Raw genomic sequence first — 124758 nt, forward strand, 5'->3', positions numbered from 1 at the left:
AACCCTCCAGGGAGACCCATCATCAGTGGAATTGACTCTGTTATGTCACGAGTCGGGAAGTACATTGATAAGTACTTACAACCACTGGTGATGGGAACCCCCTCCTTTTTAAAAGACACTAAGCATGTTATCAACTTGCTTGGTGAAATAGAGTGGAAATCAACTTACTTACTGGTAACTGCGGACGTAGCTTCGCTTTATATGGCCATTTCTCACCAGCTAGGCCATGAAGCGGTGCAATTCTTCTTACATCGTGACTCCAGTATTTCAATCACGCAGAAGAAATACGTGGTCGAACTACTGGATTTTTCGATGAAACATAATTATTTTTGGCACAATGGAGCATACTATCTGCAAATGAAAGGAGTGGCCATGGGAGCAAAGTTTGCTCCCAGTATGGCCAACTTGTTCATGGCCAAGTGGGAAGAAGATGTGGTACTGCACAATAGACGTAATGAACTTATTTTCTGGAAAAGGTTCATCGACGATGTCCTTTTTATATGGGACGGGGACACTGAATCTGTCATGACTTTTCTGTCCTTTTTAAACAACAATGATAGAGGTATTGTGTTATCTCACGAGGTCAATACCACTCAAATTCATTTTCTGGATCTAAAAATTAATATAGACAATGGAAGGATTATCACGTCAACATATTTTAAAAAGACAGACAGGAACGGATATATTCCGCTTGATTCTTGCCATCACCGTTCCTGGCTGTCAGCAGTCCCAAAGGGTCAATTTTTGCGACTCAGGAGGAATTGTTCCTATTTGGAGGATTACAAAAAAGAAGCCCAGGTTCTCAAATCCAGATTTCTAAATAAGGGCTATGATGGTCAATTGCTGGATTTATTAATAACAGAAGTAGGCACGAGGGATCGCCAGACTCTCTTAGTTGACAAACCACCACAAGTGGAGAAAAGGGATGATTTTGGTCTGGCTTTCCTAACTACCTACTCCAGTCAACATTGGGCCATAAAACTTATAATTAAAAGACACTGGCCTGTCATCAAGAATGACAGAATTCTGGGACCGCTATTGGGAGACAATCCTTGTGTACTCTATGGGGGCGCCTCAAATCTTAGGCACTTTATAGCACCTAACATTCCAGACCCACCAACAAGACCTTCTTTCTTTGGGGACTTAAGGGGATTTTACCCATGTAGGAAGTGTCAAGTTTGTGGCATCAACGCCTTTAGGGGGAGGAGATTAACTGAGTTTACATCAACTCGAACTGGTGCCACATACTCAATCAAATCTTTTATTACATGCACTACGAAGTGCGTAGTGTATTTGTTAAGGTGTCCCTGTGGTTTGGAATACGTTGGGCGCACCACTAGAAAGTTGCAGGTTAGACTGGGGGAGCATCTTACCAATATCCGGAAGGGTTTTGACAAACATAATGTGTCAAAGCATTATGATCTTATACACAATAGGGATCCCACTGGTACTACGTTTGTCGCCCTAGAGAAATATATACCACACTGGCGGGGTAGTAATGGCAAACGTAGCATATCTAGAAGTGAGACCAACTGGATATACAAGTTAGACTGTCATGTCCCTGGAGGTTTGAATGTGGAGTGGGACATCAATTGCTTCATCAACAATGGTTGATGAACACTTCCTCTATTCTGATGTCCCCTCACACATTCCTGTTAAATTAGGTGCCTATCTTGGTCCTGTTTTTCATTAGGAAGTTTTTGGGCCTTGTAAAATTTTAGGAAATCTGGGTATAAATCCTTCAAATCGAATGTGTTTTGAGTTTTAAAAAAGGGGATGATCAAAATTAACATTTTATTTTCATTTTAGTACAATATTTTTTATTTTTTTTATTTTTATTACAAAAGCTAATTATCCCCCTTTTTTTTCTAAATTATTTTCTTCTATGTGTCATTGAAAAATATTAAAATATTTTTATGTTATACTATATGATTTCAGAACCTTTGCGGGAAGTAATTCTCCTGATTGGAGGATTATTGCATTATGAATGTTTTTATCCTGAAGGGTGTTGCGAACTGTCCTTCAGCCATTTGTACATTTTTATTTATACATTTTTAAAGTTTTTCTATGTTCAGATTGATTAATAATTGTTTTCTTGTGGTAATATGCTAGTTGTCCACAAGATGGCACTATAAAAGTTTAGGCAGCCCTAGGTGTTAAAACCAGGCTAATTATTATATTGAACCAATCAGTGTTTCCCTCTGCTGGTCATCTCAGCTGTTTTCGTAAGCTCCGGTGACCAATGGCTGAACCTTTTCGTTCCGCCGTTCGGGTACTTAATGCGCATGCGCGGACGTGTGGGCGTGCCCCTGATGATGTCATTTCTGACGAAACAGGCGTAGGGTAGACACGCACGCACGGACTGCGCATGTGCGGACTTTCTGTTTACATCAGAGCTGTTTTTAAAACTCCTTGCAAGGAACTTTTATGGATGCCTGTATGGCGATTTAAAATAAAAAGAAGCTGAAACTTTTTTACACTATTGGAGTGTTTTTCTCTTCCTTTTTTTTGGATATTTATCATCGTTGAGAGGGGATTTCCCCTCCCCCCTCCTTCTGCTACTGAGAAGCAGTCTGCAAACCACCTTTCCAGCGCTCTCAATTAGGAGCCATCCACGGGGAGGACAACATCCATAGTGGAGGATATCTTATGCTGTCTTTCAATGGCTGTCTGGTAAGCCTTTAATCTTTCTGTGGTGACGGTTTTTACCAGCGGTGGAAGTCACGGATTTACCCAGCAGAATTTTCACTCAAGCATTTGTAGGACACTATAATATAATTAAGCACGTTATTATAGAATTGGTGTTTGCCATTTTTCACCTATGGACAATATCCATTGATTCTTATTAGGTTAATTGGTTTTTATACCATGTACACGATTTGTTTGTTTTTCATGGTCTTATTTGTCGTTTAGTACAGTTTATTGTCTCGGACAGGGGTAGTCAGTTTGTGTCCTGGTTCTGGCGAGCCTTTTGTGCACAGTTTCTGCTTGCTTTCTCCTCTGCGTATCACCCGCAGTCTAATGGGGCCACAGAATGAGCCAATTAGTCCTTGGAGCAATTCCTACGTTGCTATATTTCTGACCATCATAACAACTGGTCAGACCTCTTACTGTGGGCGGAGTTTGCTCACAATAGTGCCTTGAATTCCTTTTCCTGATTTTCCCCGTTTATGGCAAACTATGGTTTCCAACCTTCCATGTTGCCTGACTCATTTGTTCCGCAGAGTATTCCTGCATTAGAGGAGCATCTCCGTGGTCTTCGTTCCACTTGGGCACAAGTCCAGGAGGCTTTGCGACATGCTAATATTAGGTACAGACTCCATGCTGACCGCAGACGCCTGCCTGCACCTTCCTACCAGGTTGGGGACAGGGTCTGGCTGTCATCTCGCAACCTCCGACTTTGTGTTCCCTCTCTGAAGTTCGCACCTCGGTTTATTGGGCCTTTCTGTATTCTTTGCAGGATTAACCCAGTGGCTAACGCATTAGACCTTCCTTCTAATATGCGTATCTCAAATGTATTTCATGTCTCCTTATTAAAACCTTTGGTCTGCAACCGCTTTACCACCTTGGTGCCTTGTCCTCACCCTGTATAGGTTGAGAACAATGAGGAGTATGAAGTACAGTCCATTGTTGACTCCCGTAGGTTCCGTGGGCACATACAATACTTGGTGCATTGGAAAGGGTATGATCCAGAGGAATGCTCTTGGGTCTCATCCTCGAACGTACATACCCCTGTCCTCCTCTGTGATTTCCATAGACGTTTTCCCCTCAAGCCTGGTGGTCCTCCGAGGGGGAGGGGTCATTGAGAAGGGGGTACTGTCAGGGCGGGGCTCAGCCCTTCCTTCTCTGAGCTGGCCACTCAGCTGTCGGCTAATTGCTAGCTCCAATCTCTCCACAGTGACTCACCAGTTGATGATATCCTGCTCGTCAGTCCTGCCTACTTAAGCCGTCGAGCCCAGATGATCTCGGCCTTTGCCTTGGTCAACATGACAGAGACTATCTCCTGCATTCCTGTTAAAGACTTGCTTGGCAGACATTCCTTCTGGCTCAAGATCCTGCTTGCTGTTCCCCTACGCTGTTCTCTGGCTTCCTTACTTTCTGGCTTGTTTGACTATCCGTTCCGGTTACCGAACTTTGGCTATGTTTTGACTACAATTGTTCTATTTACTTTTATTATTAAACAAGTGTTATTTAACTGTACTTCTGTCTTGGTCTGATTCATGGTTTCTGACATGTCCGCTGTATGAGGTAATTTCTGCTAGGCAAAGAACCTTTTGTTTTTTTGTTTCTTTCTGTATAATGGCGGGACTTTTAACTGTAGGTTATATTTTTGTTATTGTAAGTAGGTCTGTTAATTGGGGGAGCACCTATAATTAAATCCTCTATAGGTCCTGTGACGGACCTGGCCGGGACAGAGGCTGTTGGAGAGGACTGGGTGCGGGCCTGTTGCCTTTTGATTATGGGCCCTAGCATTTGGGGGAATGGTGCTCTCTATGAGCTGTATGCCTGGGGACCCTGGGGTTGGTGTTACTTTGGATTCAGCTCCATGTCCCCCCAAAAACACACAGACTCTGGGAACCCTTTATATGCCATATTAGAATGGTGACTGATTTATACCGTTGGGACTCGTACTGTTAAATGCTAATGTCATCAATTCTGCTATAATGGGTTTATTGTAAATAAGTCTAGTGTGGCTCTAAGAGTCTTTTCACCCATTGTTGTTTGTGTTAATTAACTGTGTGAAGCTCGGTGACCACAAGTCTGGGCGAAAGGTTACAGTTGTATTGTTAGAGGAGGTTCCAACGGCATATAAAGTCTTGTAACTTTGATTCATAATACACAGTCCATGTTAGCAGTGAAGCAAGTGTCGCCTTGTTTTCTGCTCAGAGAGGTTGGAATATCTGATATCTGTATACAGACTGGGAGGAAGTGGTATATGACGGAAGCACTCAAGTGGAGTGTGGGACGTTCCGTGACAGGTCCCATTTAATACAAAACTAAACTTTATGCTGTGTATAATTGAACAGGCTGATAAGTAACTGTATGCTATGTGTATGACTGAGCAGGCTGATAAGTAACTATGTTGTATAATGAGTTTGTGATGTATATGAGAAATAGAAATGTATGAATTGTGATTATTACCTATGTATGGGATCAACAAGCCAGTTGTGTATATTGTTTAACTGATGCAAGACACGTGTCCCCATACATGTAATAATATTTTTCACCTACAAATGGTTTAGTGAACTTTGATGTCATTTAGAAAAGGTTTGGTTTGAAGTTGTTTTGAAATCACTTTGTAGGAAGTTGTTTTTTAAAAAATGGCTGCTGCATATTCAAGTGGCCATGTGGCTGAGGGGGGAAGGGCGGCCATGCATTGCTGGGACATCATTTACAATAGGAGTTGTTTGTTGAAACGGCTACGCCCTGTGGATGGTCTCAGGTTTCTGGACAATAGCATGGGGGAGCTCTATTGTTTTTAGATGAAAAGATCATGCATCCAACTATCACTGTCTGTATTTCTCAATGTCTTGTTCTTGTGGAAGCTGATGCCACTGTTAAGTATGTAATTTTAGCTTTTTTGAATGTGTTGTTTGGTTGGATAACCTGTGTTTTAGGCCTCCTATGGGCCCTTGTTGATGTAGCCTAAAGTGTTTGTCTATGGTTAAGTGTTCATTTGGTGTCTCAATTGTGCAGTCAGTTTTTGTGGGAAGAAATTTTGGTTTTCTAGTGAAGAAATCTCGGTTTGTGTTGGTTTTGGCAGGATCAGCGACTGCATTTCAATGGTAATGCCACCATTTGTCATGGTCCAGCTTTCTTCTGCCAATTTGCTGTAGTCCAGATTTCATCTACCATGTGGTCATGGTCCAGCTTTCGTCTGCCATTTTGCTGTAGTCCGGATTTCAGCCACCATTTTGTCGTGTCCTCATTTTCATTTGTTGCAACTGCCATTTCGTGTCTGCTATGTTTTGGTTTTGGGTGGCATTTCTCTGCTTTTGGGCCAGGTTTCAGCATTTAGTGAGGGTGAGCCATCTTTTTGCAGGAGTTTCAGTTTTTGGCTTTAGTTGCATTGTTATTGTGTGGTATTTCGGTCTCAAAACTTGTGATCTGACTTCCCAGGGGATATGGGAGTCGAGGGGGATTCCCTCCCATTTGCAATATGGGGGGTTTATCCAACCCTTTCCTGGACAAAAGTTTTTTTTAAAGATGTTGAAGTTTCCTATATGATGTTATAAAGTCCTGAGCGGGTAGCCATAGATTTTTTTAGTGTCTTGATAGACATAATATGAAGTTCAGGGAAGCCAGGCTTCCCCTCCCCCTTCCTGTCCATTGGCATGTAAATAAACCAGTTAGATGGATTTTTAGAGACAGACAATAGGAAGTTCTTTGCAGGATGTGATGTATGCAATAGGAAGTTCTTTGTAGGATGTGATGTATGCAGCAGGAAGTTCTTTGCAGGATGTGATATATGCAACTGGAAGTTCTTTGCAGAATGTGATGTATCGACAGGAAGTTTGAAACAAGCATGTGGACAAAGGGACTTGTGTTTGGAAGGACGATGGAAATCATTTTGGTTTTTAAATTTAATTCCAGCTGTTTTGCGATGTTTTATACTGTATACAGTTTTGGGTAGAGAGTAAACGGGAGGCATCCCCGTTATTGTTGTAACATTTAGGTACCCGTTAGAAGCCACATTGTTCTGTAGAGAAAGCGGGCGTAAGTGTTCTGTGCAGTTTAGTCTGGCGACGCAGTATACGGTCATACAGCGGATATGCTTGTGTATGCATTCACTATGAGGGGTAGAGACATAATTTGGGGGGTGATCTCTGGTTGTTGACTAATCGTTTGGCATAGTTAATAGTTGGTTGTTATTATGGGTATTGCAGTGTAAAAGAGTGGTACTCTAGTTCTGTGCCAAAAGTGTTGGGGCAACAAGCCATAGAGTTGAATGACGCCTCGGTTAGGGTTTCTAGTTGGGGGTCTGAACTAGATATAACATAGGGGTTGTACAGCTTGTAGTGGCATGAAAATTATGGTAACTGAGTGCAAGTCTTAGAAATGTTAACTTTAAATTGCATGCAATTAATATTGGGGAGACTTTGATTGAGAGATCTAAACAAAATTTTCTCATATCGAATCTGAAAATTCCTTACCAGCTGCTCCTTTTGTAACTATAGTGGTTGTAGTCCGTCAATCTACCGTAGAAGAAGGCACTGGGTGGTTCTCTCCTAAATAGGTGCAAGGGTTTCCTTGGACACAGGGGTAAGACGATAAGTCGATTTGAATCGCCATGGGCAATTGGCAGTCTGTGCAAGGGAAGGAATGCGAGGCTTACCACAGTCAGACAGCTGCACAGTACATGAAGTCTAGTTTTGGGGCAAATGCCATTAAACCCCTTAAGGAATCATAGGTGGTCCAAGGATACTACTTGTGGTATCCCTCTGGAAGGGAAATTTGACTCCTAGGGGTGGGAGAAATTCATAACTGAGTTTAAACCCAGGCTCTGGGCAGCAAAGAGCTTAGATGTAGCTCAGCTGTGGGTTCAGAAATCTGTAATGATGAGTGGGTTGATGGACGTGTAGTACACGTTTGTGTGGTTAAAATTCTCATGCCTGTTTTTCAACTTTGTGTGGCTGGCCCATGCAAGGTTTTCAAGCTGCTCTCATGTTTTTCCCATTGTATTTTTTTGTTTTGTTAAAAGAGTGAAGGCAGCATTCCGTCTAGTTGTTTTTTTATTTTTGTTTTGGAAACTTTGAAATATCTCTCTCACATTTGTATCTAAATGTTTGTTTCATGTTTTAGTCTACTAATTGTTTGTATGTAGCAATATGTTTGAACCCACCACAGCGGGCCCTCCTACGCGCCGCGGCTGTTGTATTTTTTTAGGAACGTGAAACGAAGAGTTATAGGGGAATGTCAGTGACAATTTATCAATGTACAGGAATATTGTATTGGTTACCTATCTTTGCAGGTTAAAGATGAAGGATAGAGTAATAACTTTTGTTTATAAGTATCTTTTTCAGGTCCAGTGAGTTTCTGAAGCTGTACACATGCATAAATACACACCCCTAAGTGCCGGTTCACACTTGTGCAATGCGATTTTGATGCAAATTTTTTCATTGCGTGTTTGATTATTACCAGCGCAATTGTATGAGCTTTCAATGTAAATTAGGCACAGATGCAAGGAAAAAATGGGTGTTAACTTCCTGTGCTCTTCCTTGTTTTCCTTTGTGGGAGAGTATTGTCGTTGAGGAGTGTGGTTTGTCTGTGAGTAGTCAGTGAGGATTTTGATTTTTGATCATTATGTTTCATCAAATGCCATTGATCATAGCAGCAGTTGTTACTGCTACTGCTGCAGTCCTGATGGACAAAGCCAGGAGGAAGAGGAGGAAGAGACTGATGAGTTCAAGAAGATATTGGGTCCATCCAATTATTCAAAATAGGGAAGAGAGAGGCCAGTTCAGGATCCTCTACAATGATCTCAGGCAGCATGAGGAGAAGTTCTTCAACTATTCCCGGATGTCAGTAAATAGGTTAGTACCTGTACCCTTCTTCCTTCTCCTCCTCCCTCCTTCTTACTATCTATCACTGACATGCATCCTACTGACCACCAATCCCACTGACCAGCAACGTAAGGGCATGCATCCCACTGACCACCAACGCCACTGACCACCAATGCCACTGACCACCAATCCCACTGACTACTAATGCCACTGATCACCAATCCCACTGACCACCAACCCCACTGTCCACCAACGCCACTGTCCACCAATGCCACTGTCCACCAATGCCACTGACCACCAATCCCACTGACCACCAACGCCACTGACCACCAATGCCACTGACCACCAATCCCACTGACCACCAACGCCACTGACCACCAATCCCACTGATCACCAATCCAACTTTTGATCGCTTTTCTCCTTTTACTAGAACTCTTTCCTATTACCATTTTATTTGATTTTGTGTATGGGCTTTAGCCTGTCACTTACATTGAATTTGTGGTTTTATTCCTTAGTTTCGATGAATTGTTTCAGCTGCTTGGTACACGTTTGGAGTATCAGAACACCACCTTTCGGAATAGTGTAGAGCCAGGGGAAAGGTTGCTTGTTACATTAAGGTAAATTTTATAGATATACTTTGTGTGTGAAATTTTATGCTATGCACCATAGTAAGCTGTAGTAAGGAATGCTAAGAATGCAGACAGATATGACAACAAAATTGTTTTCCAAAAAAAGTATTTTTTTTTTTTTTTTTTTAAAACGTAATACGTAATTTTTTTGGATTACATACTTGGCATGAAATATTTTGGAAACAATCCAGCTCCCTCTGACTCTCTGACCTCCTCTGACTCTTTAGCTCTCTAACTTCCCCTGACTCTCTAACTCAATCTGACTCCCTTACTTCCCCTAACTCTCTAACTCCCTCTGACTCTCTGACCTTCTCTGACTCTATAACAGTGGTTCTCAACTCCAGTCCTCAGGACCCACTAACAGGCCAGGTTTGCAAGATAACTGAAATACATCACAGGTGATATCATTTTGCTGCCCAGTGATTGCAGGATTCTAGTCTGAATCTTCCCAAGGTAATACTTAAAATCTGGCCTGTTAGTGAGTCCTGAGGACAGGAGTTGAGAACCACTGCTCTATAACTTCCCCTGACTCTCTAACGCCCTCTGACTCTCTTACTTACTCTGACTCTCTTACTTCCTCTGACTCTCTTACTTCCTCTGACTCTCTTACTTCCTCTGACTCTCTAACTTCCCCTGACTCTGTAACCTCCTCTGACTCTCTAACCTCCTCTGACTCTCTAACTCCCTCTGACTCTCTTACTTCCTCTGACTCTCTAACTTCCCCTGATTCTCTTAATTCCTCTGACTGTCTTGCTTCCTCTGACTGTCTAGCTTGAACGTAACTGAACTTTAATATTAAGTTACAAAACTTTAGTAACTCAAACTCTATCTCTCCAACTCATCCTCCCTGTCATCTCCAACTCTCTCATCCTCCCTCCCTCCCTCCCTCCCTCGCATCTTCATCTCCACTTTCCCCCTAATCTTTTTTCTCTACATCTCTATTTCCCTGAGACATTCAAAATATGATAGCATTTTGGAATACACTATTCAAAATTATAAAAAATAATTTAACAAAAACATAACGCTAACAAAGAAAGTATCAATTTTCAACATGAAATTGGTAGTGGCATTAGTAGGTAGTCATCTACAAATTCAAAAAACTTGGTGAACTATGTTCATCAGGCTTGGTGTGCCGTTGTAGTGTTGCTGTTGAAGAGCTTGGTGGTGTTAGCTGCAAGGCTTCACCTTGTGTTGAGGGATATTTCCTCAATAACACAGGTGGGGATATCTCGTTATCTGGTGGTACACTTGGGGACCCATATTGTCGATAGGGTGTAGGCATGTTTGAGTCTACTTCAAGCGATCGATTGTGATATGGATAATGACTTGGAATTGTCGGTTTCTGCTGTTCCATTGGTCTTGTTACAGGTGGAAATTGATTTGCCACGGACGGTATTTGCTCGTAGAGCTGTACTGGTCGGTTTTGTGTCGGGACATGGTAAGATGTTGAGTCAAGTGGTCTCATATCCATTTGTCTGCCGATATCCGTGGTTCTACTTGGGGGTGAAATTACTGAGGCAACAGGTGAAGGAATAGGATATGGGATTCGTGATCTGGAGGTCTTATAAATGCTGGAGGGTTCTGCAAAACTAGAGGGATAAGGGTTTGGTGCAGTGTTTGAGGCAGAAGAAACGGGATTAAATATTTGAGGACTAGGAATGTCGTGCATTGGCACAGAAACATGGCGTGGCACAGTGAATGAATAGATGCAATGTTGCACTGTCATCCTCATATTAAAGTAATGGTCTGGCAAGACCTCTTTGAGAAGCGGCACCAGACTAATGGCAAACATAGTGTGAGGGCATCGCTGGGCATCGATTTGTTCAGTGATACCTGACACTATGTTTAGTAACTTATTGGTCTGGTCCTGGTCTTCAACCTGTTCTGCTGCCCTGCTGCTTTTCTTCCTGCGGGAAGCAGATGCTCGCCTTTGCCTTCTGCTGGACGGTGTCGAAACATCCGTATCCTCATTATCCCGCTCCTGAGCAGAGGACTCGTGTACCTCGATCAGCTCACCCTGGAGCTTCATAGATGAATCCTCCTGATTTGTACAAGCAAATGATACTCCTTCATCATCGTCAACACTAGGAGCATGCGCCTCCTCCTACCCCTCCTCCTCCTCCTCCCAACTTGTTTAGGTGCTGCAATACAAAAAATTTAAATTGGAACTCTGTTATGAAATAAAAAGTATAGCTGATAGGGGGAGAAGTAAAGGTTAGGGTTAGGACTGGTTAATTAGATATAGATGGTAGAGTGACTGTGAGGGTAGTGGTCAACTGGTCAACTGGTCAAGTGCGCCCCCAAACCTTTTCCTTGCTCGAGCTAAACTTGGACATCAAGAAGGCCTCTTCAATCGATTGGAAAAATGAGTGATATGAACGACACCACACAGTACAGTTGGATATCGAAAAATATGTCTTTATGTTTTTCTTTCCCTGGTATATATGATAACAATTCAATATACATCATAAGGGGCAAACCAAGGGGCGGTCCCTTAGCTTATCCAATCACAAAAGTACAAGTATCACAAGTTACATGGTATATGGCATATAGGAAAAAGACAATGACCTTTCTGCTAGATGACGTGCTTAAAAAGTACCTAATAAAAAAAGTTACCCCAAAGTTTCCTTATCAAATATATATATATATATATATATATATATTTTTCTTAGCTTAATTCCTACAAAAGAGAGTAATATAGAAATAACCTTTAAAGGTACTTTCGATAAGGTGCCTCCTGGCATTAGGCCCAGACTTGTGGTGAGATGTCCTGTCTTATTCTGGTACATATTCTAAGGAACCTGTCACCACAAGTTTCTATTTTACAGACAGCTCGCTCACTAAAATTTCCACTTAAACTTTGTCAAAGCCTTGCATAAAAAAAGCGCCTCACCTATCTTGTAAAATATAAGAAATATGTTCAGGCCTCTTAAGAAAAATATATATATATATTGAACCAAAGTGCAGCCATTTTCCTTACAACCCCGCCTTTGATCAGGAAGGATTTTATTCTCCCTGATCATTAATTGCCTAAACAACTAAAACAGATAAACCCTAATGTTTGGAGTACCAGGTATGTTCTGTGTAGAACATAGCTGTGGCTTCCTCTGGCTCAATGTAGAGGGGGTCAATGTAGAACATGGCCATGGTTTCCTTGAGCTCAGTGTCCGGTTTAATCTTTGCTGTAATATCAGGGACTTTACTGGTTATATAGAATGGGAATTTAATAGTGGCATAAATGGCGATACCCAGGAGTACTATCATGATCAATATCATGCCTGCCTTTTTTAAAGAAACCCATTACACTATCCCAAAATGATCCGAACCAACCCCCAATTCCTGAGAGTGGGTTCCAAGAGTCTCCCAATCTCCTCATTTGTGTCTGCAACTTTGCCCTTTCCTCCTGGTGTCCTTTGATTATATCATAATAATCTGGTACCTCTAAATCTTCACTGGGTTTGGTTAAGTTGTTCATATATGTGCAACATAGGCTTTTATCCCCTGTCACATCACATAGCCCTGTCAGTACCATCATCATCCTTTCTTGACGCTGCTTGATTATTTCTTGTTCAAACAGGATTTTCCTCAATTCCTCATTGATGAAGCCCACATCAGCTGATGTTTTATTCATCCAGGAATCTACTAGTTCCCCAAACTCATCTACCTTTGTTAGTGCATTGTACATGCCTGCCCCTCCCATGGAAGCGAATACCTTGTCCCACCAGGTTGTGACCTCTCTTTTGTGCCTCCCAAACTCTAAATGACCATGTGCTGGTATCATCTCAACAGGGGAGTCCCCTGGAGTAGCACCCATGAAAGGAATCATTTCTACCAGGGTGCACCACCCTGAGGTCTTTCTATCAAGGGGATATGGGATGGTGGTGTGGCACCAAACGCCGCAGCACACCATGTATCCGTGGGGCATATGAGGGGCTGGTACATCCCCAGTTGAATGTAGGTTGAACCTTAGTCCCACTAGGCACATCCAGTCCCCTATGGAGGGTGCCTCATCCTCCCGCTCCTCCATCCATGAACTATTCATATGTGTGCTGATAAGCCAAGATTCTGTGATCGAGCTATTCCTTTTCATACAATTTGAAATACTGTAGGAGGACATGTTCCCAATGCGTTCATCAGGGTCTGTTATGTTGTGTGTGAGAAGTCCCTCTATATCTAGTGTCCCATTGGCTATGAGCCCCAAATCTACCAGTGTAAAATTTACTACTGTGTCTCTGCAAAATCTACCGTTATACAAGTCTTTACCTGCTCCATTAAGAAAACAAAATTGTGGACTCCTGGTGTATCCTGTAAAGAGAAGGGGTTTACTATTGGTTGTGAGGTCCCGGGTACTGAATAAGTTTCAGGATCTATCTGTGCCCCATTATTAATACTTCTAAAGTCTGGTCTTAGGAGTTCCCTTCTGGATTCTAAAAATTGGAATTCTGATTTGGGGGCCTTTTTCATACTAGTATCGTTTAATGATGCAAAGGGAGCATAATTTGATCTTTTATTTTGAATAACTTGGCTGATTCCTATATCTCTGAGTTTGGCCTTTTTAAACTTGGACACCAGGCTCTGACTTGGTTTATGATTGGGATCCATACACCAAGTCCTTTCTACTCCCTTATATTTGGCTGTAAAGACAATGGCTGCTATGTGACAATTCCCATCCCTCCTTTGAATATGATACCCCGTAACGGATTGAGTTTGGGCTTTGGACATCTGTCCGGCTATTTGAGTGCAGCAGGGATAAATAGAATTTCCCATAAAACCTCGCCGAGTACGGTTAGTATAATTAGAAGGGAGCTGAAAATTACAACTGTTAGTCATCCAACATACAAAGGTAGTTATCAGAATAATCTTAAAAGTAACCAGGATGGCAAAGACTAAAATTATTTGAGTGGTACATTTCCAGGGCTGTTCAGGTGGGTCCTGGGAACCTGGGGGAAATTACCTGAACATCTATTACTCGAATGTCATTAGGTCTAAGGTCTCTGGGGCTCCGGAGTCCTTTAGGGAGGGTGCTGCAGGGGGTTTGCTTAATGTTTCTGGGGCTCCCAAGTCCTCTAGGGAGGGTGCTGCAGAGGGATTGCCTAAGATCTCTAGGGATTGGGGGGGGGTTGGGGGGCTTTCGGGTGGAGATAGTAGAGGGCTTGGGCAGGGGTTTGAGTTCAATGTCTCTTTCTTTTGTGGTCCTTGGCTTGCTTCTAGGCTTGGTTTCTTTTTCTTTCGTGGTCCTTGGCTTGCTTCCATGCTTGGTGCTTTCTTTATCCTTGATGCGTGGATCCATTGTGGTCCTTGGTCTGTGAGGATGGCAGTTCGGGTTGCTTTAAGTACTTCAAATGGTCCTTGGTAGATGGGCCCTGGTACCTTCCTTGCTGCAAGCTGCTTTATCAAGAGTCTGTCACCGGGTATGAAGGGGTGTGTAGGTTCTGTGGAAAGAGGAGGAAAAGTGACAGCTACCTTGTCATAGTTTTCAGTAAGGCTACTTACCAGATGTTTCACATGCTCTTCCTGTAAGGAATAAAGATTAACCTCCTCTCCCTCAATTGCTTTCTTTTGGGCCGGCCTTCCCATTAGTATTTCATATGGGGATAAGCCTGTCCTACTGTGGGGGTGGTTCTTATCTGGAAGAGGACCCCTGGCAGGTATTTTAGCCAGTCCTTCATGGTACCGTTAGTAGCCTTCTTTAGTTTGTCTTTGATTGTTCTATTCATTCTTTCCACTACCCCTGAACTCTGTGGGTGGTATGGGATGTGTAGCTTCCACTGTATCCCTAATACCCTTGTCAATTCTTTCACCAATTTTGAAGTAAATGCTGGACCTTGGTCAGAGTATATGGTGGCAGGAAGTCCGTAACGACTGATCCAATGATTAATCAGACACCGGGCTGCAATGCCTGCGGTTTCCCCTGTAACGGGTATTATCTCAGGCCAACCTGAAAATTTGTCCACCAGCACGCACAAATATTTGAGATTACCTCTCTGCCTGGGCATATGTGTGAAGTCTATCTGTAAGTCTTGTAGTGGGCCTAATGGTGGTGGCAAATGTCCATGTTTCCCATGTCGGGGGCCCTGCACATTGTTCTGAGCACAAGTCAGACAGGAAGAGACAAGCTGTTGTACTAATTCATATGCCTTGTGTGTGCTAAAACAGTCTTCATACTTTTTTAAGAGTGGTCTGGGTCCTATATGTCCTGGGCCGTGGAGATAAGACAGCAATAGGGGCGCTGCTGCTCTCCGAATGCGTACCTACTGTCTGTGTAAATGTTCACCTTTTTTCGTTTGTGTATTAAACATGCCCTGGTGAGTGCATACAGCTCAGCTTGTTGTGCGGAGGTTGCGCCAGTAAGGTAACCATCTTCTAGAATGAGATCCGGTAGCATTACCACCGAATAGCCTGTCTTGTATTGATTGTCTGCTGGACGTGTGCAGCTACCATCTATAAAGACATTAGGGTAGTCTGGATTAGGCAGATCAGTGAGATCTCTTCGAGGTGCTGTGACAGTGAGAAGTTCTTGCGTACAGTCATGACAGTCTTGGGGAATGACTGGGAGTTTTAGCAAAGCGTGTAAGAGTTTGATTGCCGGTGTTACTTCAGCACAGCTTTTGACAGTTAAGTTGTGCGTGTTTGTAAGAATGATTTCATACCCTGATGAACGTTGCGTAGTCATGTGTTGGGTGTTCATGTTTTGTAACAAATGGAGGACACTGTGTGATGTGTATAGGGTGGTTGGAGTCCCTAAAGTGATCTTTTGTGCTTCTTTTACAGTCATTGCACAGGCTGCATCCCTTGGACTGTCACTGGTAATTTTTTTGAGATGTAGGCTACGGGGCGGTAGTGGGTGCCATGCATTTGGGCTAGAACTGCAGCAAAGGCATGACCCCTGACCACACAGTATAGGGCATAGGGCTTTTCATAATTTGCCAAGCCGAGGGCCGGGGCCGAGGCTAGTGATTTCAAAAGAATTTGAAAGGCTTCAGTCATTTCTGGGGTGTATGTGATCAGCTTTGGTGCCTGTGCTGTTGTAGCCTGCCTTAGCAGAGAGTCATAGTAGGAACAATCAGGAATCCACTGTCTGCAGTAAACTATTGAACCTAGAAAGGACAATAGTGACGCTTTGTCCTTTGGTGGGCCGAGACAAGTGAGGGCTTCGACCCGTTTTGGAGACACCATCCGTGTTCCCTCTGCAATGACGCACCCCAGGTACTCTACCTGCTCTTGGGCCCATTGAATCTTCTTTCTAGACGCGAGATGACCCTTGAGTGCTAGGTGCGACATCAGAATCTCAGAATCGACCTCAGATTGTGCCCTACTTTCACTACATATCAGTAGATCATCAACATACTGCAAGAGTGTGGATTTCATTGGGGGGACCCAGTCATCCAAGGTGGCTTTAAGCACCATTGAGAAGGCTGCCGGACTGTCCACATAACCTTGCGGAAGCCTGGTCCAGGTTAGTTGCTGGCCAATGGCCTGCTCGGTGGACCATGTGAAAGAAAAGATGTCTTGGAAGTCCTTATGCACTTCTATACTGAAAAATGCGTTTGACAGGTCTAGTACCGTGTATATGGAGGACCGTGCAGGAATATTGATGAATATCCCTGAAATGTCTGCCACTAGTGGGGGTAAGGGTTGTATACTTTTGTTGACTACCCTAAGATCCTGCACCATCCTCCATTCCCCGTTAGCCTTCCTTACTGGATTAATTGGTGTGTTCCAGGGACTAATTATAGGCCTTAGAATACCTAATCTTAGGTATTCTTCTATCAGAGGCTGAAGTCCCATGATCTTTTCTTTTGGCAAAGGGTATTGTTTCTGGAATGTGGGTACTGTGTCTGGTTTAAAGGTGGGTACATATGGTGTACAAGGTATGTGTCCTACATCAGTTTTGGACTTTGCCCAGATGGGATGTGTTTCTAAGTATGTAGGAACTGACATGAAGTAACACAGAAAATCTTGTCTTTTTGGCATCTGTAAATCACAGTGAGGGGATTTGGCAATAATCCCTCCTTCTGCTGTAAAAGTTATATTCAGTTTTAATTTAGACATTAGGTCCCTGCCCATTAGGCATAGGGGACATTGTGGTAATATTGCAAACCTAGATTTTGTTAACACTCTGTTCTCCAAGTCACAGACCTCTAGGAGAGGTGTAATTTTGTGTACCACATCAGTTCCATTGATCCCTATAGAGCAACCCTCCGTACAATCTTCACATAAAAAAAACATTTTCATCGTTTTTTTTTTTTTTTTTTTTTTGAAGACAGACTTTAATAAGTCTGTATAAAAAGACTGTGTATTTTATCTTAAGTGTTAAATCTGGCGTGTAATGAAAGGAAACCTAGAGCACTAACTAACTGCGTAGTTACTTCCTTTTTTTTTTTTTTTTCCCTCTGTGCTTTCTACTTGCTTTAAAACTACGTGTTTTGTATTCTGACTTTCTACAGCGTGTGCAGCCTCTGCAGCTTTCAATTTCTGCGTTGTGGTATGTAAGATTTAAACCTTAATTTACCATTCCATGACTCTGCTAAACCCATCATGAACAATGTATGGGCTAGGATACTATAGGGAGCCTCGGTCCAGCCGATCTCCACAACATATATATTTATTTTTTCTTTCTAAACATTGTAATTAGATACTGAGTCTCTTTTTTCCTTTTTGCAGTATGCCAACAGGTTCAAACAGTGCCTTCAATTGCGGTAGTACTAATGCCGCAAACAATTCCCCACCATCTATTACAGTCAGTGAGATATTAGTACTTGAACCCTGTTGGCAAAAAGCCAAATGTTCAAATTTTGCACCTGACTTCCTCTTTGCAAGAGATGTCAGTAGCAAAAAGAATTATTCAAATAACATGTTTTAATCAAAAGTTAGCCTTACCAATTTATGTATTACCTTAAAAAAGTGTTAACGCTCTACCCATATTTTAACCACTTCAGCCCCAGAAGGTTTTACCCCCTTCCTGACCAGAGCACTTTTTACAATTCGGCACTGTGTCGCTTTAACTGCTAATTGCGCGGTCATGCAATGCTGTACCCAAACGATATTTGCGTCCTTTTCTTCCCACAAATAGAGCTTTCTTTTGATGGTATTTGATCACCTCTGCCATTTTTATTTTTTGCGCTATAAACGGAAAAAGACCGAAAATTTTGAAAAAAAATGATATTTTCTACTTTTTGTTATAAAAAAAATCCAATAAACTCAATTTTAGTCATACATTTAGGCCAAAATGTATTCGGCCACATGTCTTTGGTAAAAAAAAATGTCAATAAGCGTATATTTATTGGTTTGCGCAAAAGTTATAGCGTCTACAAACTAGGGTACATTTTCTGGAATTTACACAGCTTTTATTTTATGACTGCCTATGTCATTTCATGAGGTGCTAAAATGGCAGGGCAGTACAAAACCCCCCCAAATGACCCCATTTTGGAAAGTAGACACCCCAAGGAAATTGCTGAGAGGCATGTTGAACCCATTGAATATTTATTTTTTTTGTCCCAAGTGATTGAATAATGACAAAAAAAAAATTACAAAAAGTTGTCACTAAATGATATATTGCTCACACAGGCCATGCGCATATGTGGAATTGCACCCCAAAATACATTTAGCTGCTTCTCCTGAGTACGGGGATACCACATGTGTGGGACTTTTTGGCAGCCTAGCCGCGTACGGGGCCCCGAAAACCAAGCACCGCCTTTAGGATTTCAAAGGGCATAAATTTTTGATTTCACTCCTCACTACCTATCACAGTTTTGAAGGCCATAAAATGCCAAGATGGCACAAAACCCCCCCAAATGACCCCATTTTGGAAAGTAGACACCCCAAGCTATTTGCTGAGAGGCATGTTGAGTCCATGGAATATTTTATTTTTTGACACAAGTTGCGGGAATGTGACAATTTTTTTTTTTTTTGCACAAAGTTGTCACTAAATGATATATGGCTCACACAGGCCATGGGCATATGTGGAATTGCACCCCAAAATACATTCTGCTGATTCTCCTGAGTACGGGGATACCACATGTGTGGGACTTTTTGGGAGCCTAGCCGCGTACGGGGCCCCGAAAACCCAGCACCGCCTTCAGGATTTCTAAGGGCGTAAAGTTGTGATTTCACTCCTCACTACCTATCACATTTTTGAAGGCCATAAAATGCCCAGATGGCACAAAACCCCCCCAAATGACCCCATTTTGGAAAGTAGACACCCCAAGCTATTTGCTGAGAGGCATGTTGAGTCCATGGAATATTTTATATTTTGACACAAGTTGCGGGAAAGTGACAATTTTTTTTTTTTTTTGCACAAAGTTGTCACAAAATGATATATTGCTCAAACATGCCATGGGCATATGTGGAATTACACCCCAAAATACATTCTGCTGCTTCTCCTGAGTACGGGGATACCACATGTGTGGGACTTTTTGGGAGCCTAGCCGCGTACGGGGCCCCGAAAACCAAGCACCGCCTTCAGGATTTCTAAGGGCATAAATTTTTGATTTCACTCCTCACTACCTATCACAGTTTTGAAGGCCATAAAATGCCAAGATGGCACAAAACCCCCCCAAATGACCCCATTTTGGAAAGTAGACACCCCAAGCTATTTGCTGAGAGGCATGTTGAGTCCATGGAATATTTTATTTTTTGACACAAGTTGCAGGAAAGTGACAATTTTTTTTTTTTTTGCACAAAGTTGTCACTAAATGATATATTGCTCACACAGGCCATGGGCATATGTGGAATTGCACCCCAAAATACATTCTGCTGATTCTCCTGAGTACGGGGATACCACATGTGTGGGACTTTTTGGTAGCCTAGCCGCGTACGGGGCCCCGAAAACCCAGCACCGCCTTCAGGATTTCTAAGGGCGTAAAGTTGTGATTTCACTCCTCACTACCTATCACATTTTTGAAGGCCATAAAATGCCCAGATGGCACAAAACCCCCCCAAATGACCCCATTTTGGAAAGTAGGCACCCCAAGCTATTTGCTGAGAGGCATGTTGAGTCCATGGAATATTGTATTTTTTGACACAAGTTGCGGGAAAGTGACAATTTTTTTTTTTTTTTTTTTTGCACAAAGTTGTCACTAAATGATATATTGCTCAAACATGCCATGTGCATATGTGGAATTACACCCCAAAATACATTCTGCTGCTTCTCCTGAGTACGGGGATACCACATGAGTGACACTTTTTGGGTGCCTAGCTTCATACGGGGCCCCAAAATCCAATCACCGCCTTCAGGATTTCTAAGAGCGTTAATTTTTGATTTCACTCCTCACTACCCATCACAGTTTTGAAGGCCATAAAATGCCAAGATAGCACAAAACCCCATTTTGGAAAGTAGACACCCCAAGCTATTTGCTGAGAGGCATGGTGAGTATTTTGCAGCTCTCATTTGTTTTTGAAAATGAAGAAAGACAAGAAAAACATTTTTTTTTTTCTTTTTTCAAATTTCAAAAGTTTGTGACAAAAAGTGAGGTCTGGAAAATACTCACTATACCTCTCAGCAAATAGCTTTGGGTGTCTATTTTCCAAAATGGGGTCATTTGAGGGGGGGGTTTGTGCCATCTGGGCATTCCATGGCCTCCGAAACTGTGATAGGCAGTGAAGAGTGAAATCAAAAATTTACGCCCTTAGAAAGCCTGAAGGCGGTGCTTGGTTTTCGGGGTCCCGTACGCGGCTAGGCTCCCAAAAAGTCTCACACATGTGGTATCCCCGTACTCAGGAGAAGCAACAGAATGCATTTTGGGGTGTAATTTCACATATTCCCATGGCATGTTTGAGCAATATATCATTTAGTGACAACTTTGTGCAAAAAAAAAAATTGTCTTTTTCCCGCAACTTGTGTCACAATATAAAATATTCCATGGACTCGACATGCCTCTCAGCAAATAGCTTGGGGTGTCTACTTTCCAAAATGGGGTCATTTGGGGGGGTTTTGAACTGTCCTGGCATTTTATGCACAACATTTAGAAGCTTATGTCACACATCACCCACTCTTCTAACCACTTGAAGACAAAGCCCTTTCTGACACTTTTTGTTTACATGAAAAAAAATTTTTTTTTTGCAAGAAAATTACTTTGAACCCCCAAACATTATATATTTTTTTAAAGCAAATGCCCTACAGATTAAAATAGTGGGTGTTTCATTTTTTTTTTTTCACACAGTATTTGCGCAGCGATTTTTCAAACGCATTTTTTGGGGAAAAAACACACTTTTTAAAATTTTAATGCACTAAAAAAAAATATATTGCCCAAATGTTTGATGAAATAAAAAAGATGATCGTAGGCCGAGTACATGGATACCAAACATGACATGCTTTAAAATTGCGCACAAACGTGCAGTGGCGACAAACTGAATACATTTTTAAAAGCCTTTAAAAGCCTTTACAGGTTACCACTTTAGATTTACAGAGGAGGTCTACTGCAAAAATTACTGCCCTCGATCTGACCTTCGCGGTGATACCTCACATGCATGGGGCAATTGCTGTTTACATTTGACGCCAGACCGACGCTTGCGTTCGCCTTTGCGCGAGAGCAGGGGGGGACAGGGGTGCTTTTTTTTTTTTTTTTTTTTTCTTTATTAATTTTTTAATTTTTTTTCTTATTTTTAAACTGTTCCTTTCATTTTTATTTTTTTTTATCATTTTTATTGTTACCTCAGGGAATGTAAATATCCCCTATGATAGCAATAGGTAGTGACAGGTACTCTTTTTTGAAAAAATTGGGGTCTATTAGACCCTAGATCTCTCCTCTGCCCTCAAAGCATCTGACCACACCAAGATCGGTGTGATAAAATGCTTTCCCAATTTCCCAATGGCGCTGTTTACATCCGGCGAAATCTAAGTCATGAAATGCTCGTAGCTTCCGGTTTCTTAGGCCATAGAGATGATTGGAGCCATTCTGGTCTCTGATCAGCTCTATGGTCAGCTGGCCGAATCACCGACTGCATTCTCAGGTTCCCTGTTGGGCCAGGAGAGCCAGAGAAAAACATGGAAGACGGTGGGGGGGGGGGAATCCCTCCCACTGTTTGTAAAAGCAGTCTAGAGGCTAATTAGCCGCTAGGATTGCTTTTACATGAAAGCCGACCGCTGGCTGAAAAGAATGATACCAAGATGATACCTAAACCTGCAGGCATCATTCTGGTATAACCACTCAAAGTCCAGCAACATACCAGTACGTTGCTGGTCCTTGTATTGTAAACTTTTTTTTCATGCAGCCTGTGGGCTGAACGAAAAAAAGATATTGATCGGTGGGTATGCCCACCATTAGAATACCTCCCTTCATCCGCCCACTTCTAATGATGGGCATACATGCACCATTTATATATGCCGAAGCATGGGGGCATCCTCCCGCAAAAGGCAGGAGCAAATTGCTCCTCCACCCACTGCTGCCCCCACGCTTCGGCATATATGCTGAAGTATGTAACTGTGGTGGTGAAATCACCTCCGACAGCGCTGGAGTCACGGCTTTATATATCGTGGGAGCAAACGCTGTTGCTGTCAAGATAAATAAATCCGCGCTGCAACTGAATGGCGTACCTGCTAAGCAAATGATGGTTAACAAAAAAACAAAGTAACATTACAGTATAACAGTAATACTTACCATACCTGCAAAGCAAATACAAAAAAAAACATAGTAAAAAATAAAACATTTAACGCAACCTGTGCCTACCTAAAATATATATATGCCGAAGCATGGGGGCATCCTCCCGCAAAAGGCAGGAGCAAATTGCTCCTCCACCCACTGCTGCCCCCACGCTTCGGCATATATGCTGAAGTATGTAACTGTGGTGGTGAAATCACCTCCGACAGCGCTGGAGTCACGGCTTTATATATCGTGGGAGCAAACGCTGTTGCTGTCAAGATAAATAAATCCGCGCTGCAACTGAATGGCGTACCTGCTAAGCAAATGATGGTTAACAAAAAAACAAAGTAACATTACAGTATAACAGTAATACTTACCATACCTGCAAAGCAAATACAAAAAAAAACATAGTAAAAAATAAAACATTTAACGCAACCTGTGCCTACCTAAAATATATATATGCCGAAGCATGGGGGCATCCTCCCGCAAAAGGCAGGAGCAAATTGCTCCTCCACCCACTGCTGCCCCCATGCTTCGGCATATATGCTGAAGTATGTAACTGTGGTGGTGAAATCACCTCCGACAGCGCTGGAGTCACGGCTTTATATATCGTGGGAGCAAACGCTGTTGCTGTTAAGATAAATAAATCCGCTCTGCAGCTGAATGGCGTACCTGAAAACAAAGTGGTTAACAATAAAAAAACAAAGTATAAAACAATTGCATACCTATAAAGCAAACATGATAAAAACATAACAATAAAACATTGCAGTATAGAATGCAGAACAATAGAGAGAGAATAGAGAGAGAGAACAATAAAACGACAACTATTTTTGGTTTTTTTATTTTATATTTTTTTTGTATTTTTTTTTTTTATTTTTTTTTTTTTAACACTTTTTTTAGTAACTTTAACTTTTAACTGTAACAGGTTTGGGTCTCTCAAAATGCGATGGCATCTTGGGAGACCCTGTGTTAGTGTGCCTAGTCTGTGCCGTGCTGAACCCTATGCTAATACTCCACTAGTGTATGGTAGCGTTCAAAACATTCACCAATGCATAGACCAGGATTGTCAGGACAGGAGGGACAACAATACCGGGTGTCACGCCTAAATCCGCGCTTGCTGCAGACACAACATCTTTTTTGGGGGGCTCGTTGGGTAGGGGTACTCTGGAAGACATAAGGAAAATGCCTCCCATGCAGCCGGCTTACTGCATTTGGATTGGGAAGGTGAGGTGGAGCACCATCTGGAAACAGAAGGGCTCTGACGATCTCTTCCTGGAATTTAAGGAAGGATCCAGTCCGTCCTGAAGCTCTGTATAGCACATGAGCATTCAGCAAAGCCAATTGAAATAAATAAACAGACACTTTTTTGTACCAGCGTCTGGCCTTACGGGCAACTAAGTACGGCGCCAACAACTGGTCGTTGAGGTCCACCCCTCCCATATTAAGGTTGTATTCGTGGACACAGAGGGGTTTCTCCACAACACCAGTCGCCGTAGTAATTTGGGTCGTCGTGTCTGCATGAAGGGAGGTAAGAACGAAAACATTCTTATTGTCCCTCCACTTCATAGCGAGCAAATTATTATACTGCAAGCAGGCTCTCTCCCCCAGCCTAAGACGGGACTCTACAAGCCGCTGGGGAAAGCCCCGGCGATTAGGTCGCACGGTGCCACATGCTCCAATCTGATGATCAAACAAGTGACTAAAAAGTGGCACGCTCGTATAATAATTGTCCACGTACAAGTGGTACCCCTTTCCGAATAAGGGTGACACCAAGTCCCACACTATCTTGCCAGCGCTTCCTATGTAGTCAGGGCAGTTGATCGGCTCTACGTGACTATCTTTGCCCTCGTAAACCATAAATCTACATGTATAGCCTGTGGCCCTGTCACAGAGCTTATACATCTTGACCCCGTATCTGGCACGCTTGCTGGGAAGGTACTGTTTGAAGGACAAGCGGCCAGAAAACTTAATCAGGGACTCATCAACGCAGACAACTTGATGGGGGGTAAACAAGTCTGCAAAACGTTGGTTGAAGTGGTTTACGAGGGGCCGAATTTTGTAGAGCCGATCGTATGCAGGGTCTCCACGAGGACGACAGAGTTCATTGTCGTTGAAGTGCATGAACCGCAAAATCTGCTCGTATCGTGCCCTGGTCATGGAGGCAGAGAACACGGGCATATGGTGAATTGGGTCAGTGGACCAATATGACCGCAACTCACTCTTTTTGGTTATGCCCATGAGGAGGGAAAGGCCCAGAAAGATCTTAAATTCGGAGAACGTAATTGGTCTCCAATCTCTGGCAAGGGTGGACTGGGGAATAGTGGCGATGTGTTGACCAGCGTACAAATTGCTTTGGTCCACAATAGATCTATAGAGATCTTCGGTGAAAAACAGCGAATAAAAATCCAGTGGCGTAAAGTCAACTGTTTCCACCTGAATTCTGGGTTGGCCAGTGAAAGGGGGAAGTACGGGTGCTGCAGAAGTGGCGGGTTCCCAATTCGGATTGGCGAATGCAGCAGGAAGGGCACTATGGGCACGACGGGCCTGTGTTCGTCTTCTTCTTGGTGGCAGCGGGACACTACTTGTGCTTGCCACCTCGCCAGCTTGAACTGCACTTATGGGACTCGCCACGTCACCACGTGATACTGCAGTGCTGGATGTATGACCAGGGTGTACTAGGCCGCTGGTGCTTGCCAGTTCACCAGAAGGAGTAGCGGCGCTAGTACTTCTCTGCTCCATACGAGAGCCCTGCGGTTCTTGCACTTCAAGGACAGAAGAAGTTCGGGGTCTGGTACGCCTGACCCTAGCAGGGACCACAACTCCGTCGTCAGAGCTATCTGTCATGGAGCCGCTGTCCTCTACAGGTTCGTATTCTGAGCCTGAACTTGACAGATGAGTGACTTCCTCTTCAATATCTGTCATACTCAGAAACGTGTAGGCCTCTTCACTAGTGTACCTTCGATTTGCCATTTTGGCCTCTAAATTTAGGGGTACGCTAGTGAGACTCACAGGCAAAAAAGCTCCTGACTGTTAGCGATTGATTCAAAACGCTACCAAAAAACTGTTAGCGATCGCAGGGATCAGGCCTGACTCTGCGAACGCTGCAGTTATGTGTGCTTAGTGTTTTGTAAGTGTCAGTTATCGATCGATACTGCACTTGGGTGGGCTGGGCTGGGCTGGGCCGAGGGGCAAAATGCAGGTGCTAGCAGGTATCTGGGCTGATCCCGCTAACACTGTGTTTCAGGGAACCCTAAACTGCTGGGGAGTATAGATCTGATCGGATCAGATATCGATCCGTTCAGATACTATAGCACTAAAAAAGTAACTTATATCACCGCCGGGCAATTAGGGGGTTAAACCTTTATAAGGTAATAAACGGCGGGTGCCCTAAAACTATAATAAACTATAATAAACTGTAATAAACTACAAAAAACAAACTAGCTAACCAGCGTCACCCGTAACACTTATACGGTGATCGCTGGTGAAAGGGTTAACTAGGGGGCAATCAAGGGGTTAAAACCTTTAGCAGGTAGTATATGGGGGTCCCTGTCGCTATAAAACACTGACAGCGAACCTATATACTTACCTCCCTAACTAGCGTCACCTGTGTCACTAATACAGCGATCAGAAAAACGATCGCTTAGCGACACTGGTGACGGGGGGTAATCAAGGGGTTAACTTTTATTAGGGGGGGGTTAGGAGGGTACCCTGGACCTAAGGGGGGGTACCCTAGACCTAAAGGGGGCTAACCTAACTGCCCTAACACTTGTAACTGACACAAACTGACACCAATGCAAAAAAAAAAAAACTGCTATTGGTGTCAGAGTGACAGGGGGTACAGGGGGGTGATCGGGGGGTGATCGGGGGGTGACAGGGGGGTGACAAGTGTGCCTGCGTGTTCTACTGTAAGTGTAGTGTTGGTGCACTTACTTGGATGTCTTCTCTCCTCTGCGCCGGGACGAAAAGACCGACTCGAGGAGAGATGACATCACTTCCTTTCCCTCTGTTTACATTACAGAGGGAAAGGAAGCGTTTTCATTCGCCGGGAGCGATCGGGAGGGGGTGGCCATCAATGGATGGCCTCCCCCTGACCTTTCATCGCCCGCGAACGAGAGCCGACCGCCTATGGCACCGGGGGGGGGGTCCGATCTGACCCCCCACCCGCGGGAGGCAGATCACGTATGGGTACGTGATTTTGCCTGCCCGTGCCATTCTGCCGCCGTATATATGCGTTAGGCGGTCGGCAAGTGGTTAAATGGTAAAAACGTCCCTAATGTCACAATGCTTCAAAGACCGGGGACAAACTTGATAAGTCTCCCCTGCTCTTCCAATAAGTGACATTACTCCCTGCACTGTCAATCCTTCTTGAAACACAAATTTGTGTAAACCAGTAATACAATCAGGACACTTTTTTTTTTTTTTTTTCTAACTTTCCCTAAGATGACACTGAACGTCTGATTACAGCAAGGCAAAGAAAATATTTTTACTCACTGCATCAATGCCAGAATCATCCTGCCAACTATATATATCTTATACTTTAGAGTCAAAGCATTTATATATAAATCATTAAAAGTCAGCATCAATACATCACCAAATATTATAACATCACTCTACGTTTCATTATAATACAATGATAATACAATGCAGTGGAAAGGTGTCATCTTACCTTATGACACCTGACAAATTCCACACAGACAAACAGATTACCTTATTTTATGTACTTATTTTATCTCCTAAGCGAAAGAAAGGCAAGCAAAGAGGTTTGGGTTTTTCTGGCACACTCCATCAGATATCTTTATAAAATTTCTTACAGCACCTACTGTACCTGATTATGACACAAATAACAATCCAAGACTAAAATTATCGCAGCGTCCTGCGTGATATTTTTCACCCTTGGTGGCCACCTTAATTTCAATTAATACATCAATACATTAATACATGCATCAATACATTATAGACGTTTTTGATGTCCTGTCCTATTTTTTTTTTTAGTAAAATATTTACAATATTCTACCAGTCCTGGCCAACCTAGCGGGGACACTTATACAATAACTTTCCTATTATATTTTGACGAGCTACTTGACCTTACCAGATCCGACCTTACATATTCTGAAGTCCGGTCAAGCACAAGAAAACCACCTTGCAAAAGAAATTTAAAGAGACCTTACCTTTTTGGCTTTGGCCAAAATTCTTTTGGCTTTGGCTTGACCACCGGACTTCAGAATATGTACCCCACTTCTGGTACCATTTGTGAGGGTAGTGGTCAACTGGTCAACTGGTCAAGTGCGCCCCCAAACCTTTTCCTTGCTCGAGCTGAACTTGGACATCAAGAAGGCCTCTTCAATCGATATGGTGATATGAACGACACCACACAGTACAGTTGGATATCGAAAAATATGTCTTTATGTTTTTCTTTCCCTGGTATATATGATAACAATTCAATATACATCATAAGGGGCAAACCAAGGGGTGGTCCCTTAGCTTATCCAATCACAAGAGTACAAGTATCACAAGTTACATGGTATATGGCATATAGGAAAAAGACAATGACCTTTCTGCTAGATGACGTGCTTAAAAAGTACCTAATAAAAAAAGTTACCCCAAAGTTTCCTTATCAAATATATATATATATATATATTTTTTTCTTAGCTTAATTCCTACAAAAGAGAGTAATATAGAAATAACCTTTAAAGGTACTTTCGATAAGGTGCCTCCTGGCATTAGGCCCAGACTTGTGGTGAGATGTCCTGTCTTATTCTGGTACATATTCTAAGGAACCTGTCACCACAAGTTTCTATTTTACAGACAGCTCGCTCACTAAAATTTCCACTTAAACTTTGTCAAAGCCTTGCATAAAAAAAAGCGCCTCACCTATCTTGTAAAATATAAGAAATATGTTCAGGCCTCTTAAGAAAAATATATATATATATTGAACCAAAGTGCAGCCATTTTCCTTACAGTGACCGATTCATGTATCATAACTTACTTCCTCAATTCTAGTACTGGCTTCAAAAAATCCATGTACTGTATCTGGCGAAGGCATAGGGGCGCTTTGGGGGGGCACCAGACCCACTCCTTGCTTCACGCTGCAGTCTCTGGTGTCTCTGAAGTGTGTCCTTGAGGCTCCTCCACCTAGTGCGTATAGAGTCCTTCTGTAATAAAAAAAAAAACACAACTAATTTATTTTATATTTTTTTCAGGTACCTAGCAACTGGAAATTCATTTGCCAGCTTACACTACGAGTTCAAATTGGGAAAATCTATGGTGAGCACAATTGTGCGTGACACCTGTAGGGAGGTCCTAAGAGATGTGGTCATGAGAAAACCAAAGAGGAATGGAACACCAAAGTTGAGTTGTTTTGGGAGCGCTGCAACTTCCCTAACTGTGTTGGTGCCATAGACGGCAAGCACATCAGAATTGTGAGGCCAGTCGGTAGCGGGACAACATTTTTTAATTATAAAAAATATTTTTCTTTCGTTCTTCTGGCAGTGGCTGATGCAAACTACTCGTTCACCTACATCAACATTGGTTCTTATGGGAGCAGTTCTGACTCCAACATTTTTTCCCACTCTAGTTTTGGAAGAATGATTCAGGAGAATGCACTAGACCTCCCAAACGAACGACCACTCCCTGGAACATCAGAACCCTCTCTCCCTTTAATATTTGTTGGTGATGAGGCTTTCGCTCTTTCAGAAAAAATGCTCAGGCCATATGCTAACCGGTCACTGTCTGTGGAGAAAAGGGTCTTTAATTATCGGCTAACAAGAGCACGCAGAGTTGTGGAGTGTACTTTCGGAATCCTGGCAAACAAATGGCGTTTTCTTCACACGCCAATAAGTTTAAACATGGAAAACGCCATAATTGCCGTAAAAGCTGCCTGTGCACTCCACAATTTTGTCCACGAAAGAGATGGATACCTTTTCGAGGACTCTTTAATGGATGAGATGGAAGGCGCAGATTGGACACATACAAGGGGCAATTACAGGGGGGCCAGCATACGTGAGAAATTTACTGACTTCTTTATGAGTCCTGCCGGTCAGGTATCATGGCAGCTTGATGCCATTCAATAAAGACCAATAACTTTTTCCTTGTCAATGCTGCATCGTCTACTATCTGTACTTTTTTCTATAAATGTAATAAAGTTTTATTGTTCGACAGTGTGTCCATCTATTTTTTGCACTTTCTGTGTCAACATACAGAGCATGCAATATCATTCCACAACATTGGTGGTCAGTGGGATTGGTGGTCAGTGGGGTTGGTGGTCAGTGGCATTGGTGGTCAGTGGCGTTGGTGGTCAGTGGCTTTGGTGGTCAGTGGCGTTGGTGGACAGTGGGGTTGGTGGACAGTGGGGTTGGGGGTCAGTGGCACTGGTGGTCAGTGGCGTTGGTGGTCAGTGGCGTTGGTGGTCAGTGGCATTGGTGGACAGTGGGGTTGGTGGACAGTGGGACTGGTGGACAGTGGGATTGGTGGTCAGTGGGATTGGTGGTCAGTGGGATGCATGCCCTTACATTGGTGGTCAGTGGGATGAATAAATAGAAATATACTTACGTTTATGTTTGCGAACCTGAGGTGTGAAGTCATCCCAGTCTGCATACAGACTTTTACAAATTTCATCCCAGCCTCTGCTCTACCGGGCACTGTTTTTGTATTCTTCAATCCGGCTGTCCCATATATAAGGCCTGTCACGGACAAGTCTGATGAGCTCCTCATTACCAATGGTGTTCCGACGCCTGGGGGCCATCTTGACTGCTTGCAGATGGACATGAGACAGGAAACAGGAAGTGAGGGGGCAGAACTGAGTTGAACTGAACTGTTGAAAGGAGGAGCTGGAGGTGAAGAATTTGCACATATCTGAACCAACAATGCGCTTCCAAAATGATTTACATTGATGTCTATGGAGACTAAATTCGCAACGCAACACTGTAAACTTGCACAAGACCCTTTTTTTTATCGCATCGCATTTGGAGAGGAATCGCAACGCATATATGTGAATGACTGTAATTGAAAACAATTACTTTTTGGATGACATGCAAATCTAGTTTTTGTTTAACGCAATGCATTCGTTATAAACTCGCACAAGTGTGAAAAGTACTAAAAGAGGGTACTAAAGTACTAAAGTACTAAAAGAGGGTAAAAGTATATTTGTTTCATTGTTTTTTTTTCTGCATCATTCTAAACCCTGCGTCTCTTCCTCTGGTTTGTAATGAGGAAGAAAATGGGGGAATAAAGGTAAGAATGACCGGGGGCGTGGCCTGAGGAGCTATGGAGTAGGACGTTTGGAAAGAGAGCTCCCTTTGCCCAAATCCTGTAATCGACATCCTGCTCCAATCCTAGCAATCCTGACAGGACAAGACACTTCAATAGGCTTGTCCCATCATCTGTGTGGCCCTGAGCGCTGCCTGGCCGTCTGGAGCATTGCTCGAGGCCGCAGAGACCGGATCGTCCCGCCCCGGACCCGGCCTGTAGGAAAGTCCCCGGCTTCGGCCTAGTGCTTGGAGCGGCGGCCATATTGCTCCACCCGGCGGCGGCTCCTACTCATCCCCTGGCTATACAAGGCTCCCCAGAGACGGATCTTTGCCTGCCTCGGCCCCCGGACTACCTGTGGCCCCCAGCGCTGACCTTCTGCACCCTGAAACAGCTCCTGGGACGGCCCGAGGATCCGGCCTGGTCCTCGGAGCGGCGGCCATCTTGCTACACCCGGCGGCATCTCCTGCTTATCCCCCGGACATACTAGGCTCCCCAGAGACAGATCTTTGCTTGCCTCAGCCCCCGGACTGCCTGTGGCCCCCAGCGCTGAACCTCTGCACCCTGAGACGGCTCCTGGGACGGCCCGGGGCTCCGGCCTGGTCCTCGGAACGGCGGCCATCTTGCTGCACCCAGCAACAGCCCTGCAGATTCTCCTGACTTGCCGAGCCCCCCAAAGGACTACTTTCTGCGTGCAAGGGCCTCCAGATCTCCTCTGGGGACACAGTACCTGAGGAGAGGCCTGAAAGGTGAGGGAGTGAGATACTGACAGAGCAAACTTCCAGCACACAAACTCCTGATAGAGGTCCTGAGGAACGATACACCAAAGTAATTCATCACAAGGGTTCCCCTTCTGTCCCGGGACCACTGAGGACTATGTCACCACCAAAGCGGAACACTGGGACGACAGACAAGCTCGCGCAATTTCGCCGCCTGGAGAAAGACATGCAGCAGGAGGGCAGCGCAGACACGTGTAAGGGTCCCGCTCCTCAGGCGTCAGACACCGACAAAGTGCTGGACGCTATAGCCGCCTTGCAAGGTACGCTGACTGCGAAGATAGACGAGGTAAAAATCAATATATCCCTGATCAGACAGGACTTCTCAAAACTGAAAGACAGGGTTACGGAGGCAGAAACCAGAATCAGCAACGCGGAAGATGCCCTGCACCCCATGAGACATACTACAGAAGAGATGCAGAGACAAATACAACAACTTAATGCCCATCAGGATGACATGGAGAACCGCCTTAGACGCTGTAACCTCCGCTTCATAGGACTGCCGGAGAAAGAGGAAGGAGCGGACCCGGCAACCTATCTAGAAACGCTCCTGCTCAAAACGTATGGCCGGGAAGCCTTTTCAGTAATGTTTGCGGTGGAGAGGGCGCACCGCATACCTGCGCGGCCACCACCACCTGGAGCGCCTCCCCGCACATTCATCGCCAAATTTCTAAATTTTCGGGACCGAGACAAAATCCTTAAACTCACCCGGGAGAGAGGAAACATACAGATCGGGAACAGCCAGATAGCAGTATTTCCGGATTTTTCCAGCGAGGTGCAAAGGAAGAGAGCACAATATCAAGAGGTGAAGCGCCGATTGAGGACCCTCCATCTCAAGTATGCGATGTTATTCCCTGCCCGGCTGCGGGTGGAGGAAGACGGAAAAGTACAGTTCTTTGACGACCCGGCGGCAGCGACAGCATGGCTGGATCGTAGAGACAGGCTGGCTTAATCTGTCTAAGTTCATACAACCACAGATGTTGGCGCCACAGCTTGACCCATGATACTCTGACCTGAATCATATAATGTGCCACCGGACGTGGGTCAGAGAGAGGTAGCCTAGTTACTTTCCTTGGTTCTGTTGCATAGTTGGAATACTGGCTCCCCTTGTCCTTCACAGCTAGAACGCAGGTAAAACTACGTGACTTTTGTCATGAGTACCACTAAGGGTTAAGCACAATACTTTTTAAGGTGTCCCTAAGCTGTATCCTGACTGGTAACTATAACAGTTCTATAATCACTGACATGGAACGGCTCACACAGGAAAACACAGATTGGAGACTTGAACATATCCTGTCATAAACTCAAGTATGACCTTTAAGGGAGCTCCCACTTGGGGAGATCTGTGATGGTATCGTTCCTATTTTCCACGTTTTGCTCCACGGTTGACAGTGAATTTTTCGCCCCCAAAGAAATAGTTACTCAACATGATATACAGCTACCATTCATATTAAGTTTAGTGCCTCCAGCTAGCCAGACAAGCTGGATGTTTATTCTCATGTTGATTGTTCGGGTTTGCATGCTCACACCAGGTTGGGGAGGTGTGCAGCTGGGAGGGAAGGGATGGGTTAACCACTGGTTGCAAAGTTTTGGGGAAATTGGCTTTGTCGTAGCACATGAATGTACAGATATGCATATTGTATTTGAAAGTAAATGGGTCACACTGCACAGAAACAGGATCAGGAATTGTGTCAGTAATTATGATAGCTTGGTCTTGTTCTGCTGGTCCGCAAAGGCGAAATACTCACTAGACAAAGATGACAAACATTAAATTCCTAACATGGAACGTGAGGGGTCTGAGGGACAAAGTTAAGCGAACCGCAGCACTCGCGTTCCTAAAATCACAGAAAGCTGACATTATAGCTCTACAGGAGACGCATGTAACCGGCCACCTGCAGGCGGCTTTGAAAAAGCCGTGGGTGGGATGGATTTATCATAGTACACACACAAACCAATCTAGGGGAGTTTCCCTTATTATAGCTAAAAACGTCCCATTTGAGTTAATAGAGCTGGAGTCGGACCAGCAGGGAAGATTTCTGTTTCTGAACGCCATGATAGGGGGTAATCCGGTTTTGGTCATGGCAAGCTATGTTCCTCCCCCATTCACGACAGAGGTGATCATGAAGGGATTGGCGTACTTAGCCAAGCACCCAACGGTACCGGCTGTCTGGATGGGGGACTTCAACATGACCATGAACCCGGCACTTGATAAACCAGATCAGGGTGAAGTCCCCGGTGCCTCAATACAACATACCAGACTGAGTCGCTTGTTGAAGGAGTTTGCTCTAACGGATGTATGGAGGCGGCAAAATCCGTCCACGAGAGCATACACATGTCACTCTGTCAGCCACCGTACAATGTCGAGGATAGACTATGTATTGGTGACAAACACCCTACTCCCTAGAGTTACTGGATCAGGCATAGCACCCAGAGCCCTATCGGATCACTCGCCATGCTGGATAACAGTTTCCATGTTAAAGGCAGCTCCCACTCCTACATGGCGTCTTAATCCATTCTGGCTCACGGTTATGCCGGACCTTGAGGCCATAAAGAGAGAAATGCAGTACATACTGCACAACACGTGCAAAGTAGATATACCGGGTATGGAATGGGACGCATTTAAAGTTCAGGCACGCAGGGTACTAACATCCAATATAAACAGATTTAAACTATCGTCCAAAACCTTACTACAGATGACGACTGACACACTTACAGAACTAGAGAATGTATATGCCTCAGACCCCAATCCTGATAATCTTCAAAAAGTAAACCTACAAGCCAGGGTGGTAAACCAGATACACGTAGAGAAAGCCAGACAGCACGTATTCTTCTGCAAACAGCGAGTGTTTGAGCACGGTGAACAGGCAGGGAAAATGCTAGCGTACTTAGCGCATTTGAATGACAAACCACCGGTGGTGGTCTCCCTGACTACACCTCAGGGAGACATAGTCACTGACCCCCCACAGGTAGCGGCCAGATTTCAGGAATTCTACAGTGAGCTGTACAAATCACAGAGCACATATTCCCAACAAGAAATAAAAAACTTTCTACATACAATACAGTTCCCCAAGCTTAATTTGGAACAAATCGAGATGCTCGAAGCCCCTATAACACAAGATGACATCGCAGAAGCTATATCCCAAATGTCTAAATCAAAGGCACCAGGACTGGATGGTCTGCCCCTAGAATTCTATGACACATTCTCGGAGATAATTATCCCAAAACTTAAACAGCTATACCAGAATATCTTTGATAAAGGTACACTCCCCTCCTCTATGCAGGAAGCACAAATAATAGTACTACCCAAAGCAGGAAAAGACCCCCGGTACCCAGAATCGTACCGACCCATATCCCTACTGCAAGTGGATATCAAAATATTAGCAAAAATACTTGCATCGCGCCTTAACAAGGCCATTTTATCGCTAATACACCCTGACCAAACTGGCTTTATGCCAGGGAAAAATACGGCCATGAATATTAGGAGGCTATTCATGAACATCCAAGCAAAACATGATAATCACGGAACTAGAGTGGTAGTTGCCTTGGATACAGCCAAGGCCTTCGACTCAGTAGAGTGGCGCTTTTTATGGGAATGCTTGAGGGAATTCGGTTTCGGACAAAACTTTATAAAATGGGTGCAGATTCTGTACCAAACACCTAAAGCGAGAGTATTCGTAAACGGCTGTCTATCGAAACAATTCCCCCTAGAGAGGGGTACTCGGCAGGGGTGCCCCCTCTCCCCTCTTCTGTATGCCCTGGCGGCTGAGCCACTGGCAATTGCTATTCGAGCGGAAACTGAAATAGTGGGCCTGCGCGTCGACAATTATACGGAAAAAATAGGATTATACGCGGATGACACCATTTTATATTTGGCAGATCAAGGTCCATCGCTGCAGGCAGCGTTAAAGATCATAGAACAAATGGGCAGTTTCTCGGGACTGCGCATAAATTGGGATAAATCCCAAATTCTCCCCATAGACCATTTCCCTCCGTCGGTCACATACCCAGAATTACCCTTAGCCAGAGTAAACACTATCAAATATTTGGGGGTAGTGGTTACTCGGGAATTGGGAGACTACATCACCAATAACGTAGAGCCACTGTTTCAACTGATAAAAACCAAAACGCAGGCCTGGTCCAGACTGCCCCTAGGGGTAACAGGCCGAATAAACATCATCAAAATGATTCTACTCCCTAAAATTCTATACATGGTCTGGCACGCACCACTATACATTCCCCCCAAATTCTTTAAAAAGATGGAGGCTATTCTTAACTCGTTTGTATGGGGACACGGAAGGCATAAATTAGCCTGGCACATCCTTAAAAACCCCACCTCCATGGGGGGGATGGCACTACCAGATTTACAGGAATATTACATAGCCGCCCAATTATCACACATGTATTACTTTAACAAGGAAGAATTACAGCGATATCAAATGTTGATTTGCAATGACCCAAGAAGTCCACTGTCATCACCACTACAAACTATTTTCCGAGGGGGACTAACGAGCAAACGATCCACCCGATATAACGAGGGCATGCTAACACACCACCGGAAAATATGGGAAATAACCTTAAAGAGGCTTAAAATAGGGCATATCCATTCCCATACCCCCCTTTGGCTCAACAAACACATGCCAGAACTTGAAAATCTCCCAGACCCGCATATATGGGCTAGGTATGGTATAATATATCTCCACCAGGTCATGACTGACACAAGGCTCAAGACTTTCCAAGCCCTTAAAGACAACTACTCAATACCGCAACACTTGTTATTCAAATACTTGCAACTCCGCCATGCTCTGCGCATTCAACTTAGGGACACTGCTAATATTACTGCTCACCCGCAGGTCCTAGAGATAATCTTGGGTGCTGAACCTCAAAAGCTGATTTCAAACCTATATTACACTATCCGACTCCCCAGAATAGCAGCAGTAATCCAAAAGGCCAAATCAGGTTGGGAAAAGAACGTAGGGGACATCAGTGACTCGGACTGGGACAAAATTTTAGAGAACGTTAAACAGTCATCGCCAAAACTCTCAGACAGATTGACACAGCTCTACATTGTCCACCAAACATACTTGACACCCAAAAGAATAGCCAAATTCCAACCATCACAGAGCTCGGTGTGCCTTATGTGTACACATGGACCGGGAACCTTTTACCATTTGATATGGGAATGCCCATGTTTACAGGATTATTGGGCACAAGTGATAAAATTTCTACATGATAAAATGGGTTCCCCAGTAGTAACGGACCCAAAATTGTGTATACTGGGGCTGCTACCTGATACAGATATAGAGAAGTTTCATGCTACCTTTATACATGAAACCCTATTTACAGCTAGGAAAGCTATAGCTAAAACCTGGATGCAGTCTCTGCCCCCTACAACATCGTCCTGGAAAAGAGATGTAAACAATGTACTACCATATAAAAAGCTGATATACATACATAGAGGATGCAAACAGAAATATTCAAAGGTATGGGATAGATGGCTGGAAGACGGAGAGACATGTACTTAAAGGCTCAACGCTGCACAGTTACATAAAACAGTGTATATGACATGATGGGGGGGGAGGGAGAGGTAAGGGCCGCGAAATAAAATAAAATAAAAGAAATATAAATAAGTGCATCTTAAGAGTGTGGTACCAAGCTTATCAATGGTTCTGTCTCAAACTGTATAACTATTAAGAAAATTGAATGTAATAATTTCAAGGTGCAAGGTAAATACCTACTTTCTAATATATGTACACAGTTAATGCTTGTTATGTATCTGTCAATTGAAGCTTAATAAAGTCGGATTTCCCAATTAAAAGGTAAGAATGACCATTTTCAAACCAACAATACTAACCTTTCTAATTCTAACCAAGTTTGTGACCTAGTAGGACGATAAGTTCTACGACTGTCTTTCTTTGATGGAATTTGAATCAGCAACCAGCAGTCTGGTGACGGAGGCTCCCATCCCAGACACTAACCTTTTTGTCAATGGTTTCAGGTATTACACCACAAATGGTAAGCCACACACAGATTCAGTGACCACAGTTGGTGAAAAGTGAAAAAAAGGTTAATTGAGTTCCCACATATCTGGGTTATCTCCATAAAAGGTTTGTTTGGAGGTCAACCAAAAACAGGGTTGTACTTTCCTCAGCAGCTGTCGACATTCTCAGCTGATGGGGTAGGTGCAGGCACTGTAACGTGAACTTCAAAAGGTCCAACACAGGGTTCATGAGTCCCTCCTGGACCCTGACACAATAACCGGTTTACACTCTTTCCAACCAGGTGACTGGGTAGTTAGCTTGAGGGATGAGACAACTAGATCCACACCAGCCACGGCAAGAAGCTGCTCAACCACACAAAAGAATGAGGAGTATCTTTGTTTATTTATATTTTTTCGTTTAGTATATTTTAGCAAGGGTAACGATGAGAAGCATCACAACTTATTGTTTAAAGTGTATTCTCCAACTAGCGAACAGGACTAATTGCTGGGTCTACTCTAAATCTCCACCGAGCTTTAGTACCCCAGCGATGACAGTGGTACATGCTATATATGATGTTCAGATTGGTATGAGGAATTTTGAAAAAAACTAGTAAAAAACTCCAAACAGACACTTGTCAATAGAACTTAACGATACATTTCTAGAGGGTAAAATTAGTTACAGTTTGCTTCAATTTTAGTTTGGTACTTATGCTGGTCTACAGCTTATAAGGTAATTCCCCTTAATGCAAGAGGTTCATGCGTCCGGGTGAAACGCGTCCCAGCATCTTATGTTGTGGCTCTGATGGCACGAGAGAAGGTAAGAATGTCAGGAACAGCTAGAAGGGAATTGTTCACCAACCCCAACCAGGTCTGGGCATGGTTTCCTGCTTGTACAGGGTGGGGGCTTGAGCTTATAAAACGATTGAACAATTTCTCAACCAGTGTGGATGGGATGTTTAATATAACTGTTGAAGCTGCAAGGAAGATCCCACAGGAACAACGGCAGATCAAGACCCTTCTATATAAAGATGGCCCATGATTATCTGTTGGCATTCAAGGGGGGTTTCTGTGAATTCATAGGTAAAGATTGTTGTACCTGGATCAGGGATACTAGTGACAAAGTTCAGGCCCATATGGATAAGGTTCGATCCCTGCAAGGCAAAGCCAGAGCTATAGCTAGTGAAGGTTGGAATCCTTTTAAGGATCTGGGAATCTTTGGGGATTTTTTTATTTTTCAGCGGATCATGGTTGAAGGAAGTAGGGATAAATATACTCATGTTGTTTTTGTTTCTATTCCTTCTATATGCCGTGATAAGGTGCTACTGTTGCCTGATTGGACGAGTGAACAGAGCCCGAGCAGATGACCACATCTTCCTCGCTGAGATGAGACGTCCCGAAGCCCAACCCACATACAAGACACAGAGGATCCCAGACCGACCGGCTTTCATGTCCTCCTCTAAGTTTTCCCTCCTGAAGAACAGAGTCTACAAGTCAAGCCGTATTATGAACTCATATGGACTGTAAGGAATGATTCATTTCAAGGTGTAAGAAGATCAAGATTCATCGAGGGACACATGGGAGCATATGACAAAGAGGAGGGACTGTTGTGGAAATTTTTATTAATGTATGTTGTCAGATGTCCCCCAGTGTCAGTTTTGCTGTAATACGCTCATGCGAGTGCATTCCCACCTACTGTTGTTGGTGGAAGACCATTGGCTGCGGAAACCTTCCCGTGGACACAGCAGATCTGTTTGCTCTTTTAGGGATGATCGTTTATGCCTCATCAAGAGACTGGCCACCTCATGGCGATTGCTTTAATGCTCCTAGCAAATGGATCTGCATACATGGGAACAATAGCATAACCATACAAAAATCATGGCCCACTGAGCCATGATAGAGTCTGGCTCACGTCACTGGCAGCGTTGGGAATGTGCACATGATCGTGTTCAGAGCCCTATAAGTAGTGTTCAAATTGTGAGACACTTTGTGTCTCACAAGAAGCTGACCGCATGGCTCTGCACACGACCATCTGCACACATCACTACTGGAATTATATTTGAATATATACATCTGTGTGATTGGTTCTTTTGAAAGAATATAAGTGTCTGATTGGCTGATTCTGAAGCCACCACCTTCCTTTGTTATTCATGTTTACAGTATAAAAAAAAGCAGCAGATCATTGTAGTCAGGATTTTGCTAAGCTCAACGTGATACCAGCGTCTGTCTGTGTTACCTGGAGATAAACAAGTGCGCTTTCCAGGCATTATACCAGAGAGCTATGATTGTGCTTATTAGCGCATAGAATTATTTGCTTATAGGCGAAGCTTATCATTTCCACCACAAAGCCGCAGCCGCATATGTGTGAACCCAGCCTAATAGTGTGATAACATTACTATAAAACTATTTATTCCAATGCTCATAAAAAATGCCACTTACAAAGATAAAGTAAAAAACAACCCACCTAAGATTCTATGAAGTGTTCCAATAGTAGGATACAACAGCATCAGCATGTCAAGTAAACAATGTCTCACCCAATCCGCACGGAAGTGACGTGGCGGCAGTCACACACATACTCGGCACGCTGACACTGCTGTATCTCACTATTGGAACACTTCATGGAATCTTAGAATCATATATCATCATAATGTGTTCTTGTTTCCAAACTTGAAAAAACACGCATAATGACGATGTGGGAACTACAAATATAAGAGTAAATATGGTCATTTTTAGTCTAAATGTGCTGATGATCGTTACATTGGCACAACAAATGTTTTATAGATAGAAACTTTAGCGTTTGAAGTCTAATTCCAGATTCTGTGTAACTTTAAATAGTTTGTTTGGGCTAAGCTGGCCCAAACAAAATATTTCCTTTACTAATTGCTGCAGCTGCTGTCTATGCTGTGTAAACTGCAAGAAGCATCACCTACATACAGTATACAGTGCTGTGTTTTGGCTGCAGCATGGGGACTTCCTGTCTATTACTGAAACAAAATCGAGTCTTAACCATTCGCCGCCTGCCCACAGCACATTTACTGTGAGTGGGCAGCATCTACAGGCTAAGCAATGTACTGGTACGTCGCTCAGCATATGTGTACTGCCACACCCCCTTGGGCACACACTGTGTCTACAGTGCTTAGCACCCGGCCACTGGGAGTGGTTGGAGCATCATGTGTTTACTATGACCAATCATAGCGATCAAGTGATTACGTGTAAGCAAAACAGTCATAAATGGCTTCCATTAATGACAGCTTGCTTACTATTGTGATGCCGCGATTGGCTAAAATTATTCACCTGGTATAGGGTACCACCCTGTACCATGTGATTACCTGTAGCCAAAAGCCATTCATGACAATTAAACTATTGCTTATAACAGTGATCATCACTGTTATAAGCAATTACAGTAGAAAAAAAATCCATGATTTTTTTCTGTTCATTTTCTACAATCTCTCCCCCTCCAAATAGCTTCTATCGCAGATTGACCACACTAGAAGAGTACTGCTCGGACAGCGGTGCTTCACCTCAGGCTCTGTCTAAGCTGTACTCACTTTTTGTTCTCCCTCCAGAGGACTTAACACTGCCTTATTTTGCCAAATGGGAAGCTGATCTAGGGACGACATTTTCGGAGTCTCAAAAAGCTACCATGGTTCGCTGTGCGTTGAAATCTACTCTTTGCACTAAGATCCAGGAGAACAATTTCAAAATGTTGACACAATGGTATAGAACCCCTTCAATTCCATATAAGTTTTTTTTGGCTACTTCAGATAGGTGCTGGTGCTGCCAAGAGGAGCGGAGGATGTTGCTGCATGTCTTTTGGTCCTGCTCTAAGCTCAATTATTACTGGAAGGAGGTCCTCTGAATTGTTCAAAAGGTTATAGATCACCCTGTCACGGATGATCCAGAATTTTTTCTTCTTCATGTTACCAATATACCACACCCAAAATCTACAAAAGATCACTTCTGTGTCATCTTCTGAATGCTGCCAAATCAAGTACCTCCCTTAGGTGGAGTGATCCGCAACCTCCGTCCATTGGGTTCTGGCTACGCAAAGTGGAGGAATTGAATTAAACGGAGAATCTCGTACTGACGAACCAACATAAACATGAGGTGTGTACTCAGGGCCATCTTTAATATTGATTGGACCCAGGGTAAACATTTTCTTGCCCCCCCCCCATGCAACTTCCTCCTCCATACTACCCAAATCACTACATAGGACCCCCATTCCCCATACTACCCCCATAATTACAGGACCACCCTCCCACATCATTACACAGGACCCCCTTCCCCATACTAAGCCCATCACAACACAGGCCTAATCCCTCCTACTACCCCTATTACTACACAGGATCCCTCCCCCATAATTCCCCCATCATTACACAGCCCCCCTCCATACTACATTGCCACACACTAACCATCAGCGCGCTGCTGTTTCTGCAGAAAGGAGGGTTATTGTTGAGGGTGGAGAGGTCGGGAGGGGGGTCATAGCTGGGGGTGGAGAGGCAGGGAGGTGGGTTATTGTTGAGGGTGGAGAGGAGGGGAGTGGGGTTATAGCTGAGGGTGGAGAGGCGGGAAGGTGGGTTATTGTTGAGGGTGGAGAAGCGGGGAGGGGGGTTTATGTTGAGGGTGGAAATGCAGGGAGGGGGTTATTGTTGAGGGTGGAGAATCAAGGGGAGTTATTATTGAGAAATTACGTGGGGTTCTTGCGAGCCACAAGTGGATTAATGCCTCTATGGTATGTGATAACTATGGATAAGCAGCAAACACTAACCACGTTTCATTCCGTGTATATAAACTACAATAAAAATAATGTGTCTGCGCTAAAATAAATTAAAATGTGCAATAATAACACTCCTATGATGAACCAAACCAAACTATGTCGGTAAAAAAAATATATATAATAAGTGCAATCCTAATGCAGAAAAAACAACAAAAGTGCTTCATATATAAGAAATTGAACATGTATACATATATCTCTGTGGACGTAAAAATCAAAGTGCTCCACCTGTGACAATCAAGTGTCTATAATGATATAATCAACTGATATATATCAAAACATAAAGTGCAAGTATATAGTGTCCATAAAATGAGTGTCCATAATGCTTCTCTTTAACGGTGTCCACAATAAAACATGCTATTGGTGCTCTCCCGTGATCACCCAATCGTGCTTGCACTCACCTCTAGGCGTGTGACACGGTAATTAAACAGTGTCTAAACACGCATTGGAGCCACTCCTAGGCTCATACAAGGTACGCTGGTGTGAACTCCAATCCTCTCCGGTAACAACAATGATGTTCATATAAAAGAAAGGAAAAGCTCCATGGTGTGATATAGTAAAAAGATTTATTATATATAAAAACTCCTGCAGGAGGGTACTCACAATATACTAGTGCGTAAGTGCACCAAACTATCCAGAGAAAAAAGTATAATCCAAAGCTTGTATGGCGTGCGGTGTGGTGTGCATCACCTGTGTATGAGCAGAGGAGGAGGTGATGCACACCACACCGCACGCCATACAAGCTTTGGATTATACTTTTTACTCTGGATAGTTTGGTGCACTTACGCACTAGTATATTGTGAGTACCCTCCTGCAGGAGTTTTTATATATAATAAATCTTTTTACTATATCACACCATGGAGCTTTTCCTTTCTTTTATATGAACATCATTGTTGTTACCGGAGAGGATTGGAGTTCACACCAGCCTACCTTGTATGAGTCTAGGAGTGGCTCCAATGTGTGTTTAGACACTGTTTAATTACCGTGTCACACGCCTAGAGGTGAGCGCAAGCACGATTGGGTGATCACGGGAGAGCACCAATAGCATGTTTTATTGTGGACACCGTTAAAGAGAAGCATTATGGACACTTATTTTATGGACACTATATACTTGCACTTTATGTTTTGATATATATCAGTTGATTATATCATTATAGACACTTGATTGTCACAGGTGGAGCACTTTGATTTTTACGTCCACAGAGATATATGTATGCATGTTCAATTTCTTATATATGAAGCACTTTTGTTGTTTTTTCTGCATTAGGATTGCACTTTTTATATATATTTTTTTTACCAACATAGTTTGGTTTGGTTCATCATAGGAGTGTTATTATTGCACATTTTAATTTATTTTAGCGCAGACACATTATTTTTATTGTGAGTTATTATTGAGGGTGGAGAAGCAGGAAGGGGGGATATTATTAAGGGTAGGGAAGCGGGAGGGGGGTTATTGTTGAGGGTGGATAAGCAGGGAGGGAGGTTATTGTTGAGGGTGGAGAAGCAGGGAGGGGGTTATTGTTGAGGGTGGAGAAGCAGGGAGGGGGGTTATTGTTGAGGGTGGAGAAGCGGGGAGGGGGGTTATTGTTGAGGGTGGAGAAGCAGGGAGGGGGGTTATTGTCGAGGGTGGAGAAGCGTGGAGGGGGTTATTGCGGAGGGTGGAGAAGCAGGGAGGGGGGTTATTGTTGAGGGTGGAGAAGCAAGGAGGGGGGTTAATGTTGAGGGTGGAGAAGCAGGGAGGGGGGGTTATTGTTGAGGGTGGAGAATCAGGGAGGGGGGTTATTATTGAGGGTGGAGAAGCAGGGAGGGGGGTTATTTTTTAGGGTGGAGAAGCAGGGGGGGGTATTGTTGAGGGTGGAGAAGCAGGGAGGGGGGTTATTGTTGAGGGTGGAAATGCAGGGAGGGGGCTAATGTTGAGGGTGGGGAAGCAGGGAGAGTGTTATTGCGGAGGGTGGAGCAGCAGGGAGGGGGTTATTGTTGAGGGTGGAGAAGCAGGGAGGGGGTTATTGTTGAGGGTGGAGAAGCAGGGAGGGGCTTTATTGTTGAGGGTGGAAATGCAAGGAGGGGGTTATTGTTGAGGGTGGGGAAGCAGGGAGGGGTTTATTGCGGAGGGTGGAGAAGCAGGGAGGGGGGTTATTGTTGAGGGTGGAAATGCAGGGAGGGGGTTATTAGAATTAGCCTGCCTATGTAACGCCCCTTGTTACCATAAATGTACAATTGTAATATTAATGTGATACCTATGTAATCATGTGTATAAAAATCTTCAATTGCGTCATAATAAAGCAGAACAGTTATTTGGAAAGATCCTGAGTGTATCTTTTGTGTCTGTTCCCTACTGCAGTAGTTATTATTAATTTGGAACCACTAATCAATATGAGGATAGGAGTTGCCTATCATCAAAATGTCCAACTCACGTGGCAAGCTTTGCTTAGGAGGGTCTTTACAGGTGACCCTGAGAATCTGAAACGAGGAGCTTAAGACGATGCAGGAATTTCTGATAATCAGCAGGCTTTGGTACATACATTTGAGTTATCAGACTTCCTCGATCGGTAAGGCATTTTCGGGACAAAGGGTACCTATTTTACTCCCCTTAATCGAACTGTATTGATTGGTGGTGGACAGTGACATTGATTAAAGTGGACAGTGATCCACAATGGGTAACTGGGTTACCAAGGTCCACAGGGACTAAGAATCATGCAGAGTAAACAGCTAGAGAAACAGCTATCTATGTGTTCCATGTGATATAAAGAATATCTGAACAAAATAAGGAAAGCAGAATTTAATCAGGGAAATATTAAAGAGTTAAAAGAAGTGAGAGAATGATATGCATGTGTTGTGTACAAAGGGGAAAAAAGTACAAGATTTAAGAGAGATATATACGTGTATGTGTGTGAATGCTGGAACCTCTATGCAGCATACACATGGACTGACTTTTCAATCTGATCGTGTGTGGGCTTCATCGGACCTTCAGCGGACTTTTCCAGTCAAAAATCTGACGGACTTTAGATTTGGAACATGCTTCAAATCTTTATGTCGTAACTCCGCCGGACCCAGAAATCCGCTCGTCTGTATGCTAGTCCGACGGACATAAATCGACGCTAGGGCAGCTATTGGCTACTGGCTATCAACTTCCTTATTTTAGTCCGGTGTACGTCATCACGTAGGAATCCGTCGGACTTTGGTGTGATCATGTGTAGGCAAGTCTGTTCGTTAAAAAGTCCATCGGAAGTCCGTCAAAAGTCCGTCGAAAGTCCGCTGGAAAGTCTGTTGGACCAGTCCGGTCAAAAAGTCCTCCCGTGTATACACGGCATCAGTTCTATCAACTGTGTGTGTCATGTACGCAGATGTGATCCCCTCCTTTGTGCTCTCATGAAAGAATGTGGCTGGGATGAGAGGTAAGTGATAAGCTGGAAGGACACCATGCCAATTCCAGTTTTTTAGACAAAACATTTATAACAAAATGTGCCGGGTTAACAAATCTAATGATAAACAATGTGATCACAATTATTTTTTTAATCTGTTTTCCAAACATGGTAATATGAAGGTTACATTTAACTATGTATTACACAAATTGAATATCTTTTGATAGTGGAAACAGTGCATTTAAAAAAGGGAAATTAAGTAAAATTAAGTAATAATGAGTATTAATTTCTAATATGAGTTTAACAATTTTATTAATAATATAGATATATTGAAACTGGTTTAGACAACCTTTGGTTGGAAATGAAATCCAGGTTAATGGGGAAATTTGTAATGAATGGGATTAGTTTAGATTAAGATAACGATTTTGTAAATTTACATTTATACAATAAGCCCTTATTGAGAGAAAAGATTAGGATGAAGTTGTTATTTGGAATAAAGCTGCCATAATATTTAACAAAGCCAAGATGGATGGGATACATAAGAAGTTTTTCTACAAAAATTAAATTTTAAGGTTTTTGATAATAACTTGATGTGCGGTCCATGATGTGAGAGTTATAATAAATAAAATTTAAATATAACAGTCCCATCACATCAAGTCCACACACCCTGTTAGGATAGATGCCACCTGCAGCCAGTAGTTTTTTAGTTTTTGATGCTTTCTGGTCCATCATCTGGTCCTTTTGTTTTTATTTATTTTTATTTTTGAAATCCAAAGCAAAATGTGTGGATTGTGAAATGATGTGCCCCTTTTCCTTGTAAGTGCAGTGGTATAAGCCAGTGTTTCTCAACTCCAGTCCTCAAAGCACCCCAACAGGTCATGTTTTCAGGCTTACCATTATTTTACACAGGTGATTTGATCAGTTTCACTGCCTTAGTAATTACCACAGCTGTTCCATCTGAGGGAAATCCTGAAAACATGACCTGTTGGTGCGCCTTGAGGACTGGAGTTGAGAAACACTGGTATAAGCAGAAGAATATTTTGGATTTATGGACATCTCTGCATGACCGCATGGTATTGTTATCGTTTATTAATATTGCCAGGAAAAAGTTGTCTTTTTGAAACATGAAACTGGAGTTCTTACACAAACAGCATGATAGAAAACAAGCCATTGTAATATATTTGTGCAAGCTGGACCCAGTAATGAAGGGTTCATCCCGATACGTCAGAGCAGTAGCTTTATGCAAAGGTGCTATTACACAAAGTTACAGACATTATTTTGGTCAAATATTTATTTTTTAATGGTCCCACATTCTGCGCAGCAAATATACAGCTAACTAAATGTTGAAAGGTTTAAAATATGAGTTTGTTTATGTACAAATCTAACAATGAAAATTGCGTACATTTGAATCCAGCCACCTTATTGACTCTATTGGAGGAGGCTGGAGACAAAGGAAGACACATGTGTTAAATTGATGAAGTAGGAATCAGCTGCTGTGAGCCCAGTGCAGGACACACTCCCTAAAGACCCAGATATTTCATTTTTTGTACAGTTATTCCCGGTTTTATACTGAGTGTGCAGTTTATCACCCAGAAGGATACTCTGTATTCAGAGTCATTGGATCCTTTTCCCCAGCTCAAGAAGCAGAGCTCCATGTTTTAGCAAAGCCTATGAGCTATAAAAAGAGTATATATATTTATATAGATAGTCGAGATATAGAGAGCTTTTGGTTCCATTTGAAGGGCCAGAAGTTTGTTTTTACTTTGGCAGGTAAACCAACCAAGTATGCTAAGATAATTTGATCGGCTGTTTTCAGCCTTCCAGGTTCTTGCTGAGGTAGCCATATTAACTTTAAAACTCACACATGGAAGCAGACCAGGTGACTAAGGATGCTGCATTACAGCCCCGGACACTTGATGGGTCTGTGCAACTCCAATTCCAATTGTTATTATACAGCGTCCTTAAAGCAACACAGCACCCGCCAGGCACTGTCAATGTCATCCTGTGAATGAGTTCCACAGAAGAGTCCGTTCAACACACCAAAGTGTGTGATTACAGTCTGTGGTACAAAGTCTTTAAGTTCTGGTTCCAGGGCCCTCAACAGGTCCTGTGTCCTGTCCTGTCCTCAACAGGCAGTGTCTGTATCTGCACAGGTTTCTGGCATGCATGAATGTCCTGAGTGGCAATCCCCCTTGGATTGCCATCCATGCCAGATCTTTGTGCCTGTTGGTGAGTCTCTTTGAAGAAACATTCCTCCAGACCACTTTGCAAGTGGCTGGAAGGGAGGCCTGGAACCGTCTCAACAATGTCAGATGCTCTAATCAACTTGTGGATAGTTTTTGGCTTTCACAAGTCGGGCTTCACTCCATGCAGCCCCAGCCCCAGCTCCTTAATAAACTTGAAAGTGTCCAAGTAGTACCAAGGAGTGTCCCAGTTGTAGCGGATGGAGCTGTCCCATTGTCCCATCCAAGGGATCTCCAAAGAGGCAGGAGGAAAAAACGGGACATGGAGTTACCACCAGAGTCTACAGTTCTGTCAACCAAAGTCCTGCGGATGCAGTTACAAGCAAAGAACACCCTCAGTAATGTGGCGATGTCAGGCATGCCCTTACCGCTCTTGAAAGGTTGCTTGAACATAACCGCCCGCTTCACTCTGTCCATTTTGGAGCGCCAGGTGAAGTGAAACACCGCCCTGGTGATGGCCTTGCAGGTGTTAACCCGGGGGGGCCAGGCCTGGGCGAGGTACTGCAATACAGGGAGAATCTGGCTGCGGAGTACCAGTGTTTTACCTTTGACGGTGAGTTCTCTGAGGCTCCAAAGTCCAAACTTTTGTTCCATCTTTGCCAGTCTTTCCTCGCAGGACTTCAGGGCTGCACCCTCAGCTCCAAACCAGACCCCAAGAATGTTGATGAAGTCCGCTTTGATGCTAAAAGGAATGAGTGCAGAAGAAGGCAGGAAACACTTTCCGAAGAGCATGACCTCTGACTTCCCGCAGTTGACCTTTGCCCCTGAAGCTTGGCCGAAGTCCTCACAGGTCTGGGCGAGTGTGTCGATGAAGCGCTGATCAACACAGAACACCTTCACATCGTCCATGTAGAGTGAGCACTTGACCTCCCGTCTGGCCGGTCTTGGTGCGGTGATCCCTCTGATCTCTGGGTTCCGTCTGGAAGGGAGGGGAGGGGGAGCCTGATTCAGGACAGGACAGGAGATAGCATACTTACTGTGCAGAGCAATGTAACCCATCAGCCGCCCGCAGAGGAGGAATGGGAGGGTCAGAATGCAGCACGTTGATAGGGAAGAGACTCAGACTGAGCTAAGGGGAAGGGGCACGGCCAGTAGAAGAGACACTGCGGGACATGACTTAACCCATCCCGGGCTGGATAGAAAGGAGGAGAAAACAAATCCACTTGACTTATCAGCGTTTGGGGCCCTACAACAATGAAAGGGCCCTGAGCAGATGCCCCATTTGCCCTGCGTTAAAGATGGCCCTGTGTATACTTAAACATGGACTCTATGGAAGATGTTTATATATTCTGAAAAAAAGAAAATCTCTTCTAACTGAGTCCCGCTGGCTGTTAGACAGTGTCCTTTCTCACATCAGAGGAGATTGAGAGTTTGCAGTCTATCCATTTTATTTATCCCTGTCTAATCTTTTTTCTTTCTTCTTTAAAAAAAGTGCTACAGCGGTGGCCTTCACTGCCCATAATCATTATGAGGATTTTTGTATAGTGTTATTCCCCAGAGTCCTCGGTTTTCGGGGATACCTATCATCTTCAGAGATTGCAGACTGGAAGCCTATAATTGGATACACCCATCAGGGTGGTTTATTGCTTTTCACTGAAATACTATTTACTGTTTTACTGCAATGTTGTACGTTGAAACTGCTGTCTTATAAATTAAAAATAGAAAAAAAATATTGTTTGCAAAGTTTTATAACAAAAACTAGGAAAAACTTATTTTTTTCAAAATTTTGGGTATTTTTTCGTTGATATAATAAAAAATGAAAAATCCAGTGGTGATTAAATACCACTATTTGTATGAAAAAAATATATAAATTTAATTTGAGTACAGTGTTGCATGACCGAGCAATTGCCAATTAAAGTAGCACAGTGCTGAATAGCAAAAAAATGTCCTGGTCATGAAGGGGGTAAAACATTCCAGAGATTAAGTGGCTAAACTAGATCATTTGGTAGCAATCCATACAATTGTTTTATATATATATATATATATATATATATATATATATATATATATATATATTCAAGATAGTTGCAGGGAGCAGCACAACGGTTCCAGATAAAGTGCAAAAATCAGACCATCCCACTGGTCATATATAGAAAATTCAAACAAGGATTGCTGCATTTAAAATTTATTCTGAGTCCAAAAATAGACAAAGATTACATGTTATGTTCCAAGGAGCTAGCTTTCGGGCAAAGTACAGAACGCTCTTCCTCAGGCTAGAACATCTTTGATGATCCCTAGGAGCACCATCAAATCTATCATAACCAAATGGAAAGAACATGGAACAGCAAACCTGCCAAGAGATGGCCGCACACCAAAACTCACGGACCGGGCAAGGAGGGCATTAATCAGAGAGGCAGCACAGAGACCTAAGGTAACCCTGAAGGAGCTGCAGAGTTCCACAGCAGAGACTGGAGTATCTGTACATAGGACAACAATAAGCTGTATGCTCCATAGAGTTGGGCTTTATGGCAGAGTGGCCAGAAGAAAGCCATTACTTTCAGCAAAAAACAAAATGGCACGTTTTGAGTTTGCGAAAAGGCATGTGTAAAATGTATGGAGGAAGGTGCTCTGGTCTGATGAGACTAAAATTGAACTTTTTGGCCATCAAAGAAAACGCTATGTCTGGCGCAAATCCAACACATCACATCACCCAAAGAACACCATCCCCACAGTGAAACATGGTGGTGGCAGCATCATGCTGTGGGGATGTTTTTCAGCAGTCGGGACTGGGCAACTGGTCAAAAGTTGAGGGAAAGATGATTTGAGGCTAGGACGGAGGTTCACCTTCCAGCAGGACAATGATCCCAAACACACTGCTAAAGCAACACTTGAGTGGTTTAAGGGGAAACATGTAAATGTGTTGGAATGGCCTAGTCAAAGCCCAGACCTCAATCCAATAGAAAATCTGTGATGAGACTTAAAGATTGCTGTTCACAAGGGCAAACCATCCAACTTGAAGGAGCTGGAGCAGTTTTGCAAGGAGGAATGGGCAAAAATCCCAGTGGTAAGATGTGGCAAGCTCATAGAGACTTATCTAAAGCGACTTGGAGCTGTGATAGCCGCAGAAGGTGGCTCTACAAAGTATTGACTTTAGGGGGGTGAATAGTTATGCACATTGACTTTTTTGTCCTATTTGTTGTTTGCTTCACAATAAAAAAAATAAACATCTCCAAAGTTGTGGGCATGTTCTCTAAATTAAATGATGCAAATCCTCAAACAATACATGTTAATTCCAGGTTGTGAGGCAATAAAACACGAAAAATGGGGTGAATACTTTTGCAAGGCACTGTATATATAAATGGTTTAGTGGAATACAGCACTTTTGACAATTAAATATATTTTCTGAATGTAAAGAAATTCATGTTCAGTCTTGTACAAACTCCTATGTTCTCACCGACCTGTTGCATTACACAAATAAGAGTTCTGTAATCAAATATTTATTAATGCCAGTGTACACATGCACTGATAAAAAGTCAAGTGCGATCCAAACACATTTGGCATAGGATATATGTTTTCAACCTTCCCTTTTTCACACAGTTATATGCAGCAGTGGGTACCACCAAGGTTAACCTGTTAACCCAAGAAAACAGTATAAACAGGTATGTGGCTACTACACTATAGGGCATGTATAGAATTGTGTTCCAACTTATTTTTGACATTATACAGTAAAAGGTGTAATGTTGGTAATTTTATTTCACATGGTTTGAGACACTTGCACTTTCATAGAAGAAAGTAGACAGTTTTTCTATGTGCATTCACAGTTATTTACAGGAACGTGACTACTTTTATTGTACCAGAAAAAACATTATATAATTTAATACACCTATGCTCAATTTTAGTAATTTTAAAATATTTGCATAGATGATAAGAACAGTGTATTAAAAGAAGTAACAACATTTAATAAACTTAGTATACTATGTATGCAGAACAAAAGTTGATATACCAATTTACCATGTTGTTAAGAGTATAACATTGAAGTTCTATGCACATAGCATATTTTTTGCTGGACATGTGTCCACATTATCAAAACACATGGACACATTATCATAATTTAAGATAAGGTATTTTTTTTAATGATATTGTTGTTAAATAATTGGCATGGAAAATAATTCACTTGTAACCCGATTCACAGGGTTTCACTTTTTAAAGTTTAAGGCACATGGGTCTCTAAACCATTGCAATGTAAACCCCAGCATTCCCTGCCTCCTCACCCTGGTTCTGCATATAGCCACCCATAGACATGAATGGCTGTACTCCAGGTACATGTGTAAACACGAGTAAAGCAATTTTTTTTAAACCCTCATACGCTATACACTATATTGCCAAAAGTATTGGTATGCTCCAAAGCATTGGATTTAGGTGTTCCAATCACCTCCATGGCCACAGATGTATAAAATCAAGCTCCTAGGAATGCAGACTGCTTCTACAAACATTTGTGAAAGAATGGGTCGCTCTCAAGAGCTCAGTGAATTCAAGCGTGATACCATGATAGGTTGCCATCTGTGCAATAAGTCCATCCGTGAAATTTCCTTCCTACTAAATATTCCACGGTCAACTGTTAGTGGTATTATAACAAAGTGGAAGCAACTGGGGATAACAGCAACTCAGCCACGAAGTGGTAGGCTACGTACAATGATAGAGCATACCAAGACATTCTGGACAATTTCATGCTCTCAACTTTGTGGGAACAGTTTGGGGATGGCCCCTTCCGGTTCCAACATGACTGCGCATCAGTGCATAAAGCAAGGTTTAAAAAGACATGGATGAGCGAGTTTGGGGTGGAGGAACTTGATTGGCCTGCACAGAGTCCTGACCTCAACTTGACAGAACGCTTTTCGGATGAATTAGAGACTATGAGCTAGGCCTTCTTGTCCAACATCAGTACCAAATGCGCTTCTGTAAGAATGTTTAAACATTCCCTTAGACACACTCCTAAACCTTGTGGACAGCCTTTCCAGAAGAGTAGCTTCAAAGGGTGGGCCAACTCAATATTGAACCCTACGGGCTAAGACTGGAATGCCATTAAAGTTCATGTGCATGTAAAGGCAGGCATCCCAATACTCTTGGCAATATAGTGTATGTCCCAAACACATTCAGTTTCCGCTTACCAAATTTGCTGTCAGTGACTGAAAGTATAAACCACTGCTATAACTCTTTGGATCGTATACAATTGACAATGCAAAAATATATATCTCCCTTCACTAGCCACCAGTACATCTATTTTCCAAAATACCAGTGAGCGATATATCACTACACTCACCCCTCTAGAAAAGCAGGAGTTAGTGGAGTGAAAGGACCAACCCACTTAGGCATATTGTATACAGGACACAGCTTCTCTAGTAAGATGATTCTCTAGAAAACCATAAATACCCAGGTGATATTTACGAATAATTGCTGTAATCATAGATCTTTCCAATGGGTCCCATAAGCCCAACACATTCCATGATGTAGCAAGGTCATGGGGTCCCAGAGGCCTAATGGTGACCTCAAGGGTTGGGGAGAGCTGACATCCTTCCTTGTAGAATGGGTTACCAGGCATGGTGGGTGTGATGCAAGAAGAAATGGTGGGTGCCAGTCACTTTTGGATGCGAACAAGAGATTTATTGTCTCTTAACAGAACTGGTGGAGAGAGGGTTAGAGCCAGGACACCCTTGAGTAGATGCAATGGTAATTGTCAGACTCCGAGACTTCTATAGGTAGACAGCTAAACAGTGTAAGGCCTCCAGCCGGATGACACTTCTGTATAGGTAGGACCGCTGTCTCCTATGGCAATTAATCTTGTAATAGTCAATTAACGGTAATTGTACTTAACTCTTGGCAACACAGAGCAGTCATTTACTTATCTCACAGTATCCCACTGTAGATCTTCACTTACTAAGCACTAAAGAAACCCCTGCCAATTGGCTGAGATACCCATCCATTTGTGATCTGACCTTGCAAAGCCCCTATCATTCTAATGTCACCAGCCACAGTGCCACCTAGTAACAGAAGAGAAAAGGTGCAGAAATTTCAGTTAGAGAGGAATCAATCGATCTTCTAACAATTAACTAGAAAAAATTACCTCCTGGCAAACTAAATTAATTAGCAACCCTGCCTAACCACCAGGGTGCTACATTGATATAATAGGTATTTTTGTCATGTAAGAACCATCAGAAAAGTAATCGACCAGGATTGGCAATGACGACTTGTCAAAGGCAACAGTGAAAGTGCATAGAAATCCGGAGCAGGCAGAATCAGGGGATGATCGCCTTAGCTCAAGTTAGGCCAGGTCGAGGCTGGTCATGTTCCTTGTGATAGGCCATCTCGGAATATCAGGAAGCTGTAATGGTGTAGGCATGCTTGGCGCAACTGCTGTCGAAGGCTCTGTCTTCTCCTCCCAGAACCCTGGTAGCAACCAGAAAATAAGGCAGCGTAGATTGCAACAGGCATATCTACTGCCAAACAAGTTCCATGGGAAAAAGTTCACTGCGGCACAGCGTATTAAGTTCCTGGAAGAGCAAAAAGCAACAAATAACATTACCATGCATGGATCCCTTGCGTGGTCATAGGGACAAGAAAAAGCTGCATCTCCCCAGTTCCCTCCCCCGGGGCAAACGTGTCCCCAAAGATGAATAATATGTGTTGCCCAGAGGTATGGGCTAACGTAAAATGATGGCTTGAACATAGAGATATCTTCACTCAGTCCGCTGCATTGGGGTGACGGCGGAGATCTGCCTTGTGTGCATCGATCCAGTCGAAGGTTGCAGCTGCTGACTTGAAGAAGTGCACCTGGCCACCTGATGTTATGCAAAACCTGGCTGGGTAAAGCATGGTTTATGTAGCTTGGATGCTCTGCAGACGTTTCCGGACTTCAGTGAATTTTGCCCTGCTTCTCTGAACTTCAGCTGAGAAGAAGCCCGGATAGAATGAGACTCTGGTCCCATTATAATGGATGTTGCGGCGTTCAAAAATATAGCCTTTCTGTCATGATGGTTAAGCATGCGGGCTAGCATAGGCCTGTGAGGGTTACCTGGTGGTGAAGGTTTAGTGGGGCTACGATGGGCCCGTTTCACTGAAAAGTGAGGTGTGAAGACGTCTTTACCATAAAGCTTGAGAAGCCATTGTTCGATGAATTCTGTGGGGTCACATCCCCCCTTTTTTTACGGGAAACCCACGATATGGACATTATTCCTTCTCATGTGATTTTCCAGGACTTCTGCCCAAATACTGTTTGCGTCGGCCAGTTGCTTAGTCGTCTGGGAGTCACGCAGGAGGGAGTGCATTTTAGGCTAATGTGACCTTCTGTAGCTGTCGTGCGCGCTCTTATTTTTGATAAAATTTTCTGTTATTGTTAATTACCCTATTTTAAAGCTAGAAATGTCATCACTAGGTCATTGTGCTTCTCTATGCCAGCATTTTTTAAGCAGGATGCCTTCCGGTTTCTTCAGAGGTACCTTGGCAAAATGCTTAAAAATTGCCCAAAAATTGTACACGACAGTGGGTGAATCAAGCCTGCATTTTAGTTACACAAAGCAACAGGTGACACCATTGGTTGATAAGAAGGATGTCAGCCATCTGTTCATCATCCTTGTATGCTCCTCCCCTGTCCCTCTCTGTCAGCACTGGGGTGACATTAGCTGACTGAGGGAGAGAAACTGAGGGAGAATAGAAATGCTGGAATACTAGTCAGTACCAGTGTGCAAAGGTGTATTTGCTTTGGAGGAATAAATCACCTCTAACAGTGTCTTACATGTGTAGATCTTGCTGCATTATGTTAAACTATTAATTTAGGTTTTTTTTACATTTTAAAATCGGGTGCCTCAAGATTATGCATAATTTTACAGGGTGCCTTGACTGAAAAAAGTTGAGAAACACTGCTCTATGCAATGCAGACGAGATTTGGTTAGTGGGAGGCACCAGCAGGGTGCTGTACATAGCTTCCTGAAAGCCTCACAGCATCCTGCCTCAGTAAGATTCACAAACGTCCTGAGCCTCGATGCAAGCATTTGGCTGGCATTTGGTCAAATATGGAAATATCAAAGTGCTTCAATAGGTAGTCTGGATGAGTGGGCATCCCTTGGAAGAATGCCCTAGATAATGTCCATATGTGAGTCTCCATGATTGAAAGAACTTTAAGTGGAGCTTTGCCTCTCTGTCTCCTACCCCCCCTCCGCTGCCACATTTGGCACCTTTTGGGGGGGCGGGTACCTGGTTTTGACAGGTACCCGCTCCCACTTCTGGCTCAGTTAGTTAGCCGTGGTGAACTGACCCAAAGTTCACCCCCCTCCCCCACAGGTGGTCCATTCACAAAGTGCTGAGCACTTTGCGCATGCGCAGCAGGAAACCAGCTGTGAAGTCGCAAGGTTTCACTTCCGGTTTCCCTTAGTCAAGATGGCGGCACCAGCACCCGATAGCCTATCCTATCGGGTGAGGACACAGCTGGATTCCAGGACAGGTAAGTGCCCTAATATTAAAAGTCAGCAGCTACAGTATTTGTAGCTGCTAAATTTTATTTTTTGGGGGGGGGGGGGACCCTGGAGCTCCTCTTTAAAGAGCAACGCCACTTTTGAGGGGGAAAATTGCAAATAAAAAAAAATAATATAACATATACAATTGCTACACAAGCCATATTGTAATTGAATGTTATTCAAAATGACCTTTCTTTTTCAATGTGCAGTGCTGTAATCTTTTTCTGTAAAATACAATATGGCAATCTGTCATATACCAGATGTGACCAGAACTGTGTGACTGCGACAGAGTGAACCAGACATAAATAGGTGAAAGTAAGTTTATTAAGGTAAATGCATATACATGTGAACACACCACCAATACAGAGTGAAACAACCAAACAACCAAACAGTGATAATAAACCAACCAGCATATGTAGCAAAAGGGAGTACCGGAATCGAAGTCAAGCCAGGCCAGGGTCATAAACAGGAGATCAGTAGCTGGGAAGGGAAACAAACAGGACAAGAAAGGATGGATGGATCACAGGAGGGACAGGTCAGGTACAAGGCTCAGGGTCCAGGGTTCAGGTAACAGACAGGGAACAGGATCAACAGGTTCCAGGAATCAGGAATCAGGGTATTTATACTGCAGCTGCTAATTAAGGTCAGGTGACACCTGTCCGCAGAGGGGAATACCTGCTCCATACTGCCAGGATTCCTCCGCTGGTGGACGCCAGTACTGCGGCCCAAAGGTGACAGAATACCAGCAGGAAAAAGCTCTTCTGACAGCTCCAAACTGCCAGGAGACACCTGCTGGTGGATCCTCAGTAATGCACGCCAAATGATCGATATTACCAGAGGAGGGGACCTTTCCTGACAGTACCCCCCCTCGAAGGAGCGACCTCCGGACGCTCCAACTAGCCGTTGCTGGGGAAACTCCATGGTGTCCAGCCGGGCAGCGAGCACCTCAAGCTGGGCAGCGGGCAGTGGCACATCAGGCTGGGTAGCAGACAGGAATACATCAGGTTGGGCAACGGACAGGAACACATCAGGCTGGACAGCGGACAAGAACACACCGGGTTGGGCAGCGGACAGGAACACACCAGGCTGGGCAGCGGACAGGAACACACCAGGCTGGGCAGCAGACAGGAACACTTCAATCTGGGCAGCAGGCACGGGCACTTCAAGCTGGGCAGCAGGCACGGGCACTTCAAGCTGGGCAGCAGGCACGGGTACTTCAAGCTGGGCAGCAGGCACATCAGGCTGGGCAGCAGGCACGGGCACTTCAAGCTGGGCAGCAGGCACATCAAGCGGGGCAGCAGGCACATCAAGCTGGGCATCAGGTACGGGCACATTAATGCTGGGCAGCAGGCACGGGCACATCAAGGTGGGCAGCAGGCACGGGCACTTCAAGCTGGGCAGCAGGCACATCAGGCTGGGCAGCAGACACGGGCACTTCAAGCTGGGCAGCAGGCACGGGCACTTCAAGCTGGGCAGCAGGCATGGGCACTTCAAGCTGGGCAGCAGGCAGGGGCACTTCAAGCTGGGCAGCAGGCACATCAAGCAGGGCAGCAGGCACATCAAGCTGGGCAGCAGGCATGGGCACTTCAAGCTGGGCAGCAGGCACGGGCGCTTCAAGCTGGGCAGCAGGCACATCAGGCTGGGCAGCAGGCACATCAGGCTGGGCAGCAGACAGGGGCACTTCAAGCTGGGCAGCAGGCACGGGCACTTCAAGCTGGGCATCAGGCACGGGCACTTTAAGCTGGGCAACAGGCATGGGCACTTCAAGCTGGGCAGCAGGCACGGGCACTTCAAGCTGGGCAGCAGGCACATCAGGCTGGGCAGCGGGCACTTCAAGCTGGGCAGCAGGCACGGGCACTTCAAGCTGGGCAGCAGGCACATCAGGCTAGGCAGCAGGCACATCAGGCTGGGCAGCAGGCATGGGCACTTCAAGCTGGGCAGCAGGCATGGGCACTTCAAGCTGGGCAGCAGGCACATCAAGCGGGGCAGCAGGCACATCAAGCGGGGCATCAGGCATGGGCATGTCAAGCTGGGCAGCAGTCACGGGCACTTCTAGCTGGGCAGCAGGCATGGGCACTTCAAGATGGGCAGCAGGCACATCAAGCGGGGCAGCAGGCATGGGCACTTTAAGCTTGGCAGCAGGCACATCAAGCAGGGCAGCAGGCACAGGCACTTCAAGCTGGGCAGCAGGCACGGGCACTTCAAGCTGGGCAGCAGGCGCATCAGGCTGGGCAGCAGGCACATCAGGCTAGGCAGCAGGCATGGGCACTTCAAGCTGGGCAGCAGGCATGGACACTTCAAGATGGGCAGCAGGCATGGGCACTTCAAGCTGGGCAGCAAGCACGGGCACTTCAAGCTGGGCAGCAGGCACATCAAGCGGGGCAGCAGGCACATCAAGCTGGGCAGCAGGCACGGGCACTTCAAGCTGGGCAGCAGGCACGGGCACTTCAAGCTGGGCAGCAGGCACATCAAGCAGGGCAGCAGGCACAGGCACTTCAAGCTGGGCAGCAGGCACGGGCACTTCAAGCTGGGCAGCAGGCACATCAGGCTGGGCAGCAGGCACATCAGGCTGGGCAGCAGGCACAGGCACTTCAAGCTGGGCAGCAGGCACGGACACTTCAAGCTGGACAGCAGGCACGGGCACTTCAAGCTGGGCAGCAGGCACGGGCACTTCAAGCTGGGCAGCAGGCACATCAAGCAGGGGCAGCAGGCACATCAAGCTGGGCAGCAGGCACAGGCACTTCAAGCTGGGCAGCAGGCACGGGCACTTCAAGCTGGGCAGCAGGCACGGGCACTTCAAGCTGGGCAGCAGGCACATCAAGCGGGGCAGCAGGCACATCAGGCTGGGCAGCAGGCACATCAGGCTGGGTAGCAGGCACGGGCACTTCAAGCTGAGCAGCAGGCACTGGCACTTCAAGCTGGGCAGCAGGCACATCAAGCGGGGCAGCAGGCATGGGCACTTCAAGCTGGGCAGCAGGTACATCAAGCAGGACAGCAGCCACAGGCACTTCAAGCTGGGCAGCAGGCACATCAAGCGGGGCAGCAGGCACATCAGGCTGGGCAGCAGGCAGGGGCACTTAAAGTTGGTACAACAGACTGGAAAGGAGGACTGGGATATGGCAGAGAAGAGGCAACAGTAGCTGGGGGAAGTTCCTGTGGGTTTCTAGGCAGCTGAGAAGAGGCAGGTGGGTTGAATGCAGGATAGGTACAGGGAGCAGAGACCGGATATGAGTAGCTGGTTGGGAGCAGCGTATACTGAGCTGCAACTGAGGTTGACATGGGTGATGGGAAACATAGATTTGGGTAGGCTGGTGTTTGGTGGCAGAGGTGGTTTGTTTGGCTGGAGCTGATTGCACCATGTCAGACCATGCTGAAAGTATAGGTTGTACAAACTATGCTTTTAAATCTCCCTGTCTAACAAAAGACTGAGCAGACACAATGCACTCAGCGATCACCTGTGGGGAACAGGCTGAGTAGTTTTCACAAAAATCTGTGGGATCATCTTCAAAAAGCCACACTAGGGATACAACCTCATTCATATCAAAAGGAGGAGTGAAATCATCACGGCCCTCTGGAATACTGGGCAGGGCCAGCTCAGTACAAATCTTGATCAAAGGCTGCACCTCCCCAAACAATATATAACCCTGATCGACCAGGGAGTGAGCCAATCGTATAGTGGTAAACAACTGGTCACTAGACCATCTTTTCAGAGCCTGGCAGCAATAATTACCACTTTCAGATGCCAGCAGAGAAAAATAAATAACCTCATCGGCATTTATGTTTGCAAACAAACTGAATCAAAATGGTTCCCCTGTGCAGCCACTTCCGGTCAAGGATGGCCCTGGTTGGGCAACGGACAGGAACACATCAGGCTGGGCAGCGGACAGGAACACACCAGGCTGGGCAGCAGACAGGAACACACCAGGCTGGGCAGCAGACAGGAACACACCAGGTTGGGCAGCGGACAGGAACACACCAGGCTGGGCAGCAGGCACTGGCACTTCAAGCTGGGCAGCAGGCACGGGCACTTCAAGCTGGGCAGCAGGCACGGGCACTTCAAGTTAGGCAGCAGGCACATCAGGCTGGGCAGCAGGCACATCAGGCTGGGCAGCAGGCACGGGCACTTCAAGCTGGGCAGCAGGCACGGGCACTTCAAGCTGGGCAGCAGGCACATCAGGCTGGGCAGCAGGCACGGGCACTTCAAGCTGGGCGGCAGGCATGGACACTTCAAGCTGGGCAGCAGGCACGGGCACTTCAAGCTGGGCAGCAGGCACGGGCACTTCAAGCTGGTCAGCAGGCACATCAAGTGGGGCAGCAGGCACGGGCACTTCAAGCTGGGCAGCAGGCACATCAAGCAGGGCAGCAGGCACAGGCACTTCAAGCTGGGCAGCAGGCAGGGGCACTTCAAGCTGGGCAGCAGGCACGGACACTTCAAGCTGGGCAGCAGGCACGGGCACTTCAAGCTGGGCAGCAGGCACGGGCACTTCAAGCTGGGCAGCAGGCACATCAAGCGGGGCAGCAGGCACGGGCACTTCAAGCTGGGCAGCAGGTACATCAAGCAGGGCAGCAGGCACAGGCACTTCAAGCTGGGCAGCAGGCACGGGCACTTCAAGCTGGGCAGCAGGTACATCAAGCGGGGCAGCAGGCACAGGCACTTCAAGCTGGGCAGCAGGCACATCAGGCTGGGCAGCAGGCAGGGGCAATTCAAGCTGGGCAGCAGGCACGGGCACTTCAAGCTGGACAGCAGGCACATCAAGTGGGGCAGCAGGCACATCAAGCGGGACAGCAGGCACATCAAGCAGGACAGCAGGCACATGCACATCAAGCTGGGCAGTGGGCACAGGCTCTTCAGACTGGAAATCGGGCTCATCAGGCTGGAAAGTGGGCACAACAGGCTGGAGAGCGGGCACAACAGGCTGGAAGGCGGGCACATCAGGCTGGAAGGCAGGCACATCAGGCTGGAAGGTGGGCTCATCAGAATGGAAAGCGGCCTCATCAGACTGGAGAGCGGGCACTGGCACCTCCGGCTGGAACACTGCACCTCCAGCAGGAAAGCGGGCACCTCCGGATTGAAAGCGAGCACATCAGGCTGGAAAGCGGGCACATCAGGCTGGAAGGCGGGCACATCAGGCTGAAAGGCGGGCACATCAGACTGGAAAGCGGGCTCATCAGACTGGAAAGCGGATTCATCAGGCTGGAGAGCGGGCAGTGGCACCTCAGGCTGGAACACTAGCACCTCAGGCTGGAACACTGGCACCTCAGGCTGGAACGCGGGCACATCAGGCTGGAAAGCAGGCACATCAGGCTGGAAGGTGGGCACATCAGGATGGAAAGCAGGCACATCAGGATGGAAAGCAGGCACATCAGGCTGGAAGGTGGGCTCATCAGGCTGGAAAGTGGGCACATCAGGCTGGAGAGCGGGCTCATCAGGCTGGAGAGCAGGCACTGGCACCTCTGGCTGGAACACTGGCACCTCCGACTGGAACACTGGCCCCTCCGGCTGGAACATTGGCCCCTCCGAGTGGAACACTGGCCCCTCAGGCTGGAACACTGGCATCTCCGGCTGGAACACTGGCGCCTCAGGCTGGAACACTGGTGCCTCAGGCTGGATAGCAAGCACTGGGACGTCAGACTGGATTGGATTAGCTGGTGCGGAGGCAGGTTGGGTTACTGGCAGGATCGTCTTGGTTGGAAAAAACTTTTGTTTTTTCATTGGCTTAGCCACTGAAGCTCAGTAGGTGAGGGGTACAGCAAACTGGAAAGGAGGATTGGGATATGGCAGAGAAGAAGCAACAGTAGCTGGGGGAAGTTCCCGTGGGTTTGTAGGCAGCTGAGAAGAGGCAGGTGGGTTGAATGCAAGATAGGTACAGGGAGCAGAGACCGGATATGAGTATTTGGTTGGGAGCAGCGTATACTGAGCTGCAACTGAGGTTGACATGGGTGATGGGGAAACATAGATTTGGGTAGGCTGGTGTTTGGTGGCAGAGGTGGTTTGTTTGGCTGGAGCTGATTGCATCATGTCAGACCATGCTGAAAGTATAGGTTGTACAAACTGTGCTTTTAAATCTCCCTGTCTAACAAAAGACTGAGCAGACACAATGCACTCAGCAATCACCTGTGGGGAACTGGCTGAGTAGTGCTCACAAAAATTGGCGGGATCATCTTCAAAAAGCCACACTAGGGATACAACCTCATTCATATCAAAAGGAGGAGTGAAATCATCACGGCCCTCTGGAATACAGGGCAGGGCCAGCTCAGTACAGATCTTGATCAAAGGCTGCACCTCCCCAAACAATATATAACCCTGATCGACCAGGGAGTGAGCCAAACGTATAGTTGCAAACAACTGGTCACTAGACCATCCTTTCAGAGCCTGGTGGCAAAAATTACCACTTTCAGATGCCAGCAGAGAAAAATAAATAAATAAAAATAAACATGAATCGGCATTCATGTTTGCAAACAAACTGAATCAAAATGGTTCCCTTGTGCAGCCACTTCCGGTCAGGGATGGCCCTGGTATTCTGTCATATACCAGATGTGACCAGAACTGTGTGACTGCGACAGAGTGAACCAGACATAAACAGGTGAAAGTAAGTTTATTAAGGTAAATGCATATACATGTGAACACACCACCAATACAGAGTGAACAAACCAAACAATCAAACGGTGATAATAAACCAACCAGCATATGTAGCAAAAGGGGGTACCGGAATCGTGGTCAAGCCAGGCCAGGGTCATAAACAGGAGATCAGTAGTTGGGAAGGGAAACAAACAGGACAAGAAAGTATGGATGGATCACAGGAGGGACAGGTCAGGTACAAGGCTCAGGGTCCAGGGTTCAGGTAACAGACAGGGAACAGGATCAACAGGTTCCAGGAATCAGGTTTCAGGATCAGAGTAACAGGATACAGGCTGCAGGTCAGGGCTCAAGGAAAATACCAGGGCAAGATTATGTGCACTTGCCAGGTATTTAGGCTCGATTCACACAGGGGCAACCCGACTTACAGCACGACTTTGCTAGGCAATTTGGAGGAGACTTCAGCGCGACTTTAAGCAACTTACAATGCAATTTAAAGTTGCCTCCAGGACAGGCGACTTTGGCTGTGGCCAATCACAGAATAACCAGCTCTCTGGGAGAGAGGGGTTTGCCTGGGTAAACTAATTTCTTTTCCTGTAAAGTCGCTTCAATATAGATGGAGATCCGACTTGGAGGCAACTTCCATTAAAATCTATAGGTACAAGTTGCCTAGAAGTCGCCTTGAAGTAGTACAGGAACCTTTTCTGAAGTCGGAGCAACTTCAGTAGTGCACATTAAGACAGCTCTCATTCACTTCAATGGAATTTCTTATGTCCCGCGACTTGGGGCAACTTGAGGTCTTACAAGTCGGTTCCCAAGTTGCTGTAGTGTGAACCGACACTTATACTGCAGCTGCTAATTAAGGTCAGGTGACACCAGTCTGCAGAGGGGAATACCTGCTCCATACTGCCAGGATTCCTCCGCTGGTGGACGCCAGTACTGCGGCCAAAAGGTGACAGAATACCAGCAGGTAAAAGCTCTTCTGACAGCTCCAAACTGCCAGGAGACACCTGCTGGTGGATCTCAGTACTGCACGCCAAATGATCGATATTACCAGCGGAGGGGACCTTTCCTGACACAACCTAGTGGCGTTCTGTACACCATTGGTATACAGAACACCCCCAGAAACGTAATTTCCTGCTTGTGTGATTGGCACCTCCTGCAACAAAAATGTCATTTTTGGTGAGGTACTCCCAAAGGGCTAATCAGTTCTAGAGGGATTCAGACACTGCAATTTTCCTCATTAGAACCCTCCAAGTGCATTAGCTGATTAATAATGAAAAAGTCGCTCCCATTTTGATTCACTCTGCACATCAACAAAGGCAAGCAGCTTTTTCTCCAGAGCAGCAAAAGGCAGGAATCTGCAACAAAGTTTGTTATAAACTTCATTCATTGATCACCCAGAGGGGACTGTTTTTTTTCTCAACAAGTTACTCTTTAACCACTTCAAGACCAAGCCTATTTCTGACACTGGTTGTTTACAAGTTAAAATTAGTATTTTTTGCTAGAAAATTACTTAGAACCCCCAAACATTATATATATTTTTTTTAGAAAAGACCCTAGAGAATAACACAAAGTTTTTTTGCAAAAAAAACACTTCACTGAATTAAAAAAAAACTAAACAGTAATGTTAGCCCAATTTTTTTGCATATTGTGAAAGACAGTGGCGACCGTGCATTAGGAGTGCAGGGGTGCCCTGCCCCTAATCTACATGCAGGGTGCCGGACGCATGGATTCCAATGGGATTTTTTTTTTTTAAAAAGCACGTGATTAGAGCCAGAGGCTCTAAATGGCTTCAAAAAAGGGTGGGCTCGGGACACAGAGCACTGCGCCCTGAGCCCACCCAGTTGTGTGACAATAGTGAATTAGTATTCACTATTGTCTTCCTGATTCTCCTCCCAGCCAATCAGAAGTGGGTGAGACCCGATTAGTCAAGAGGAGAAGCGATTGTATTGGCTGCCGTGTCCAGGGAAGGCGGACGGAAGGCACTGAGGAGTAAGCCGCCGTGAAGCCTGAGACGCAGAGGAGGAGACACAGGAAGGAGCTGAAGCTGCCTGCGACCTAGATAATGGGGTAAGTGTGGGGCTGACCGACTGGGGGATGGCGTTGTAAGTGCGGAGCCAACTGACCAGGGGGTGGTTTAGCGGCGGGATGTCTTGTTTGCCCCCCCCCAAATATACAGCACCAGCCGCTAAAGGTGAAAGATAATGTTACGCCAACTAAATAGATACCTAACATGTTACGCGTTAAAATTGCACGCACTCGTAGAATGGCGACAAACTACTGTACTTAAAAATCTCCATAAGTGAGGTTTAAAAATGTTTAACAGTTACCAGTTGGAGTTATTGCTCTCACTCTAATGATAGAGGCAATACCTCACATGTGTGATTTTACACTGTTTACATTTGCAGGCACGACTTACCGGTACGTATGCGTTTTATTTGGTGTGTGAACACGCGGGGATGGGGGCGCTTTAAAATCTGATCACTTTTATTGCTGTCACAAGGAATGTAAACATCCTTGTGACAGTAATAGGCAGCGACAGGTACTCTCAAAGACCCCAAACCCCTCCACTGCACTTAAAAGTATTGAAAATATCAAAATCGTCATTTTTGAATACCGTTGGCCGCGAGTAAAGCGGAAGTGATGTTGTGACGTCGCTTCTGGGTTACTACATCGGAGAACCGATCGAAGCCAATTCCTGCCTTGTTCGTGTCTCCTTGGCCAGACGGCGGACGTGCTGGCTGGTCGCTCGGGTCACCCGGTGGGAGTGGCGGAAGGCTGTGGGGGGGACGTCATCAGTTGTTATCACTTGAAAGCCGACCACCAGCTCTAAGCTACGGTACTGGGGTGATGCCTCTGGGTTCAGGCATCACCCAGATACAACCACTTAAAATAAAAATGACGTACAGGTACGTGATTTTGCATAAAGTGGTCAAATCCAGTGAATAGAAGGGACAAACTAGGGACACTTAGGCTGGGGGGGAGCTGGTTGATGCTGGATGTTTTCCAGCCAGGAAATGAGACAGGCTGTATTTGACAGCTGCAGCTTATATTGCACACTGTGAAAAACTCAGTGTGCAGTGAAATCAGAGTAAAGCAGTTCTGGTACAGGAGAGGTGCCTCTACTATTGTAGAGACTGAAAGTAAGGCTGGAATTCAGATTTAAGTAATGTAAAAAACTGATGTGGTCATGTGGTTGCATGTAAAACACTGAAAGAAGGTATTTGCACAGCAATTTGTGATAAAGGGCATGCAGAGCCATGGGGAGATAAGGGGAGGAAATATTATAAATGTCATTTTGATAGTTAGCTTTTCCTTCTACTTTAAATAGTTGTAAAGCATTGCAAGTTTCATATTACCAACTTAATCATTAACACCACCACCTTTAAAATGCTGCAAAAAGAAGTCCAGCCCTATACATTACTATGTGTGTGTACAGCTCTTTATGAATTCATGGACTTTGGCACATTCTGCCTGATTGCCAACAGTTGCCTCTCCAAGCCCTTTCAGGCTGATATTCATTGCTCTGGTAGATAGGGAAGGGAGGCGGTCTCCTCCAATATTACCACTCTATGACAGGACAGCATTAAAGTGGAGTTCCACCCACTTTTACAACTCTTCAGCATCCCTCACTAAACTGTGCACTGTAAACAAATTGGATATTTAAAAAAAAAAATTCTCAGCACCTACTGTATATCTGCTGTATTCATTTTTCACTTCCTCCTCCCTGGCCGTGGCCCATCACATCATTTCCTGTTTGCAATGCCTTCTGGGAAGGGGCGGCAACTTCCTCTGACATTGCCGTTGCTATGGAAACCTGACCTGAAACCTATTACACTGCTTGTGCTGCACTGAGCATGTGCGAGATCTGAAAGGATGAGATCCAGAAAGAAATACAGTCTGGCTTCAGATGCCCACACTTAAGATGGCCACGGCCTGCTGTAAGTTTATAAAATAACAAACTATTGCTATAAACTAACAAAACAGACCTTAGTTTACAGACTAACTTTACTAGAATACATTAGGCATGTGTATTATAGGGGTATTTTTATTTAAAAAGTATAATTTCGGCCGGAACAACACTTTAAGTCTTGGATCTCTGTCTCTATTAGTCCCATATGTAAGAGCACCCACTAGATATTCCCTTGTGGAGATGAGTGTAGCCTCCAACTGATTAATCATATGGGGCCATAAACCAACTGTGACCACTAAATTGAGATCCATGGAATTGCACAGATGTCTTGTCTCTCTTTCACTGCTGGTCCTGATGAAGCGCAACTATCTATGAAACCCAATGACCACAAACTGCTGTCTTTAACCACTTAACAACCGGCCCATAGCCAAATGACGGCTACAGGGCGGTTGTTTAACTCTGCTCTCGCGCGCCCCTAGGGCGCGCACTTGAGAGCATCCGTGACCACCGGGTCCTGAGGACCCGGCGCATCACAGATCCCGGTAAATGGCTGCTGATCGCGGCTGTTTACCATGTGATCGCTCCGTCAAATGACGGAGCGATCACATGTAAACAAACCGGCGTCATCTGATGACGCCGGTTCCTCTCCTCCCCTCTGTGTACCGATCGGTACACTGTGAGCGGAGAGGGGGATGGATGGATGGCTGCAGCATTGTGGGCTGCATGTGTAGTGCCCACAGCGCTGCACAGAGACATCCAGCCATCCATCCATCCATGCTCAGCCATCCCCACTACTCTGCATGCCCTGCAATGCTCTGCAATGCCCTCTGCAATGGCCCACAGTACTCTGGTATGCCCCACAATACCCCTGCAATACTCTGCCATACCCTGCAATATCCCTGCAATACTCTGCCATACCCTGCAATACCCCTGCAATACTCTGCCATACCCTGCAATACCCCGCCATACTCCGCAATACCCCGCCATACTCCGCAATACTCTGCCATACCCTGGAATACCCCGCAATACTCTGCCATACCCTGGAATACCCCGCAATACTCTGCCATACCCTGGAATAACCCCCAATACTCTGCCATACCCTGGAATACCCCGCAATACTCTGCCATACCCTGGAATACCCCGCAATACTCTGCCATACCCTGGAATACCCCGCAATACTCTGCCATACCCTGGAATACCCCGCAATACTCTGCCATACCCCGCAATACCCTGAAATACCCCGCAATACTCTGCCATACCCTGCAATACCCCGCAATATCCCGCAATACTCTGCCATACCCCGCAATACCCAGCCATACTCCGCAATACCCCGCCATACTCCGCAATACTCTGCCATACCCTGGAATACCCCGCAATACTCTGCCATACCCTGGAATACCCCGCAATACTCTGCCATACCCTGGAATACCCCGCAATACTCTGCCATACCCTGGAATAACCCCCAATACTCTGCCATACCCTGGAATACCCCGCAATACTCTGCCATACCCTGGAATACCCCGCAATACTCTGCCATACCCTGGAATACCCCGCAATACTCTGCCATACCCCGCAATACCCTGAAATACCCCGCAATACTCTGCCATACCCTGCAATACCCCGCAATATCCCGCAATACTCTGCCATACCCCGCAATACCCAGCCATACTCCGCAATACCCCGCCATACTCCGCAATACTCTGCCATACCCTGGAATACCCCGCAATACTCTGCCATACCCTGGAATACCCCGCAATACTCTGCCATACCCTGGAATAACCCCCAATACTCTGCCATACCCTGGAATACCCCGCAATACTCTGCCATACCCTGGAATACCCCGCAATACTCTGCCATACCCTGGAATACCCCGCAATACTCTGCCATACCCTGGAATACCCCGCAATACTCTGCCATACCCTGGAATACCCCGCAATACTCTGCCATACCCCGCAATACCCTGAAATACCCCGCAATACTCTGCCATACCCTGCAATACCCCGCAATATCCCGCAATACTCTGCCATACCCCGCAATACCCAACCATACTCAGTGATACCCAGCCATACTCTGCGATACTCAGTGATACCCAGCCATACTCTGCAATACTCAGTGATACCCAGCCATACTCTGCAATACTCAGTGATACCCAGCCATACTCTGCAATACTCAGTGATACACAGCCATACTCTGCAATACTCAGTGATACCCAGCCATACTCTGCAATACTCAGTGATACCCAGCCATACTCTGCAATACTCAGTGATACCCAGCCATACTCTGCCATACCCAGCCATGCTCTGCAATACCCCGCAAAAATCTGCAATACTCTGCCATAACCCGCAATACTCTGCAATACCCCGCAATACCCAGCCATACTCTGCAATACTCGGTGATACCCAGTCATACTCGGCGATACCCAGTCATACTCGGCGATACCCAGTCATACTCGGCGATACTCTGCAATACCCAGCCATGCTTAGCCATACTCGGTCATGCTCAGCCATACCCGGCCATGCTCAGCCATACCCAGCCTCTGTATGTGGCCAGGCTGTGGAAGTCTCACACATGTGGTATCGCTGTACTCAGGAGGAGTAGGAGAATCTATTTTGAGGTGTCATTTTTGATATGTACATGCTATGTGTTAGAAATATTGTATAAATGGACAACTTTGTGTTAAAAAAAAAAAGCGTTTTAACCACTTCCGGCCTTCCGTCATACGACGTCCTTGACTTTGTGCGGGGATATCTGAATGATGGGTGCAGCTACAGGCATCATTCAGATATCATCTTTTTCAGCCGGCGATTCCCCACACCATAAGAATGATCATAGCGGCTGTTACACTGCTTGATCGTTCTTACGGGAGGCGAGAGGGGACGTCCCCCCCTCCCGCCGCCCTCCGGTGCTTCTACCGACTCACGGCTACGATCGAAGCCAGGATCTTTTTTTTTTTTTTTTTTTTTATTTCAGGCACAGCCTAGAGGTGAGATTTGGGGTCTTATTGACCCCATATCTCACTGTAAAGAGGACCTGTCATGCCATATTCCTATTACAAGGGATGTTTACATTCCTTGTAATAGGAATAAAAGTGATCAAAAAATTTTTTTTTTGGAAAAAAGTGTCAAACTAAAATAAATAAAGTAAAATGAACAATAAAAAAAAATAATTTTTTTTTTAAAGCGCCCCTGTCCGTGTGCTCGCATGCAGAAACGAATGCATACGTAAGTCCCGCCCACATATGAAAACGGTGTTCAAACCACACATGTGAGATATCGCTGCGATCGGTAGAGTGAGAGCAATAATTTTGGCCCTAGACCTCCTCTGTAACTCAAAATTTGTAACCAGTAAAAAATTTTAAAGCGTCGCCTATGGGGATTTTTAAGTGGCAAAGTTTGGCGCCATTCCACAAGCGTGTGCAATTTTGAAAGGTGGCATGTTAGGTATCTATTTACTCGGCGTAACTTCATCTTTCATATTATGCAAAAACATTGGGCTAACCTTACTGTTTTGTTTTTTTTTTAAAGCAAAAAACATTTTTTTTCCAAAAAAAAACGCGTTCGAAAAATTGCTGCGCAAATATCGTGCAAGATAAAAAGTTGCAATGACCGCTATTGTATTCTCTAGGGTCTTTGCTAAAAAAACATATATAATGTTTTGGGGTTCTATGTAATTTTCTAGCAAATAAATGATGATTTTTACATGTAGGAGAGAAATGTCAGAATTGGCATGTGTGCTCCAGAATGCCTGAAGGTGCTCCCCTGCATGTTGGGCCTCTGTATGTGGCCACGCTGTGTAAAAGTCTCACACATGTGGTATCGCCATACTCAGGAGTAATAGCAGAATGTGTTTTGGGGTGTAATTTGTGGTATGCATATGCTGTGTGTGAGAAATAACCTGCTAATATGACAATTTTGTGAAAAAAAAAAAAAGAAAAAAAAAAACTTGATTTTGCAAAGAATTGTGGGAAAAAATGACAACTTCAAAAAACTCACCATGCATCTTTCTAAATACATTGGAATGTCTTCTTTCCAAAGAGGGGTCATTTGGGGGGTATTTGTACGTTTCTGGCATGTTAGGGTCTCAAGAAATGAGATAGGCCGTCAGTACTTCAGGTGTGATCAATTTTCAGATATTGGCACCATAGCTTGTGGACGCTATAACTTTCACAAAGATCAAATAATATACACTAATTTGGGTTATTTTTACCAAAGATATGTAGCGGTATAAATTTTGGCCAAAATATATGAAGAAAAATTACTAATTTTCAAAATTTTATAACAGAAACGAAGAAAAATTAATTTTTTTACAGATTTTTCGGTCTTTTTTCTTTTATAGCGCAAAAAATAAAGAACCCAGCGGTGATTAAATACCACCAAAAGAAAGCTCTATTTGTGTGAAAAAAAGGACAAAAAATTCATATAGATACAGTGTTGCATGACTGAGTAATTGTCATTCAAAATGTGAGAGCACCAAAAGCTGAAAATTGGTCTGGTTATTAAGGGGGTTTAAGTGCCCAGTGGTCAAGTGGTTAAATTTGGGACACTCAGTACAGTGCGAATATATAAGTGATCTTCGTAGCTGGTCAAAAACAAGATACACTATATTGATCATCATGTGTGACTCTTTTAACCACTTCAGCCCCGGAAGGATTTACCCCCTTCCTGACCAGAGCACTTTTTACAATTCGGCACTGCATCGCTTTAACTGCTAATTGCGCGGTCATGCAATGCTCTACCCAAACGAAATTTGCGTCCTTTTCTTCCAACAAATAGAGCTTTCTTTTGATGGTATTTGATCACCTCTGCCGTTTTTATTTTTTGCGCTATAAACGCAAAAAGACTGAAAATTTTGAAAAAAAAATGATATTTTCTACTTTTTGTTATAAAAAAAATCCAATAAACTAAATTTTAGTCATACATTTAGGCCAAAATGTATTCGGCCACATGTCTTTATTGACATTTTTTTTACCAAACGTATATTTATTGGTTTGCGCAAAAGTTATAGCGTCTACAAACTAGGGTACATTTTCTGGAATTTACACAGCTTTTAGTTTATGACTGCCTATGTCATTTCTTGAGGTGCTAAAATGGCAGGGCAGTACAAACCCCCCCCAAATGACCCCATTTTGGAAAGTAGACACCCCAAGGAAATTGCTGAGAGGCATGTTGAGCCCATTGAATATTTATTTTTTTTGTCCCAAGTGATTGAATAATGACAAAAAAAAAAAAATAAATAAAAAATTTACAAAAAGTTGTCACTAAATGATATATTGCTCACATAGGCCATGGGCTATGTGGAATTGCACCCCAAAATACATTCAGCTGCTTCTCCTGAGTACGGGGATACCACATGTGTGGCACTTTTTGGGAGCCTAGCCGCGTACGGGGCCCCGAAAACCCAGCACCACCTTCAGGATTTCTAAGGGCACACATTTTTGATTTCACTCCTCACTACCTATCACAGTTTTGAAGGCCATAAAATGCCAAGATGGCACAACCCCCCCCCAAATGACCCCATTTTGGAAAGTAGACACCCCAAGCTATTTGCTGAGAGGCATGGTGAGTATTTTGCAGCTCTCATTTGTTTTTGAAAATGAAGAAAGACCAGAAAAATTTTTTTTTTTTTTCTTTTTTCAATTTTCAAAACCTTGTGACAAAAAGTGAGGTCTGCAAAATACTCACTATACCTCTCAGCAAATAGCTTGGGGTGTCTACTTTCCAAAATTGGGTCATTTGGGGGGGGTTTGTGCCACCTGGGCATTCCATGGCCTCCGAAACTGTGATAGGCAGTGAAGAGTGAAATCAAAAATTTACGGCCTTAGAAAGCCTGAAGGCGGTGCTTGGTTTTCGGGGTCCCGTGCGCGGCTAGGCTCCCAAAAAGTCCCACACATGTGGTATCCCCGTACTCAGGAGAAGCAACAGAATTTATTTTGGGGTGTAATTTCACAAATCCCCATGCCAGGTTTGAGCAATATAACATTTAGTGACAACTTTGTGCAAAAAAAAAAAAAAAAAAATTTGTCTCTTTCCCGCAACTTGTGTCACAATATAAAATATTCCATGGACTCGACATGACTCTCAGCAAATAGCTTGGGGTGTCTACTTTCCAAAATGGGGTCATTTCGGGGGGGTTTGAACTGTCCTGGCATTTTATGCACAACATTTAGAAGCTTATGTCACACATCACCCACTCTTCTAACCACTTGAAGACAAAGCCCTTTCTGACACTTTTTGATTACATGAAAAAATTATTTTTTTTTGCAAGAAAATTACTTTGAACCCCCAAACATTATATATTATTTTAAAGCAAATGCCCTACAGATTAAAATGGTGGGTGTTTCATTTTTTTTTTCACACAGTAATTGCGCAGCGATTTTTCAAACGCATTTTTTGTGGAAAAAACACACTTTTTTAAATTTTAATGCACTAAAACACACTATATTGCCCAAATGTTTGATGAAATAAAAAAGATGATCTTAGGCCGAGTACATGGATACCAAACATGACATGCTTTAAAATTGCGCACAAACGTGCAGTGGCAACAAAATTAATACATTTTTAAAAGCCTTTAAAAGCCTTTACAGGTTACCACTTTAGATTTACAGAGGAGGTCTACTGCTAAAATTACTGCCCTCGATCTGACCTTCGTGGTGATACCTCACATGCAAATACATAGTGCAATTGCTGTTTACATTTGACGCCAGACCGACCCTTGCGTTCGCCTTAGCGCGAGAGCAGGGGGGACAGGGGTGCTTTTTTTTTTTTTTTTTTTTTTTTTTTTCTTTATTATTTTTTTGCTTTTTTATCTTATTTTTAAACTGTTCCTTTAATTTTTTTTTTAAATCATTTTTATTGTTATCTCAGGGAATGTAAATACTATGATAGCAATAGGTAGTGACAGGTACTCTTTTTTGAAAAAATTGGGGTCTATTAGACCCTAGATCTCTCCTCTGCCCTCAAAGCATCTGACCACACCAAGATCGGTGTGATAAAATGCTCCCCCAATTTCCCAATGGTGCTGTTTACATCCGGCGAAATCTAAGTCATAAAATGCTTGTAGCTTCCGGTTTCTTAGGCCATAGAGATGTTTGGAGCCACTCTGGTCTCTGATCAGCTCTATGGTCAGCTGGCTGAATCACCGGCTGCATTCTCAGGTTCCCTGTTGAGACAGGAGAGCCAGAGAAAAACACGGAAGACGGTGGGGGGGGGGCATTCCCTCCCACTGCTTGTAAAAGCAGTCTAGAGGCTAATTAGCCGCTAGGATTGCTTTTACATGAAAGCCGACCGCTGGCTAAAAAGAATGATACCAAGATGATACCTAAACCTGCAGGCATCATTCTGGTATAACCACTCAAAGTCGTGAATGGCGTACCTGAAGACAAAAAAATGGTTAACAATAAAGCACAGTAAACGGTAAAGTATAAAAAATTGCATACCTGAAAAGCAAACATGATAAAACATAATAACAATAAAACATTGCAGAATAGAATACAGTAAAAAAGAGCAGAACAATAGAGAGAGAATAGAGAGAGAGAGAACAATAAAACGACAACTATTTTTTTTTATTTTTGTATGTGTTTTTTTTTTTTTTTACACTTTTTTTTTGTAACTGTAACTTTTATAACTGTAACCGGTTCCAGGTTCAGGTCTCTCAAAATGCGATGGCATCTTGGGAGACCCTGTGAAAGTGTGCCTAGTCTGTGCAATGCTGTACCCTACGCTAATACTCAACTAGTGAATGGTAGCGTTCAAAACATTCACCAATGCAAAGACCAGGATTATCAGGACAGGAGGGACAATAATAGCGGGTGTCACGTCTATATCCACGCTTGCTGCAGACACATCTTTTTTGGGGGGGTTCGTTGGGTAGGGGTACTCGGGAGGACATATAAATGCCTCTCATGCAGCCGACTGCATTTGGTTGGGGATGTGAATGGGGGAAGTACGGGCGCTGCAGAAGCGGTGGGTTCACAAATTAGGATTGGCGAATGCAGCAGGAAGGGCACTATGGGCACGACGGGCCTGTGTTTGTCTTTTTGGTGGCAGCAGGACACTACTTGTGCTTGCCACCTCACCAGCTTGAACTGCACTTATGGGACTCGCCACGTCACCAATTGTTACTGCAGTGCTGGTTTGACTACGACCGGGGTGTACTAGGCCGCTGGCGCTTGCCAGTTCACCAAAACGCTACCAAAAAAACTGTTAGCGATCGCAGGGATCAGGCCTGACTCTGCGAACGCTGCAGTTATGCGTTTAGTATTTTGTAAGTGACAGTGATCGATCGATACTGCACTTGGGTGGGCTGGGCTGGGCCGGGCGGAGGGGCAAAACGCAGGTGCTAGCAGGTATCTGGGCTGATCCCACTAACACTGCGTTTTTGGGAACCCTAAACTGCTGGGGACGCTAGTATAGATCTGATCGGATCAGATATTGATCCGATCAGATACTATACCACTAAGGGAGGCGTATGCTGCGTGTGTGGGTGTTAGCGGTACTGGCGCTAATCTGACGCTGCCTGGGGCTGGTGCTTGCCAGTTCACCAAAATGCTACCAAAAAAACTGTTAGCGATCGCAGGGATCAGGCCTGACTCTGCGAACGCTGCAGTTATGCGTTTAGTGTTTTGTAAGTGACAGTGATCGATCGATACTGCACTTGGGTGGGCTGGGCTGGGCCGGGCGGAGGGGCAAAACGCAGGTGCTAGCAGGTATCTGGGCTGATCCCGCTAACACTGCGTTTTTGGGAACCCTAAACTGCTGGGGACGCTAGTATAGACCTGATCGGATCAGATATTGATGCGTTCAGATACTATACCACTAAGGGAGGTGTACGGTGCGTGTACGGTGCGTGCGAGGGTGTTCACGGTACTGGCGCTAATCTGACGCTGCCTGGGGCAACGCATATCACCGCCGGGCGATCAGGGGGCTAAACCTTTATTCGGTAATAAACGGCGGGTGCCCTGACACTATATAAAATAAACAAACTAACCAGCGTCACCCGTAACAGTTATACGGTGATCAGTGGTGAAAGGGTTAACTAGGGGACAATCAAGGGGTTAAAACATTTATTAGATAGTATATGGGGGTCCCTGTCGCTATAAAACGCTGACAGCGAACCTAAATATTTACGTTCCTAACTAGCGTCACCAGCGACACTAATACAGCGATCAGAAAAATGATCGCTTAGCGACACTGGCGACAGGGGGTGATCAAGGGGTTAAAACTTTATTAGGGGGGGTTAGGGGGGTACCCTAGACCTACAGGGGGCTAATACTAACTGTCCTACCACAGTAACTGTCACAAACTGACACTATGCAGTAATCAGGAAAAAAAAAAAAAACCTGCTTGGTGTCAGTTTGTGACGGGGGGGGTGATTGGGGGGGGATCGGGGGGCGATCGGGGGGGGATCGGGGGTGTTTAGTGTGCCTGGCATGTTCTACTGTGTGTGTGTGTGTGTTGGTGCACTTACATGTCATCTCTCCTCGGCGCTGGAACGGAAACTGGCCAGCCGAGGAGAGATGACATCACATCCTCTGCCTCTGTGTACTATACAGAGGCAGGGGATGTTTCTCATTGACTGGGAGCGATCGCGAGGGGGGGGCCACGATCGGATGGTCTCCCCCTCGTCTCTCATCGCTTCCAACCAAACGCCGACCGCCGATGGCACCGGGGGGGGTCTGATCGGACCCCCCGCCCGCGGGAAGGCAATCACGTACCAGGTACGTGATTTTGCCTGCCCGTGCCGCTCTGCTCACGTATATATGCGTGAGGCGGTCGGCAAGTGGTTAAACTTTTATATGATTTGACTATATAATAAGTTTGGAAATTATTTATTTTTTTAAACCTGCAGAATGTTTTGAATTTATATTCCTGGTTGCCATTCTAAAAAGTTGCTGGTTCTTACCTTGTTGGAGTCATTTTTTGGTTTGGGATGATGAGACTCTAGTCTAGGTCCTTTTGTCTATTGTCATTCTGCCCCCTCCTCTCTCTCTCTTTAATATTTTAGGCTTTGTACACTTTCAAATGTTTTCATTGCTTTAACTAAGTATTATGTAGTTATATTGCCTGTGTCATTTGTTTGCCTTGCCTTGTAATAATGGGCTCACAATGTTCTGGCAGCAGTTTGTAGTGTTATGGCTGAATGATTCCCCTCTACTCATGCATTGCTGCAGCTAGCTTTACCATATTCACCAGAGGGACAGCCAACTTTTTGTTCTGGGTCACACAGTATCTAATGCATGTGTAGATATCTGCTGCTTAAAGTGGAACTTCAGTTATTTTTTTCATCTTTCCATCTATTAAATCCTCTGCCCTTGTTTTAACTTTGGATAGTAAAACGTTTTTTTCTGCCAGTAAATACCTTATACAACCCACTTCATGTTTCTTGTCTGGTAAAAAGCCTAGGCTTATGACATCATACACAGCTCTCTCTCTTACTCTCGTGAGAGTTTGCCAGGAAGGGAGGGGTGAGGAGTCATAAGAGAGCCAATGAGAGCTGCAGAGCTGGAGGTGTGCCTCTGTGTGTGTGTGTAAATCCAGAAAGTGAACAGGCAGCAGCTTCAGCTGCCTACAGTTTAAATTATTGCAGCCAGACTCAGTGGAGGGAGATTTCTGCAGCATATTTGGCAAGTACACAATCACAGTATATATAAAATAATTTGCAAAGTGGTTGGAGGGAAGCTTTAGAATGGCAAAGATGTTTTAATTACAAATTATGTGAGCAGACTGCAGTTCCTCTTTAATGTTTACCAAGCTTATTTATGCACATCACTTCCTGTCTCTGTGTGTCTAGGTCTGAAATCCCAGAAAGAGGAAGTGGAGAGAGAGAGAGACAGATAACTGAGACACATGGCCTTATACACACAGGGGCTGCTACTGCTGCCGTATATTCACCAAGACAAAAGCAGAGGCTATTAGGAAAGTATCCCTGTGTTCTAATAGTTTAACTGCAGCTCCCCATTGAGGGTATGTCTAAATCCTTGTGGAGGACATATCTCTGTCCTATTGTTATTTGCTCACATGCACAGTGCGAGATAGCTAGATCTGTGCTACTGTATGTGTGTAGTGATCATCTTGCTGTATATTAGTAGGTGAACCTGTTTATTGCAATAGAGTTTATATGCAGCTCTTGTTATTTTAGTTAACCCTGTTCCTTTTAGCTTAGGGCTTAATAGCCAGCATAGGCTATAGCGAGCTTAGGCATCCTATATTCTGATAGATAGAGGTTCAGTTGCATGACAGATTAAGCGCAGAGTAGATAGGCTAACTCTGAGTTCCAGTGATTCACCACAGTTTCTGCTGGTGAGAAGCTGCATTCCAGGCTAGTTGGACATTAGTTGGAGGATCTCCCCATCACAGCTGATCTGGTCTTCGAAACAAAGAAGGATACTGCATTGTGGTGCAGTGTGGACCCCTGCAACTGGACTTTGCTGCAACAATAATCTGAAGATATTGCTATTAATAACTATATACCTGTGCAGTGCCAAGAGGCATGCCTCATGTTTAAACAGAAACTTCTGACACAGGAATGTGAAAATTGACTCTGCTATAGGCAGTGTGTACAGGGAAACAAATGACACCAAAAAACTATATGATCAATGCACATCTTGTTCAGGTGAAGGTTTATAATGACTTTAATAGACCAAAAGGGAGCAAACAAGAGAAGCTAATTATTAGGATTTACATATACTTTAACCACTGTACAACATAATTTTCGACATTCTTATTCTTTAACCGCTTTCTGCCCACCGGCCGTCAAATGACAGCTGGGCGGCGCGGCTCTCGTTCTGGGTGGACTTCACATGATGGCCTCCCAGAACGATCGCTCTTGCACGCGCGTGGGGGCGCGTATCGCGGTGATCAGTGATCGGTGGAGCGGTGTGTCAGTCTATCAGTGCCCTCCAGTGCCACCCATGAGTGCTCATCAGTGACGCCTACCAATGCCCATCAGTGCTGCATATCAGTGCCACCCATCAGTGCCGCCTACCAGTGCCCATCAGTGCCGCCTATCAGTGCTCATCGTCAGTACTCATCAGTGCCCATCAGTGCCACCTCATTGGTGCCACATCATCAGTGCCACCTTATCATTGCCCTTCAGTGAAGGAGAACACTTACTTATTTACAACATTTTATAAATGAAACAGAAGAAAGCGTTTTGTTTTTTTTTCAAAATTTTATGTCTTCTTTTATTTGTTTAGCAAAAAATAAAAAACACAGAGGTGATCAAATACCACCAAAAGAAAGCTCTATTTGTGGGAACAAAATGATAAAAATTCTGTTTGGGTATAGTGTAGCATGACCGCGCTATTGTCATTTAAACAGCGACAGTGCGGAAAGCTGAAAATTGGCTTGGACGGGAAGGGGGTCTAAGTGCCCTGTATTGAAGTAGTTAAAAACATGTGTCACCTATTGTGTCTAATAAGATTAAATCCCCAAATTTTTCCAGTGCAGGCTAGGAGGTGAAAGGAATATAGAGAACATGGACACTTTTTTCTGATATGTCATGTATTGTCCTGTATGACATAGTTATAATATGTGTTTACACATATTACACATAATATGTGTTTGGTTACACATATTGGTTGAACTAGATGGACTTATGTCTTTTTTTCCACCTGACTAACTAAGTACAGTAACTTTATGTAACTATGTAACAAACATCCTGAGGTTTAAAGCAGACCTTTGCCCTCTTTCACTAAAAATCCAATCAGCATGCTGATATGAAATCATCTTATATTCATTAGTTTAAGAAACACTTTTTGCTTACTTACAAAAACAGATTTTTCTCTTCCCAGGTGAGTGAGGCACTGGTGATGTAGCCCTGACCTCACAGCTGAATCCTGGGAAGGCTACACCCCCAGTGCCTTCCTAGGAAACCTTGTCTTTGAGCAGCGGGATCTTAAGGGAAAGGGCATTTTTCCCCCTCAGAAGAAGCCTGCAATAATCCATAAGTATCTGTTTTGTGGATTGCCATGACTAAAAATGTCTAAAGTGCTTTTGTTGTAATTGTTTTATATAAGGTAATGTTCCACTTAAACTTAAAATTAACTCTTTATCTACCATGTTAGAGAAAATGTGGCTTCCTCTGCTGCTGGTGCTGGGTCTGCTCCTCCTTTACAGATGGTACAGACAGAGCCAGATACTGGAGATTATTACAGGCAAATACGTCTTCATCACTGGATGTGATTCAGGATTTGGGAATAAGCTAGCAAAACAGCTGGATAATCGCGGAATGAAGGTTCTGGCGGCTTGTCTGACAAACACAGGAGCTAGTGAGTTAAAGAAAGAATGTTCCAGCAGATTACAAACTGTGATTTTGGATGTTTCAGACAGCCAAAGTGTTAGTTCTGCTGCAACCTGGGTCAATGGCATTGTTGCAGATAAGGGTAAGAATTTAACATATATCTTATGAATTTAATTATGTATTTTTGTTTTGATTTTTTTTTTAATAAGCAGAGTCATTTTTTAAAGGTAAAGAACATCTACACACTGAACAGTACATATAATAAAATAAACAATTGAAGTCAGGTTTTTATTTTTGTATACCTTAGAGCGACAAAAAAAAAAAATCAGTTTTTAAAGGATAGGTTTACTTTTGGAGAATATTACACATTGCACCAGTATTTAGGGTGTAACATATAACATGCTCCAAGTCAAGTCAAGGTTGCTTTAAGTTAGGTTAGGTATACACAGCCTTCTGGAAGCTGAGTGTCTCTTGTTGTAAAGAAAAGCTGAGTTACAAAATTAAATTAGAACTGTATTTTTTCAGAAAGTACAATTATTCCTTTTTTGCTCATCTCTCTTAAAGCGGAACTAAAGTTTCACTGTCACAAACTGAGAGCAGACAAGCTCTTGCCTGGGGTATTGCCCAATTATCGGCTGTATGCCCTCACCCAATACCCAAATAACACCTTACCATATTACAATAATTAAGCCAGACAACTTGTTTTGGGTTTAAAATGGCCATAGCAGCCTATTTTATTACACAAAAACAAACCATAACAAAAAACTTTAATAAAAGAAATAACTGAACTAAAAAACTGCATAGGATTTTTGAAGGCACCCTTGACTGCTCAAATCTCTGTATCTGGCACTACCTTGCCTATTACGGCCCCCAGCCGTGCTTTACGCCAGCTCTGGGACAAATTTAGGCAAATTCACCAGCCGATACAGCCAACTATTACTCCCGCCCTTATTAGGGCAGGTACACCCCTACCAGAGATGGGCCCAACCCATCTTTTTCCAAAGAAATTAACTATCCCCGCCTTCAAAAACCCTATGACCTCTGCCAAGACGCCCGGCGTGAAACCTTACGCCTGGGCGGCCCGCCACACCCACAGAGCTCTTTGAATACCGTCTTGTAAGCCCAGGAACCAAAGATCAATCCCCACCACATTCAAATGAACCCCGTCCCCTCTCAAGTACAACCACGGATCCTGTTCCAATTCCCTGTGATGAATCGCCAAACCGCCGTTGCGGACAAAGAACTTTGCTACTTGCTTATTGATCTTGATCCTGGCTTTATTAATCCACTCCACAGATACCGCTAAACGCCAGGAGGCCCTAGCCACCATGTCCGACCATACTACAATTGTGTCCAGGAACAGGGTACGCAATCTCAATAAATCATATTTAATGTCCCTGCATAATTCCCTGGAAGCCCGGAGCCCCAAATCATTTCCCCCCACATGCAGCAGAAACACGTCGGGGGGCCTGTCAAGCCTGGCATAATGGTGCACTTCTGGAAGAACTCTAGACCACAACATGCCCCTGCCCCCGATCCACCTGATTCTGAACTGTTCTCTGGAGAAGCCCAACTGGCGACCATCATGCCTAACCTCAGCCCTCTTAGCCCCCCAGAAAACGTAAGAATGGCCCAGGATCCACACCAAACATTCCGGACCTGTAAGGCAACACAAAACAGAAACAACACAAATCCCCAGCACCAAAACACCACAACATGAACCCAACAAATGAACACCCTCAAACATGAACGAAAACCACAAGAAACATAAACACACGTAAACATGACCACCCTTCTCCTCCACATTCCCAGTGCCTACCTAAAGCCTACCCAATCTCACAATAGGTGAGGCTGCACATACAGCCAGAAACGTTGTGACTCCCATCGACCAATTTGTCGCACCAGCTTGTCTTCCAGGCCCCATCGGGCCGCTTCAGTGGCCACTCCAATTCTGAACGAATGGGAGGAGTAATTCTGCGTGGAGAAACCCGCAGCCAGAAGACATTTCTTAAAGACTGCCCCAAACTGAAACCTCGACAACGCGGACCCATCTCGATGTTGAAGAAAAGGACCGTGTTCCGTGCCCCTGATATCTAACCATTCCCGAACCACCCGAACAGGGCACACTGTCGAGCCCCGTACCGCTCCTAAAGTAACCCATGCACCTTTTCCACCTTGGTCAGTTTTGGACCTGCGAATGAAAAGGGACACCACGTCACCCCTGAGCACCACATCGGCCCAGTCCATCCCACCACCTCCCCGTTTTGACCTGCACACTAATTCTCCAACTCTGAATGCCCCAAAAAACGCCAATATAAATGCCGTTCTAAAAAGTGCAGCCTCATAAGGCGATGAACAAACCTCACCCATGATACCCAAGATAGCACCTAGCATGCTGAAGGAAACCGGGTGGCGAGGATCCCGTGTAGTCTTTCCCTGTCTGTATCCCCGTAAAACCCTTTTTTACCAACGCATGCTTGGTGAAATCCCCAACCCCCGACAATTGAAACCAAAAAGCTAAGCCCAACAGCTTTTGACCCAGTTTGGAGGCAGAAACTCAGAATTCCACGTTCCTGCCAATGAATTCTAGCACAAAGCACAAACGGTCACCTTCGCTAGAACACCCTCCTACCTCCTGTTCGAGTGCAAGCCACTCCCCCATACCTTCTCATATGCGGTCCACGTGGCAGTGCACACTGAATCCATAATTAGCCCCGTTACCGTTCAAATGCGATGTCCCATAAGTGGTCCGGGCAAGGCCTGCCATGCTGCTCCGCTCCCGGCGCCAGCACTCTGAATCTGTCCCACTGTAAGCGAGACAAAGCATCAGCCACATTATTGGTCACACCCGGCACATGAACAGCACGAACGTAGCAATTCAGACACAAACATAAAAGCACTAAATGCCTAAGAAAAACGTACTACCGGGGTGGAAGATGCGGAAATTTTGTTAATAGCCTGTATGACCCCCAGGTTGTCACAGTGAAAAAGAATCCGCTTGTTCCTGAATTCCTGCTGCCAAATTTCCACCGCCATCACTATGGGAAATAGCTCCAACAGCACCAGATTGCCCAGCAAGTCCGCCTTGCGCCATGAGTCCGGCCACGTACCAGCACTCCACTGACTCCCAAAGATTGCTCCGTAACCTACTGCCCCTACTGTCATCTGTATGCAGCTCCAAGTCGCCCGCAGAAACCATCTCATCCATCCACAAGGACCTACCATTGAACTGTGCCAGGAACAACTGCCATACCCGTAAATCGTTTTTGTGTGCCTTAGACAAACGCACAAAATGGTGCGATGCCTTGACCCCTGATGTGGCTGCAGCCAAATGCCTGCAGAAAATCCTGCCCATGGGCATAATGCGGCACGCAAAATTTAACTTGCCCAACAAAGACTGCAATGAACGCAAGCAAATCTTGTTGCTGCCTAGGGCAAAGGACACTGCTGCCCGCATGTCCTCTACCTTGTCAATAGGGAGCCGGCATTCTATACGCACCGTGTCAATCACAATCCCCAGAAATTTTAGTGTGGTGACCGGCCCTTACGTTTTTTTCTTGCGCCAAAGGGACGCCGAATAACTCAGAAACGCATTGCAAAGTGGTCAGCAAAATATGGCACCCCCTGCCCGTCGAAGGGCTAATCACCAAGAAATCGTCCAGGTAGTGAATTATGGAATGCACACCGGACACGTCCTTCACCACCCATTCCAAAAATTAGCTGAATGTTTCGAAAAGTGAACAAGAAACGGCACAACCCATGGGCAGGCAGAGATTGACAAAATAATGACCCTCCCACATGCATCCCAACAAACGGAAGCTGTCAGGATGCACCGGAAGAAGGCGGAAAGCCGACTCAATATCTGTCTTCGCCAAAAGAGCCCCCCTGCCAAACTTGTGAACCCATCTAACTGCCTTGTCAAAAGATACATAAGAGACTGCACAAAACTCGCGGTCAATGGCATCATTAACCGACAAACCTTGCGGATATGAAAGATGGTGGATCAACCGAAATTAATTGGGTTCCTTCTTGGGAACCACCCCCAAGGGAGAGATAACCAGCTCCGCTAAATGGGGTGCATCGAAAGGGCCCGCCATCCTACCCAAGGCCACTTCCTTAGCCAATTTCACCGACACCACCGATTGGTGTTGTCGTGCAGACAATAAATTGTCAGGGACAGGAGGAACACAGATTAAAGTGCAAGGGATCACAAAACCTACAGAAAAACCATGTAAAAGAAGTCGTGCCGCCATTTGGTCAGGATACCTACTCAGGAATGGAGCCAGTTTTTCCACCTTCACCAGCGTCCTCCCTCTTGCCAGCTTCGCCAGACTTACCTTTATTTTGCTTGAAGCATTTCGCGAGCGGATGAGATCCCCCGCAGCCTGAGCATTCATGTCGGAACCGACATGATCCCCCGAATCTGCAGTTCCCTTCATTGAACTGCTAACAGAAACCTTTCCGCTTTCCGGCCGATGGTGACGCGGTTCCTGCTCCCCCACCAGCCCCCCCTTGAAAGGGAGTGTTGGTTGCCCTTGCCTGGGTCATCAACTTCATCCACAAGCTTATATTCTTGTGGTTCCACCTAATCGATGGCCTGAGCGCCTTGCGTTGACGAAATTGTTCATCCTAACGCAACCAGGACACTCCCCCATACACCCTCTGCGCCTCATCAATAGCATCCGCATAGCAAAACAGCGCGGAGAACTGGCCTGGAGACTTCTCGCCTATCACGCTGGCAAGAATATTGAACGCTTGTAGCCAATTCCCAAACGTCCTGGTAATAAGCCGGTAGCACTCCTCTTCTCTTCTTCCTCCTTCTTACTCTCATCCGGCTTGACCTTGTCCAGGTTGAACTTTTCCAGAGGTAACAGGGAGAATATCTCCACGTACTCACCTTTCCAAATCCGGTCTCGCACTTCCTGTTTTAAATGAGATCCCAGCGGTCCCTCGAAGCACACATAGACTTCGCATTTTGCCGCGTCCACTAAACGTACGCCCTCGGTGTCCCCCGTTGACTTCTTTCCCTCCTCAGCCGCTTTGACCGGAGTCTGCGACGATGCCACTTCTGAGGTCGTAGCCACTACCGCTGGCCCCGCCCCCACCTGAGGGGACGTCACTGACACCCCTCCCGCTAGCCCCCCAGGCGAGCCCTGGCTGGCCACATCCCCTGATGATACTACTGGAGAAAGCGCAGCCGTCCATGCTGACACCAGGGAAACAACCCCAGCCGTACTTGTCCCCACATAAACGCTTGTAGCAAGCCGGCCACACTATTCACCCTGGCTGCCGTCTCCGGCACCACCTGAGGCACCCCTGTCAAGCATCCCCTCTCACTGCAGTGCCCTGGAAGGCTCCCTCCCTCCCAGCAGTGTCCTGCCTGAGCCCTGTCACAGCACCCCCCCATAGATTGCTGTCCTCCTTCTGCCACCGACCCCCCTTTTTCCTGCACCTGCCCCTGTAACAACATCCCTGTACCGACAGACGACACAACATCAGACATGGGAGACACAAAGGGATAGTACTCACCAGGCTGCCCAGACCTCGCAGCCGTTGCTCCGGATCCCTGCAGCTGATCCTCCAGTCCTCTCCCCGAGCCGGCATCCGCCCCCACCTTCACCTTCCGACCGCTCGGCCTCATCCTACAGCCTGCCCGCACTTCTCCCCGGTAACAGGCACCGGCCGATGACGTCACTGGATGCCGCCGCTCCGTTCTCCTGCGCGTTCCTCCTCCCCCGCTGCGCTCTCTGCCTTGTGGTCCCGCTGAGCAGTGTACTCGGCGCTGGCTCGCCTCTTGTTACCTCCGCTTCTCCCGTTGGCAATCCCGGTCGTCCCAGGCATCAAGCTGGCACTGGGCGATCTTCCTCTCCCACGCAGGGCTGCTCTAACGGCGGGTATAGTACCCGCAGAACCAAGCACGGTCCCGCAATTCTGTAGAAGGGGGGTGGGATCGGGTGGCTAACCCACTTCTTCCCCCAGGGGGACACCTGTGAAGGGGATTCCTCCCAGCCCTGCTAGCCTGCTGAGAAGGCGTCCTCTTGGCCGCGGAAGCTGAAACGTCCCTTACTGGGCTCCCAGTGCGGCGACACCCCTCGGAGTCAATTCAGGGCTCAAACGCTAAGGAGGCCGTGACCTCCTAGCGTGTGGAAGAGAAGGGGCAGGTGTAGCAATTACCTGCCCCGACCCCGGCAAAAGTCCAGAAAATTGATCACGCAGCCATTGCGGTCCATTGGCAACCGCCGCCGCGCAAATAGTAGCCCGCATATTGTCCAGATCCTCCATCCTAAAACAGTTAACTGCAGGGCACAGAGAATCTTCTCAGAGAATCTGCTCAGTTGCTGTCCAAATTCAAAGTGATGCTGAAAGACCAACACCCACCTAGCAACCCATTAGGACCACCCAGCCACACCCTGCCCCACCCTGCTATCCTCCAATGAGGTATCTTTTATCATATCCCTCCTAATACTTATCCCTCCTACCAACTGTATCAATTTATTAAACAACCCCCACCTTGCTATAGCCTTATAGGGAAAACCCCATCATGTCGGCCCTACTCTTATGCTGCTCTTCAGCTCCAGGCCTATACTTTATTGCTGAAGAGACATGCAATAAAATAAACCTACCTGCCTGCTCACAGGGTTCTCCAGCATGTGCAACTCAGCTTGCATCTTCGGTACAGTCCCTGTGTTCTGGGATGACTGACTCCCCTTAATTCCACTTTATTAAAAGTAACCACCCCCTCTCCCCCTGCTCTAGAAGTATACTTACCTGATTCTGAAAGCTGCAGCCCAAAATTCCTCCAAAATCTTCTGGATCTTCTGAGTCCAGCTGCTCTCAGAGCAGGTGTAGAGCAAAATTGCGTGGGGGGGTCCAAGAAAATGTTTGCCCAGGGTCCAATCAGTATTAAAGACGGCCCTGATAACATCCCTCAAGGTAAGAACCCCCCCACCTTCTCCTGTCCACCTGGCTGCATCCCCCCTCCACCTGGCTGCACCCCCCTCCACCTGGCTGCATGCCCCCTCCACCTGGCTGCATCCCCCCTCCACCTGGCTGCACCACCCCCTCCACCTGGCTGCATCCCCCCTCCACCTGGCTGCACCACCCCCTCCATCTGGCTTCATCCTCCCTTCCACCCAGCTGCATCCCCCCTCCACCTGGCTGCATCCCCCCTCCACCTGGCTGCATCCCCCTCCACCAGGCTGTACCCCCTCCACCTGGATGCATCTTCCCACCTGGCTGCACCCCCCTCAACCTGGATGCATCCCCCCTTCCCTGTCCACCTGGCTCTATCCCCCCCTCCCCTGTCCACCTTGCTGCATCCCCACTCCACCTGGCTGCATCCCCCCTCCACCTGGCTGCACCACCCCCTCCACCTGGCTGCAACCCCCCTCCACCTGGCTGCATCCTCCACCTGGCTGCACCCCCCTCCACCTGGCTGCATCCCCCCTTCCCTGTCCACCTAGCTGCATCCCCCTCTCCACCTGGCTGCATCCCCCCTCCACCTGGCTGTATCTCCCCTCCCTTGTCCACCTGGCTCTATCCCCCTCCCCTGTCCACCTGGCTGCATCCCCACTCCACTTGGCTGCATCCCCACCTCCACCTGGCTGCATCCCCCCTCCACCTGGCTGCATCCCTCCTCCACCTGGCTGCACCACCCCCTCCATCTGGCTTCATCCCCCCTTCCACCCAGCTGCATCCCCCCTCCACCTGGCTGCATCCCCCCTCCACCTGGCTCTATTCCCCCTCCACCTGTATCTGGATTTTGCAAAAGCATTTGACACAGTTCCCTATAAACGTTTACTGTACAAAATAAGGTCCGTTGGCATGGACCATAGGGTGAGTACATGGATTAAAAACTGGCTACAAGGGTGAGTTCAGAGGGTGGTGATAAATGGGGAGTACTCTCCCTCTCTACAAGACTCTGGTCCGGCCGCACCTAGAGTATGCTGTCCAGTTCTGGGCACCAGTCCTCAGGAAGGATGCACTGGAAATGGAGTGAGTACAAAGAAGGGCAACAAAGCTAATAAAGGGTCTGGAGCATATTAGTTATGAGGAAAGGTTGCGAGCACTGAACTTATTCTCTCTGGAGAAGGGACGCTTTAGAGGGGATATGATTTAAATATACAAATACCATACTGGTGACCCCACAATAGGGATAAAACTTTTTTGCGGAAAGGAGTTTAACAAGTGGCCACTCATTAAAATTAGAAGAAAAGAGGTTTAACATTAAACTACGTAGAGTGTTCTTTACTGTAAGAGCAGCAAGGATGTGGAATTCCTTTCCACAGGCGGTGGTCTCAGCGGGGGGGCATCGATAGTTTCAAGAAACAGATAAGCACCTGAACGACCGCAACATATAGGGATATACAATGTAATACTGACATATAATCACACACATAGGTTGGACTTGATGGACTTGTGTCACACACAAATGCATGTGATTGCCCTACACATGTTATGTATGACCGTGCATGCTGGAGTGAGAGCAATAATTCTAGCATCAGAACTACTGCATAACACTAACCCGATGTGCTGCAGGGGCTTTTAAAGCGTTAAAAAAGAAAGAAGGACGGCGCCCTCTAAGTGCAGCAAGTATGTTAAAAATATTTATTACAATAGATAAAAACACTCACATTTGAGTTGCTAAAAACCAGCATATAAAGTAGTTTCATCTGCATGCTCTCGGGGGATGTGGGTGTCACGGGCCGGTGGGGGGGTTCCTGGGATGTGAGTCCTGTGACCTGGGTCCTGGTAGCTGTTTCGGTGGTGGTGAGGGTCCTCAGAGCCTCTGGGCGGCCAGGATGTCGGTCATGAATCCTCCGTGGAGCGGCGTGCTGACCTGCGTCTTCACTTCCGGGAGCGGGGTGAGGCGGGCGGTGCTTCGCGTTCGGAGCATGCGTGCTCCTTCATCAGGCTATGCATCATGCATCATCCAGCATAGCCTGATGAAGGAGCATGCATGCTCCGAGCGCGAAGCACCGCCCGCCTCACCCCGCTCCCGGAAGTGAAGACGCAGGTCAGCCCGGCGCTCCACGGAGGATCCATGACCGATCCTGGCCGCCCGGAGGCTCTGAGGACCCTCGGCACCACCGGAACAGCTACCAGGACCCAGGTCACAGGACTCACATCCCAGGAACCCCCCCACCGGCCCGTGACACCCACATTCACCGAGAGCACGCGGATGAAACTACTTTATATGCTGGTTTTTAGCAACTCAAATGTGACTGTTTTTATATATTGTAATAAATATTTTTAATATATATGCTGCACTTAGAGGGCACCGTCCTTCTTTCTTTTTTATTGTTCCAGAGCTTCTTCTAGCTTTTATAGACTGGCTGCCTTCCATTTATTCAGCATCATTTTATCCTTACATGGACTAATACCTGAACTTGTTGTGAAACATTAACTACCACCACCAAGTTCCCCCTCTCAGGAACCCCCAACCCACCCCCTTCCCCCCACCATTTTTAGTTATATGTACTCGGCTACATCCATTGTGCGCCATATTACCCCTTGAGCTTTTAAAGCGTTGCCTATGAAATAATATAGGGTAGTGACGTTTTTCGGTGCTTCATGGGTACACACACGCCCCTTATAGGTCATCAGTTTAGTGTTATGCAGGAGTTCTGATGCTAGAATTATTAAATTCATTTTATTTATTTTTCTTGGGGGGGCGCAAGTATCTGGTCTTGCCTAGGACACAAAATAGTCTAGCACCGACCCTGGTCTACATCCCTGGTGTTCACAGGCTGTTGGGCACCATACACAAAGCAAAGTGACAGAGCATTGGAAAGCATTGGAATGCTCGCTGTGTTCTGGCACTGAATAAAAGAGACTGTACTGTGAACGTAGTTATTTTAAAAGGTGAATTTTACTAACGTTATTCTTTGAGTCATGTATTTACATGTGTTTATTAACTAAGGGTAACATCAAAAAATTTTTAAAAATTTAAGATCATATTCAGAGCACAAAATAAATAAATGTATACACATGGAATACCTGAAAACTTTATGAACCCATTTGAAATGTAAATCAGTAGTGCCTTGCCCCCATAAGTATTTTTTAAACCACCTTACGAATAGAGTTTGGAGAAGTCTGTAAAAAGGTGTAAAAAAAAAAAAAAAAGGTATTACAAAATGGACATGTATTTTTAAAAGAGAAGCAATAAGGCTACTCTATTATTTCTGGAATGCAATTTTCAGTCACACTGTATTCTCTTTCCTCTTGGCAGGTCTTTGGGGGCTAGTGAATAATGCTGGAATTTTAATTCCTATGGCCCCCAATGAATGGTTGACTAGGGAAGATTTTCGCAAAGTACTGGAAGTCAATCTCTTGGGAATGGTAGATGTTACAATCAACTTGCTTCCTCTTATCAGAAAATCCCAAGGACGCATTGTCAATGTATCTAGTATTGCAGGAAGGGTAACACTATGTGGAGGTGGTTACTGCTTATCCAAGTATGGAGTAGAAGCTTTTTCTGACAGCCTAAGGTAACTTGTTTAACTTCAAGTACATGGTGTACCCACAACAGTGTAAGGCTTGGTTCACACTAGTGCGCAATAGCAGTAGATTGTTACCGGCTCTCTATGGAGCCGGTTCACATATGTCCGCTGCAGCTCCGGTGCGAATTTGCACTGGGTCCTGTGCGTCTTTTGGTCCGTTTAAGGTCCAAATTCAGCCAAAAGTTCGGGCTTAAATCGGACCTGAAATGCTGAACAGGGACGCACCAGACCCCTGCTGTGAGCCGCATGCAGCTTAGATATGAACCCAGACGAAGTAACTGACTGTCAGGTTCCACACTTACCAGACAGATGAGTCCACGTGGGCAGAGGGTAGGCTCCCTTACGTGTCCGATTCGGGGCCCCTGGTAGAGCAGACAGGAGGCCCGCGAGTGCGGAGTGGTATGAGAGCCTGAAGTTAGAGTCCTGGAGCACAGTGGTCTGGCAAGCAACCGGTAGAGCTTGAGACTTGGTAGAGCAGATGCTGAGCAGGAGTTAATCAGACTTGGTCACACACAGGCAGAGGTCGGCAACGGGCTGGCGGCAACGGTACAAGGGAGAAGGCAGAAGCGAGGTCAGACAAGCCGGGGTCGGGTTCAGGCAGCAGTCAAGGAAGGTCCAAAGGTAGCCGGGTCACAACGGGTAAACACTACGGAGATACAGGAACACAGGATGATCACGGGACAAGACACAGAGCTGTTTGATCAGGCAGCACCGGGTCAGTGCAGAGGCAGGCTTCAAATAGGCTGATTGGCGCCAAAACGCCACGCGCGCGCGCACGCCGATTCGCCAAGGCGCACCGCGCACCCGCGCACGCCCGAGCGCGCCCCCGACACCAGCACGCACGCCCACACCGCCGGGCACGTCAAAGGCAGCGCCCACAGGCGGACGCGCGCTAACGCGGACGCGCGCTAGCGCGAACGCGCGTACGCACAAACGCCCGGACGCCACCCCGCACGCCACGGCCGGTCAGCCCAGGCGCGCGGGTGCCCACAGGGACACGCGCCCCAGCACGCACAGGGACACGAACGCCAACGCGCCCCGGCGCGCACCGGCGCCCAACCAGGTAACCTCTCTGACAGTGCCCCCTCCTCAAGGGCAGACTCCGGATGCCCAGTTGGGCCATCTTCGAGGCATGAGAGGTTTTAAAGGACTGCAGGAGTTCTCTGGCGTGTAAATTGCTTTCCGGCTCCCACGAATTATCTTCGGGTCCATAGCCCTTCCATTTTACCAGATATTGCACCTGATTGTGCCTTCTTCTACAATCTAGAATTGCTTCCACTTCGAACTCCTCTTCGCCATTAACCACAATAGGTTTGGGTGGACCAATGCTGCGACCAGAAAAGAAGTTAGGAGTGACTGGCTTCAGGAGGGACACGTGGAACACTGGATGTATCCTCAGAGAATTAGGAAGGTCAAGTTCGTAGGCCACATTGTTGATTTTCCTATTGATCCGGAAGGGACCCAGGTATTTGGGGCCCAGTTTCTTGGATGGGCAGGCCAACTTGAGATTAGCGGTAGACAGCCAGACAGAATTGCCAGGTTCAAGAACAAGTTCCCCCCGTCTCTTCCTGTCAAAGATTTTCTTGTAATCTTCCTGAGCCTTGGTCATGGTCTCCTGCAGCAATTTATTGTTGTTAGAGAAGAAATCCAAAGTTTGGGATACTGCAGGAACAGGACATTCGGGGAATGATCCGGGTAAGAAGGATGGATGGAAACCGTAATTGGCAAAAAACGGAGACTGGTTCGTAGCTGAATGTAGAGAGTTATTGTAGGAGAACTCTGCGATGGGAAGCAGGGAGGCCCAATCATCCTGGGAAAAAGCAGAAAAACAGCGGATGTATTGCTCCAAAGTCTGGTTCGTCCTCTCGGTTTGCCCATTTGACTGAGGGTGGTAAGCCGAAGAGAATGACAACTCGATCTCGAGCGCGCCACAAAGGGCCTTCCAGAATCTGGAGGTGAACTGGACGCCCCTGTCCGAGACTATGTTGGTCGGGACTCCATGCAGCCTGACGATCTCCTTAATGAAGATGGAAGCGGTCTCCATGGCTGAAGGGGTGCCCTTCATGGGGAGGAAGTGGGCCATTTTAGACAGCCTGTCAACCACAACAAAAATGGACGAAAAACCTTCTGATGGTGGAAGCTCAACAATAAAGTCCATTGATATCATGGTCCATGGTCTCTCTGGGACTGGCAATGGTCTCAACAGGCCCCATGCTCTTGTTCGGCTAGTCTTGTTTCTGGCACACGTGTTACAGGACTCCACATAGTCCTTGCAATCCTTGGTAAGACACGGCCACCAAAAGGTGCGTTGGACGAGGTCGGTTGTTTTCCGAGTGCCGAAGTGGCCAGCCAGTTTGTGATCATGACATAAACTTAACACCTGTACCTTTAACTCCTCAGGGACCACAATCTTATTCTTGAACCAGAACAGTCCATCCTTGGTACAAGACTCAACAGGTGGAGACATTCCCATAGAGGCGCGTCTGATTCGGGAAATTAGATCCTCCTGAAGGATTAGGAAATTTCCAGAGGGAAGGATGGTATCTGGGGACACGGTTCTTTCAGAATCGAGAAACATCCGGGAGAGGGCATCAGGTTTAACATTCTTGGATCCGGGTCTGAACGTAATGTGAAAAATAAATCGGGAAAAAAAAAGTGCCCATCTGGCCTGCCGGGGTCTCAATCTCTTGGCTGTCCTTAGATATTCCAAGTTCTTATGGTCTGTGTAGATCAAAATGGGGTGTGCTGCGCCTTCCAGAAGGTAACGCCATTCCTCCAGAGCCGCTTTAATGGCCAAAAGCTCCCGATCACCCACGTCGTAGTTTTTCTCGGAGGGAGAAAGTTTGCGTGAGAAGAATCCCACAGGGTACAGAAGTGCTTTGGCACCCTGTCTCTGTGAAAGTACAGCTCCGACTGCAACCTCAGACGCATCCACCTCCAGGACGAAAGGCAAGGCAGGGTTGGGATGCTTAAGGATAGTGGCTGAAGTGAACAGCGCCTTGAGTTTTTCAAAGGCCTCTTGTGCCTCAGGGGTCCAGCGGAATTGACATCCTTGTTTAGTAAGCTCTGTAATGGGAGTTATGATTGAAGAAAATCCTTTAATAAATTTCCTATAGAAATTGGCAAAGCCAATAAAGCGTTGTACTCCTTTTTTGTCGGTCGGTGCAGGCCAATCCAGAATAGCGGATACTTTCTGTGGATCCATTTTGATGCCATCAGGGGAAATAATCAGGCCCAGGAACTGGATAGATTGGAGCTCGAATTCACATTTTTCAAGTTTGGCGTACAGTCCATGTTGTCTGAGCCGGGAAAGTACATTTCGTACATGCTTGCGGTGTTCCATCAGGGAGGCCGAGAAAACCAAGATATCGTCCAGGTAAACGATGACATATAAATCCAATAAGTCATGAAAGACATCGTTGATGAAATGCTGGAATGTCGCCGGTGCATTGCACAGACCAAAAGGCATGACGAGATACTCGTAATGTCCGAATCGAGTACGAAAGGCCGTCTTCCACTCGTCTCCTTCTCTTATGCGGATCAAATTATAGGCTCCACGGAGGTCTAGCTTGGTAAAAACGGTAGCCGATCCCAATCTCTGAAATAGCTCAGGAACCAGGGGTAGCGGGTATCTGTTCTTAATAGTGATTTTATTGAGCTCCCGATAGTCAATGCAAGGACGTAAGGAGTGATCCTTCTTTTCCACAAAAAAGATACCTGTCCCAGCTGGAGACGTGGAAGGACGGATGAACCCTTTCTTCAGGTTCTCATCTATATAAGTTTTCAGGGTGCCCAACTCCTGCTCAGTTAGAGGGAAGATCCTCCCAAAGGGGACTTCGGTGCCTGGTAAGAGTTCTATTGGGCAATCATAGGGTCTATGAACTGGAAGGGTTTCTGCTCCTTTTTTGCTGAACACATCCAGGAAATCCCGGTAAGGTTCGGGAAGATCTTGGCAGGGCTTAGCTTCAGAATCTATGCGCAGGCATTGGGAGGAAGTTAATGGGGTCCCCCGTAAGCAGTGTTGTCTGCAATATTCCGAGGAAAACTGAATCTTGCCTGTAGACCAGTTGATACTAGGATTGTGGGCCTGTAGCCAAGGTATTCCTAGGATGACTGGGAAGAGAGGAGAGGAAATGACATCTAGGCGTAAAAGTTCCTGGTGTTCCTGGGCCAATGGTGGCCAACAGAGGAACCGTTTCTTGAGTGACGGGTCCGGAGCGGAGGGTGGAGCCATCCGCTAAGAAAACTGCCAGTCCTTGAGCTTTAGTCTGAGTGGGAATATGATGGGTTTCGACGAAGGTCCGGTCGATGAAACCACTACAAGCTCCAGAGTCAATGATGACCGGTACTGGGATGTTCCTTCCAGGTAACTGTAATACAATGGAGAAAGTTAAATGGTTACCGGCACTAGGTAGGACAGGTGCACACAACGAAGAAGACGGCAGACACTTACGTCTTTTATTTGGGCATGCTCTTGCAAAGTGACCAGACTCCCCACAGTACAGGCACAGATTGAGTGTGCGCCTGCGTGTCTTCTCCTCAGAAGTCAGAGAGGGACGGAGCAGTCCCAACTGCATGGGCTCCGGGGCCTCCGGGCCAGGGGTAGAAGAGACCAGCGGAGCTTGGTTTGGGGCACTAGAAGCCCTAGGCAACATCCAGGTAAGGCGTGGGTGACTGACAGACCTCTCAGAGCGTCTCTCCCTGAGGCGGCGGTCGATCTGGATGGACAGATTAATTAACTCTTCCAGTGTCTGAGGTATCCCCACTCGTGCCAGTTCATCTTTTAGAGGATCTGACAACCCCAGCCGATATTGGTGACGCAAGGCTGCGTCATTCCAGTCCGTATCCGAGCTCCAACGCCTAAACTCCACGGCGTAAACTTCAGCAGCTCTGCGACCTTGTTGAAGGGCATGTAAAGCGGCTTCTGCCGTGGCTGTTAGCTGGGGGTCCTCATACAGCTGAGACATAGCTAGGAAGAAGGCATTTAGGGAATCAAGAGATTGGGCCTTTTGCTCCAATAAGCGGTGGGCCCAGGTTTGAGGCTCTCCGATCAACAGGGATATGACGAACCCCACTTTAGTAGCTTCCAGGGAGAATGTTCGGGGCTGCAAAGCGAAGTAGAGCTCGCATGCGTTGCGAAACGCTCGGAACTTACTGCGTTCTCCGGAGAATTTTTCGGGTGTAGGCACCCTGGGCTCTGGTGGAAGCATCACTACAGAAGGTGCTGAGGCAGGGTTGGCAGAAACTGCCCCTGGAGGAGAGGCTGAAAGGGCCTGGACCTGTCCTTCCAATCTGGTATAGCCTTCCTGTAGGCTTTTAACGGCTTGAGTAAGGCCCGCTAGATGTCTGCACAGTTCATCCATGGGGGAGGCCCCCTGCCCGGACTCAGTCATGGCTGCCTGATACTGTCAGGTTCCACACTTACCAGACAGATGAGTCCACGTGGGCAGAGGGTAGGCTCCCTTACGTGTCCGATTCGGGGCCCCTGGTAGAGCAGACAGGAGGCCCGCGAGTGCGGAGTGGTATGAGAGCCTGAAGTTAGAGTCCTGGAGCACAGTGGTCTGGCAAGCAACCGGTAGAGCTTGAGACTTGGTAGAGCAGATGCTGAGCAGGAGTTAATCAGACTTGGTCACACACAGGCAGAGGTCGGCAACGGGCTGGCGGCAACGGTACAAGGGAGAAGGCAGAAGCGAGGTCAGACAAGCCGGGGTCGGGTTCAGGCAGCAGTCAAGGAAGGTCCAAAGGTAGCCGGGTCACAACGGGTAAACACTACGGAGATACAGGAACACAGGATGATCACGGGACAAGACACAGAGCTGTTTGATCAGGCAGCACCGGGTCAGTGCAGAGGCAGGCTTCAAATAGGCTGATTGGCGCCAAAACGCCGCGCACGCCGATTCGCCAAGGCGCGCCGCGCACCCGCGCACGCCTTGGCGAATATATATACAGTATATATATATATATATATATATATATATACTGTATATATGTAGTACTCCCCCCGTAGGGGCTGCTGGTAACTGACTCTCCTATCCCTGCACAGTCAGGCAACACATATTTCTACACTTGCAGCCAGACACAAGAAGTCAGTCCCATAATTTGTTTTTGTTATTTTTATTAGGGTATAACACCTTGGATAGGGTGAAGGGATTTATGGGATGCCCAGTAGATGATGAACACGGCAAAATTTGGGGGCAATCTTCCTCTCTCTCTGTACAAAAATTTTGAACTGCTTCCTTCTGTACAAACCCACAGCCCTGGATAGGTTAATAGCAAGAGTCCATTACAGACTAAGGGCCCTGGGTCCTTCTGGAAAGTAGGTGGCTTGAGGTGACTGCTTGAATGAGCATTCCCCTCCCTACATGGATCTGGTCCCAGCTCCACTACTCAACAGGTCCTTCTTGGAAACTCAGCACAGAATGCTGTAGAACTTAGTAACAAAAGCCCCTTACAGGCTAGGAACCCTCTGGCCCTATTTGAATCTTAGCACAGTTCGTTGCACACTAAATGTAGGAGTCCCCTATCTCTCTCTCCTGAAGGACTGCTCCCAGCTCTTCAGCAAACTACATGCAGAACATCTTTCTTATCCCCTGTAGAACTGCTCCCAGCTCCACAGCCTACAGACACCAGCAGCCCTCCTGGCTGCTCTGGAGATCTTCCAGGACAAGTATAAAGGGTTAAGCACAGTTCTTCCATTAGGTGGCAGACTTTCTGATAGAAGTGATCTCAGTGGCGCATTCGCCGTGAGATCACGTTTATAGGTGGCGGGAGAGGTGCCCCCCTCTCGCCATTTCCCAGATATTTGCGAGATTACTGGAGCTGCCAGTAAGCCCGGAACCGATCCAATGTGTCCGATGGCTAGGCAGGAAGTCAAGTGAGGGCAAGATAGCCCCACTCAGCTCTATGCCCTTGGAGGACCGGAGCCACCTCCGATGTCACTTCCGGTTCTCAGGCTTAAAGAGATGTAATAGGAATAAAAGTGATAAAAAAATAAATAAATAAAGGGACAGTGTAAAAATAAAAAGTAAAATAAATAATAAAAAATAAAAATGTAAAGCACCCTGTCCCTCCGTGCTCATGCGCAGAAGCGAGCGCATACATAAGTCGCGCCCACGTATGTAAAAGAGGTCTTCAAACCACACATGTGAGGTATCACCGTGATCGTTAGAGCGAGAGCAATAATTTTAGCACAGGACCTCATCTGTAACTCTAAACAGGTAACCTGTCAACATTTTTAAAGTGTCACCAATGGAGATTTTTAAGTACCGTAGTTTGTCACCTTTCCACAAGCATGTGCAATTTTAAAGCATGACATGTTAGGTACATATTTACTTAGCGTAACATCATCTTTTACATAATACTAAAAAAATGGGCCAACTTTACAGTGTATTTTTTCCCAAAAAATTGCACTTGAAAGAATGTTGCGTAAATACAGTGTCACATAAAATGTTGTATTTTATTCTGTAGGGTCTCTGCTAAAAATAAATAAATAAATATATAATGTTTTGGGGTTCTACGTAATTTTCTAGCAAAAAATACAGAACTTTACAACAAATATCAGAAAAAGGCCTGGTTCCTTAAGTGGACAGATAGATAGATAGATAGATAGATAGATAGATAGATAGATAGATAGATAGATAGATAGATAGATAGATAGATAGATAGATAGATAGATAGATAGATAGATAGAAGTTATATATAGATATATAGATACGGTATATATAAATATATACAAACGTTTTTGGGTTTTTTTGAGAGGTATATATTGGATGCCACTAGTGAGTTCCTTATAAAAGGCTAGTTGCCTTTTAACCACTCAGATCTGCAGATGAGATGTTAAACATGCTTATTTTGGGTCAGTGATTAAGAAAGTACTAAAGGCAGAGATAGCCAAGTAACAAACATTGTCAGGAGAAAGCAGCAATGACACCCTCCATATCGTCCATTTACAGTATATGTTTTCCAGTGAAGAAAAAAGGAAAATGTCATTGCTCTTTTTGAAAATGTTATGACAGACTTTAAGCTGACCCACTAGCTTTAATACTTCAACATTAGTCCAAATTATTGTTATAAGAGGGTCAAACTTGACTTTGTATTTAGTAAAGAAGGAGAGCTAAGCAATTGCAAGCGCCATCTTTCTTTCATAGAAGGTTTCTTTAATAAGGGCCATTATTAAATAATATGAGTATCTTTCATAAAAGGACTTGTATGAGTATTTCAAATTGTGATTTCTTACAGATACAGTATGTCTAGTTTATTAAAGAGTTGACGAATGATTCCACCATACAAAATTTCCCTCTAACAGATATGTTTTATTTTTATCAGAGATTCAAGATTTTTCTATGACAAAATATAGTATATGCTTCAGAGAAAATCATCGTTTTTTTTACTAGCTGTATAATCTAAATGTTCAATCAGAAGGAAAATGAGAATAAAAGCATTATGGGTTTTCTTTGTATGAAATATTTAACTTGGCAAGAAGGAGACACAGTTGGGGGAGGGGAAAAGAAATTGCTGCTCACCCCTATTATGAAGGCAAAAAATAGGAAAAGGATTTCCCCAGGTGGGGTTTTTAGGCAGCGGCGTTTGAAATATTAGACCAATGTTGTATAAAAAGAATGATGTTTATTATACAAAGAATACATTTACACAAGGATTGTTAAAAATGAGCTCTGATATAGAGTGTTTACAAAACTAGTAGAAGCAGACACGCATTTATACAGACATAATTTTCCATAACAACATCATATAGATATTATCAATATTGAAAAAAGGACCTGACGCGTTTCAACCTATATATTTCAAGGTCTTCTTCAGAGGTCTGTCTGTTAAAAAATATACAATGAGAATACTTATAAAAGCTTGGTTGCATATACCAAAACAAACATATCATATTCCATATAGCATAGTTACCCAATAGTGCGTGTCCCATAAGCGAAAAACTTCCTATAGGAGAGGCCCCTTAAAATCAAAAATGCCTGCTCACTCCCCCCGAGAGGTCCTATAACGCCTCCACCAACGCAGCCACAGGAGCCGGGGCAGAAGCCAATGATGTGGCTTACAAGAGGTCACACTGAAGATCACCCCCCACCTGGACCACACAGACGGTCGGGGGGAAGGCAAACACCTGCAGCAGAAGCCCAAAAAGAGCATTTCTGAGAAACATACTTATAATATATATCAAAAACATTGTATTTAAGAAGTATATGCTTAATTGAGTGAGAAGGTAAAGAAGTGAAAGGTAGAGAAGTGAGAATATCAGTCTATACACATACCTCATATACAGACTGTATTTCAATAGTATTGAATATATATATTTGAAAATAAGTAGATCATGCATATGGGTGACAGAAATACCAAGGTAAAAGTTCAAAACGAGGAAACCAAGTGGTGGTGATCAAATTCAAAAGAATTGATCAGATGAAATTAGAAGTGAATAAAAGGCATGGGGTTGTTTGTGTGCTGGGACTTTAAGAGATAATAGGAGACTATGTGTGCTGCTCTTGTAAGCCACATCATTGGCTTCTGCCCCGGCTCCGGTGGCTGCGTTGGTGGAGGCGCTATAGGACCTCTCGGGGGGAGTGAGCAGGCATTTTTGATTTTAAGGGGCCTCTCCTATAGGAAGTTTTTCGCTTATGGGACACGCACTATTGGGTAACTATGCTATATGGAATATGATATGTTTCTTTTGGTATATGCAACCAAGCTTTTATAAGTATTCTCATTGTATATTTTTTAACAGACAGACCTCTGAAGAAGACCTTGAAATATATAGGTTGAAACGCGTCAGTTCCTTTTTTCAATATTGATAATATCTATATGATGTTGTTATGGAAAATTATGTCTGTATAAATGTGTGTCTGCTTCTACTAGTTTTGTAAACACTCTATATCAGAGCTCATTTTTAACAATCCTTGTGTAAATGTATTCTTTGTATAATAAACATCATTCTTTTTATACAACATTGGTCTAATATTTCAAACGCCGCTGCCTAAAAACCCCACCTGGGGAAATCCTTTTCCTATTTTTTGCCGAAATATTTAACTTAAACCAAAATCAAATGTAAAAATCTTATGGACCGAGACCTAGCAGAACACAGTAAGGACATTTTTAAACTACCCGTCCACATTAGGTAAATATATTTCAAAGGGTAAAGGAGGACATCCTTGGAGATAACATAAACAGGCTTAAAAAAACAAATGGGTTTTAAGTCATTAATTGCAGTTCAATAGCCTTGTGACATACTACGTGGCATGTTCACCAATGCCAGGAGCCTGGCGGACAAGATGGGTGAACTAGAGATACTGTTGTACGAGGAAGATTTGGATTTTGTGGAAATTTCAGAGACCTGGTTCAACAGCTCTCATGATTGGCTGGCAAACATTCAAGGGCATACCCTTTATCGCAAGGATAGAGAGGGTAAAAAAGGGGGAGGGGTATGCCTATATATCAAGAATAATGTACAAGTGAATGTGAGAGATGACATCACTAAGGGACCTAGGTGGGAGGTGGAATCCTTATGAGTAGAGCTCCAAAGGGATGAAGCTAAGGGGAAAATAAAACAGGGAGTATGCTATAGGCCCCCTAACCTGAGAGAGGAAGGGGAGACAGATTTCCTATCACAATTTGAATTAGCAGCAAGGATGGGAAGTGTTATCATAATGGGGGATTTTAATTATCCAGACATAGACTGGGCGGAGGGAACCACGTATTCATCTAAGGCTCGCCAGTTCCTAAATGTCTTGCAGGACAATTTTATGGGTCAGATGGTAGACGCACCAACTAAAAATAAAGCGTTACTGGATCTACTGATTGCCAACAATACAACCTGATCATGATTGTGGAAATACGGGGAAATTTAGGTAACAGCAATCACAGGTCAATTGGCTTCAGTATAACTTACACAAAGAGGAAACATAAGGGAAATACAAAGACAATGAATTTCAAAAGAGCCAACTTCCCTAAACTACAAACCTTGCTAGAAGGCATAAATTGGGATAAAATCTTAGGAACAAAGAACACGGAGGAGAGATGGGTTTGCTTTAAGAGCATATTAAATAAGGGCCTTAGCCAATGCATCCCATTGGGTAATAAATTTAAAAGAGCGAACAAAAGTCCTGGATGGCTTAACTCCAATGTAAAAATGCATATAAAAGCAAAGGAGAAGTCCTTCAAAAAATACACGGTTGAGGGATCTCCATCAGCATTCAGACTTTATAAAGAATGCAACAAGAAATGTAAAGGTGCAATAAGGACGGCTAAGATAGAACATGAAAGACACATAGCGGAGGAGAGCAAAAAAAATCCCAAGAAATTCTTTAAGTATGTAAACAGTAAAAAAGGGAGGACAGACCATATTGGCCCCATAAAGAATGAGGAAGGACATCTGGTTACAAAGGATGGGGAGATGGCGAAGGTATTGAATTTATTCTTCTCCTCAGTCTTCACGAGGGAATCTGGGGGCTTCAGTAACCAAAACTGCGGTGTTTATCCTCATGACACAACACAGGAAGCACCTCCATGGTTAACAGAGGACAGAATTAAAATTAGACTTGGGAAACTTAACATTAATGAATCACCGGGACCAGATGGCTTGCACTCCGAGGGTACTTAGGGAACTCAGTCTAGTAATTGCCAGACCATTGTTCCTAATTTTTACTGACAGTCTACTGTCTGGAATGGTACCAGGTGACTGGAGAAAAGCCAATGTAGCACCAATATTTAAAAAGGGCCCAAAATACATCCCTGGGAATTACAGACCAGTTAGCCTAACATCAATAGTATGTAAACTCTTGGAGGGGATGATAAGGGACTATATACAAGATTTTAGTAATGAGAACAGTATGATTAGCAGTAATCAGTATGGATTCATGAAGAATCGTTCTTGCCAAACCAATCTATTAACCTTCTATGAGGAGGTGAGTTGCCATCTAGATAAAGGAAGGCCCGTAGACATGGTGTATCTGGATTTTGCAAAAGCATTTGACACTGTTCCCCATAAACGTTTACTGTACAAAATAAGGTCTGTTGGCATGGACCATAGGGTGAGTACATGGATTGAAAACTGGCTACAAGGGCGAGTTCAGAGGGTGGTGATAAATGAGGAGTACTCGGAATGGTCAAGGGTGGTTAGTGGGGTCCCCCAGGGTTCTGTGCTGGGACCAATCCTGTTTAATTTGTTCATAAATGACCTGGAGGATGGGATAAACATTTCAATCTCTGTATTTGCGAATGATACTAAGTTAAGCAGGGCAATAACTTCTCTGCCGGATGTGGAAACCTTGCAAAAAGATCTGAACAAATTAATGGGTTAGGCAACTACGTGGCAAATGAGGTTCAATGTAGAAAAATGTAAAATAATGCATTTAGGTGGCAAAAATATGAATGCAATCTATACACTGGGGGGGAGAACCTCTGGGGGAATCTAGGATGGAAAAGGACATGGGGGTCCTAGTAAATGATAGGCTCAGCAATGGCATGCAATGCCAAACTGCTGCTAACAAAGCAAACAGAATATTGGCATGCATTAAAAAGGTGATTAATTCCAAAGATAAAATGATAATTCTCCCGCTCTACAAGACTCTGGTCCGGCCGCACCTAGAGTATGCTGTCCAGTTCTGGGCACCAGTCCTCAGGAAGGACGTACTGGAAATGGAGTGAGTACAAAGAAGGGCAACAAAGCTAATAAATGGTCTGGAGGATATTAGTTATGAGGAAAGGTTGAGAGCACTGAACTTATTCTCTCTGGAGAAGAGACGCTTGAGAGGGGATATGATTTCAATATATAAATACCATACTGGTGATCCCACAATAGGGATAAAACTTTTTCACAGAAGGGAGTTTAACAAGACTCATGGCCACTCATTAAAATTAGAAGAAAAGAGGTTTAACCTTAAACTACATAGAGGGTTCTTTACTGTAAGAGAGGCAAGGACAGGGAATTCCAGGCGGTGGTCTGAGCGAGGGTCATCGATAGTTTCAAGAAACTATTAGATAAGCACCTGAACAACCACAACATACAGGGATATACAATGTAATACTGACATATAATCACACACATAAGTTGGACTTGATGGACTTGTGTCTTTTTTCAACCTCACCTACTATGTAACTATGTAACTATGTAACATAGACCCCAATTCTTCTATACAAGCTCTTCCTATTAATTTTAATTAGTAAATTATAGGTCCCAGAGGACATGAAGGTTTGTGTAAAATAAAGCTGTATTTTACTTCATAAACTTCCTTTACTGTAATCTCTTTAGCGACTACCTTAATAAATGAATTAAAACAATGAAAGCAGATCAGACAGAATTTGGACAAACATAATCTATTTAATATGTCCTGCATTTCAATGTTTTTTTATTCATGATTTGTAGGAGGGAGCTCAAGCCTTTTGGAGTGAAAGTCTCCATCATTAATCCTGATTTCTTTAGAACATCAATTCTGATTTCAGAAGTAATAAAAGACCGTGTTACAGACATTTGGAAAAAACTGCCTCTGAACCTGAAAAATGCATACGGGGAAAAGTATTATAAACAATGTAAGTGATAAAAATGTATAAAATATAAAATCTCATTGTATGGGTGCTGTATAACATTAATTAAGATCTACTTCTGTATATATGATCGTTATAAAATGGCTCTCACAAGAAGAAAACTTTTGTCTTATGTCTATGATTTGCCAGGTATGGATGACATATAAGGTAACAGAAAGAATTAAAACACACATTGCAGGGACACAAACATTAAGCATCGGTCTTCAAACTATGGCCCTCCAGCTGTTCAGGAACTACAATTCCCATCATGCCTAGTCATGTCTGTGAATGTCAGAGTTTTACAATGCCTCATGGGATATGTAGTTCCGCAACAGCTGGAGGGCCGTAGTTTTAGGATCCCTGCTAAAGGAAAATATGATAGATCAATTTTTGTAGGCATCATCAAAACGTTTTATCTATAGTCATGTCTGAATTTAAAATACAGCAAGGTAAAAGTTAAAGTTTACTAAAATAAAAGCGTAAATGCAAGTGAAGAGTTGAGTTGCAAGCCAGGTCCATATTTGACAAAGTAATCACCTGTCAGTGGAGGCTGAGTGGAGATACTTCACCATTCAGACATCTAAAGCAAGACACAGGGTCATAGACAAATGCTGTGCATTATCTAGCTACCTCTTTTAGGCCTAGGATTAGAGCATCTGGCAAAGAAGTCTTCTGCAACCAACTTCTTTTGTGTCTTTGGGATGTCGGGATATGACTTGGTTAAATTGATGATAGGCTACTCCTATCCTCATATTGATTAGAGGTTCTAAATTAATAATAACTACTGCAGTAGGGAACAGACGCAAAAGATACGCTCAGCATCTTTCCAAATAACTGTTCAGCTTTATTATGATGCAATTGAAGGTTTTTATACACATGATTACATAGGTATCACATTAATATTACAATTGTACGTTTATGGTAACAAGGGGCATTACATAGGCAGACTAATTCTAATCAGGACTCGAAAGAATGTAAACATTTACTGAAAACATTATTAGTGCTGTGTGCACAGTGAGGGCAGTGTGCAATACATACAAATCAGAATACAATTATATACAGAACTTACAAATTTCCATTACAGTCTCCCCTCTTTTGATCAATATTTTGATCGCTAACCACACCTGCTATCACCTTTAACTGGAACCTCCACACACTTAGGTGAAGGTAGTCCTGGCCAAAGAGGCAAAAAAACTCCATTGTGGAGAAAATAATAGCTGAGCAGCTTTTCTTCATTACAAAATGACTTTTCATTGTGAAAAACAAATGATTGATAAGACATATGCGCAGATTACTGGCTGTACACTCCTATGGCCAGAATGGCCTTCTAGCTTAATTGTTGGCATGCTGACTTATCAGCATATGTAAACACAGACAATTCTACATAAAATGGAAGACGTACAAAAGACAAATATGACTTCAACATGGCTAAACTACTTTTCAAATATATATATATATATATATATATATATATATATATATATATATATATATATATCCCTTACAATTAAAGTAATTGAATCAAAAAGTACCCTAGACTGTGATCACAAGAGGGAAACAAATCAAACACAGAGATTTCTTTAATTTAGTCATTTTTGCAGTGTCTGGTGTGGATCCAGGTGACTTTTCCTTACAGTTTTGCAAAAACTGTACATGAAATAGATGCTGTATTGAGTCTCCAAACATTTTCTTATATATAAATGTCTCCTATCAATCCACAAGTCACCTGGCTTTAGTTTTAGATCCTTCCAAACTTTTAGGATCTGGAATTGGGGAGAAAACACATAAATGAGTTTGTCAAAAACCTTAAAAAATCAGCAACATTCTCTGTGAGATCCGAATGGAGAATTTCAGCTGCTGAGACAAAATATAAGCAAGTGAGTAACACACTCCTAAACCAAATCCCATAGGGAGAGAGTCCCACATCCCCCTTAGGGGCTTGATAAAATATAAGAAAACATTCAGGCAAAAATGTTCTAGTTTCTTACTCTACTTTGTCCGCTACATTGTAGACAGTAGGGAGTGTAAAAATAAAACCTCAAAACTTCTAGTAAGGACTCTCCAATAAAAATGATTTCCTCTGTTACTCTCTGTAGATTCTGCACTCTGTACTTACAAACTACTTCTGATAACACTTTTTACTGTGGCTTTTGCAGTAGCATTTGCTACTGGACATCCAGAAAACATGTCTATACAGACAAAATGCATACTTGTAAGATTCTGACTTGGGCATCTGGATATATCTTTTTGTAATCTCTGGAAGGGATGTTCAGCTTTTGGTAAGACTTTTGGTAACAGGTAAAACAAGAAGTGGTATGTTATAAAAACAACTGTGGAGAACCCTGGCTCTATCCCATGCTCATTTACTAAGGCAGCCATAACTGCTTGTGACTGATGACACGGTCCATGTATCAAGCTGGAGGGAAAAGAGTGGCTGGCAGACATAAATGATCACCTTTTCCAAAGTCCTGTTTCATAAGAAGTCACAACCTGTGGACCACTTGTTCTTCTCGTTCTGGGGTCCTTAAAGTTGAATTATTAATCCCAGCTATACTGGGCCAGAACTAGGGTGAAATCTGTACGTTGCACAGACCCAGCAAGTGTCCGGGGTTGTAATGCAGCATCCTTAGTCTCCTGGTCTGCTTCCATGTGTGAGTTTTAAAGTTAATATGGCTACCTCAGCAAGAACCTGGAAGGCTGAAAACAGCTGATCAAATTAACAAAAACAAACTTCTGGCCCTTCAAATGGAACCAAAAGCTCTCGATATCTCGACTATCTATATAAATATACATTATTTTTATAGCTCACAGGCTTTACTAAAACATGGAGCTCTGCTTCTTGAGCTGGGGAAAAAGGATCCAATGACTTTGAATACTGAGTATCCTTCTGGGTAATAAACTGCATACTCGGTATGGGTATTGCCATCCTCAGTATAAAATCGGGAATAACGATAAAAAAAATTAAATATCTGGGTCTTCAGGGAGTGTGTCCTGCACTGGGCCCACAGCAGCTGATTTCTATGTCATCAATTTAACACATGTGGTTTTCCTTTCTTTTGATTAAATGTACGTGTTTTTCATTGTTAGATTTGTACATAAACAAACTCATTTTAAACCTTTAATTAGACGAACACTTATGCCCCGTACACACGGTCGGATTTTCCGATGGAAAATGTCCGATCGAAGCGTGTTGTCGGAAATTCCGACCGTGTGTGGGCTCCATCGGACATTTACCATCGGATTTTCCGACACACAAAGTTGGAGAGCAGGAGATAAAATTTTCCAACAACAAAATCCGTTGTCGGAATTTCCGATCGTGTGTACACAAATCCGATGGACAAAGTGCCACGCATGCTCAGAATAAATAAAGAGATGAAAGCTATTCAGAACGATCGGATTTTCCGACAACTTTGTGTGCCCGTTTGTATGCAAGACAAATTTGAGCCAACATCCGTCGGAAAAAATCCATGGATTTTGTTGTCGGAATGTCCGAACAAAATCCGACCGTGTGTACGCCCTATTAGTCAGCTGTATATTTGCTGCGCAGAATGTCGGACCATTAAAAATTAAATATTTGACCAAAATAATGTCCAACTTTGTCTAATAGCACCTTTGCATAAAGCTACAGCTCTGATATATCGGGGGGGGGGGGGGGGGGGGGGGTGTGACGACGACCCTTCATTACTAGGTCCAGCTTGCATAAATATATTACAATGGCTTGTTTTCTATCATGCTGTTTGTGTAAGAATTCCAGTTTCATGTTTCAAAAGACAACTTTTTCCTGGCAATATTATAATAAATGATAACAATACCCTGCGGTCATGGAGAGATGTCCATAAATCCAAAATATTCTTCTGCTTATACCACTGTTCTTACAAAGAAAATGGGCACATCATTTCACAATCCACACATTCTGCTTTGGATTTCAAAAATAAAAATAAATAAACACAAAAGGACCAACCATCTGTATGATGGACCACAAAACATCAAAAACTATAAAACAACTGGCTGCAGGTGGCATCTATCCTAACAGGGTGTGTGGACTCGATGTGATGGGTCTGTTATATTTAAATTTTATTTATTATAACTCTCACATCATGGACCGCACATCAAGTTATTATCAAAAACCTTAAAATGTCATTTTTGTAGAAAAATTCTTATGTATCCCATCCATCTTGGCTTTGTTAAATATTACGGCAGCTGTATTCCAAATAACAACCTCATCTTAATCTAAACTAATCCCATTCATTACAAATTTCCCCATGAACCTGGATTTCATTTCCAACCAACGGTTGTCTAAACCAATTTCAATATATCTATATTATTAATAAAATTGTTAAATTAATATTAGAAATTAATACTCATTATTACTTAATTTTACTTAATTTCCCTTTTTTTAAATGCACTGTTTCCACTATCAAAGGATATTCAATTTGTGTATTACACAGTTAAATGTAACCTTCATTTTACCATGTCTGGAAAACAGATTAAAAAAATAATTGTGATCACATTGTTTACCATTAGATTCGTTAACCCGGCACATTTTGTTATAAATGTTTTGTCTAAAAAACTGGAATTGGCATGGTGTCCTTCCATCTTATCACTGACCTCTCATCCCAGCCACATTCTTTCATGAGAGCACAAAGGAGGGGGTCACATCTGCGTACATGGCACACACAAGGGATAGAACTAAAGGTTCCAGCATTCACACACACATACACGAATATCTCAATTGCTTACATTTTTCCCATTCGTACACAACACATGCATATCATTCTCTCACTTTCTTTTAACTCTTTAATATTTCCCTGCTTAAATTCTGCTTTCCTTATTTTGTTCATATATCCTTTATGTCTAGCTTCTATGATCAGACGGGCAGCCAGAGTGCTCATCCCATCTTCCCTCTCTGACAACATATAAAGTATTCTGTTTTAACTCTCATTTCTCAGTTTCTTGACTTTACTAGTTGTAGTGCCTGACCCCAAATTCATCCCAAGCTCAAGCTCCTCGTTTCCGAGAAACTCAGGGTCACCTGGAAACCCCTCCTAGGCAAAGCTCGCCACGTGACTTGATGATAGGCAACTCCTATTCTCATATTGATTAGTGGTTCCAAATTAATAATAACTACTGCAGTAGGGAACAGACACAAAAGATACGCTCAGCATCTTTCCAAATAACTGTTTTGCTTTATTATGACGCAATTGAAGGTTTTTATACACATGATTGCTTGGGAATAGGGATGAGCTTCGAGTTCGAGTCGAACTCGTGTTCGACTCGAACATTGGCTGTTCGCAAGTTCACCGAACAGCGAACAATTTGGGGTGTTCGCGGCAAATTCGAATGCCGCGGAACACCCTTTAAAAGTCTATGGGAGAAATCAAAAGTGCTAATTTTAAAGGCTAATATGCAAGTTATTGTCATAAAAAGTGTTTGGGGACCTGGGTCCTGCCCCAGGGGACATGGATCAATGCAAAAAAAAGTTTTAAAAACGGCCGTTTTTTCAGGAGCAGTGATTTTAATAATACTTAAAGTCAATCAATAAAAGTGTAATATCCCTTTAAATTTCGTACCTGGGGGGTGTCTATAGTGTGCCTGTAAAGGGGCGCATGTTTCCTGTGTTTAGAACAGTCTGACAGCAAAATGACATTTTGAAGGAAAAAACTCATTTAAAACTACCCGCGGCTATTGCATTGCCGACAATACACATAGAAGTTCATTGATAAAAACGGCATGGGAATTCCCCAAAGGGGAACCCCGAACCAAAATTTAAAAAAAAAAATGACGTGGGGGTCCCCCTAAATTCCATACCAGGCCCTTCAGGTCTGGTATGGATATTAAGGGGAACCCCGGCCAAAATTAAAAAAAAAAAATGACGTGTGGTTCCCCCTAAATTCCATACCAGACCCTTCAGGTCTGGTATGGATTTTAAGGGGAACCCCGCGCCAAAAAAAAAAAAAAAAAAACGGCGTGGGGTCCCCCCAAAAATCCATACCAGACCCTTATCCGAGCACGCAACCTGGCAGGCCGCAGAAAAAGAGGGGGGGACAAGAGTGCGGCCCCCCCTCCCTCCTGAACCGTACCAGGCCACATGCCCTCAACATTGGGAGGGTGCTTTGGGGTAGCCCCCCAAAACACCTTGTCCCCATGTTGATGAGGACAAGGGCCTCATCCCCACAACCCTGGCCGGTGGTTGTGGGGGTCTGCGGGCGGGGGGCTTATCGGAATCTGGAAGCCCCCTTTAACAAGGTGACCCCCAGATCCCGGCCCCCCCCCTGTGTGAAATGGTAAGGGGGTACATAAGTACCCCTACCATTTCACGAAAAAAGTGTCAAAAATGTTAAAAATGACAAGAGACAGTTTTTGACAATTCCTTTATTTAAATGCTTCTTCTTTCTTCTATCTTCCTTCATCTTCTGGTTCTTCTGGCTCTTCTGGTTCTTCTGGTTCTTCCTCCGGCGTTCTCGTCCAGCATCTCCTCCGCGGCATCTTCTGTCTTCTTCTCCTCGGGCCGCTCCGCACCCATGGCATGGGGGGGAGGCTCCCGCTCTTCTCTTCTTCTCTTCTTCTTTTCTTCTTTTCTTCTTTTCTTCTTTTCTTCTCTTCTTCTCTTCTTCTTCATTTTCTTCTCCGGGCCGCTCCGCAATCCATGCTGGCATGGAGGGAGGCTCCCGCTGTGTGACGGCGCTCCTCGTCTGACAGTTCTTAAATAACGGGGGGGCGGGGCCACCCGGTGACCCCGCCCCCCTCTGACGCACGGTGACTTGACGGGACTTCCCTGTGACGTCACGGGGAATGCCACAGGGAAGTCCCGTCAAGTCACCGTGCGTCAGAGGGGGGCGGGGTCACCGGGTGGCCCCGCCCCCCCCCGTTATTTAAGAACTGTCAGACGAGGAGCGCCGTCACACAGCGGGAGCCTCCCTCCATGTCAGCATGGATTGCGGAGCGGCCCGGAGAAGAAAATGAAGAAGAAGAGAAGAAGAGAAGAAAAGAAGAAAAGAAGAAAAGAAGAAGAGAAGAAGAGAAGAGCGGGAGCCTCCCCCCCATGCCATGGGTGCGGAGCGGCCCGAGGAGAAGAAGACAGAAGACGCCGCGGAGGAGATGCTGGACGAGAACGCCGGAGGAAGAACCAGAAGAACCAGAAGAGCCAGAAGAACCAGAAGATGAAGCAAGATAGAAGAAAGAAGAAGCATTTAAATAAAGGAATTGTCAAAAACTGTCTCTTGTCATTTTTAACATTTTTGACACTTTTTTCGTGAAATGGTAGGGGTACTTATGTACCCCCTTACCATTTCACACAGGGGGGGGGCCGGGATCTGGGGGTCACCTTGTTAAAGGGGGCTTCCAGATTCCGATAAGCCCCCCGCCCGCAGACCCCCACAACCACCGGCCAGGGTTGTGGGGATGAGGCCCTTGTCCTCATCAACATGGGGACAAGGTGTTTTGGGGGGCTACCCCAAAGCACCCTCCCAATGTTGAGGGCATGTGGCCTGGTACGGTTCAGGAGGGAGGGGGGGCCGCACTCTCGTCCCCCCCTCTTTTCCTGCGGCCTGCCAGGTTGCGTGCTCGGATAAGGGTCTGGTATGGATTTTTGTGGGGACCCCACGCCGTTTTTTTTTTTTTTTTTGGCGCGGGGTTCCCCTTAAAATCCATACCAGACCTGAAGGGTCTGGTATGGAATTTAGGGGGAACCCCACGTCATTTTTTTTTTTTAATTTTGGCCGGGGTTCCCCTTAATATCCATACCAGACCTGAAGGGCCTGGTATGGAATTTAGGGGGACCCCCACGTCATTTTTTTTTTTAATTTTGGTTCGGGGTTCCCCTTTGGGGAATTCCCATGCCGTTTTTATCAATGAACTTCTATGTGTATTGTCGGCAATGCAATAGCCGCGGGTAGTTTTAAATGAGTTTTTTCCTTCAAAATGTCATTTTGCTGTCAGACTGTTCTAAACACAGGAAACATGCGCCCCTTTACAGGCACACTATAGACACCCCCCAGGTACGAAATTTAAAGGGATATTACACTTTTATTGTTTGACTTTAAGCATTATTAAAATCACTGCTCCTGAAAAAACGGCCGTTTTTAAAACTTTTTTTTGCATTGATCCATGTCCCCTGGGGCAGGACCCAGGTCCCCAAACACTTTTTATGACAATAACTTGCATATAAGCCTTGAAAATTAGCACTTTTGATTATTCATGTTCGTGTCCCATAGACTTTAACGGTGTTCGCATGTTCGAACGAACTTTTTTCCTGTTCGCATGTTCTGGTGCGAACCGAACAGGGGGGTGTTCGGCTCATCCCTACTTGGGAATCACATTAATATTACAATTGTACGTTTATGGTAACAAGGGGCATTACATAGGCAGACTAATTCTAATCAGGACTCGAAAGAATGTAAAAATTTAATGAAAACATTATTAGTGCCGTGTGCACAGTGAGGGCAGTGTGCAATACATACAAAATAGAATACAATTATATACAGAACTTACAAATTTCCATTACAGGATGTCATTTGACTGAATCCTGAGAACTGCAAAGGATGCTGATGCTGGAAGATGTCAAAAGGTGTCACAATACACCAAATACACCATATTGTTTAGGAACACCCACCTATGACAGTGCCTACCAATCAATTAGGTACCAAAGCATGCTTTGTATGTTACACGTCATTAGCCAGCAGAAATTGGTATGTGTTTGATTTTTAGGCCAAAAGTCCTCCTTGTTATCTATTTAAATAGTGTGCTCCACAATTGATAGGGAGGACTTCAAAATAAGGCTAAGAATATAAATACTATTAAAAATGAATTTATACTTTTATTTTAAGTCGTCTATACAGTACGTAAGATATTAAAGTGGAACTTCAGTCATTTTTTCATGTTTCCATCTATTAAATCTTCTGCCCTTGTTGTTTTAACTTTGGATAGTAAAAAAAAAAAATCTGCCAGTAAATATCTTATACAGCCCACTTCCTGTTTCTTGTCTGGAAAAAACCTATGCTTATGACATCAAGCACAGGTCTCTCTCTTTCACTTTCGTGAGAGTTTGCCAGGAAGGGAGGGAGGATGAGTCATAAGAGGGCCAATGAGAGCTGCAGAGCTGGAGGTGTGACTCTGTGTGTCTGTGTAAATCCAGGAAGTGAACAGTCTGCAGCTCTCTGCTCACGGAGTTCTGAAAGTGCAGAGGCGCCAGGGGACAGATGCAGCATCGGATTGATGTTGCATCCACCTAGGTACAGTGGATATAAAAAGTCTACACACCCCTGTTAAAATGTCAGGTTTCTGTGATGTAAAAAATGATTTAATGTGACCTATAAACTGTACAACTCAGTTGAACAACAAACTAAAATCTTTTAGGTGGAGGGAAATAAAAATAAAAAAATAAAATAATATGGTTGCATAAGTGTGCACACCCTTAAATTAATACTTTGTTGAAACACCTTTTGATTTTATTTCGGCACTCAGTCTTTTTGGGTATGCGTCAGCATGGCACATCTTGACTTGGCAATATTTGCCCACTCTTCTTTGCAAAAAACATTCCAAATCTGTCAGATTGCAAGGGCATCTCCTGTGCACAGCCCTCTTCAGATCACCCCACAGATTTTCAATGGGGTTCAGGTCTAGGCTCTGGCTGGGCCATTCCAAAACTTTAATACTCTTCTGGTGAAGCCATACCTTTGTTGATCATCATTATGCTGAAAGATGAAGTTCCTCTTCATGTTCAGCTTTCTAGAAGAAGTCTGAAGGTTTTGTGCCAATATTGAATGGTATTTGGAACTGTTCATAATTCCCTCTACCTTGACTAAGGCTCCTGTTCCAGCTGACGAGAAACAGCCCCAAAGCATGATGATGCCACCACAATGCTTTACAGTGGGTATGGTGTTCTTTTGGTGATGCGCAGTGTTGTGTTTGCGCCAAACATCTTTTAGAAATATGGCCAAAAAGTTCAACCTTGGTTTCTTCAGATCACATATTTTCCCACATGCCTTTGGGAGACTTTAGATGTGTTTTTCCAAAATTTATCTGGGCTTGGATGTTTTTCTTTGTAAGAAAAAGCTTCAGTCTTCCCATTCTACCCCTTAGCCCAGATATGTGAAGAATATGGGAGATTGTTGTCACATATACCACACAGCCAGTACTTGCCAGATATTCCTGCAGCTCCTTTAATGTTGCTGTATGCCTCTTGGCAGCCTCCCTGATCAGTTTTCTAATCATCTTCTCATCAATTTTGGAGGGACTTCCAGTTCTTAGTAATGTCACTGTTGTGCCATATTTTCTCCACTTGATGATGACTGTCTTCACTGTGTTCCATGGTATATCTAATTGGAAATTCTTTTGTACCCTTCACTTGACTGATACCACAACGATGAGATCCCTCCAATGCTTTGAAAGCTTTCTGTGGACCATGGCTTTTGCTGTAGGATGCGACTAAGAAAATGTCAGGAAAGACCTACTAGAACAGCTGAACTTTATTTGGGGTTAATCAGAGCACTTTAAATGATGGCAGGTCAGTGGCGGCCTGTCCATAGGGGGCGCCAGGGCGCTCCCCCCCCCCCCCCCAAAGCTGACTTTAAGAGTGACCAGGCGCCGGACACACAGCGGTCTATGGGAAGCTTCCCAGCTTCCCGCTGGGAAGCTGATTTGCCCATGTTCAGGGCGTGTTCGGGGCGCAAGCCCACAAACACTCCCACTTTTCACTCATTTGTCTCTGGCTCCTGTCCTTTATTTTAATTGGCCGGGACCGGAGGACAACTAGGCGGTGCTTTTTCGGCACCATGGCATCACTTCCAGTGTTGTGGAGTCGGAGTTGAGTGTGGAGACATCAGGACCCTGTGTCAGGTGGGGAGTGGATCCCTGATGCAGCGGATGGGCGCAGAGCTGACAGCACAGGCATAGTGAACAAGAGCCTGAAGGTGAGTGTGGGATCGGAGGTTCTCTCTCTCTCTCTCCAGCTGAGAGACCTGCCATACTCCCTCTGAAAAGTGATCCACCAAGGTGGTATAACAGTGGTTCAGAAGGTGGTACTGCACTCCTCTCCTACATGTACCACCCACCGCCATACACTCCGCACCCCTCTCCCACATGTACCACCCACCGCCATACACTCTGCACCCCTCTCCTACATGTATCACCCACCGCCATACACTCCGCACCCCTCTCCTACATGTACCACCCACTGCCATATACTCCGCATTCCTCTCCTACATGTACCACCCACTGCCATAATCTCTGCACCCCTCTCCTACATGTACCACCCACCGCCATACACTCCGCGCCCCTCTCCTACATGTACCACCCACCGCCATAACTCCGCACCCCTCTCCTACATGTACCACTCACTGCCATAAACTCCACACCCCTCTCCTACATGTACCTAAATGTAACAAAGAAAAAAAAAACATTTCAGGTCCCAGTGTCCACAACAGAACTTTTTGGTAATTCAATTGTTGTTGTTATCAAGTCACGCATGTACAAACCTCTTATATCTGGTCTATGATAGATTATTGACAGGTTTTCTGGATACTCTAGACTTACTCTATTTTTTTTCTTTACAGATTGTGGATTCATTAATAAGATATGTTCCATGACCAACCCAAAGATCACAGTTGTTACAGATTGTATGGAGCATGCCCTAACTGCAGTGCACCCATGGACACGTTATTCTGCTGGCTGGTATGCCAAACTGATCTATATGCCCTTGTCATATCTTCCCACATGTGTGGCAGATTATTTTCTCGACTCCTCCCCAGATTTACCTAAATGAGAATCTATGAAGCACAAAGAAAAGCTCACCCAAGCTTCCAAAGCAATGGCTTCTTTTTGAAGATCTATTTTACTTTAATCAATTACATAGTTCTATTGCTGTGACCTTATACTTATTACATATCTATATCACTCTATATACGCATCTCACCCCACATGCATTGCATTGTAATACATAATATTTCCACATGTATATCTTTTGATATATAACATTTATGAATAAAACACACTTGAATCATCTCAGTGCCTCCTCAGGGGTATTTTCTTGCAATACAGATTCAGTGTTGCTGTATCCATAGGGATAATTGGCAGTGGCATTCAGTATCCATCTGAGACTGTAATAGTAGATTTGCACAGATGCCAATTATCGATGGTTGGAAAACCCTATTACACAGGACTTATGGGTGACATACAGTAACTGACTAATGAACAAATGTATTGTATATGTTTCAGCTTTCTATGACGAGGAAGAAGCACACCTTCTAGAACAAAGTATGTAGGTCAAAGACCCTGCCACACCCTCAGTTATACAGAGGATGGGGAAATGCCGGTCAAACTTACTAATATGTTGTTCACCACTGCTTGTAATATCATGCTGTTACAAAATACTGCTGCCCCCCTGTACCATACATTGCTGCTCCAGTGTTGTGCCCTGCTTCTCCCCTGTATTGTGCCCTGCTGCTCCCCTGCACTGTGTCCTCTTGACCCCCTGCACTGTGCTCTTCTGCCCCCCGTGCTATACCCTGCTAACACCCTTTACTATGCCCTGCTGACCCCTGTACTCTGCCCCGCTAAACCCCTGTGTCCTGCCCTGATGACCCCTGTACTCTGCATTGCTAAGCCCCCTGTACTCTACCCTGCTGAGCCCTGTTCTCTGCCCTGCTGAGCCCTGTGCTTTGCCCTGCTGTCCCCCTGTACACTGCTTATCTGCTTACATTCAACCGAGAATTGAACATCTGTGCAGGAAAAAAAGCAAGCACATTAAAGCAACATTAAAGTCTAAATTTGAAAAACCACTGACAGACAGGGTTTGTATAAGTGAAGACACCCTAATGGTCTCTTCTGTCATAAATGCCTCTCCTGGCCTGTCAACGGTAATGTAATCTGAGCTGTACATGCGCAACTAAAACCACAATTACGGCACCTAGGAGTAATATCATTGTAGCCCAGCCATTCAAGTGACCGAAGAGTACAAACCCAGAAGGAAGACTGGGTGAAGATGGAAGTGCCTAAGAACACCTGGAGCACTGACAGCGCAACGCTGGAGGACTGGTTTAACAGATACGTTTTCCATTATGTGCTAATATGCGATCCATACTAGCACATTATGGCATAAACCAATTGGGGACCCATTTAAAAAAAAAAATGCAGAGTTAAATACCACTATAATGAGGTACGTTTTAATATTGATTCTATTATTTTATGCTCTAAGAATAATTTTTATATCAACTGCTCGCAGATCACACCAATGTTCCGTGAGCTGTAAGTCTGAAAATTATTTCAGGTGTTCCCTGAGATCTCAGACTTTTTGCCAAAGGTTCCTCCAAGGTAAAAATAGTGACACGGGATTTAGTTTAACCACTTGCCGCCCGCCGTCCATCATATGACGGCCAGGCGGCGTGGCTCCCGTTCTGGGAGGGCGTCATATGAACAGGGAATGCGCGCAATCGTGTGCGCGCATCCCTGTTCCTTCGATGGCACAGAGACACCGCTCGCCACTGAGGGGGGTGAACAACCATTGGGCATGGCTGTTTACCACGTGATCAGCCAAGATTAAGTCACGGCCGATCACAGGTGGTACCACTTTGCACGGCGCTTGCGCGCGATCTCGAGCTCGCTGCGCATGCATGTCGGTGGAGGCGTGTTCCTGAGAACACTGCTCGTCACCGACGCTGGTAAACAGCCATTGGCAGGCGGCTGTTTATCATGTGATCGGCTGTGATCCTTTCACAGATGATCACTAAATGTCAACAAACCGCGTTAACGAGATGTTACCAGGTTCTCCTCCTCATACACTGATCGTGTGTGAGAAGGAGATTGCGGCAACATCTCGTTACCACTTACAGTGTACATCAATCACACTGATTGTCGTCCCCCCCCCAATAAAGAGGACCTGTCACCACCCATCAAAGTACCTGTCACAGTTCATCTGAGTACCTGTCAGTCCATATGAGTACCTGTCACAGTTCATCTGTGTACCCGAGTACCTGTCACGGTCCATCAGGGTACCCGAGTACCTGTCACAGTCCATCAGAGTACCCGAGTACCTGTCACAGTCCATCTGAGTACCCGAGTACCTGTCACAGTCCATCAGAGTACCCGAGTACCTGTCACAGTTCATCTGAGTACCTGTCACAGTCCATATGAGTACCTGAGTACCTGTCACAGTCCATCAGAGTACCGGAGTACCTGTCACAGTTCATCTGAGTACCTGTCACAGTCCATATGAGTACCTGAGTACCTGTCACAGTTCATCTGAGTACCCGAGTACCTGAGTACCTGTCACAGTCCATATGAGTACCTGTCATATTCCGTATGAGTACCCGAGTACCTGTCACCAGGCCATCAGAGTACCCGAGTACCTGTCACCAGCCTATCAGAGTAACCGAGTACCTGTCACCAGCCCATCAGAGTACCCGAGTACCTGTCTGCAGCTCGTCAAGTTACCCGAGTACCTGTCTCCAGCCCATCAGAGTACCCGAGTACTTATTTGCAGCCCATGCCTCATAGAATATACGTTGGGATGTTTGCTTTCAAAAATGGGGTCATTTTGTGGGTAATTCCATTGTCCTGGTGCTCAAGGACCTTCAAAAGTGTGATAGGTAGGAATGAAATTAGATAATGTGTAATGCCATACTCGGGAAGAGTAGCAGAATGTATTTTGGGGTGTAAATTTTGCTATATACATGCTATGTGTGTATATACATGCTGTGTTAGAAATATCTTATAAATCGACAACTTTGTGTAAAAAAAAATGCGTTTTCATTTTTTTCCCACATTTTCCCAAAACTCCTGGAAAAAAATGAACCATTCAAAAGACTCATTATGCCTCAGATTAGATGTTGGGGTGTTTGCTTTCCAAAATGGGGTCATTTTGTGGGCATTTCCATTGTCCTGGTGCTCCAGGGCCTTCAAAAGTGTAATAGGTGGTTGAGAAATGAGATGTATCAGTTATGCTCGTAGAACGCCTGAAGGTGCTACTTCAATGTTGGTCCTCTGTATGTGGCCAAGCTGTGTAAAAGTCTCACACATGTGGTATCGCCATACTCAGGAAGAGTAGCAGAATGTATTTTGGGGTGCAATTTGTTGTATGCCTATGCTGTGTGTGAGAAATAACCTGATAATTTGACAATTTTGTAAAAAAAAAAAAAAAAAAATCTTCATTTTGCAAAGAATTGTGGGAAAAAATTACAACTTAAAAAAACTCACTATGCTACTTACTTAATACCTTGGAATGTCTACTTTCTAAAAAGGGGTAATTTGGGGGGTATTTGTACTTTTCAATTGTAGAAATATAGATTCACCTGATGTACTGAAGGCCTGATCAGATGTGATCAATTTTCAGTGATTGGCACCATAGTAGACTCTATAACTTTCACAAAGACCAAATAATATACACTAATTTGGGTTATTTTTACCAGAGGAATGTAGCAGTTTAAATTTTGGCCAAAATTTATGAAGAAAAATTACTAATTAGCAAAATTTTATGACAGAAACAAAGAAAAAGGCAAAATTTACGGTCCTTTTTATTTATAGCACAAAAAATAAAAAAACACTAGTGATTAAATACCACCAAAAGAAATCTCTATTTGTGTGAAAAAAGGCCGCAAGTTTCATATGGGTACAGTGTTGCATGACTGAGTAATTGTCATTCAAACTGTGAGAGCGCTGAAAGCTGAAAATTGGTCTGGGCAGGAAGGGGGTGTAAGTGCACTGTATTGAGGTGGTTAATGTCTAAATATTGCTAAAATACAAAAAGGAAAAACAGCACAAAGGACATAACTTACAGTCAATAGGATTTGTCCCTTGTTCTGATTCCTCTTCTTTTATTTTAATTCTCCTCCTTCCTTGGGCACAGTTTACAAGCTTTGTGCAACAGTTTTTGCACATGTAATAAGCCTCAGTGTTTGCCTCCTAATCTGGGCAAAGGGAGGAGAACAGTTTTATACGATGAGAGGAATTTTTCAGGAATAAAAGTGCACGCAAAAACACTTGGAAAGACATGTCACACATTTGCAGGCACACTTATGAAGTCTATGGAGCAAAAACACCAGAATCAGCTAAAAAAAAGCTCTTGTACTTTTTTGAGCATAGAACATAGGGCAACTGAGTGTGAACAGTTAGTGAGAAAGAACCGGATTCTGCAGGTTGAGTGTAGTCGGTCGTAGGGAAACAAGCAGAAAACTCTCAAGTGTGAATGAAGGTTATATGATTGCTATATTGGCAGGTACTCCAGTTGTCCTTTTTAGAAGAATATATTTTTTTTAATTTGTAAGAACGGTAAGTGAAGAAACCTAAAGTGATACTAAAGTCTCATTTTTTTTTCTATAAAAAAACATGTTATACTTACCTGCTCTGTGCAGTGGTTTTGCACAGAGCAGCCCAGATCCTCCTCTTCTCAGGTCCCTCTTCAGCGCTCCTGGCCCCTCCCTCCTGTTGAGTGCCCCTACAGCAAGCAGCTTGGTATTGGGGCACCCGAGCCGAGACGCAGCCATAGGATGCATTAAGATAAAAAACCTTCGGACTTTAGAACCACTTTAAAGAAAGCATAATAGGAAAGCAGTGACTCTGATATTGATTTAACATTTAATGGATCTTCCAGGTGCATGTATTTATTGATTTACCATAAATTCACACCTCTGAATGTAAGTTGTGTGTGTGTGGTGTTTGGAGCATACAGTATGTCCATGCTCACGCGGGTGCTTTTTGCAACTCCCAGTGCACAACTACTGTATATATATAGCCACATCTTATAATTCATGTCAATGGATGGCTATAAGCAGCAGCTGTGGGTCTCAGGAAAGTGATTGTGCAGGCTCTGCATGTGCCCTAAGTGCAGAGCAACACCAGACATCACAAAATAGAAGAGAGAACATTTGTGTTGTATATCCAGTACACTGCAATTGTCATGTAAAGTGTAGGGTGTGGGGAAGGAGTGTTAAGTTGAATCCACCCCCAAAGGCACCGTCTCTGTTATATAGCTATACAAAAGACCTTGAAATAAAATAAAAGACTTTGTGTGTGCCCTCCAGGCTATATTAAACAACAACCGATCAAATGTAAAATTATATACAGTTTTATTTCATATCAAAAAATAATTAAAACATATACGTTAAAAACATATTCACACATGTGACGGCCATGGTAGTATATCTTTAGGCCTTAGAATTCCATATATTGGCCAAAGTGTTTAGTGGGCTGCCCGCTTCATCATGGCCTTGAATCCTCTACAAGGTATTGTATGGTCAATGTGTGAGACACTAATATCACCTAGTCGGCCAGGTCCGTAGGGAACACAACTTAATCCTCCAAATTTCGTCAAAATTCGCAGATATTGTTAGATGTATAAATGCAAACTCAGAATGCAGAAGGTAAGCAATGTATTGTTGAGGCTGAATAAATATGCCTCTGGTTAGCTAGGAGGATGGTGAACTGCTCAGTGGAGGCCAGTTCTCCAGTGCAACCTGACATGTGGTAATGACGATCAGTGTACCCCATTACCACATATCAGGTTTAACTATAGAACTGGCCTCCACTAAGCAGTTCACCATCCTCCTAGCTAACCAGAGGCATATCTATTCAGCCTCAACAATAGATTGCTTACCTGACTTAGAACCCTATGTCACATATGGACTAGATATATGACAGTGAAGACCAATTTATCTTCTGCATTCTTAGTTTGGATTTATACATCTAACAATCATAGGTGTGCACAGCCTATTGTATTAGGGTGTGCACCCCAAAAATCAAACACAAATATGTGTGTATGTGTATATATACTGACAGTGTCAGTAGAGCAATAGATGGTGTCAGTAGGGCAGAGATTGGTCAGTAGGGCAGTGGACAGTGTCAGTAGCTTTTATTTTTATTATTTTATTTTTTATTATTTTTACAATTTTATTTTCTAATTATTTATTTTTGTTTACATTTTTTTTTAGGAGCCCCGTTAGGGGGCATGGTGAAATATCAAGGGTGGGAATCTGCAACACACAGGGCGATTAGGGTGTGCCCAGGCACACCTGGCACACCCTGTGCGCACGCCTATGCTAACAATATCTGCGAATATTGATTGATTTTGGCAGATTAGGTTGCGTTCACCACGGACCTGGCAGGCTAGGTGATATCAGTGTCTCACATATTGATTATATAGCAAATACTAGAGGATTTAAGGCCCTGATGAAGCGGGGCAGCCTGCGAAACACGTTGGAAAATATATTGAATCCTGTAATTTTACATTCGATGAGTTGTTGTTTATTATACCCTAGAGGGCACACACAAAGTCCCATTCATGGTCTTTTGTATTACAATTGTCATGTATATACAAGGTATGACCTACAAGTTACCAACTTATGTTAACCCGCCACAAAATATTGTCCATAATTACCCCTGGGATTGCTCAGTCTACAGTAAAGCCAGGATTCTCTGTATAAATAAAAGTATAAGAACATATGGTCCATTATTTTTTACCCTGTTTACTAAAATTTACAAATAATCCACTTATGTTCCTAGATTTTTATCTTTACTTGTCTAAGGCCAACTTCACATAATTGCATTGCAGTAATGATCGCAATGAAGTGTATCATACCATGAACTTGTTTGTGAGTTGCAGTCAGTGTTAATTTTGACATCAAATTTTAATTTAGTTTTAGTTATAAAAACACAAAATATTAGTCACAGAATGTTCCTGATCCCAGTACTCATAGAAAAATCTAAAATTGGGCAAGCACATTCAGCTGCTGTTATAAAATCAATCAAACCTATTCAATATGTAAAAAAGATATAATAATCATTCCAGCATTAACAGTGATCTCCCAGTACTGTACGCAGTGCTAAAATACTTCAATATGCATTAAACATAGAGTTCATATAGATGAATAGTGTAGGGGGGCGTGACCGGAAGCCGAACTTAATGGACGCTTGATCTCCCTGCTCTCCAAGCCCTCAACAAACAAGGCACTTTAGGGGACGATCCACTCCATATATATGGGCAAATCGAGGACCACCCGATCCTCCAAACACAGGGGCACATCACAACCCCCCCCCCCCCCGGGAGCATCCACAGACCTCCGTTCCTTCTTCCTCCAGGTGGACATGCCACAGAACGGAGTTGACAAGATGGCGCCGGACACCGCTGGGTCCAGCCGCCGGAGCTCCACACAGACACCGCCGCCTCCTCTCATCCAAAGCAGTCGCACTACAGAATCCCCGCTCGCGGTGATGGTCCCTGCGGACCCAGACTTCCAACCCGGAGCGGTGAGTCCCTCCAGCTGCCCAGACCCCCAGGCTTCACAGCCGCAAAGGCCGCAGCCTGCCATGCTGCCGCCCACACACAGCACTACACACAGTGCTCGGCGGCATTTCCGAGATTGCTCAGAACGGCCTCAGATCCGTATCTACAGGGCTCAGACCCGATTTCCCCAACTCCCTCGGACTTGTCACAGGACTATCCGGCTCTACCAGGCCCCGCATGTCCACCCGGGGGGCCCATCATGAACCAGGGGAAGACCATGGTAGCTTATGGACCATGGCTGCTGCCTCTCCCCCTCCTAAAGCACAGAGGCTGTCCAGATCCAGAGAGCCCAGCGCCTCCAGGCACCAATTAGCCCCCACTCCTACATATGCACAAAAGGCCAGTACCCCGGCCCATCTGGCAGCAACACCCACCATGGCGAACTCCCCCCAACATCCACAGGCCTTGACATGGTCTGAACCCTGGAACCCCTCGACGGCTGGACCATATCTAACATCTGAAGCGGGGTCATTCAGCCCACGCTCTCCGACACCGGGCCCATCCTAGCCCCACCAGCAACCTGCTCTGATTCAAGCCCCCTCTTTACCCCCTCACTGGCACGCATATTTACAAGCTATGTCCACCAAAGAGGACTTTCGACAGTTAATAGAGGATGTGAAATTCACCTGCCACACAGAGATTCAAGTACTCCAGACAGGTCTCAAACACCTGGCAGACAGAGCCGAAATGGCTGAAGAAGAAATCCAAGAAACTAAACTGGCAGTTCATAGAACACAACTCCAGGGGGCAGATCACCGTTCTCTCCTCAGGGAAATGCAGAGGCACGTGGAGGATCTTGACAACAGAGGGGGCCGAAACAACATTCGGGTGAGAGGTGTCCCGGAGTCGGAGGGCACGGAGGACCTGCAATCAACTTTACAAACCATTTTCAATAACCTACTTGGAGAACCACCCACAAAACACATAGAAATGGATAAAGCCCATCGTGCTCTGCGGCGCAAGGGAACCACCTCAAAACCGAGAGATGTTATCTGCAGAATTGCCTCCTACCCTCTCAAAGAAGGTATCATGAAGCAGGCTCATCTCGCACGCAAGGTTCTTTTCGATGGAGTCCAGATACAACTATACCCGGATCTTTCCTGGATCACCCTGCAAAAACGTAGACTCCTCCAACCTTTGCTACAAATCCTGCAGACCAAAGCAATCTCCTACCGCTGGGGATTC

The 124758-nt window shown here is 44.8% G+C and overlaps 1 protein-coding gene across 2 annotated transcripts; it reads left to right on the forward strand.

Moving 5' to 3' along the window:
- Window positions 1-51554: 51554 nt before the first annotated feature.
- On the forward strand, window positions 51555-116303 carry LOC141127441 (retinol dehydrogenase 16-like). 2 transcript variants are annotated; one of them, XM_073613874.1, is made up of 6 exons: window positions 51601-51685; window positions 56743-56848; window positions 80090-80407; window positions 90497-90755; window positions 104146-104309; window positions 115856-116303. In XM_073613874.1, the coding sequence occupies exons 3-6, from the start codon at window positions 80095-80097 to the stop codon at window positions 116062-116064; spliced, it is 945 nt and encodes a 314-aa protein (XP_073469975.1). In that variant the 5' UTR covers window positions 51601-51685; window positions 56743-56848; window positions 80090-80094; the 3' UTR covers window positions 116065-116303. The 2 variants fall into 2 exon arrangements, with proteins under 2 accessions (XP_073469974.1, XP_073469975.1); XM_073613873.1 differs by lacking the exon at window positions 56743-56848 and having other exon boundaries at window positions 51555-51685.
- The last annotated feature ends 8455 nt before the right edge of the window (window positions 116304-124758 follow it).

The sequence above is a fragment of the Aquarana catesbeiana genome, linkage group LG02 (genome assembly GCF_042186555.1).
Source record: "Aquarana catesbeiana isolate 2022-GZ linkage group LG02, ASM4218655v1, whole genome shotgun sequence".
Classification (NCBI taxonomy): Eukaryota; Metazoa; Chordata; class Amphibia; order Anura; family Ranidae; genus Aquarana; species Aquarana catesbeiana.

Excerpts from the sequence above, each read along its gene's own strand:
- LOC141127441 (XM_073613873.1), top strand. The coding sequence starts at position 80,095 with ATGTGGCTTCCTCTGCTGCTGGTGCTGGGTCTGCTCCTCCTTTACAGA. Across the intron at positions 90,756-104,145 it reads GCTTTTTCTGACAGCCTAAG|GAGGGAGCTCAAGCCTTTTG; the intron begins GTAACTTGTTTA and ends CATGATTTGTAG. Across the intron at positions 104,310-115,855 it reads GGAAAAGTATTATAAACAAT|ATTGTGGATTCATTAATAAG; the intron begins GTAAGTGATAAA and ends TTTTCTTTACAG.